This window comes from Myotis myotis, unplaced genomic scaffold, assembly GCF_014108235.1.
Source record: "Myotis myotis isolate mMyoMyo1 unplaced genomic scaffold, mMyoMyo1.p scaffold_m19_p_1, whole genome shotgun sequence".
In the NCBI taxonomy this organism is placed as follows: Eukaryota; Metazoa; Chordata; class Mammalia; order Chiroptera; family Vespertilionidae; genus Myotis; species Myotis myotis.
Genome location: NW_023416313.1, coordinates 145,879,720 through 146,023,898, shown reverse-complemented (window position 1 = coordinate 146,023,898; position 144,179 = coordinate 145,879,720). Strand labels below are relative to the sequence as shown.

The window sequence follows — 144,179 nt, the reverse complement described above, 5'->3', positions numbered from 1 at the left end:
TATTGTTTAACAAATGTTTTTTGATTGATTTTACCATTTCTCTCCATTTTTTCTACCAAAAATCATATTGATAGAGATAAATCTCTAAAGTGAGTTTCCATAATAAAAAAGGTATTCACAATTTGCAGCTTGTTAATGATAATCTTTGGCTTTACTTGGAGCAAATCATTGTTAAGACTAAATCTACTTTGTCTTGATCTATTTTTGGATTGTCATGTGGGGACTTTTTGGTGACCAGGATATGCAATTTGGTGCATTTAGAAAAGTTTGTTATTGTTTAAAGAAATAGGAAAGCTGGTATTCTGTATGGCTCTTAGAAAATTCCTTAATCACTTTGAAACTGTTGTATTATGTACTAAACTGGAGGTTATACTTCTATTGAAAGAATAAAAGAATGTTACAAAATGCACAGGCCCAGCTGCCAGGCCTAATTGCCTGTTTTAGCTCAACTCCCCAGGCTCCCCCCCCCCCACTAGAGATAGGAGCAGAGGGAAAGACGCCCTCCCTGAGGAGGTTCCAGGAGATAGCCCCAACAAAGGGCAGGCTTCAATCAACCATTGAGATAAACAGGTTGTAAAAACACCAAGCGGGAGTGCCTTATCCCTATCAAGACACAAACCAGTCCCCTTTGGAATTTCTTTGTTCTCCTCTTACCCTCCTGCATGCCACCCCTCCCTGATGTGTGATTTTTGCATATAAAAAGATGAAAAACCCCTGACTGGGCGCCCATCTCCTCTGCTCCTGCGTGAGTATGAGCTGAGCCCCAGCGCGCTCTGGAATAAAACCTCTTGCAGTTTGCATCAAGGGACGTCTCCTGCGGTTGATTGGGGTCGCCGTCGGTCGGTGGGACGGAGTGGGTTCCCTCTCCGGGGTTCTCACATTTGGGGGCTCGCCCGGGATCAGACGACCACCCCTCATCCGCGGAGCCGACCTTGGAGGTAAGGGGGGTACCCGAATTGTTTGTCTTTGTCTTGTGTTTGTCAAGCGGTCTGGATTTGGGCGCGCGCTTTCGGTTTGGCAGCCGTTCGGCAACTCGTGAGAGTGGCCGAACAGTGGTCGGTAGACGTGCCTGGAGGACCACAGGTTGCAGCCTTGGGGGACGCCCCAAGGGTGGTGGAGATGCCGGGGACGCCTGGTGGTCTCCTTTAGTAAGGGCGCTGATCGGGTTCAGCTGTTGGATCAGAGATTGTCAGGATCACGCCCGTCTGATTCCGCTATGTGTTTGTGGCAGACGAGGAGGGGGAAGTGGGTCCTCGTGTCTGCAACTTCTGTGTTATTTGTGTTTTTGGTGGCATACGAACTGACTATGGGACAGACTCAGTTTTTCTTCCGCGGGGTCGGAAGGCTGTTCTTAGGTGTCTTTGTTTGTTTGTTTGGTGTCTGTGTTCTTTTGTTTGATTTTGTGGACTCACTGGACGGACGCTATGGGACAGACTCAAACTACTCCTTTAAGCATTATGGTCGTTTTAAAGTCAAGGGCTGGGTCAAACCTGCTTGTCAGCCTCAGGTGTGGTTTTCCAGGACTGCTGAGAACTTGGGACCTTGAAGCTTACTGAATTCAAATGATAAAAAACTTATGTCTTGCATTTTTGAAGGTTATTCTTAAAAATGTTACTGATTGAGAAAAACTGTGTGTTGTGGTGGCTAAATGCCTTTGCTGAATGAATGTCTGGTGAAAGTGTGCGAGTGTGGAGGGAGGGGGCCTGCCCTCTCCTCTCCTTTGTGTGGCTCCACAACTTTGGTCAGGCGGGTACCTGAGTGAAAATCTGTGAAAACAGGTCACCCCTCCCTTGTCTGTCTCTCGTCACCGATCATCATGAGGTCGGGACAAAGTAAACCTGCTGTTCTTAATTACATGTTGAAAAATTTTTTAAAGGAATACAATAGAGATTGTAAAATTAAAGTGAATGCTAAAACACTGAGGAAGCATGAGTGAACAGCTGTTTGTTTGTGTGGAACTAGCCAATTTGCTACCAAAAGGGGGGACTGGATGCAGTCTTAACTCCTCCGGTAGGTTCTCACCAAAACGTTGGTCAAGAATTCTGTTCTGGAACATGGGTGCCAGGAGTGCCCCCACGCCCGTCTGGGGAGTTGGGCATTGTTTTGTTTATCTGCTCAGCTTCAGTCTGGGCTAGTCTACTGAGAGCGTGAATACGAGTGTTTATCTATTTTGGCTGCTCATTACTAGTCTGTGTAAAGTGAAAATTACTTTGATTTATTTTGCATTTCTGTTAATTCATCTGGCTGAACGTTTGGACTGGACCCGCGGTGGGCTGCAAGAATCTCTAGCAGTTCTCAGAGTCTTTTGCTCGCCACTACAGAAGGAATCAGCCCACTTAGTTAATATAAATTTCTGTCTATCAGTTGCTCTTTGCTCTTACCTGGGTTGTAAATCACTGTAATTCCAAGATTGCTTAGTTCTGAGATTGCTTATAAAAGAGTAAAAAAAAAAAAAAAAAAAAGAAAAAAAAAAATCTGTGAGGAAAAGCAGCCTGGGCTGAGAGAAGTGGGGGGGTTGGCAGTTATGCTGCTGGCTGCAAACCTAACAGGTCTTATCAATGAACTTCAAGGTTACAAAAAGTAACTGTAAGCACAGTCTTTCTCTGCCCTGGTTTATTCTTTTAACCCCTCCAATGCTGAATCAGACCGATACCTGTTCTTAGTTTTATCACAAAAGGTCTAGATATATCTTAAGAGTAAAAGTACATTTAAAATATGTTCATAAATATTAATCTAAAATTGCCGAATGTTCACCTTTGGTAATCATTAAAGGATTAAGGTTTCTAAGAATAAAATAAAACAACAACTGAACTCCCGCTAGAAAAGAGGAGGAGGAGTCTGACTCAGACTGGCCGAAACCTTGTTGGGTTAGAAAAACCGGAGGCTGCATATTGAACTTATAGGCTGCAGTTTGCTGGGCAGATGTCCGAGCCCAGTTGTGTAGAGGTTAGCTGCCTCTGTGCAGCAAACAACCTTCTCCTGTGCCAGAATACATTTTAAGAAAATAGAATGCATAATAGACCAGTAAGCTGGGACAAGTAAAATAGGGAAACTGAGCAGAAACCACTTTCTCCCCAGATGACTCAGCACAGCCTTGCCTAGGTGAAGAGACCTCTCCAATGATCCTGTCCTTAGCAGTGCCGAGAGAGAAAGAATGGAGACTTTGTACCCCCCAGCCAAAGGCCCCCACATCTGTTCTTGTCAGGCCCCCATCAGGGGACTTGGGCAGTGTTCCTGTTATCTGCCAAAATTCCCAAGACTGTAAAAGTACTTGTTCACTGAAAAGGTGTAAATATGGATGTTTATTTGATGTTTATATGTCTACTTAGGTGTAATTATTTGTAGATAAATAAAACCTCTGGATAATTTTCTGGTGATTCTGGAGCAGCCTATTCAGTCTTGACAGAGCCAATGGGACCAGTAACATCTAAGAAGACACCAGTTCTAAGAGCCACCGGACAAACTGCCTTTTTCCTTGGACATCAAAGAGGACTGTGGACCTCAGAAAGAACACGGTAACTCATTCGTTTCTAGTCATGCCAGCATGCCTGTACCCCTTACTTGGATGTGATCTCTTACAGAAATTGCAAGCCATCCATAAGCTTGTTCGAGATGCCCTGCCAGTGCCACCTCGGACTCTGTACATCCTTTCCAGCCTGGGGACTCGGTATGGGTAAAGAAGTTCACAACCCCAGGACTCACCCCAACTTGAAAAGGACTATTCCTGCAGAAAATTGCATAATAGACTCAGATGATGCCTGCATCTTCATAAACATGGCTTCAGAAAGACAAGGACAATTTTACCTTATATAGAAAGGTCAAAGTATGGACTTTAGTCACCTCCCTAAAACGTTTGTATAGCCCTGCCATATCTCATGTTTAGTAGCAGAGGATTTGACTGCCTGAAGAGGCCATGATGCCAATATTATGTTATTATGTTTCATTGTATTAATGTGTTGTATTAACCTTCAATTCTCTTACAGGTTTAAATGCAGCTGTAACTGGCAAATATCCAGTCTCCCACACTGAGGAACATTGCTATAGCTATGTGTTAGCTGTCCTGGAAGGGGACTATGTGGGGTGAACTCCAAAAGTAAAGGGTGTCTAGCTGCCAAGAGGGCAGGTGCCCAACTGGGCAAAGGAGAATACCCATCAGGTTTTAGTCTCTATCGAGAGACAGTTGACAGTTGGCAGCCTGTATACTATCTTTTGGGCCTGTTTGACCATGCCCATGTCAGAGGTGACACAAAACCTCAACTGTAGAAAACTGGGAAAAGCCTGTTTGGAATAGAAGGCCTAAGGCATGGTTATGCATTTTTTAAGGACATAGAAAGAAGGTTTAAAGGCTAATTTGAAAGCATGAAATTTAAAAAAGGTTGTATATGTGATAAGAAGGAGAAGAGAAATGTTAAAAGAAAATTAATCAAATGATACAGGCCAGTAAGTCAGAAAGAGTAAATAATTTACATTCTGCCTCCCTAAACAGAGGGTAAATAGTTATGCCAAAGTACTTAGGGAAAATGATAAAAGAGCAGTAACAAGAAAAATCAGAAGATCTTAGAGCAGATCAGTATGTTTTTCTCCTTATATAATTCCTCTGAAATTTGGCAATGCTTAATAAGTCATGGCAATACATTTCTTTGCATAAATTCAATAAGACCAGTTTCCAGTAGTGGTTTTATTTAATGAAAACTTTGACTGGAGTATCATGTTTTAAAGAGTTCTGTCTGAGCTCTGAAGACTTGAAGCCAATAAAAGTGCCACAGGAAAAGCCTGGTATCCTGCTTGGGAGCCCTGAAGATGGCTGGCGCTGAAGCGTCAGGCCCATGCCCTACCATCACTGGCGGTTGGTAAGAGTAGAAGGGGAGCAATAAGGATGCCTCTGCATCCCTGCGGAACCCCATACACTCTGGGCCGCAACGAGTAGGAGGGCTACTGAGATGGGCCTTAAAGCCTAGAGCGTGGGCTCAGGTGGAGTTGCTACAGGTGAGGGATTCACCTAACGCAGCAGATACAGCAGGCAGGCCTGATGGCAGCTGGATGGCTTGGCTTCCTGGCCCTACGGGGCACATTAAGATTCAATCATGAAATTCCAGCACAGGTAGTCAGTTACCATTCTTGTTGTGTTTATGCAAACATCAGGCCAAATTGAATACAGTAGATAAATTGGTCTTGATTTGGCTTTTTGATAGCCATAGAGGAGTTTTAAGAAGAAAAATCCCATTTCAACAGAGGTTATTAAAACTGAAATGTTTTCTTTCCCTCCCACCAGACCATTGTTACAGTTTGTCTCTGCCAGGTCACAAGCCCACCTCCTTCTGCGCCCAGGCCTCATCGTCCCTCTGACAGATAGCAAGGATCTCTTGGCTCTGAGAGAAACTTCTGTCCCTCCTCAGCACGAAGCAGCTACAGAAGAGAATTCAACGCCCATTTTCCCTGAAAGAATTCAGAGCCAGGATCCTTGAGGTAATATAGTAAGTAGTTAGACAGACATGAGCAGAGCAAGGACGATGGGCCAACTGGCACTGACTCCCCAGAAGCAGGAGGGAACTAGGCTGCAGACAAAGCAGCCCAGGAGGCTGCCCTAAAACCAGTGGGCCTTTACAGATTCTAGTGACTCTTCCAGACCCTGTACTACTCATCTCACCCGTTTACTCAAGTTCTTTCAGGCTTTCCAGTCTACCCAGAAAGCAGACCAGAAGCACATCCAAGATGATCTGCCTGTATCCGGTTCATCCCTTCCAACCTGGTGACACTGTTTGGGTAAAGAAATTTGTCACCCAAGGACTGAAAGGACCACCCCCACGGCAGTCAGGTCGACGGGATCCCGACGTGGCTTCATCACACTCGGCTTAAGACAGCCCAGGCAAAATAGGGAAGTCCAGGACTCAGTGGACCCTCATATCCACCCTTATGGGTCCTCTTATTATATTGCTTTTAATTCTTACTCTTGGGCCCTGTATCTTAAACCGACTGGTCACCTTTATCAGAGAAGGAATAAGTGCTGTGCAGGTACTAGTGCTCAGGCAGCAATACCAGTCTCTCCGCCAGAGAGATAGTTTCGAGAAGGAATGTCTAGAGACAGAAGTTCCATGATTAGAACTTACCAAAAAGCAAATGGGGGAATGAAAGAATAAAAGAATGTTACAAAATGCACAGGCCCAGCTGCCAGGCCTAATTGCCTGTTTTAGCTCAACTCCCCAGGCTCCCCCCCCCCCCACTAGAGATAGGAGCAGAGGGAAAGACGCCCTCCCTGAGGAGGTTCCAGGAGATAGCCCCAACAAAGGGCAGGCTTCAATCAACCATTGAGATAAACAGGTTGTAAAAACACCAAGCGGGAGTGCCTTATCCCTATCAAGACACAAACCAGTCCCCTTTGGAATTTCTTTGTTCTCCTCTTACCCTCCTGCATGCCACCCCTCCCTGATGTGTGATTTTTGCATATAAAAAGATGAAAAACCCCTGACTGGGCGCCCATCTCCTCTGCTCCTGCGTGAGTATGAGCTGAGCCCCAGCGCGCTCTGGAATAAAACCTCTTGCAGTTTGCATCAAGGGACGTCTCCTGCGGTTGATTGGGGTCGCCGTCGGTCGGTGGGACGGAGTGGGTTCCCTCTCCGGGGTTCTCACACTATAACCATATGACTCACTTAGGTTCCATTTAATTTAAACTATTAGATTCAGCTACCTTGATTATCTACATTGGGGATCAGCAAAATATAGACAGTAGACTAAATTTGGACCACCACTTGTTTTTTCAGATTCAATTGTATTGGAACAGAATTACTCTCCATTACATATTGCCTGTGGCTGCTGCAGCAGCAGAGTTGAGTACTTGCTACACAGACCCAAAGATTGTGGTTCAAAGACCAAAATAGCCTTGGCCGGTTTGGCTCAGTGGATAGAGCATCAGCCTGGGGACTGAGGGGTCCCAGGTTCGATTCTGGCCAAGGGCACATGCCTGGGTTGTGGGCTAGATCCCCAGTAGGGGCTGTGCACAAGGCAGCCCATCAATGATTTTCTCTCATCAGTGATGTTTCTATCTCTCTATCCCTCTCAACTTCCTCTCTAAAATAAAAATATATATATATATATATTTTTTTTTTTTTAAAAAAAAACAAAGACCAAAATAGTTACTCTCTGACCCTTTATAGAAAAAGTTGGCCAACTTCTGATCACATTCACACCCCCCCCTCGCCGCCCCACCCGCATTTTAGAGAGAGAGAGGGGTGGGGGAGAGAGGAAGAGAGAAAGAGAAATAATAATAAGGCAGAGACATCAATTGGCTGCCTCCTACATGCCCCCTCTGGGGATCAAGCCTGAAACTTGGGCATGTGCCCTGCCCAGGAATTGAACCAGGGACCTCTTGGTGCTTGAGTTGATGCTCAACCACTGAGCCACACTGACTGGGCTCACATCCCATTTTTATTAATCTGCACTGATCAAATACATTGATCAAATAGTTGTTGCTATAGACTGATTGTTTGTGTCCCCCTATCCCAGTCCTTAAAATCATATATTAAAACCTAACCCCCAATGTGATGATGTTTAGAGGTGGGACTATTAGAAAGTGATTAAGCTATGTGGGCTCCGCCCTTATAAAAGGACTAGGGGCCCAGTGCATGAATTCATACACCTCGAAAGGAACTGCAGTGGGCACAGGGGCAGGTCTCGGCCCATCCTCCATGCCCCGGTCTGGCCCCTCCCACCATGCCCCTGGTACCCTGTCTGCCAGTAGCCCCACTCCCACTGTTGCTGCTCCCACATGCTGACGCTGGCCTTGCTTGCACCCGCTGACAGTGCCAAGCAATCAGGACTGGCACCAGGTGCTGGCAGTGGGTGTGAGCAGCGGCTCTGGCATTGGCAGTGGGTGCAAGCTGGACCAGCACCAGCAGCAGGTATGAGTGCCGGGTGGGACCATGGCACGTGGGAGCAAAGTAACCACCAGAGGCTCACCCCGATGGCAGCAACCGGTGCTTCACCTTGGTCTGGCATCCCCGCTCACCTGCTTTACCATCCCACCACGGCCGACACCCTCCATGTTCTGTGCTCTGCTGCCTACTGCCGACACCTGCATGTTCCATGCATGCCCCTTGGTGATCAGTGCACGTCATAGTGACCAGTTGTTAGGTTGTTCCGCCATTCAGTCTTTTTGCATATTAGGGTTTTATATATAGAGACTAGAGGCCCAAACTGGCAGTTGGACATCCCTCTCACAATCCAGTCCTGCTGGATCCTAACCACTCGCCTGCCTGCCTGCCTGATTACCCCTAACCACTTCTGCCTGCCAGCCTGATCACCTACTAACCATTCCCCTGCTGGCCCGATTGACCTCAACTGCCCTCCCCCGCTGGCCTGGTCTCCCCCAACTGTCCTCCCTTGCATGCCATCTTGTGGCGTCCATCGTGTAACAACATGGGGGCAGCCATCTTGTGACCACATGGGGGTGGCCATGTTGTGACCAGATGGGGCGGCCATCTTGTGTGAGGGCATGACAATTTGCATATTACCTCTTTATTATATAGGCTGTGTCCTTATAAAAGACCCCGGAACCTCCCTTACCCCTTTTGCCTTAGGGAGACACAGCAAAATGGCAGCTGTCAATGAACCAGGAAGCAGACCCTCATTAGACAGTGCCTCATAGAATCTGTCAGTCCCTTGATCTGGGACTTCCCAGCCCTAGGAACTGTGTGAAATATATTTCTATTGTTCTTAAATCACCCAATCTATGGTATTTTGTTATAACAGACCTAACAGACTAAGATAGTCATCAAACATCCTCTTGGGGTCTTACTGTATATATTTTCCCACATAGTCCAAGAGTGAAACTAACTGTAATAAAGCAAAATAAAATTAACTTAAAAAACCAAATGCTTGATCTGCGTAATACTGAATATCCCACGTTTTCTTGACAATTGGACTTTTTAAAAAAAATATTTCTATTGATTTCAGAGAGAGGAAAGGAGAAGGAGAGAAAGAAACATCAATGATGAGAGAGAGTCATTGATTAGCTGCCTCCTGCCCTCCCCACAACCAGGGCATGTGCCCTGACCAGGTGTCCAACCGTGACCTCCTGGTTCATAGGTCGATGCTCAACCACTGAACCACGCCAGCTGAGCGACAACTGGACTTTTTATTTCTACCTGGATGCTGCTGTGCAATTGGCTCTAGGGTGCTTCCAGCGCCTTTTTTTTTTTTTTTTTAATTTGAAGATGCAATAGTAATGATCTTTTGCATTAAAAATGAACTTAAAAGTCTGTCTCTTCTTTCATGCATGATAGTTATTACCTTATTGTATTCTTGACTCCTGTTCAAGCCTCAGTTACTTTGGTCTTATAGATGCACTATGCCATAATTAAAGCCACAAAACTAGGAGAGCCTTCCTATGTTTTATTAGAAAATGAGTTTTATTTTAGGTGTTTCTCTTATCTAGATTAAAATAAGCATGAAGAATATAGGGTTATATTCTGGGCTGATGTGGCTAGGTTGGTTGGAGAATCATCCCGTATACCAAAAGTTGGAGGTCTGATTCCTGGTCAGGGCACATACCCAGGTTGCAGGTTCAATTCCGTGTGGGGCACATTCCTAGGTTAAGGGTTTAGTCCCTGGTCAGGACTTGTTACAGGGGCAGCTGAACGATGTTTCTCTCTTTGTCTCTCTGTCTCTTTCTCTCTCTCCCTCCCTCCCTTTCTCTCTCTAAGATAAATAATAATTTAAAAACAGAATGCAGGGGAAACAATAAGGAAATCTAATGCTGAAAAGGTAGCTGATACCAATCAATGATACCATTCAACTAAAACTATATATCCATAGTCAACAGCAAATGTTTGCAATGAGTTATCTCTTTGGCAGAAGCATTTAGGAGCTATTTAAGAACTTTCAGTCAGATGCATAATTTGAATAGCTTTAAAGAAATACGGTACTTATTTTCATTGTATTCTGACAACCTACCCATGTGATTATGCGTTATGATTATTTTCCTTTTCAGAGCCCTTATCACATTTTACAAAATTAATGCAGTTTATTCACCATCAGCATTTAGTAAAAATTGAATATTTTCAATCAGTAGACTAACCAAACAAATCACCTTATATTCTTTGCATGTTTTTCTATCTGGGCAGAATTGAGTGATTTTTTATTTATTTAGGCAAACAAAAAAAAATGGGGGAAAAAACACACAAGTTGTATACAAAAGTAAGTGGGATGTCAAAAATAAAAGCTTTCTGATACTCATAACCACTATGGCAACACTGAGGGATGTTTAATTTAGCAGTCAGATATTTTGAAATGGAAAATCTCAGCATTCTTTGGAGGTCACATTTGCTTTGATATTTTCCATTGTGTTTCCTTCCTTCTTGTGTTTTAGTCATTCCCTTCCGCAGCTCCGATTCCCTTCCCCCCCTCCACTTCACCCCCAAACCCCCGCCCCATGATTGTTCTGTTCTTCTTTTGGGAAAATGGATCTGAGAAAAGAAATATTACATCCCCCAAAATATTGTTAAAAACTGAGCTAATATTTGAAATGTGTTGAAAGTGGAATTTGGAATTGGTCTTAATCCCCTGGTTGTTGCCTCCTTTTCAGCTCTGCCTCGGCAGGTTGGCCTTTGTTTGTTTAGAGGCTGGCATGATGGATGAGCTGGTACCAGGCCAATGTGTTTAAGTAAAACCTGGGAGTTCCTGGGCTAGCAGAACACAATTCATGTAAAGCCTTGGGAACATCCAGCAACTCTATTCCTATCTCCACCATCAAAGAAACTAATTGGCCCCAATCACACCCTACTTTCAGGAGAGAAAAAGAAATAATGTGAGAGCACTCTCTCAAACTTTGAACCCAATTCTTATTCAAGCAGAAAACTTTGAATTTTCTTCCAAAAAACTGTAACAGAAACACATGGAGAATTTATAGTGAAGAATACTCTGGGCTCCAAACTCATTACAGACTTTCCCATCTGGCCTGAGATAGTAACAAGAATTACCTTCATTTCACAGGCAAGAAAATAGAGGTGGAGAAAGAATAAATGATTTCAGCAAATTGGAAAGGTAGGAAATTGAGCTTTAGTCTCCTGGCATTCATTTATCTATCCTAGAATAGTAAGCTTCCAGCATGGGAAGATTGTGTTTTGTTGTTACTATGTTGTTGTTTTCGTTTACACAGTCCAGATGTCATTGAATGCATGGATTTTACAATATGTTTACTTGGGCATCTGGTCAATGATTGAAACCTACAGTAGAGCAACCCATTTAGTCTTTGCATACTTTTGGTTATTAAATTCACCCTTAATATATTTTTATTGATTTCAGGGAGAAAGGGAGAGGGAGAGAGAGATAGAAACATCAATGATGAGAGAGAATCATTGATAGGCTGCCTCCTGCACGCCCCCTACTGGGGATCGAGCCTGGAAGTTGGGCATGTGCCCTGATCTGGAATGGAATTGTGACCTCCTAGTTCATAGGTCAACCACTGGGCTACACCAGCTAGGTAAATTCACCTTTAGATTAACTAAAATATCTCTGTTTTATCTTTCAGTAGTTCTACTCCATGGAGCTATATAGGACAAATTTAAATCTGTGTCACATCCGAGCCATTGGAATGTTTGAAGATGGTAATCATACTCTCCTTGGGTGAAAATTCCCTATGCCCTTTAATGATTCCTCGGTCAGTTTGGGCTCAAGGCTTATTTTCACTATTTTATCTTCCTGAGTTCCTTTTAATGAAAAATCTGTTCTAAAAAATGCAAAGTCTAAACCAAAAATGTAACTCCCCAGGAATTGTCTGAACATGGAAGTGCAGGTTTATGCATTTCTTTATTCTAGATTGTGTGCTTCTGTGACTATCACCTTAAATTAAAGCCTCAGTCTTCACCCTGTTTCTCCTTTACTCTCACACTTCTACCACACTCACAATACTTGTGGTAGCAGATGTGTGGGGGTTTTCCCCCACATCAAGCGATTCTGAAACATCCACTGGGTGTTCTTGCAATTTAACAAAATTCTGAGACTGTCTACCTGGAGATAATGTCAGATCCCCCAGGTCAAGGGCTCAGTCCCATGAGTCTGCCCCCCCTCCCTTCAGATGCCAGTAACAAGTAGTTACACAACTTCTGCCTAACTTGGCTATAAATCAGATTTCCATGACTGCTCCCCTGCCCTCCATGGATTCATTTATTTGCTAAAATAGCTCAAGGAACTCAGAGAAACACTTACCTACATTTATCAGATTATGAAAGGCTGTGATAAAGGACACAGATGGACAGCCAGATGAAGAGATAGATGGGGCAAGGTCTGGGAGGGTCCAGAGCACAGGAACATCTGTCCCTGTGGAGTTGGGGTTACTCACCCTCCCAGGACATGGATGTATTCACCAACCTGGAAGCTCCTCAAATCTCGCACTTTGGAATTTTTATGGAGGCTTCATTATATAGACATGATCAATCATTCATTCCATGTCCACCTCTTCTTCCCTCTTTGAAGAATGGGTGGGGTAGGGAACGGGTGGGGTAGGGCTGGGAATTCCACGCTTCTAATTATGACTTGGTCTTTCTGGTGACCAGCCTCCATCCAAGAGTCACTGAGAAGCCCACCCAAAGTCATCTTACCAGATGCTCCTAGTGCTTTTATCACTTAAGATATTACAAGGGTTTCAGGAGTCTTGCATCAGAGATGGGCTCAAGACCAAATATTAAAACAAGAGACATTCCTAGCATTCTTATTACTTAAATTTACAAGGGTTCCAGGAGCTCTGTACCAGGAATGAGGTAAGAAGACCAAATATATATTTCTTACTATAAATCATAATACACAATAGCACACAGCTGTTTCACTTTTTTTTGATGAGTCACATTACTCTCTTTACTCATATTTAGTTTATTGTTAATTAAAATCCTTAAGAACTAATCATATGTTATGCTGTCATGTCATATCACTACGTTATCTTTTCAGGCTTGGTTACTTTTCTACTCTAAAATGCATACACATTTATCTCTGTTGAACTTTATCTTATAAAGACCAATTTTTTGGCCAGTCTATCAAACACTTTGAAATTTGATTTAAATATTTAATATGCTTATTATCCATCTTGAGCTTTGTGTTACTTGAAAATGTGATGAGCTACCATCCCAGACTTTGAAAACTTAAGAAGTAATACTAGAACTAAAAGGGAGAAAGTCTTCTTACTTATCTGTATTTATTGCTTAGTACCATTTGGGTGTGGATATTTAAAAATTGTAATTTTCCACCTAAAACATCCTTGTTTCTATTCCAACACTATCAAGATCATGGTGACTGACTTTATTATACCTTTTGCTAAAATACAGGCATACCATGTTACTGTTTATCATGCTTCCTGCATGCTAAGGGTATCCTATAATCCTTTTAAAGTAAGGAAATTTGATCTACTGTCCATAACTTGTTGATAATAAACCTAAGTTGAATCCAGTATTTCCAACTCAAGTGAAACTTTATGGAGAGTGAAATGTAGTGCCAACAACATAAAATCATTAATTTTGGCTCATTTTATGTAATGTTTTGTGTTTTAAAATATTTTTACAACCCACTACTGAAATTTTCTATTTTACATGCTTCAATTTACATGAAAATTAAGCACATAGGAAGTTGTTAGTACAACTGTTTGTAAGTAATTCCAATTAAGTGTTCACAACTTTTTTGGATATTAAGAAATGATCGCAATCAGAAATATAAACATCTGGATCAGACCTCTTATGCACTGTGGAGCTATCTATTCATTAAGAGAGCAGACAGATCCAACCTATGAAATCCATCTGATCCATAGGAAGTTTGTCAAAAAAATTTCTAGGAAAGAATAAGAGGAACTGTTTTCAGTTAGCCAGAGAAAGATTCCTATTATCAGTCTGCATTGCAAAGGGGGGTTACTGGCCTATTTATTTTTTTCTCTGCTCATTTCCTTGGCTCATCAGATGGTTGCTCTATTCTAGTGGGCATGAGGAGAAAGAGAGAATGAGACTATGAAGAACAAAAAACAAAGACCCATATAATTTTTGGGAAAATCCTTAGATGTCACTAAGTTCAACTTTCAAACAAGGTCATAACTCTCTCTATGAGACCCTTGACTAATGGACATCCGATTTTTACCTGAATATCTCGTATTGCAGGTAATTCGTTATTAGTAAATGGACTACTCTAGTTTTAGAAAGTTCTAAGTATTACAGAGCTCTTTTTTAATGATGATGGAAATTTCCTTCCATGTAGCTTTTACCCTCTACTCTTGATTCCATTTTTGGTGTGTAAAGATGCAGTCAGCTTAGCATTTCCTTTATCTGGAAGCTCTTTAGATTTTAAAGGTGGACAACCTAATCTTTTTTAAAAAGGTGAATATTTCATTATGGACCATGAATCTCTTCCCTCTGTCTGGGCCCAGAAAAGGGATAGGGGAGGGCGTGCAACTCCTGTGGAGAAAATAGAGCAGTAAGATGGACTTGAAATCAATGGACTTCAATTCACTTCCAGTTATTTAAATGTGATATGGAGTCTCTCATCTCTATGCCTCAGCTTTACCATCTGTAAAATGAGACTCACAGTATTTCTCCTAATTAATTCAGAAGAATGTTATTGGGATGTTATGAGAGAATGAATGCTAAATATCTTTTGAAAATATTACGTATTTTGTACATGTACACACTTCAGACTTCAGAGGAAAGCCAAAAGAAGTTGTACCAGTGCCCCTGATCAATGATCTGTGTTCTCTGTCCTGGCGCTTTCCCAGTCCCTGGTAGATTGAAATTCTTTCCTCCAAGCTCTCCCTGTCCTAACTACATCTTTTCTTTCTTTTTCCCTTAAGTCTCAGCCAAGAACTTTAAAGCCCTTCTTTTAATTACTTAAGTCCTCCTGTTCATCTCCAACCAGCAGTCACATTTCTATTAGAAGAAAAAAACAAAAACTTAACAAATTTCAAATCATAACTTTTATTCTATTCAGTCCCATCCTGTTTCACTATAACTTCAGTGTTCACAAATATATTTAATCCCTAATTAGTATAAAGTAAAATACAAACCTCTTTTGGGTTTGCCATATATAATTTTATTCTTTCTTCTCTCCCTCAAACCACTTACTCCTGCTCTATAATCCTTGCTACAAATCCTGCTTTTATATTACACACACACACAAAAAAATCAAATACCTACACCTTCTCCTGTTAAGACCTTATTTCTAGGTTTTAGCCTCTGTAACTCCTCAATACCTAGTTTCATTTCCAATTTAAATCAGTCTTTCTAAAGGAATAATGCTTCCCTAGTCTTTTTTAAAAAATATATTTTATTGATTTTTTTACAGAGAGGGAGAGGGATAGAGAGTTAGAAACATCAATGAGAGAGAAACATTGATCAGCTGCCTCCTCCACAGCCCCTACTGGGGATGTGCCTGCAACCAAGGTACATGCCGTTGACTGGAATTGAACCTGGGACCCTTCAGTCCGCAAGCTGACCCTCTATCCACTAAGCCAAACCAGTTAGGGCTTCCATAGTCTTTTAATCTGCATGCTGTGAGTATAACCCAAGAGGTTTTAAAAAATAACTCTCAAAAAATTTTTAGAATGGGTGGAGAGAAGTGACTGCACACTGAGGATTCTGAATCTTGTTGTTTAGAAAGCATCAAATCTGGGCACCAGGTCAGAATGTCTGGGATGAGCCTAAGTTATTCAGGTCTCACCAGGATCACTCCCAAGGCAGAGAAGGCTAGAGCAAAGAGGAAAATGTGTCCTAACAGACAATATGTTTTTCCTGCTGTAATATCATTACCGGTGATGGTAATCACATTGCTCTGAAAAGAAAACAGATTTCCACTTTATTTCATGGTCCTAATGAATAGATCTCCGTTTATGCTACTACAGAGTCATTTCAGGGTATGGGCCCTTCCCTTTCAGTAGTTAGAATAATGGATGATCTTTCTTGCAATTACTTGGGAATAATTAAATCTGTGAATTTTGCTGACGACTCTAACAGTTGGGCACTCAAGCTTGTTCCTGGAGGTTTATTATATTAATTGAATGGCAGCTCTCCTGCCTAGCCCCGCCCCTGTGGGTGAGTTTATGGATTTATGGTACATAGTGCCCTTTTCAGAACATCCTTGGTACATCTGAGAACAGTTAGGGAGGAAAAGGAGAGCACATTTCTGCTGGGATATATTCTAGTTGCACTTTTATTATGTCCGAAGAAGGCAGAGACCTGTAGAGGTTCCATATGAGATAAACCTGCTTAGGTAGGCAGTAAACATCTAAGGGGAAATAGAACATCTGGACATAATCACAAGATTGACCAAAAGTAATTTGGGGGGCGGTCGTCTTTTCCGATTCCTTTTTGTAATCACCTAGCATGGTGATTAGCATATGGAAAGTTCTCAACCAGCAATTACTGAACTGAAAATCACACTAAAACTAGGCACCTTAATTCAATGTTTAATTTATATTTTCATAGTAGTATAGGGCTAGAAGACTACCTGACTCTTTCTGTTTGGATACGAGTATTCCTACATAAACACAGATGAAATTGTCTATTCTAATCTAAAATCTTGTCTATATAGCTATCCTCAAAAGCCATATATATTTCTAATAGCTTGACAATTATTCCAAATACCTAATTAATCCAAATCTGCCAATACCCATTATTCCTTTTTTTGTTTGTTTTCTCCTGCTCTCAGTGGAAAATAGTTTCCTTCAAATACAATGCTGCAAAATTCCTTTACTAGGAAATAAACTATCTGAAAGTCTTCTCACTTCTCTCACTACTTGCTTGGAGAACAATAACAACAATAAAAAAGCAGAAGAGGGTATAATTAGAAACAGAGTATAGGCAAAAGGAGGAGAGGAGAAATCAGAGCTTCCAGAGGACTTTCTTAGAATAAAATGAAAGGAACTCTAGACTTCTAACATACTCAGCACATAGTACTTGTCTCTGCTCTCTTATCCTGGCCCTATGATTCTAAGAAAACTGAATGTCCTAGGTGGCTAGTCTCTGTTTCAGAAGCAACAGAATACCAATCTCTTCCTCAAATTCCATAATTGTCATTGCTTTCCTCCTGACCAATGCTTAATTCTGTACTTCTTACATAAATAATCTAAAATGGGACAGGGTACACTAGGAGTGTACTTCTATATTACTGAAATGTACACATCTTGACCCACTGACTTATCTCCATGTGTTACCTTGACAATACCCAATCACATTATTTCTCATTAGAGAGTGAATTTCAGTTGGCAAAGGTGACTCTTTTTCAATTTGTTTCAGAACATTAATTTTTCACTCCCATCTTCTTGTCATGATGATCTCAGGCAATTCATAAACAGTATTTGCTCACTCCAACATTGAGTTCCCATGAAAAAAAACACAACTTTTTTCCTCTTTTGTATGAACCAGATATCTATATTTAGATCACATTTGAAAGAAGGATTGAAGGTAAGGAGTCTTGGCGAGATCCTTCATTGGCTATATTAGGGTTTTATTTTGGGGTAAGTGGTTAGGAATCATGTACAGTGAATGACAGAAAAGATTAAGCTTTGTGAGAAGAAAAAAACCTCTTGCTTAATATCATCAGTTCACTAGGTCTTCTTGTTTCCTCACTGATAGAAAGGATGAGTTTGAGCAATTATTTGGTAAGACAATTATTTTAGTAATAAACACACAGAAGTAATTTTCCCTGTGGCAGAATGGGAATATTAGAAAGGTCCAGAAAAGAAAGGCTACAAAAATAATAATATAGCAACATGAGAATATCCTAGACTATTTAAGGAGACTGTTAGTGGGTATAAATATTCTTGGTGACCAAGCCTGGTCTCTAGGATAGAGGTTCTCAAAGTGTAGCTCTTGGGCCAGCATCATCAGCAACTCCATGGAAATTGCTCAAAGAATAAATTCTTAGTCCCACCTCAGACCTACTGAATCAGAATTTATGAGGTTAGAGTGTTTCTGATGTGAGCTCAAGTTTGAGAATCACTGATATTGTGCAAGATATTCTGCAACATGTAGACCTGGACTTAAATGGCACCCCTAGCACTTGCAATCTCCATATTTTGCATAGATTACATGACCTGCGGGAGCCTTAGTTTTCTCATCAAGAGGTGATAATTGTTTCTTTCTACAACTGTTGTGCAGATTATGTAGCTAGATAAATGTACTATTTATTTAAGACTGTGTACCAAGCACTATTCAAAGTGCTTTACATGTAATGACTCAGTTACTTCGCCCAACAACTTGCTGAAATATGATGTTTTATAAATGAGGAAATGGAGGCAGAAAGAGGCTAAATAACTTGGCCAGGCTCACATAACTTCTAAGTGGTGGAGCCAGATTTGACCCAGTCAGAATTTAGAGCCTTTTCTCTTAACCACTTGCTATTTATAAGGTGCCTGACACATAGTTAGGACCTAGTACATGTTTATTCTCTTTTCTATTTCATCCTCCTTGCATACCAATATAATTAACTATGGAGAATTCATTAATTGCTTGTGGAATCTCATTATATTAATAGGAAAAAAAGTAACTTTAATTAATGTAAATTGAAATCAATGGAGATTCAAATTAATTCTTGCAATGTGAGTAATTCCTGGGCATTTGAGGGAGGCAGTATTAGCAACCCTAAGGTCTTGACCTTCTCTCTACACCTCTCTCTGCCTTAGAATTTAGCATGAAACAGCTAATTGGTAGTTAGGTCAGTGGTTTGCAAGCTTTTGGCTCCAGGTCCCCTTTGGACTCTTACAAATTATTGAAAACCCAAAATAATTTTTATGTATATGGGCTTAACAACCAGTACTTACATTAGAAATTAAAATATATGGTGTTGAAATGATTGTGTAATTTATTTTAAATAAATAGTTACATGTTAACATAACATATTTAATATAAAATAACTACATTTCTAAGAGAAAATCATTAGGAGAAGAGTAGTATTTTTCTAGATTATTAAACACCTCTTTCATGCTGGTTTAATAGAAGACAACTAGATTTTCAACTGCTTCTGCATTCAAACTGTTGCAATATCACATGCCACGTATTCTCTGGAAAACTCCCCAGTACACTTGTGAGATAAATAAATTCTTAGCGTTATAAAATACTATTTTCATATAATTTCTTAGAATTATAACAATAATTTCTTAGTATAAAGTAATTATTAATTTCTTAGTATAAGTAACACTTAGTATTAAATATTCTTATAATTTTTAGTATGAAAATAGTTTCTTAGTAATTTCTTAGTATTATTATTAAAAATGTCTTGGTATTATAAAATATTTTAGTGTTATTATAATTTCTTGGTGTTACTATAAAAATAGCAATTTTTATATCACAGGTCCCCTGAAAGGGTGTTGGGATTGCCAGGGGTCATCACATCATACTTTGAGAACCCTTTGAGCTAGTTGATAGTTGGATGGAAGTGTACAGTTAATCCAGAACACTCATACTCTGAATCTTTTTTTTTGTTATGTCAGTAACAATTTTTTGACACTGGATTATCAGCTAAGAATGAGCCAAAGTTAATTCATTTACATGAAACTATTACAGGAACCCCAAAGAGTAAAACACATAATAATGTAGCACAACTGCAAGATATAAAAACTTCATTTTGATTAGCTTATCTTTAACTTGGACAGCTCAATAAAACTCTTTGTAGAACCAATGGAAGTAGAGCAGAAATAAGATAGTGAAAAAGAGGATAGGTGAGTTTCCAAGACAGAAATGAGGAGTGTGTGAGTGTGTGTGTGTGTGTGTGTGTGTGTGTGTACAGACTTATTGCTTGTAAATGTTTCAGAAAACCTGAAAAATACACAAGTGTCTACAATATCTATTTTTATCAAGAAATATGTAGACTTTAGCATTTCTATTCTTATTAAACAAGTGTGTACTTGAAATTGAGTTTAGCCCTAGCTGGTCTGCCTCAGTGATAAAGCATCGGCCTGTGGATTGAAGAATCCCGGGTTCGATTCTGGTCAAGGGCACATGCCTGAGTTGCAGGCTCAATCTGCAATAGGGGTGTGCAGGAGGCAGCCAATCAATGATTTGCTCGCATCATTGATGTTTCTATCTCTCTGCCTCTCTTTCCCTTCCTCTCTGAAATCAATAAAAAAAATATATTTTAAAAAAACTGAGCTTAAGAAATATCTAAAGTTTACTAATAGTGGAGTAGATCTGTTCCAACAAATATTACTTGGGCACCAGTCTTTGCACAAGAAAATGAATAAATGGTTCCCTCTAACCTTCTGGAAGCTTATTTTTAGTCAACAGGGATGGTGTGAAGTGAGGATGACATGTGGAGTGAAGGGGATGTTTACAGACCTTTGTTTTATATCTATGCAGTCTACAGAGAGATTTGAGGCAGCAATTATTTATTCTCTTGCCTCCTGTTACAAATAAGCAAGAATTGCACCACGTCAAGAGAAATATTTAAATAAATTTACCACAGCATCTTTGCTATTTTATTTTATTTTTTAAATCTTTACTGTTGAAAGTATTACATATGTTCTCCCTTTTCCCCCTTGATATATTATGAGTTTCTTAAACTTTATACTTGACATGTGAATATAACATACTTACCAACCACTCTTTTTTAAAAATATGTATTTTATTGATTTTTTTACAGAGAGGAAGGGAGAGGGATAGAGAGTTAGAAACATCGATGAGAGAGAAACATCAATCAGCCTCCTCCTGCACACTCCCCACTGGGGATGTGCCCACAACCAAGGTACATGCCCTTGACCGGAATCGAATCTGGGACCCTTGAGTCCGCAGGCCGATGCTCTATCCACTGAGCCGAACCGGTTAGGGCTCAACCACTCTTTTGATGTTAACAAAGATAATATATTAGTTTGCTATATAAGTATAGAAAAGTTTAAATAATTTGTACTAAATAAATATATGATATCCCAATTCAATGTCAGTGTCACTATTGAGTAAAATCACAATAGGTTAAACAGGATGACTCCTGCTATAATAATACACAATTTAGCCAGAAGTGGTACATAAAATATATACAATGAACATAATTTTTAGTATAGTATAGATTATATTTGGCATGTTTGGTAGGTATTTTATAAGCACATCTGAAATTTTATATAATCTCCAACAGATGGGAAATAAACAGTAACGGGAGCTGTTAATTTTTTTTTTATTATTATACATAAGGAGAAAAGAACTAATAATGTTAGGAAAAGCATATTGAGGCTAAAATACCTATATCAACTGTTTTTAAAACTCATTTTAAAATTGTGAGAAGAAGAAATAAAAAGTAAGTTAAAATGTTTCAACATCTGTTATCAGTAATGGCAGCCCTAAAAAATCAGTTGCTGGTAGGTAAGGAAAATATTTTTGGCTTAAAATACAGCCAGCTGTTTTCTGAGATGCTGGGAGCAAGTTTTTGCTCAGTAGGTAAAGTGGAAGAAAATTTAAAAACTCAAGTGTGAGGCAAATTAAGACAAAGTTCAAGTCTCAAATACTGGTTTGGATTCAGAAGCAATTGGAAGTGCAAGCGCGCGCGCACACACACACACACACACACACACACACACACAATGGCCCATGTGAGGACACCTTTTCATCTTGTCACCTTTGTGCAAAAGTGTGGTTCAAGCTCTCACCATCTTTTCCTGATTTTTGCTCCTTGCTGGTATAGCAGAAATAAATCTTTTCCCGCTGTACGTACCCCTCCATATTTCCTCCATGGTGATCCTCTTACAAACAGATACAGTCAAGTCATTCCCAAGCTGACCAGGCTTTGTTGGCCCCAGTTGCCCCTGTATGGCCTGTAAGATTCTATTTCTGACCAAAGAAACTTCCTGAACCTCATCCTTGACCATCTGTGCAGCATCTGCCGTGCAGCCACCACTGTTTTCACATACTGAGCACTTTAAAATGTTTCTGTTTTGTGCATGCTCTTCCTCCGGTCTGGGGAAATGTGTGTCTCCATGAACTGCTCTATTTATGAAGGTCCTGCTCATCTCCTAAGATATTGGCCAAATATTTCTTCTGTGGAAGAGTAGCTCCATGTCTCTCAGGCAGGGTACCTCTGCCTCAATCAGGACTCTTGACAAGGAGACTACTCAGAACTCAATGGGAGTGTTTATTACATTGTGCATTCATTATTATGTTTATAGTTTTGTTAAAAGGTAAACTGAGGCATATTAAAAAATTGAGTTTATTTGAGCAAAAACTGATTCCAAATGGGCAGCACCAAATAGGAAGTGATTAGGAGTGCTCCACCTGCAGGAGCAAGGAGAGACCTTTATAGAAAAAAGGTAGAAACAAAGTGAGGAAATTATTGATGGGCTGTAGCTTAAGACCAAGTTGGCTGTTGGTGTTTGGTGATCTTTATGTTTCAATTTTGTAACCTTGACACATTTTAATACTTAGATTTTGAATTGCTATGTAGGCTGTGAAGGAGAGCAGAGTTTGCCACCCCCGAAGATCCCTCTTTGGGACATTAATCACTTTAAGCTGGTCATGTTTAAGAAATAAAAGTCTCAGGAAGGACCTTTGACCTCCCCCTAACTGCCTAAAAGGAATTTAGATAGAGAACCTGTTTCATATAGGTAAGTATAGTTTAATATGAACTAGTGTGTGATAAGGAGGAGCTTAGTAAGGCCCCTTTGATCTAATTTCTCTGTGTCCCATTGCTAAAGATGGCCCGGCAAACATTTGTTTACCAAACATTTGCTTTTCCATCTCAGAGTGAAGTGCCTTCTTAAGTCACAAAACGACAATCCCTCAAAGATAAGGACTAGTTGGGCTGGAACTGGATTCTTTGTCCACTGGAGTCAAAGAATGAACCCACAGACAGAAGGTGGTATAGCAAAGGGGGAGATTTATAGAAGAACAAGTACAGGTCCCCACTGACTTCCTGTTTCCACTGTTTGTAAAGATTGCAGTTCCTGTGTCCTGACATCCCTTTGATTGGTCAATATTCCCTTTCTAATTAATTACTATAGTAACTCCTGAGGCCCTCCTCCCTCATTATCCTCCTATTCCTTCTGGGCTTTCTTTCTCCTTTATTTTGTAAATATAGACCTTTCAGCTACTCCCAGTTCCCTTATCTTATGTAAATGTAGCTGTTGCCTCTCCCTTGTGTTATGGAAATGTACCTTCTTCCAGTCTGTAGCCCTGTGTTTTTTCCATGGACCCCAATTCTAAAAATTCCCTAAGCCTACCTATATTCCCCTAAAATTCTTGTTTCATCAAGATGGTGTATAAGCCTTACCTGTCTGATTTGTCCACAGGACCCATATTTACATGGAACCCCCGTTTGTACATATGTGATTAAATTTGGTTGTTTTCTCTTTGATTACTCTGTCTTGTGTCATTTTATTTATTGGATCAGCCAAAAGAACTAACAGGGGAAAGGGGGAATTTTCTATTCCCCATAGCCACCTCAGTATTAGAGCTACCTCAGTCTAATGGCCTCCTGGTTTAATTAATTTCACACTTTCCCCTGGATTGTGGGCCCCTTCTGGACAGAATCTTGTATTTTCATCTCTGTAGCCCTAAAAGGGGCTCTTTCTTAATGAACAAAAAATATTTGTTGACTGAATGGCTCGTTGGTGAGAATCTCTGACATGCCTTTAGTAGTGAAAGGGGGGTAAAATAGGCAGGTTTAGGGAGTTTTAGGAATTAGGGGGTCCATGAAGGAGAACTGCAGGGCTGCAAAACTAAGGGGCTGGGAGCTGCTAAAAGGCATATATTCACAGAATAAGGGGGCTGGGAGCTGCCAAAAGACACTCATTCACAGAATAAAGGGAGAGGAAGCCACTCATTCACAGAATAAAGGGAGAGGAAGCCACCCATTCACAGAATAAAGGTGAAAGCCACAGGGAGTAGAAAAACAAAAGGGAGAAGAAGAGGGGGACCCTACTGTGGGGTTTGAGCTTTGAAGCTGCTATAGTGACCAATCAGAGGGGATATCAGGACACAAAGAGCTGCAGCCTTTATAACCTTAAGAAAGAGGGACTTGGCGGGCCTCTCTCCTCCTCCCCACGTGGGAGTCTGTGCTTGTTTCCCAATAAACCTCCACCTTTTCTTACACCACCTTTTGTCCATGGTTTCATTCTTTGAATCCACCTGGACAAGGACCTGGGGAATCACCTTTGCATCCTGCCCAGAGGAAAAACAATGTCTTTCAGTTTAATTTCCACGTTTCAGTAGTCATGGAAGCCTATTATTCCAAGATTAGAAATGAGGCTAAGAACGTAAATCCTCATGAGAGAATAGTTGAGGTGGTCCGATTAACATGAAAGCAAAGTCCAAATGCCCTCTCCTAAGAGCTCTAAGCAGGAAGACAGGGAGAAAGAGGGAGATCTGTGAGAAAAGGTAACAGCAGAGTGGGGAATTCCACGGAAAAGGGTGGCTAAGGACAAGCAAGGGGAAAGAAGGTCCTCTTCGGACTAAATTTCCTTCTCTGAAGGACAATCTGATAGAGGCCTTTAGGATTTGAGGAGGAACGTTTCATTTGTAAATTGTGCTTAAACTTTCTAAGTGCTTTGTCTTTATAAAAGGTGGTAGGCCTGGCAAAGAGTTAATGCTATTTTAAAGAAAGGTGACCAGAACAGATAACTGTAATGTAATTATTCATCCAGATAATAAAGCCCAGGCAGCGTTATTGAATGCAGATGTGAGGACATTTGTGTTCCCTCTGTGATGCTCCTTTGACTTAGTCAGTTGCTCGTGCTGACTTATTCTGTCTTCTATTTTCCCTTTGGGACCACAAAGAGCAAAGAGCCTGCACTGCAGTTTTAGAGATTTGAGGAAGTCTGGCATTCTCTCACTTTCAGGGCTGGCTAATCAAATTGTTGGGTGACAGGTTTGTGATGTTTTCCATCCCTTCCAGGCTTTCTAGGCTGCCCTCATAGCCTTTGACCTCCAGGCTTGCCTTGCTCTCTCTCTGCCTCCAAAGTTAGAATGCCTGTCTCAACCAGTACCTGACCAAGCCAATCAATTAAGCTACCAGAGCCTGATTGGGTTTAATCTCTTTTCCCTCAAACTAGGAATCTTTCTCAAAGAAGATCCTTTGGGAAGAAAACTGTTATTAGAGAGGAATAAAGTACTGATAATGAGTGTTTAAGCCTTAACTGGGGGAAGAATTTGCCCTCTAAATATGCCATGTGGCTGGTGGCTTAGTCTGTCTATGCATATGGCTGACCTTGCCCATTATCTTTACATTATCTCTGTGTATAGTTCATATGGGTACTGACAAGAATAAGAAAACATGTTCACACATAGGAAAGTACTGAATGGATCAAGCTAAGATTTAAAAAATGCAGTTTTATTTATCTGGCTAATGAGAGGCTACTTACCGAGGGTGGAAAGTGAAAGCGGGGACTGGCTCAGCTGACTGGGAAGTGGAGGTAGGCTGACCTTCCATCCATGTGGGAGAGGCTTCCAGAGCAGCAAGGGGGATCGACAGGCTTCTGCTGGCAGCTCCCTTCTTACCCAGCCTCTAACGAAGCTCAGAGGAGCTCAACTCTGCACAACCAGTAGCGCTGTGCCTTACTCACCACTAATTCCTAGGAATCTAGAAAAAGTGGCTGGGGAAGCAATTAGAGAAGAAAAAAAATTTTTTTCAGAGTCTAATTGCCTTTTGTACAAAGTCAGGGTTTTGTTGCTTCTATTGTTTTCTCCAGCACAGAGCCAAAGGAAATAAAGCAGTCCAAGATGTTGACAACAAATTTCTGCTTTCGAATTGTCAGAGGAAGAAATGCTGTGTACAGTATACAGAAAATACAGTATCCAGATGAACAAGCCTGTATACACAGACCCGTAACACATATGTTTCAAATTATAAATTTTCATGCATATGGATTTTGGTGGGTTTTTCATCACATTAATTCATTTTAATTTAACAAATATTAACTATGTTCTGTTTGCAAAACACGAAGTTAAAGGTGTGAAAAGAAGAAATTAGCCTTGCATTTTGGGAGCAGATCTAATGGAATCTCCAACACAAGGATTTAGCAAGGATGCATAATAATAATATGACAGTACAGTCGTCACACATCTCTGAGCTCATCTTATTCCCCCTGGGCCCCACCTCTTCCCAGCCCTTTCACTTGGACCAGCTCTGTAGTGCCATCAGTGTGCTATGCCCAAGGGCCATCTAACAGTGCCAACCTTGGCCTGTCCCTCTTGCTCCTTGCCCTGGGACTTATCTGAAGCAGCGGTGGAGAACACCTGTGGGAAACCTGTGACCTGTGCTTTTATAAAGTGGAAATTGGGGAGTTTAAGTGTGGGGGGTGGAAAATGGGGGATATCTTCGATCAATCAGGAACAGGGGCTGATGGATAAATTTATTCCCCTATTGTCACCCAGGACACACCATTCTGAGGGACTTCCATGGGTTCTCCAGGAGGCTCTGCAATCATCTGTCACTTGGGAATAGTAACCAGTCTCACTATTGGGTATCCATCCTTCCTTTAGTCCTACCTCTTGTGCTCACTTCTCAAATAATTTACATGCACATGTGCCTTTTTTTTTTTTTTTCCAGGCTACACTTTCAAGGGAATCCAGGCTAAGAAAAATAATAGTAGTTAATATTTTTGAGCATTTACTAGGTATGAAGCATTAGATAAAGCACAGTATAGTGAAATAGCTGAGTTGATTCAGATATTTCTAATGAAAAGAGGAAGTATCATTCTTCTCATTTTGCAAATAAAGAAACAGGTTTTTAAAAATGTAGTAACTTGCCCAAGGTCATATTGTTGGTAACAGTGCCTAAATTTAAATGCGGTTTTGTTTAATATGAAAGTCTCAATTCTTATAGCAACAACACAAAGTTCAAAGGTAGAGACAGTTGGTGTAGTGAGCATTGTGGTGCTCTCCCCAACATCTGTCCATTTCTCTGTGTACAGTCATGTGGTTTGGATGGGTTTTGGCCTTGGCTCCTCTCCCCAACTTCAGGGAAAACTCCTGATTGGTCTAAACCGACATTGGTTTAATCCCAGCATTCTTGGTATAGTGATGGCTTCAGATATATCACACCCTCACCCATTAAAACAGTGATTCTCAACCTGTGGGTCGCCACCCCTTTAAGGGTCGAATGACCCTTTCACAGGGGTTGCCCAAGACCATTGGAAAACGCATATATAATTACACATTGTTTTTTGCGATTAATCACTATGCTTTAATTATGTTCAATTTATAACAATGAAAATACATCCTGTGCTGGGGTTCAACCCCAGCAGGTCCAGGGGCTCCCAAAGGTGTGGACGGAGTCGGCGAAAAAGGAACGACACAGAGGCAGCGTTCAGTTGATCAGCAGCCTAGCCAGGATCTCTAGCCAAGTTCTGGTCAGGATCTCCGGCCAAGTTCTGGTTAGGATCTCCAGCCAAGTTCTGGTTTGGTTCTCCAGCCAGGTTCAATCACCAGGTTCTAGTCAGGTTCTCTTGCCATGTTCTATCCAGGTTCTGTAGGTTCTCCAGCCAGGTTCTGTAGCCATGTTCCCTTGCTAGGTTCTCCAGCCAGGTTCTGTCCAGGCTCTCCAGCCAGGTTCAGTCACCAGGTTCTAGTCAGGTTCTCTTGCCATGTATTATCCAGGTTCTGTAGCCAGGTTCTGTCTCTAGATTCTTAAGCCAGGTTCTGTCTCTAGGTTCTGTCTCTAGGTTCTGTCTCTAGGTTCTGTGGCCAGTTTCTGTCCAGGATCTTTTGCCATGTTCTCTCGCTAGGTTCTGTCTCTAGGTTCTGTGGGCAGTTTCTGTCCAGGATCTTTTGCCATGTTCTCTCCAGTGAAGTTCTTCTGTCTCTAGGTTCTGTGTAGGTTCTGTGTCTAGGTTCTGTGTCCTGTTGTCTTGTTACATCTGTATTTATACCAGTTGATTCCAATCCTATCAATCTCTATTCCAAAGGTTAGGGTGTTTCTTATCTCCATTCCAGGGAGTAAAGATTATGTAGCTTAAGCATGATTGTTCATAGTTAAAGTGATTAATTACCCGCCTGGCACTTAGTTAAGGGGTTTTATTCCCTCCCTAACTTTAGGGAAAAATCCCTACCTGGGGAAACAACCTTTCTCAGAGAGGTGACCTTGGTTAAAACACATAGTGCCAAGAAGGTGAGCAAACATATTAAGAACAGTATGCCATATATGCCAGGTCCCTTGAAACAGCAAGGATGGACTGGCTCCCAGCAATCCTGCATATCAGATATTTACATTACGATTCATAACAGTAGCAAAATTACAGTTATGAAGTAGCAACAAAAATATTTTATGGTTGGGGGTCACCACTGTTAGGTCTGAGAGAGCCCAGGATCAGATACATGCAGACATGTGATGAGACAATGGACTTCCCCTGGAATTTCTCACAGATCTATGTGTCAGACACAGATACCAGCTTCTTCTCCCTTAATCCACATACCCCCACACAGATACTGACTTCTTTCTGAATACCCCCACCCATCCCCTGCGGCAGAGAATTCCTCAGCTCATGACCCCTCCCCTCACCCAACCGCAGTATAAAAAAAGCGCCCTTCTCCCTGTTGGCGTGAATCCACATGCCCTGTCCTTGGGGTACGTGGGTCTCCCGGGGACGCAGAAATAAACTTTTTCCTTTCTTTTCTTTTCTGATTCACTGGACTCTCTATTTCTTGTGCCGCCTCCTGAGCCACCTAACCTAACAACCACAACATGAGGAACTGTATTAAAGGGTCGTGGAATTAGAAAGGTTGAGAACCACTGCATTAAAACAGCATTTCCCAGGCCACAGTTTATAAAAAAGCTTATGACCCAAGATGCTCCCATTAAGATGCTAACTACTTAACACTGGAGTGCGCAAAGCTCCATCTTTGGGCCTCCTCTCTACCTCACCTGGTGACCTCATCTAGTCTCATGCTTTTAAATACCATTTATACACCTCCTGCCAATGTTTATATTCAGCCCAGATCTCTTCTTAAAACTCTAGACTTGTTTGTAAGTCAACTACTTCTTAGACATTTCTATTTGGCTGTCTAATATACATACGACACTTAACATGCCCAAAAGCAAACTTCACATCCCCCTTTTTCTCCTCTCAGTTAATGCCCATCCCAACCTTCCAATTGCTCAGGTCAACACTTTGGAGACACCCTTGACTTTTCTTTTTAGCTCACACCTATAATCACTCATCATCCAATGAATGGCTCTACATTTTGTGTAAGGAGAATCTTACTGTGATTCCACACTGCACTACCACCATACAACCCCAAAATAAATTTCTCACTACCATCTAAGTTTTTGACTAAGATGCCCTGCCACAAAAGGCAGATTAGCAGGAGAAAAACAAACATCATTTTAACAACAAGTATACTTCCTGTATATGTAGGAGAGACTCAGGAAAACTGAGTAACTGAGAAATAGCCCAAGCCATGATCTTAAATAACAAGTCCAGCTAAAGAGAAAAGAAGATGTTGGGGGTGGGGGTGGTGATGAGAAAGGCCAGTTATGGGAGGTTACCAGAAAAAGCAGAGTAAACAAAGGTAAGGCTTTTATGCAGGTGAAGGTTATTGCCTTCTCTACTAATAGAGTTTTTAAAGATTTAGTCATGCTCCTCTTTCTGGTATAGAGAGGGAGATGCCCTTACATATGGAGATTTCCCTTATAAATGTCAATGTCTCTTACAAAAGGGTAACTTTTTCTCAATTTTTAGAGCTTTTCCTATGTCTGCTCCTTCTTAAAAATGGTTAGCATAAAATAATATTTATGCCAAAGAGACTTATTTTGGGGTGGCAAATTCTCCTCCCTTTCATCTGTATTTTTACCCAACTGGCTCTTCTATCCTCCTACGGCCTACATCCTACCTACTCCTATTATAGAATTACCTTATCCGGAAAATGTTGCTGTCATTCATATAGAATTAAGTAGTTATGAATTCAAGGCTGATTTGTATATCCATCATCAGCATATCAATTATGAAACGTGGGAATCAAATTGAAACGCGTGGTTTTCCTCTGAGCAGGATGCAAAGGTGACTTCTTTCCCAGGTTCTTGTCCAGGTGGATTTGAAGAATGAAGCCACAGACAAAAGGTGATATAGGAAAAGGTGGAAATTTATTGGGAAAACAAGCACAGACTCCCACATGGGCAGGAAGTTCCAAAGGGGTAGTGCACCAAGCCCCTCTTTCCTAAGGTTTATATAGTTAGCAGTTCTTTGTGACCTGATATCCCCTCTGATTGGTCATTATAGCAGCTTCAGAGCTCAAACCCCACGTGGAGTCCCCCAGTTTGTCACCCCCCCCCCCCCCCCCGTAGTAGAATTCTCTATTCCCTGTGAAAATCTGTTTTCCTCTTTCTCCCTGTTTTTCTACTCCCATGGCTTTCCCCTGTCTTCTGTAAATAGATGTCTTCCTTTCCCCTTATCTTCTGTGAATGGGTATCTTCCTCCCCCTTTAGGCTGTGGTGCCTTTAGTTCTTTGTGAATGTATGCCTTTTGGCAGCTCCCAGCCCTCAGCCAACCGTGCTTCTCCAATGGACCCTTTATTTCTATCTCCCAAAACCTGCATATTTTACCCCTAAAAACTCCTTTCAATTAGACCTTTGGAGCCAAGGTAGTATTTTTGGTTATTGTTGAAATGCTCTGGAGGCTTACAGAGTAACATTTAAATAACAGGAAAGAGGAAACTGTTTCTGTCTTGACCTGACTCATATCCTGAAAGGTCAAATAATTACTTGGTACAATTTTTATATATTCACCTATTCCTTGGATATCTTGATACGATAAGAAAAATAAGACTTTTTTTGGGAGGGGGGGAGACCAGCAGCCTGCCTCTGTACCTAGTTAATTAGTATCCCTAATGCACATTCCTGTTAGCCTATAGTCTAGTCCTTGCCCCTATTTTAATTATCTGGTCTTGCAAGACCTGTTTATCTAAATACTCCCATTTTACAGAGGTCATAAACCATGAGCCCTGGAGGGGGTTATCAGCATTGGCACCAGGCCAGGCCTTTAGGTGTGGTCTCATGTCCACCATCCCAACACACTGGGCTTTTTGCAAAACCCACGAAAGGTCCATAAGTCTGATCCATATATGGAGGACAAAGAAACCAAAGGGTATAAAGAGAAAGCTTCCTCCATATAGGTTTGCTCAGGATTTGGAAATAGGCTCCCCTGAGTCACGATACTAGTACATCTGGAAATAAATGGGTTTTTCCTGTTTCTCCTGGTACGCCTGTGTATTTTTTGGTTGCCTGGTAAATTCTGTAACAGATATAGGGAAAAAGCTCTAGGTCAGTATTTAGGGGAGTTGATAAAAGTTCTGCCTAGTTAACTTTCCTCCTTAGATAAATCACTTATGTTTCTGAGTTATTTAATCTGCTCATGTGTAAAATGGGATAAATAATACCTGCTTACATACCTCAAAAAGCTGTTGTCCATTTGAAGTGATATAATTTATAATGATAGGTTTTTAACTGCTTCCCATGAAATCCTGCTAAAAGATGTGTGGGAACTTCTACGTTCTCTGAATTGCATGGAAAAGTATGTCTCTGTGTGTGCATAATTCTCTTTCACTCTTTTGTGGAAATAGAGTTGCTATTTCAGTTTTAATCACCTTCTCAAGGTTATACATGTGGGGGTGCAAAAAATAATTTTTCTCTCACCCTTCTAAATTTGTCTAACTGGGCTAACAATAAAGTTAACATGAGACAGATAAAACACGTTTAATATGTATGTACATGTGAGGGTGGTGCTATAAGAATCTGAGACCCGAGGGCACATTGGGCAGTTGAGTCTTATATGGTATTTTGAGCTAAGGAGGATGGTTGTGGTTTGGGAGCACGTCCTCTAACTAAATTTCTTTTTGGCAGTTGGGGGAAGATCAAAGTGTTTTTCAAATTTTTTTCTTTCCTTCAAAATAACCAGCTTAAAATATTATTCTAAAGGCATCTTTGGGGGAGGCAAACTCTGCTTCCTCTCAATGAAAAGAGACCGAGATCTTCTGGTAGAGATACTTTGTACACTATAAAATACCAGTTACGTAAAAGTAAATTATCCTCAATGGTCTTATTGTGTGTGGGGACAGGAACCCTTTAGTAAGAAATTGTCACTTTGGTCTTTAAAGCCAACAATGAATCAATAAGTTTTGTGTGTCCATAACTGGTTAGTAAGGTTGGTAAACATGGCTTCAGAGAAAATGGTCCAGCGCTTATAGCTCAACAATCCTAACACTGCTCTAACCTAGATTTGACTATGACGTTCTGAAGGCCATTGATGTAACTATGACAAAAATATCTGCATATCTCTGTTACTATAATTCTTCAGACACAAAAGTTTACTACATTGAAAATTTTCTTCCAGTCTAGTTTCTTTCTCCCTTCCTCATTCCTCTCTCTTTCCTCCCTCCCTTCCACCTCCCTCCCTGCCTGCCTTCCTTTCTTCCTTCTCCCTTTCCCTAGGCATTTATTGAATGCCCAGTGGACCTTGAATAGCACAGTGCTGGCATCAGTTCCCAGAGGAGCCCTGTCCTGTGAGCGTGGAAAGGGCGCATCATGGTCACAGGTAGTGAGTGCAGGACTGAGAGGCTGAAGCCTGTCTGGGAGCCCAGCTCTGCTGTTCAAATCACTCTGTGACCCTCTGTCTGTCACTTAACCTGCTGTGCTGCTATTTGCTCATCTGTAAAATTGCCTTCCCTCTTGGGTTCCTTGTCAGGATAAAAGAAAATAGTAGGTGGCAAAGTGCACTGAGTGGTAAAGTCTAATACTAAATCAAAGTATTATCATTTAGAAGTTTATTCCTAAGTAGTGCTGACACTGACATATGGAAGTTAAAGCTGCAATTAGGGGACTGCTTCATCTTTAATCCACCAATACTAAAGCATTCTTCAAGTGGTGACCCAATTTCAGGTGCCCTGTAGTTATTTGCAACTTTTCTTCTTATCCTTGTTATAGGTACAGCAACTCAATTTTTGAGGACAATTCTGATACCAACTAGTTTGCAGTCTTGCTTCCTTAAGTATGGATTGAGAGAATGTATCATTAAAGCTATTAGGAACTTTATTAATGGATGTGGGCCCATGTGATGGTTTCGTTTTGTTTAATAAACCTTGACTAAGGCCTGCTATGGGACAGATCTTGGGGATACAAAGATGGAAATATACATCCTAGACCAGAAGAGACATACTAAGAAAATGTCTTCAAAGGGGCGGAAATATAATTATAACAGATCTCCTATAGTGGACATACCCTACATGGCCAGACAACAGTACTAGAGATTTTCATAAATTATTATTTTTAAGCCTCCACACAACAAAATGAGGTAGGTAATTTCATACCCATTTTCAGAAGGGGCAGTTGATTCTCAAAAATGTAAGGAACTTGGCCAGGATCATACAGCTAATAAGATTCATCCAGGACAGATGTAAGTTTTATCCATTGACTTAAGGGTGCTATCAGGAAACAGAGGAAAGCACTTAGCCCCAGGGAGGGTCAGAAAAGCAACTGAAGGATTGCATTGAAGACTCATTTAAGCAGAGTACCAGCCTAGTCCTGGAAGAATGGGATATGTTCCCTTTACCATCTTGATTTTGGAAAACAAGGTAAGTGTTTATCAAAGAATCCTTATGATCATCTAGATAATTCTAAGATACAAACAGGTATATGTAACCCTAAGGTTCTCATGATCCAAATCTCAAATTTCTAAAATAATAAATAATTTTTTTTCATGACAGCTATACATTTGGTAAATCACGCTAACCAAGTATTAACTGTATTTGTAGGTGCCTCTTGTGTACTCAACTCCAACAAAAAAAAAATTAACAAAGACTAGATTAGACCAGGGCTTTATTGTGTATCTCTTGCATTTATAATATTCTTTAATAATGATGTTTCCTTATTCTCCTGATAATTACTCATTCCCAAAGTTCCACTGTGAGAGCTTCATTCCTTTACCTGAGAACTTTGGACTCTGTTATGCATAGTGTACCCTGAGACCAGTAACCTTTTAAATCAGAGATTGGCAAACAACGGCCCCTGGGCAAAATCTGGACTGTGACCTGTTTTTGTATAGCTTGTAAGAGCTAAGGATGGCTCTTACGTTTTTTTAAAGAATGTGTAACAGAGCCCATATAGTATGCCAGAAAAAGCCTAAACTATTTACTATCTGGACCTTTAAGAAGAAGATAGCTGTCTGTGCTTTAAATTATGACTGATTTATTTCCTAATGGATGGGCAAGGTTTTATAAAGAGAGAAAGGCCTTGTGAGCTCTGGTATGTTTCCCACCAACTGAGGGGCTGTGAGAGGCAGGGAAGTGCACCACTCAGATCTCCCTTCAAAAGAACTTGCTTTCTCAGGGAGTGCGGTTTCCATCTATGTGACTCCTCCAGGATCTGCCTCACTGTTTAGGCTGAGGTCATGCTCTTCCTGGGCAGTGACCGGTACCAGAACATGCCACCCTAAAATAGGCCTTTCTCATATGGGTTATTTAGAGCCCAGAGCTATTGAGAATGACCAGGTGTGGGAACAGCTCTAAGGGGTACAACTTCTCCTTTTTAAAAAATAAGTTTACATTTATAAAGGAAATTTCCATTTGTGAAAGGGTATCTCCCGTACTATGCCAGGAAGAGAATGACTCTTAACAATTCGTACCAATGTAAAAGGTGCCAACTTAAATCTCCATAAAAAACCTTAACAAACAACCCTTGTTTATCCAACTTTTTCCTACAACTTGCCTCCCCTGACCCAAAGCCCAAGTGGCCTTTTCCTTTGTTTAACCTAAGATGGTTTACAAGCCCAAGTTCTACCTCTTTGGGTTACTTATCACTGGGTGCTGCCATGTGTACGTGTGTGACACACCTGTTAATAAACTTCTGTCTTTCTCTTGTTAATCTGTCTTTTGCCAGTCTGCTGTATAGGCCCTACTCAGAGAACCTAAAATGTGTAGAAAAAAAGATTTTTTTTCCCCTACAGTAGCCTCGGCCATTGTCTGAACTTGACAGGTGTTATTAGTAAATGGATTATCCTAAATTGTAAATCATAGCTTTACTTACAATTTTGCATTGCACTAACATAGGAGGTGAGCAAGAAAGGAGAAACGATAACAAGATAAGGTAATTCGGGGATGGCAAAACAATTTGATTCAAACATTGTATGGCAGTCAGTTGTATAAGTTAAGGAGGTTATGTCTAGGGTTGCCAGATTTAGTAAATGAAAATATAGGATACCCAGTTAAATTTGAATTTCAGGTAAACAACAAACCTTTTAGTATGTTCCTTAGCATATGCATTTCTCAAACGGGATTATCAGAGTAGATTGACTGTTAGAGAAGTTGTGTATTAGATTCAAAAAGAAAAACATTTTAATATGAGTATGTCCCAAATATTACATAGGATATACATACACTAAAAAAAAAATTCATTATTAATCTAAAATTCAAACCTAACTATGTGACCTTTATTTTAACTGGCAAGTCTAGTTATGCTATCATCAGTTTAAAGATAATCTACTGAAGCAAATGTATTAATTCATCAGAAAGACTAGTATTTTAAGGCTGGATTGGAATTTGAGATTCTTTAGTCTAACAAGTTTATTTTTAGATGAGGGTAGGAAGTGTTGTGTTATGGGTCATGGAGCAAGTTAGTCTTAGAACTAATCTGACTCCCAAGCTCTCTGACTCACAGTTTACTCAGTCCCCTTCAAAAAACAAAACAAAACAAAACACATTTCTGATACTTGTATTTCAGCTCTGTTCTTTTAAGTTTCATTTGCCTTTTCTTCTTTGTCCACTTTCTTATCAAACAGATCATCATTAAAAGGCTTTTTTAAATCGTTGTTGATAGACAATCTGAGTAGTTAGTAAGATGTCACAAAATGATAAACCTATCTGCTCGGGTTCACATATCTATAGTTCTATTTCATAATTAAAATAGTTATTGAATAAAATTCTGGAAGTATAAAAACATACAAAGAATAAAATAAAAATTATCCATAATTTTCCAAATTTTTCTGCAGAACAATTGGTTCAGTAAATAGTTGATGAGCAATATATGGGAGAATACTTTCCTCCACTTTTGTCAACCATAGTGATTGGCAGTTAAAAAATACAGTTTTTCCTGACCTGACTGTGTTGCTCAGTTGGTTGGGCATCATCCGGTGCTCTGAGAGACTGCCAGTTTCAAATCCTATTGACGCATCTGGTAGTGGGCTTGATCCCAGAGGCAGGTGATTGATGATACACTCTCACATCAATGTTTCTCTCCCTCTCCATTTCTCTCTCTCTAAAAATTAATAAAAGTGTTTTTTTTATAAAAGTGTTCCTGAAAGAAGTAAAACAATGGCATGAGGTTATTTAATTTTTATTTCATTGGTAACAAAGGAGAGGTCAAAAAATTTTCATACATTTCTAGACCATTTTTACTTTGTTATAGTTAATTGTATATATATATATATATATATATATATATATATATACACACACATATATATTTCCCATTAGAGTGCTTATTTTCTAACTAACAAATTTAAAAAATATATCAAGATTCTTAATCTTTTGTTTTATTGCATGCCAGCAATATTTTTTTCTAGTTTGTCATTAGCTTTTTAATTTTATTTGTGAATGTTATTATGCAAAAATTCTGAGTTTTATGTAATTAATTCTATCAATTTTTTTCATAGTCTTTGAACTTATGCTGAGAAAGACCTTCTTTCAGCTGCAAAATATAAATACTCATCTGCATTTTTCTTCATTTTTTAAATGAACAAGTTGAGTTGTTTGCATTTATTTAACTCTTTAACTCAGCCTGAATTTTTTGGTGAGCAGTTTTCTTCTTGGTTTTGGGGATCTGGGCATCTATACTAATAAAAGGGTAATATGCTAATTAGACTGAAGACCTTTCAGAGAAAGCCATGGTGGCAGGGCCAAGGCAGAGGCTGTTAGGGGTGATCAGGCCTGAAGGGGAGGACAGTTGGGGGCAAGCAGGCTGGCAGGGTGGCCAGTTGTTGGGCAAGCAGGCCAACAGAAGGGGGGGGGGCAGTTGGGGGTGAACAGCCTGGCAGGCAGAGTGGTTAGGGGCAATCAGGCAGGCAGGCAGGTGAGTGGTTATTGTGAGAGTCCCATATTGTGAGAGGGATGTCTCACTGCTGGTTTAGGTCTGATCCTTATGGGGTCCCAGATTGGAGAGGGTGCAGGCTGGGCTGATGAACACCCCCATGCATGAATTTCACACACCAGGCCACTAGTTTTAAATAAATTTAAAGGAAATAATTTGTAATAAAAACAGATATTTACATACAATCATTTTTTCCATTTTTACATATAAGAAGTAGATATGGCCGAAACCAGTTTGGCTCAGTGGATAGAGCGTCGGCCTGCGGACTGAAAGGTCCCAGGTTCGATTCTGGTCAAGGGCATGTACCAGGGTTGCAGGCATATCCCCAGTGGGAGATGTGCAGGAGGCAGCTGATCAATGTTTCTCTCTCATCGATGTTTCTAACTCTCTATCTCTCTCTCCCTTCCTCTCTGTAAAAAATCAATAAAAATATATTAAAAAAAAAAAGAAGTAGATATGCAAAAATTGTCTAAATGTTGTGAATCCAGGGCCATTCAGGAGAGAACACTTTTTTTTTTTTTTATGCTTTAATGCTTCAAAGGACCACTGAACAAAGAAGGTTTTTCTTTTTCTATTGACCTATTATATTTGCATAATCTTTCCTGATGTCACATAGAAGAGAGAAGACCTGTTATAGCATCAGAAGGCAAAACTAGGACAGATGGGTGAAAGTTACAGAGACAGAAAGAACTCAGCTCAAAGAAGGGAAGAAAATATGCCTGGAAGTCATTGTTCTGACCTTGCAGTCTAGTCTGTGCTCAGAGGCTGTGTGTGGCTTTGCTCCGCGACATGCCCTTCTTCAGGCTGCTTTGTGATTAGAGTTCTCTATTACCATGAGAACAATTCTTTTAGTTAAATAATTTAAAACTCATTCTTCTAGTTACTATTTATTATCTTACAACTGGGTGCTAAGAGAACATTTTTATTTTGTTCATGATTTTATGTGTCAGGAATTAATGTTAATTTGGGCTTGGGGTCTCTCTGGACATTGCAGCCAGTTGCTGGCTGGGCTGCATCATCTGAAGGCTCTACTGGGCTAGATGTTCTAGATTGGGGTGGGCAAACTTTTTGACTCCAGGGCCACAATGGGTTCTTAAACTGGACCGGAGGGCCGGAACAAAAGCATGGATGGAGTGTTTGTGTGAACTAATACAAATTCAAAGTAAACATCATTACATAAAAGGGTACGGCCTTTTTTTTTTTTTTTAGTTTTATTCATTTCGAACGGGCTGGATCCGGCCCGTGGGCCGTAGTGTGCCCACGGCTGTTCTAGATGGTTCAGTCACATGGCTGGCAGCGGATGCTGGCTATTGACTGGGAGCTCAGTGAGGACTGTTGACTCCTACATGTGGTCTCTTGGGCAAAGGGGACTCAGGGTTGTTAGAATTCTCAATGGTACCTGGTTTTCCCCAGAGCAGGTGGAAGCTGGTGGTCTCTTCTGATAAAGCCTTGGGAGCCACACAATGCCACCTCTATTTTACTGTGTTGGTTAAAGCAGTCACAAGCCCACCCAGACTCAAGAAGAAGGGATATACAATCCACTTCTTATTGAAAAGAGTGGAAAAATATTTGAGGCCATTTTTTTAAACTGCCACACCTGTCGACACATGTCTTCTGTTTCCTGCTGTTTCTTCACCCCTGGTTCATGTTTCATGGCTTCTTATCTTTGTGAGTTTTCTGCGCTTTGTTTCACTGCAGAGACATAATAGGGTTTGAAGGAGTTTGCCAAAAAGGGGACTTATGACCTCTGTCTGTTTATAAAACACTAGAGGCCCAGTGCACGAGATCCACGCACTGGTAGGGTCCTTAGTGGCTGCCAACTGCCAGCTGCCAGCTGCTGGCTGGGTATTCCCTCCCTTCCCCCCACCGCCTGCCAGTGCCAGGACCTCCATCCCTTTCCCCGGCTGGTCCGCCCCCTGGTCGAACTCACGGAAGAACTCTGGTCAAGGGGACAATTTGCATGCTATGCTTTTATTATATAGGATTTTAAGCCAACCATTCAGAGAATATTTCATGTCAGTTTTACACTGACCTACTATCTTCAGATTTGTTGACCATCAAACACATAAGCACCCTCTAATTTCACTAGGTGTTCATTTACTTCTAGAAAAACTCTAACTTCGCTAAAGAGAGATGGTGCAAATATGGCACAGTGTTCCTGGGCTCCATTTCAATTTTCTACGCTAGAGTTCTAAGGTTGACCGTGGCCACTGGCCCATAACTCTCCAGGGTGACAGGCTGAATCTGCTGCTCTTCATGGATTTCTGCGATTGACCCTCTGCCACCCCAGACTCAGGTAAGCCTTTGGCCAGAACCTTTGTATAGAGATTACATGATACAAGGAATGTTATAGAGAATGCCTTCCTGGATAGAATCTCCTTTAAGCTTGTGCATTCTTTTTATACAAAAATTTTGAGAGGCTAGGTAGGCTAAATAGGCACAAGCCCAAACAATTACAGTGGAGAATACTAAGTTACAAATAAGTTTATGTAATTCACATGGCATTGCCCTAACCTGGAAGCCAAGGAGTCAAGCAGTCAGCTCCTGCATTTGCTGTCTGGCTGCGTCCGCGGAGCTGTGTGCCTGCTTTAATTGGGGCATGTTTACAGTTCCAGAGGGTATGAATGCAGCATCTGTTTTGTTGGTTTATGTCCCAATAACATCACACTGACCTAGGATTTGTTTGAATCAACTGCTCTGGAGTGCGGACAGCTTTTTCCTCCCTTCAGCCTGTCAGAGACCCAGAGCAGTGGAGTGGGGAAGCGGCGAAGTTGTGGAACAGCAGCTGCAGTGCTGAGCTGCGCTGCACCGTTTGAGGGGCTGGCAACCACGACCACATGATTGGCCTAATGATACAGTGAAAGCTGGATATGGTGAGTTAAATCTCCTTTTTTTTTTTTTTTTTTTTTTTTTTTACCTACTTTAGAAACAAACCTTCATGCTGTTCAAGTTAAAAAAAAATGTAAATGGGCTGGGCAGAAAACCCTGGCTATCTATACAATACATTATAAATTCAATTAACCATTTTGAAGGGTTATTTCTTTCAATAAAACATGCACTTGTCAAAGTTTTGTTCAGTGATATGTGGTCATCATCTAGGGATCAGACTTCCCTTTGTAAGCAAGTGCTCTGTTATCTGCCCCTTTGCTTCCTAATCCATCCATTTTGTGCCCACATAATATCATACCTAACCCTTAGGTTACCTCGACTTGGAGATTGTTTTCTGCCCTAAACAGAAAAGGTATCAAAGTTGTCTGGCATTAGCAAATGTTGGCCGAACACAAGGCCCTTCTCCTGAGACCTCTCTTGTATTCATTAGTCTCAGCTCCCCAAACTCTCTTCTTGGTTTTAGATCTTCATCCTGCACTGGTGGTGGATACCTGCCCAGTGCTCCTGCCTTTGCCCTCCTATTTGCCTCTTACATCACAGTGTAACACCAGGGAGCCAGCCATTGAACACTACTCAGCTGCCAGGTGATGTTTGCTTAGCATGAAGCCATTCAGGAACACTTTCCTATCACAGTAATAAAGAACAGAGTCTGTGCATTTCTCCCTAGAAGGCAGGAATCTGGTAGGATTGTGTTTTTGATCTTTGGAGGTCTACAGTTCAATAATTCATCCAACACACATTTGCTGTGTGCTTAATATGTGCAAGGCGTGGGAACACAGCAAGAAAATTTGACATCAAAGTGCTATGAAAAAAATTTAAGCAAGACGATGCAATAGAGAGTGACTGGGGACCAAAGGTTGAGAATTAATTATAAATTCAGTTGTTAGAAAAGGCATCTTTAATGGCATAGAGACCTACAAAACAAGAAACTAGTCAGGCGAAGTTGTGACGGAAAGAATATTCCAGGTTGTGAAGTGTGTAAAGGTCTTAAGGAGAAATGGATCCTAACAAGTGCACATGGGCAGAGGTGAAGTGAAATGAATTAGAGAGGTTGACATAAAGATCTTTAAAGACCTTCTAGGCCAGAGTGAGGAGTTCGAGTTGTATTCTTAACAGTTATGCTAAGCCATTGGAGGGTTTTAAATAAGAGAATGGCACTCTCTGAATTTATGTTGGGGCTAAGACTTGAAACAGATACCAGCTAAAAGGCTAGATGTGTTTTTTTCAGGTAAGAGATGATGGTGAGATGCATGAGAGTGTAGTATCCCTACTAGACAGGAATGGTCAAATAACAAGCAGGACTTGATGAATTTAGATAGTGAATGGAAGAGAAAGGGAAAGGATGGCTTCTAAGTTTTCAACTTGAGCAGCTAAACAGATGGTGCCATTTACTGAGGTGGTTAAGGCAAGAGGGGAAGTGAATTTGGAACTTGTATTTGGAGTCCACAAGAAAGGTCAGATTTGGGAACTGTACCTGTATACATTGTATCTGAACTCATCAACAAGATGCAAATAGTTTTTCAATTAATGTGTTATAAGAAATGCAAAAGACAGGGCAAAGAAATAATTCATTAACTTAAAAAAGAGGAATCTGAGAAGTGGCTTAATGCTTCTATTGTAGAGAATAGCAAGCAAAGAAAAAATGGACTTCATCTAAAGCAGAAGAGATTTATTGGAGCTAAACAGATACATAAACCAAATTGAACACTTGAAAGGAAGCTAGAACAACTTCACTATGATTTTTAAAAACTACATGTAAATGTACAGCAAAGTGCATACATTATATGTGTATAACTCATTGCATTTTCACAAATTATCAACAAACAACATTATCAGTACTATAGAGACCCACCCCATGTTCCCACTATTAGAAAAGTGACTTCTAATAGCCTAAATTAGCTTTGCCTCTTTTAAAACTTTACACGAATGGAATAATATGTTACATACTATTTTGTATCTATTTTCATTTAACATTGGGTTTGTGAGATAGTATAATGTAGTTACCTATTCTACTGTTGATTATCATTTGGGAAGTTTCCAGTTTGGGCTTATATAAATAATGCTATCATGACCATTCAAGTACATATCTCTGAACATATTTCTGCTGGATGAATAACTAGCAATGGAATTCCTTGATTGCAGTGTTTGCCAATGTTCAGCCTTAGTAGATGCTGCCAAGTATTTTATTTTCTTTAATTGTTTTTATTAGAGTGTAGTTGGAATATAGTATTATATTTGCTTCAGGTATACAACATACCAGTTCAACATTTATATACCTTATGATATGATCACCACACTAAGTCTAGTAACCATCTGTCACCATGCAAAGATATCATAATATTAAACATTTTCCAAAGTAGTTGTAGCAATATACACTTGCATTAGCAGTATAGGAGAGTTAAGTTGTTCCAAAGCCTTGACACTACTTGGTATTGTTAGTCTTTTTCATTTTAACAATTTGATCACACAAGTGGCATTTCATTATAGTTTTAATTTGCATTTCTCTGATGAGTAAACAATTGCAACACATTTTTATATTTTATTGCCTACTTGGGTATTCTCTTTTGTGGAGGGTCATTTCAAGCCTTTGGATCATTTCTCTATGGATTTTCTATCTTTTTTCTTAGTGGATTATAAGAGTAATTTTTATTTTTTATGAGTGCTTTATCAGATTTGTATGTTGTGAATATAATTAGTTTACTCTATATGTTGCCTTTTAAATTTTCTTAATGTGCCTTGTGATAAGCAGAAGTAATTAATATTAATATAGTCAAGTTTTTGTATTTTATCTTCATGGTCAATTTTTTAAATGCCTTATTAAAAATATTTGTCTACCTCAAGGTCACAACATTTTTTATGGTATATTCTTCTTTAAAATATTTATTTATTTTCTTTTCACATTTAGTTACACATTGCACTCAAAATTGGTGTGTGTGTGTGTGTGTGTGTGTGTGTGTGTGTGTGTCCTTCTATAGATATTCAGTTGACTCAGTACCGGTTTTTCAAAAATCCACTCTTTCCCCAGTGCAGCATGGTGTTATGGTGTTATATTTGTCATAAGCTAGGTGGCTGCAAATGGGTAGGTTCTTAAAGATTTTTAACATTGAACTGAAGCTTACCTTTCCTCCATCAAATGGTAACTGTTACAAACAGATAATTAAACTTGAAATATAACTTAAAGGTCTTCTAGTCCAGTGTCTCAAAGTGTGGTCCTGAAGCAGCAACAGTAGCATTTTCTGGGAACTTAGTAGGCATGCAAATTCTAGGTCTCTACCCCAGACCTACTAAATCAGAAACTCTAGGAGTAGAACTCAGAAATCTGCATTAACAAACCCTCCGCGTGATTCCGATTCAAGTTCAAATTAGAGAAAATCCTAGCTCATCTTTTATTTATAGATGAGTGTACTGAGGGCAATTCAAACAATGTTTTTGTTTTGTTTTGGTTTAGTTAACAGTTAGAATTAATGATGAAAATATATTAATTTTACTGTTATGAATCAAATTTGAGAATTTTAAAATATTTGACATTTTTAACCTGAACAAAATGGTTAGTACATTTAGTATAATAGGAATTTATTGTGAGTGGAGATTTTTAGAGGATGGGTTTAGAAACTCTTTCCCTGTGCCACTGCATGCCCCCAAATCAGTTTGGGCCAAAAGGGGAAATGCCCCCAAAACAGAAAAGTGATGAGCTAAGTGAGTTCTCCAGGATTTTGCAAGCTATTGTTTGTGAAATGTACCCATCTCTTGAAAGCTTTTCAGATCTATTTTTGGTCTAAAATATAATTTCCTAGATAGTCTATCTATCCTATATAATAAAAGGCTAATATGCAAATCAACCAAATGGTGGAACGATCAGTCGCTATGACGTGCACTGACCACTAGGGGGCAGATGCTCAATGTAGGAGCTGTCCCCTGGTGGTCAGTGTGCTCCCACAGGGGGAGCGCTGCTCAGCCAGAAGCCCTGAGCTGGGTTCATGGCTGGCAAGTGCAGCGGTGGTGGCAGGAGCCTCTCTCACCTCCGCGGCAGTCGGACATCCCCGGAGGGCTGCCGGACTGGGAGAGGGCACAGGCCAGGCTGAGGACCCCTCCCCCCTGAGTGCACAAATTTTGTGTACTGGGCCTCTAGTATCTTAATATTTAAATGAGTGCAGTCCCTACTCCCAGAACTTCTGAGATGGAAGCACCTTCTCAGTGCCAGACTCTGTGAACATTGGTCTCTCCTAAGCAGCCCTTAGTGGATTATGTAGTGAAAGCTCCTTTCCATCTTCATGGTTGCCTCCTTCAGCTCCGGGAATGAGCTCTCATCCCAGCGGCATCTACAAGTTCCTCGTTAGAAGAAGAGATTTAGCAGATGTGGAGAAGTCCTATGAGTTGTTGCTCATTACTTGTTCTCTTCCTGAAATCACATGGTAAAGCAGGTGTGCACTGCGTAGAGACTGCTTTCTGGAATGCAGATGAGGTAAGCTGGGAATTGCCTCCAAAATACTTCTAAACCTTCACTGATTAGAATGAGCAGAGAAAAGAACAGAGAGACACTGAAGGCTTTTCAAACTAAGCTCAACTTCTGCTCCTATGCTTATTGGCCAGTTGGTATTTTGCCACTCATTTGCCTTACTCTAGGGCTGCATCTTCAGGAAAGGCGATTTAGGAAATATACAAATCAGTTAAAAAGAGCTGGGTTCTCTCCTTCTCCCTTTTTTTGGAGATTTTAGGGCAAGCGTTCGAATTCTCTTGCGTTCTTGCGCCAGACTATTTCTTAGAAACTTAGCTTTGTGGGACTTTCTCATGAAAAATGAGTCAATATTTCCAAGGCAGCACATGAAAAGGAAATCCTAAACCATCAGGTATTATTACTATTATCTATACTAAATTTTATCTTCTTTTGGAAATTGCCTTTTCCCTGTTTGCTTCTATTTTAATAATTTTAATATGTTAGCGTTTCGTAACCTTCACATTATTTGTTTGCAGAGTAGTAGAGTTCATGCTTCATGTTTAACATAGAACTTTTCATCTTCAAAGAATTCTTCAAATGAGCTAATTGAAAGGAAACTAACAGAAGAGCACAAAGATAATTTTTTTTAAAAGGTCTCTAAACATGGGCCTGGAAAGATAATGGCAAAAAGCACATCAATGAAAAACATATTTATGAGAATGCATTGAAGGTTTGTAGCCAAATCTGGGTGGAGGTCGGGTGCCAGTAAGGATTATATGCATGTCAGGTGTGTATGCTCTTACACAATCTTGCATTTTATCAGTTAGGGTGTTTACATTTTGTAAAATTTCCACTTGTGCTACTGATTAACAACTGTAAGACCAACCCATTGTCATTTTCTCACCCTCATGCTACTTGTAGCCACAGTTAGGTAAATGGAAGTTCATTTCAAGGTAGAGCTGGATGCTTGCAGAATCTCTAAGCTCTACGCTTATGGAAAGTTGGGCTTCATTTGGGTGAACAATTGACCCAGCATTTGTACTGGTACTTGGCCTTTTTGATTTGTTGGTTTGATTCTGTTGACACTATGCAGAGGTATTTTCCCTGTTCATGATGAAAGACAATAACATATTTGAGTTGGAGACCTGCAAGGATCTGTAGGTAATGTGAGGCCAGATTCCTTCCCTGTTCTCCCCCAGTGTCTAGTACAATCTCCAGCTCAGGGAAGAAATTCACTTGATATTTTAGAGTGAATAAAAAATTTAATGAATCGCCTTGGTTCTGTTGTAAAACTCTTCCATGGTTAGTATGAAAGGTAACCTGTCATGATCCTATGCCTGTGTTGACCTTCTCTTTTAATGGGCGACTTTTAGAAAATATAATTCATTCAGCAGCTAAGTTTCTTCCTGTGTATTGTGATTGCAAAGTCCAGGTGTGCTGCTAACCCCATATGAAATATCAATTTTCTAATGGAAGTCTCTTCTGTATCCCAAGCCATAAAACTTGGCCAGAGTACTTTATCGAGGAAAATAACATCTTGTTATAAATAAAACCTAGATTCTCAGTAGTTGGTAGTAGAGGAAAATGAGAAAGACCTTTGAGGCTCTAATTCTTGTCTCCTGAATGTAACCTGACTCTTGGGGATCTCCAGTGACTTAGCCTGGCACCTCCATGTAGAACTTCCATATACGTCCACTTGTGTAACATTCTGGCCACATATGGATACTTCATTCCATATTTTTGCATAACAGAGCTGAGATAAGGCCAACAGAAAAGAGAATTTTTTCTTGTGCAATGAGGCAAGTGGTTAAGGGTGTTTCTAGTATTCGACAGACTCCTGTTCATGTCACTGCGTGTTGATTTTTCATGGTCTGACTCTGGGCAGGTCACTTTACCCTTCTGAATCTCACTTTCTTCATCTGTGGAATAGGGAAGCATATAATACTCATTTTCTGGGACTATTGTGAGCATTGAATTAGAGAAAAGAGTGGCCTCAACAGGAAAATAACAGAATATAGCAAAATAAGCCTAACACCCATAAGAGATTCCTCTGAATAGCGGCAATGGGGACATTTTATTATATCTGAAACTTTTTCTCATTGTTCTGAGATTTTTCCTATTACCTTTAGATGTGCTCTCCCACACTCAATTAAGAGAGAGTTATTTTGTGTTCAGTTCTCTTTCTTAAATTCCATCTGGGCAGCATCTTCTCTGACAGAATAGCTCTTCCTCCTCAAACAGTAATCTAAACCAGGAGATTGCTAACTGTGAATAATAGCAAGGGGGACCCCGATGGCATACCAAATGGAAGGGACATGACTTGGGCACTACTGAGAAGTTCTTGCCCTGTAGCCAATTCTGATACCCAGGGCACCTAAAGAAGAGGAAATACTCTTCCCCTTGGTAGAGCAGATAATGTGAGGGTCTTCAGCAATCCTTGCACCACTGCCCTATTGCAGGAAAGATTAGGAGTGTCACAGAACATATTTTACTTGGAAACTTTTTTGTGTTTATCTCAGGGGGTACAATGGACATAAGAAATTGAATGAAAACAACAACAAAATGAAAACAACAACAAAACATCATTGACCATTGAGAGTTCATCCATATTGTCAGGGCCTATAGAAAAAGAGAGCCTATGGGGAGGCAGATTCCATAGAGAAGAAGGCAGAGACTTTGATTAGTTATGGCCTGGGTTCAAATCCAGGCTGTGCCTCTTAGTAGCTGTGTCATCTTGGACATTTTCCTTAACCTGTTTAAACTGTAGTCTTTAAAAGGGTGATAGTATTTACTTTAGTATACATATCTATCTTATGGTAGATACTGTGAGATAGTACCAAATAGTACCTACATTATAGGTTGTTATAGATTAAATAAAACAATGCATATAAGCTGTTGGAATTGTATAGTTCTCATTAATAATATTTTTTTAAAAAAATTTCTGGAACCCAAAGGAGCTCCTAGCAGGGAATATGGGGCCTTTGAAAGCTCAGGCAGATGCTGTAGGGGTCAAGCAACCCTTTTGACTTGGAAGTAATAGCTCCAGCTAGTGATAGATACTGTTCTCTAAATTTATCTCAATTCAATGCCTTTCTGTGACATAATAGCCTTTAGGTAACTTCATCTCAAAAATACAGTTTAAAGACATGTATTCTCAGGTGGCATGATGGTTAATTTTATGTGTCAGCTTAACTAGACTAAGGGATGCCCAGATAGCTGGTAACAGGTTATTTCTGGGTGTGCTTATAAGAGTGTTTCTGGAAGAGATTAGCATTTGAATTGGTAGACTGAGTAAAGAAGATCACCCTCAGATGTGAGTAGACATCATGCAGTCAGTTGAGGTCCTAAATAGAACAGAAAAGAGGAGGAAAGGCATTCTTTCTGCTTGAGCTGGGACATCCAGCCTCTCCTGCCCCTGGACATTGTTGCTCCTAATTCTTGGGCCTTTAGACTTGGACAGGAATTTACACCATTGACCTCCCCCCCACTTTCAAAATCAGACTGAGTCTTACCCCATTGCTTCCCCTGGTCCTCAGGCCTTCAGGTTTGAACTGGAATTACATCACTGGCTTTCCTGGGCCTCCAGCTGGCACTGGCAGAGCTTTGGACTTCTTAACCTCCATAAATATGTGAACCAGCTCCTCATAATATCTATCTATCTATCTATCTATCTATCTATCTATCTATCTATCTATCATCTATCTATCATCATCTTTTATTGTTTCTGTTTCTCTGTAGAACCCTGACTAATGTAGGTGGAATAAGTAAATTCAGGAAGATCTACATGGCTTAATCTACTTAGAGAGGCCTAGGAATAGTTTTGTTTTTTTTCATTTAGCCTATTAACAATACTTACGGGGTCAGGGTGGCTTAAACCAATTTAGAGTATAAGGCAAGCAAATAAGATCTTCTTTAGAGAAGGATATTCTTCTTAAGATCAGAGTCATCCTCCGTGTCTGTGATTCTGAGAGCTCAGACTCTGAGCCTTGCCTGTTAGACCACTGGAGCTTTTTGTTCCTCCTGAATTTTCTATCATCTGTGAAGTCAAGTTCTCACATACTACCTTTTTTTGGCTTTGTCATCTCTTGCTATTCCTGCCTTTCCACAGAGTCAGACTCCCTTGTTGGTGTATCAGTCAGAATTCAGTTTAGAAAACAGAAACCACTCTAGATATTTTAAGCCACAAGTGATTAAACATAAAGAATTAGATGTTTCCCAAATCACTGGGAGACCTGGGGGAAGAGTTTCTAACCTTGGACACTGGAGATGACTCCTAGAATATTGTATTGCCTCTGAGGCATCCACTAGAACAGGGGTCCTCAAACTTTTTAAACAGGGGGCCAGTTCACTGTCCCTCAGACTGTTGGAGGGGTGGAATATAGTTTTAAAAAAAACTATGAACAAATTCCTATGCACACTGCACATATCTTATTTTGAAGTAAAAAAACAAAACGGGAACAAATACAATATTTGCATTTGCATGTGGCCCGCAGGCCGTAGTTTGAGGACTCCTGCACTAGAACAATTGATTCCAGAAGACATTGGCAAGATTGCAATCTACTGATCAAACAGCTTCCTCTGCTACCATCACTGCCATTGGTGAATAGCTCCTCAACAAGCTGGTGATGGAATCTGGCTGCTGTCTCCCCTGTGTATGCCTATTCGCACCCAGGAAGCTGCAGTATAAACTGGAACAGTGTGGTAGAAAAACTTGATATTTCCATGGCCTCATTGGCCCAAAGGACTTGCTTCTGTTTTTCAAATTTCATCCAGGTGCATCTGATATGTAGAATCTAATTCATATCTAGCATCTCAATTACATGGGAGACTGAAAAATCTGGTTTTGGGCTTTTCTGCCTCTGCAGTATGGAAAGGCACTCTAAAGGACTTCCAGAAGGTAATTAGCTAGTGCCTGGAAGGGAAGATAGGAGATTTGGACAGACCAGGGATTGAGTTCAGGCCGTTCATCAGCTAAAGATGTAGAGTAGAGGTGAGGGAATCAATCAAGAGAGATGGAAAACCAGCATTGGGAAACTGGGTGGCAGATGGTTGTGAGCCTAGGTAAAGAGTACAGCCAAGCAAGGGAGGAGGGTAAAAGATGTGTCAGCCTAGTGGCAGAAATGGAAACTGACCAGAGCCAGCCATGTTTGGAATTATGGGCTCTGGTGCCCTTGTCCTGAACCTCAACTTACCTAAAATATGGGAAGTAGGTAGAGAGACACAGGCTTGTTTTGCGGGAAGAGGGAAGGAGAAAGGCAGAGAGCAAAGCAATCTGGGCACCACAGATCCCACCTGACCCTCAGAACTATTCTGGCCCCGCCTACTGATTAGAAGTTGGTAATGCAGCCATACCCATCCCTCCTGCTTTCTGCTGTGCTTCTTCAGGATGCAGACTCTTAAATGTACTGTACTGAGGTCTGTCTGGTTTTATAAAAGCAATATAGCCATGTTTTGAGTATACTGGTAGAAGAAACTACACACAGGATTATATGTGGAACTGACTCAGTGATAACACTTATTAACTACTCCCTTATCGATAAAAACAAAATACTGTGTATCTTTGACAAGCATATTATACAAAAATTTCCAAAGAAGAGAAAATAGTTTAGATCAACTGTAAAATAATAGTTAACATTAAAATGAAAATACAGGAGATAATAAAAATTAATTCATATAATCAGATATGCACATATATACATATCAGTACATGTGTACACAAACACACAGAAATAATTTTATATTGAGACAAAGTACAATAATAAAATTCCATAACCCGAATTCTTAGGAATTAAAAGGTAAAACATAGCAAGCAGTACTCACATGCCAAAAATTACATCCTTGGCAAAATGAGGTTTTTTATGAAAGGAGTTTTTCAGCAAATACATTTTGACAATTGACACCCTGTGCGCACCATTTGTGAAAACATTTTTTTTTTTGCTGTAATTTGATGAAGCAGGAAATGGAAATCGATAGGCTGTTGCCAAATGTATTCTGTGGTGATGCCCAGTCTTTCTCTCCTTTGCTCCTGTTATGTAGTAGATAAGAGATAGGAGGATCCCAGACACAATATATAGATTTTTTTTTTACTAGCACAACAAAGGAAGCTACAGAACACGTTTCACTCCAGAGATGTTTTCAGCACCACATTGCAGATTCGCCATCTAGCAGAACAGGCTGATTTCAAGCCCAAAGGTAGACTGGGAGTTTATATGATACCCCAGAACTTCAGAACGAACCTTCCTTCTTCATCAGAGTGCTCATCATTACCCCTCAGTATTGCTGGTTTCCATGACAACCAGGCCAAGGTCTAGTTCAGTTTTGCAAATATTTCCCAAAGCCCATTAGGGCCTAAAATCTTCTTTATATGCTCTCAAATCTGCCTTATTACATACAACTTTTCTACTACATCTTCTCCCTTTAATCTTCCTCAACTTGTCAAATGAACACAAGATTTTATAGCAGCAAACATACTGAATAGTCATACAAAGACAGAAAATACAAAGAAAAAATAATATAAAGCCTGCCTGATTGTTATTCCATTTGTTTCATCTTGCTTTAGACCCTGGGATGCTGGTACTGTGTGTATTTACTCCGTCATTCTGAATACATATGCCCCAAGGGGGTAAAATGAACAGTGATGATGCAATGCAGCAGTAGGGACATTGTTTTAGGAGCGGAGACCTGAGCTTTGTCCCTGAGCTTCTGTCTCTACGACCTTGAACCAACTATAAAAGGAAGAATAAGATACAGGAACTTTTTAGCTTTGTCATTCTATGACCTAGTATGAGCAGGACTAGTCAGCCCACCTTTGAATAAATGGTGTTTCCTTAATCAAATATTCTTCTTTCAGGTTGGAGATTAAACACACCAATCCCAGTCTTGACTCAAAAATAAGATAAAAAACAAACAAACAATAACAACACCTATTACCTCTTAGAGAACACTTCTAAGTATTCCATCAGAAGGGCCCACTTTTCAGAGTAAGAAATGGAACTTTTAGGGGTATCTCTAAATATATAATATTTATCTTTCATTAGGTCTGTGCTCAGACATACCTGACAGATTAGTTGCTGATTTAGATACTTCAAAATCATTCTATATTTATTAACTAAACTGTTTTTAAAAATTTTATCAGAAAAATGTTACAAAACAACGCTACTTTCAGGGGTATTTGGTCCAAAGTATAAATATGTTTATCACCTGCAATTCTGCTCACCCTAGCCATGTCCAACATCCTAATTATCTTCAACTAACCACCAAACTCAACACAAAGTTGTACAGAAAATTACCTCCTTGAGGGTCATTGATTTATATGTGACCCTCATTTATAAATGTCATCAGTATACATTTGTCACTGGTGTCATTTATCAGATCGTTTTCTTAATATCACATCACATATCTCATTTTTGTACAGAAACTCCAAATGAGAGTGAGTTTCCTAGCAGACTTGATGGAGCTGAAACCTGGGAGTCTGCGGAGGGAGTGCTGTGCTGAAAGAAGTTGCAGCCTTGAAGCCAGTGGACAACCTGAGGCTGCTGGGTCCCTGGTGGGGGCTGGGAAGTCTTCTTATAAGTGCCTGCTTGCTCCAACTGATTGAAGTCCTGCTTTCTATTTTCCATGGAGTTAAGAGCCTTGATTTTTTTATTTTTACTTTTTTGTATTTTGTGATTTCTGACTTCCTAATTGCAGTGTACCAGTATTATAAATATCAAAGGAGACACTGTGAGATAGGGAAATCAGTGTTTCACAAAATGTCCTAGCTATGAGCACTTGCTTCAGAAGGCCTGAGTCCTTTTTCCTAAATCTAGGCAACCCACATCTGTTGATCCACATAATTCAATTGGATGAAATTTTAAGTCTGTTGCCATCTTAATGAGCCAAGTTCAGATGCTTTTGTGAGGTGTTACATTTTATCATGGAAATGCTAAGTCATTGGGAGTGAATAAAGGTCAGTAGATATAGAAAAAATATGACCTTTAGGAATCTTGGTGATAAATGGGCATCTTTTCGTTTTCTTAAGGTTACATGTATTGCCTAAGAAGTAGGCGGTGTTTTTGTATGGAAGATTGAGGATTTGGCCGAATGCTTTGATTTTTCACTGTAGTACGTCCTAACAACAGCCATTTGATTACATTTAGCTCAGTTTCTGTCAGCTTGGTGAAAACACACACACACACACACACACACACACACTATAAAGCCTGCAGAGCATTGTTTCTAAGTTACATGAGATCTTTAAAAAATGAGCTAAAGGCTCAATAACTAATCAGTTTTCAAACAACTGCATTAATCCCATAAAGAAGCTTTTTCATCACTAATGTCCCCAAAGGAGAGGGGCTATTCAACATTCTGTCGCCATTTTGCAGGCCTTTTGCCTTGGAAGTTACTTTCACAATATCACTCAATGTTTTTGGAGAAAATTCTGAAAGAGGCTTACACATCAAAGTGTAAGAAAGCCAACTTAAGCTTTAGAATAAATACCCAAATCTCTTATCTTTTCATATTAGTTATTTGCTCTAATCCTTGCAAAGCGACCTCTAATAGTGAGGGGAGGGGCTGGAAAATGAGGAGGAAGGGAAACTACTGGATTTGAATGTCTGATTAAAAACAAGCAAATATGAGAATTCCAGCATTCTTAAAATGTTAATTGGAGAGAGAGAGAGAGAGAGAGAGAGAGAGAGAGAGAGAGTAGGTAGAGGGAGAATGGAAGAGTGTTCAAAAATCTATACAGTCTTCTTATAATAAAATCATATCTCCCATGAGAACAATTTTTCACAAGGATTTACTGTAACCTCACCCTTGGGCTCTGATTACCATCCAGAGAACTAAAGACAGGGTCCTTGCCATTATACCCCCATGTTTGTGAGACAGAGATACATAGCAGTATCCAGCATCTACCACATAGTGAGTGTTTTTTGTTTGTTTTCTTTCTGGTATGAATTAAATTTGGTTAATATATGTAAAATGATTAGAATAGTATCAAGCACATTATAAGTGTTGTATTAGGCTTTGCTATTATGATTATTTTCAATAATAATTGCAACTAATATTTAATGATTCATTAATACAGGGCTTCTCAGCCTTGGCACTACTGGCATTTTGGGATGGATAAGTCCCTGTTGCAGAGGGCTGCCATGTGCATGGTGGGATATTTAGTACTGTCCCTGGCTTCTACCCATTAGATGTCAGTAGTCCCCCCACTCTGTCCAGTGGTGACAACTGAAGATGTCTCAACATTGCCAAATGTCCCCTGTAGCGGAAAAGTCACACTCAGGTGAGGAACACTGCCTTAATATATCCCAGCCACTATTCCCAGTGCCTCGCATATCTTATCCATTTAATAGGTACTATTTTGATCTTCATTTTATAGATGCAGTAACTGAGACAGAGGAAGGGTAGGTAATTTGTCAAAGTCTCACAGCTAAAATGGTAACACCAGGATCCAGATTATAGTCTGATATTATCTGCTATGTTATACTGTGTATGAAGCTCTTAGTAGAGCAAACAACAATAATTTTTTTACTATTATTTTTAAGGTAGTGTCTTATTTTCATTTTGGTATATCGATGAGGCTGTTAGATGAGTTCTAGACAGAAAAATTTTCATGCCCAGCCTCTTATTACTAACATACGCAACTAAAATACTTTCTTGGTAAAATAATGAGACAGATATGTTAGAATTCCTCAAGTTTTCTATTTACTTCAGCTGTCAAAATAATGTCTTTTTGTCACAATTAAACAAGTACTTATTGAACATCTAAAGATATGAGACACTGTGCTACAAAGATTTAAAAAACTGAAAAAGACTGGTTCATGTAGTGGAACCTGTGAGAGTTCGCCATGCTTTGAAAATTCCTCCTTTGCCCGTGGATGCCTTTAACAAGGAAGCCCTACATATTTGTATAGTTTGCCCCTCCCTCCTGGGAGCACCTGCCTCAGGCCAGGGCAATGAGCCTGCCAGCTGGTAATTTAAATCTCAGGATACCAGAGGGCCTGTGTTCTCCTTCTTCTAGGGATGAAGGTACAAGATAGATTGTGGGCGTTGGAGGTTGTTAGGTTTTCGTATTGTGCAGCAAGGCCAACTGCAGTGACAGACTAACCCCCACACTCAGAGAGGAACAAAGGTGAGAGACAGTCTTGGAAGTTTTTAAATCCCTGGCTTCAATTGTTTCTGAGGCTGGGCTGCACTTCTGAGCCTCATAAAGCTGGGTTGTTCAGCCCATCCTAAGAAACCCTGCATCAGTGAAGTCCCTTTAGATTGCTAGCCAAAAGTAGCCTCCTTGCAACCAAGAGAGACCTAGTTAATACAGCACCTGTTATCAATAAGCTTGCAGGGCTCGAGGGGTATTTGGTGGAGCAGATCACAGAGGCCTTTGTATGCCTCCCTGTAGACAGGACCTGCAGAATTCTTTCATGGAAATTTGATAACTCCTGAAGCATTATGAAGGCTGGACTGGTGAGGTAATAGATTGGATACCGGGAGACCTCTTGGGAGCTACCACAGAAGTTCAGAAAGAACAAAAATAGAGTTTCGAAGTATAGGTTAAGTTCAAGAAGAACTGAGGCAAATTAGAGAAGAGCAGGAGGTACTGCGTAAGATTTTCTTAGTACATGCAATATGATTCAGGAATCATAGAGTCCAGGTTAATAGCTATGCTCCTTTGGGAACTTGGGGTAACTTAGAAACTAGCAAAGCTTAGCCTGGCTGAAACCAGGGAGATAGAGAACCTTAGGCAGACAGAAAACCATACTGGAGATGAGCAATGCATTTATTCACTCAACTAATATTTATTAAGAACTTACATATGCAGACACTTCTCTAAGTGCTTAGACAAATAAAAGGACCACAAAAACAAAAATCTATGTCTCCTGGACATTACATTCTAACAGGAGGAGAGCTAGACAATGAGTGCAGCCTTGAAAGTGTCAGGGGGAGAGGTCAGGGGAAATTCGCATTGAAAATCAGGTCCCTTTGAAAAGAACCCTTATCTCTCTCAAAGATGCATTTTAAACCAAGACTTAATAGACACAGGGATCCTCTATCCTCAGCACCGTGTTTACAATTTCCTTGTACTTTCATTCCTCTCTAAACACAGCATAAGCATCTATTTTTATGGCTATATAGGAAGGAGATGCATGGTAGGTAGAGAGAGGATGTATTACCTCTCTACCGCAGCCTTTGTCCTTTGTTCTGGAAGTTATCTACATCTCCTTTGTGACTCCCTGACATCTGTCATAACACTGAAGATACCTATCTTTATCACTTACCATGGAGCAGGGGACTGCTCCTAGATTTAGGGTCAGTAGGTGCAAATAACTACAATTATGTAGATTCCACATAACCAGTAGGAAAAAGGGAAAGTGCATTAAAAGACAATGCTAGAACTCAGGCTGTCACCCAGATCTTGGCTTACTAGATACGAAGCGCAGGTAGGAGCGCAGGTATTACTCACTATAGGCCAGCACGGTCCAAAGAACTCTAGGCCACAAAGGAACTGTTCTCTATCTGTGCTGTCCAATGCAGTAGTTACAAGAGGTCGTGCATTGAAATATGGTTAGTGCAACTAAGGAGCTATGCTTTAATTTAATTTTGATGAATTACAATGTAAATAACCACATGTGGCTAGTGGCTATTGGATTGTCCCTTGATTTTTGCCTGAAGAGTCCAGAATATTCTCCTAATCCTAAATGAAGTCACTGTAACAACAGTTTTCATTCATTTTAAGATGAGAACTTCTGGAAGCCGAATTACATTTTTAGGCAGCATCTGTCTGCAGAAATGAGCTCTTATAGCTGGCCTTCTGGCTTGAGTGTCAAGAGAGAATGGCCTCAACTGTGTCCCCCAGTTTATGTAGATGCTAGAAAAGGAGCCATGTTTAGCAGTTTTACTAATAGCAAAATTGCACACTCACCAGAACCACTCCAAAAACAAGTAGGTTCTTGGTTCCACTCTGGTAAGGCCAAGCTGTACCCCTCCTGGGGGTTCCTATCTGGAGCATCACCTAGGGTGAGGGATACATGTGTATGGCTGAAAAGCAGGGTCTGTATTATCTTCTCTGGTTAAGTTGCTAGAGGCATTTCCCTGTGCTTACAATAGATTCTCCTACCTATTCTTTCCTCTCTCCTCTTCCCCTAGGAGAGATAATTGGACTGTGTGATTTCCATTAAATGTAATGTACCACATGCAGATGAAACACAATAGCAAAATGCATTAAGATAGAATCCCTTGAAAAAAAATGGTCTGGGTGTTTTTCCATTTGTTAAAATTAGCTACCAAATTATTTTTGTTTTCGCACAATTAATTGCAAAAGTTTCATTTACTCTTCTCAAAGGTCTTTGCATTTCATAATCTTGTGAACAAATGATCTTGTTTTTATAAGAGAAACTTCACAATCACTTTTGTTGTTTTTGTCATATATATATATATATATATATATATATATATATATATATATATATATATTTGATAACTCCATACACATATTCACATACTCACCAATGGACCACAGAGTGGTGCTCTAAACCTGCCAAAATCACACAGCAGAACTTGCAGTTTTTAGACAAAAGTTCAGTGAGTCCAATTGCAGTTAGAATTCTCTCTGAAATGGACTGCTGGTAAATTTCCTTTAAAAATATGTCTTCCAGTATTCATCATTTTGCAAGATAGATCCTTTGTACACATTCAAAAATGATGAATTGAACAAACAGCACTAAAGGAGGAAAAGCCATGTGAGAAAGCCCTGTTTCATCCATAAACCTGAAATAACCACTTTTCCTTCCATAGCTATCATATTATTAGCTTTTAATTAAGTTTATGACACAGCTCAGTGATCAGGTTTAGGAATCACATATTCTGGACAAAAGGCAAAATGAGTTCAACAGTATCTACTTCAGGCTCCTTATTTATTTAATCAGTCTCCTTGTCCCATCCCCAAACTATTTTGGCCGATAATGGCACTTAGTTAGACTACAAAACAGCTCAGAATGTCAGGGTCAGAGTGTTCTAGTAGTAACATGTGCTATCAGAAACTAAGAAATCTACTTTATTCTTTGAGGTGTTTGGGTTTTACCAATTAGGTAGAGAAAACATGAACAGTGAAATCAGTGACATAAGGCACATATGAAAGTGCAGTATGATAAAAACAACACTGCGGAGAAACCAAGATGGCAGCATAGGTAAACACCGGAGTTTGCTGCCTCGAACAACCACTTCAAAAATACAACTAAAAGACGGAACAGACATCATCCAGAACCACAGGAAGGCTGGCTGAGTGGAAATTCTACAACTAGAAGGAAAGAGAAAAGCATACCGAGACTCAGAGGAGGCTCAGTGCAGAAGTAAAATACTAAGGTGCAGAGGTGCATGCGGAGTGGGCTGGCGGCTGAGGGCGAGGTTGTCGTTTTCAATCAGGAGGGAGACTCAAGCTCTGAGCTCCAGTTCGGGGCGAGTCCCTAGGGACCCAGACTCATACAGGAGAAGTGGGACTGTCTGGCATTGGTCAGAACTCCAGGGAAGCTTTCTCTCCGAGGGGCTTACTGTGATTACCAGGTCACTGAGAAGCAGAGCCTCTGAGGGCAAGACTGAGAGCAGCCATAACTGCTAACCCTGCCCTGTTGTTCCCATGGTGACCTGCCCTGCCCAAGCCCTGCAGGGAGGCTTTTGCTGGATAGCCTCAGGCAAAGGCTAGATTAGCACCTCCCTAGAGATCCAGGAGCCAGGAAACCCAGAGGTCAGAGTGGGACCATCCAGTTTGCAGCTCTGTGGAACCATAAAGGACAGACTCAGGGGGCAGACTCAGTGAGCACCAAAGCCCCATTGAAGCAAGTCTTTCCCCAGAGGGGTGTCTCCAGCACAGAAGTTCTCCCACTGCAGACACAGCTGATTCTCACAGCCAATTGGCCTGGAGGCCAATTCCTTCCAGTGATACCTACAACAATCAAGGCCTAACTACAACAAGACTATGCACAAAGCCCACAAGGGAGTGCACCAAGGGTGTCTACCTCAGGAAATTGGGGAGGCTGAACCACTGGGCCCTAGAGGACACTTAGCACAGAAAACCACTGTATCAACACAGGGAAGCATAAAAAATGCAGAGACAAAGAAAAAGGACACAAATGACAGAAATGGAGGAAAGCAAACTACTGGATATAGAGTTCAAAACCACACTTTTAAGGTCTTTCAATAATTTTCTAGAACCTGCTGATAAACTTAATGAGATCTACAAGAAATCTAATGAGACCCTCCATGTTGTGATAAAGAACCAACTAGAAATTAAGCATACACTGACTGAAATAAAGAATATTTTACAGACTCCCAAGAGCAGACTAGAGGATTGCAAGAATCAAGTCAATGATTTGAAATACAGAGAAGCAAAAAACACCCAACCAGAAAAGCAAAATGTAAAAAGAATCCAAAAATATGAAGATAGCGTAAGGAGCCTCTGGGACAGCTTCAAGCGTACCAACATCCGAATTATAGGGGTGCCAGATGAAGAGAGAGAGCAAGATATTGAAAACCTATTTGAAGAAATAATGACAGAAAACTTCCCCTACCTGGTCAAAGAAATAGACTTACAAGTCCAGGAAGCGCAGAGAACCCCAAACAAAAGGAATCCAAAGAGGACCACACCAAGACACATCATAATTAAAATGCCAAGAGCAAAAGACAAAGAGGGGATCTTAAAAGCAGCAAGAGAAAGAAACACAGTTACCTACAAGGGAGTACCCATACGACTGTCAGCTGATTTCTCAACAGAAACTTTGCAGGCCAGAAGGGAGTGGCAAGAAATATTCAAAGTGATGAATGCCAAGAACCTACAACCAAGATTACTTTATCCAGCAAAGCTATCATTCAGAATTGAAGGCCAGATAAAGAGCTTCACAGATAAGAAAAAGCTAAAGGAGTTCATCACCATCAAACCAGTATTATATGAAATGCTGAAAGGTATCCTTTAAGAAGAGGAAGAAGAAGAAAAAGGTAAAGATACAAATTTTGAACAACAAATGCACATCTATCAGCAAGTAAATCTGAAAATCAAGTGAATAATCTGATGAACAGAATGAACTGGTGATTATAATAGAATCAGGGGCATAGAAAGGGAGTAGACTGACTATTCTTGGGGGGGGGGGAATGGGGTGTGGGGGATGCAGGAAGAGACTGGACAAAAATCGTGCACCTATGGATAAGGACAGTGGGTGGGGAGTGAGGGAGGAGGATGGGGTGGGAACTGGGTGGAGGGGAGTTATGGGGGGAAAAAAGAGGAACAAATGTAATCATCTGAACAATAAAGATTTAATAAAAAATTAAAAAAACAAACAAACAAACAAAAAACACTGCGTTTTTGTCCAGCCTGAATGTGCTGGGGATTACTGTAAGTTCAAAACCAATTGTCTTTTTTTTTTTTTTTTTTTTTTATGACTGGCCACTATAATTATAATTAAATCACATGTAATTTAATTTTGCTTATAATTGTGGAAGCATATGATTGAGAGTGACCAGAATAGTAAACACTCTTTGCTTTCTTCTAGTGATTCAGGAAATGTATAGAAATCATACTTCAGTGGGCATTTGGAAAGGTTGTGTCTTGTATTTTGGATGTTTACAAATCAGATTGTGGTGGGCAGTTACAAAGACATGAGCAGAACAAGTACAATGGGCCAGGTACAGAAAGTCACCAGGGCAAAAAGCCCTGGGTGCCTAGCAAAGGACAATTGTAGGGTGGGACCTCACCCCCAGGGTGACCTTTCCTCCCCTAGCATATCTCTGATCATAATGTTTGGACCCCTGACCCCTTCCTCCCTTGATATAACATCTAGGCCTCAGTTGTATTTCAGCTCCAGGCCCAGAAAAGCAGCAAAATCAGACCAGTGACATCAAGGCTGACCTCAGGACCAGCTGCATTGACTGATGTCCCCGTGCCGTGGCACACACCAATCAATCAGTAGAGATCTCACCTTGAAAGGACACACATGGAAAATTGCTGAATATGCTATTGAGATCTTCCCCTGGGACCTCCCCTAAAATCTCCACCCTTAAAACCCTTAGATCAGAGGACCCAGTTTGCTCTCCCTCCTGGGAGCAAGCTGGTACCTTTCCCTTCCCCTCCCTCTTCACTCCTCCCAGGTGCTTTACCATTACCTTCCTCACTCCCAAGCTCCAAGCATCCTTCCTTTGCCTCTATCACTTGTTTCCTAAGCCCATTTTTTCTACAAATTACTTCTAACTCTGTGATTTTATAAATACTAGGAAATGTTCTCTTATAGTTGGAGTCCTGGCTCTGATTTCTTTCCTAGCCAGAACTCAAGTACAGAGGTTGCTAAACCCGGTCCTAGTCTGACCCCATTGGTTTAACACCTGGTGCCATTTCCACCACCTACAGGATGATCTATGTATCAGTTGTCTATTGTCATGTGAATGCTGTGTAAGAAATAACAACAAAACCCGGTGCCTTAAACATAAAGGATTTATGTATTTCATGAATATGCAGGTGTGCTGGGTGGGTCTTCCGGTCTCCCTAGGTTTAACTGATCTCAGCTGGGCTCCTTCAGGTGTCTGCAGTTAGATGGAAGTCTGCTGGCTGCAGGCTGTTCTAGAATGAGACAGCTGAGTTTTCCTCCAGTGGCCTCCCATCCTCCAGTAAGCTAGTTCAAGCTTGTTCTCATGATAGGAGCTGGGCTCCTAGAGAGGGAGAGAGCAGAAGTGTGCTAAGCCTCTTGGGGTGAAGGCTTAGAACTTGCATGCACACTGTCTCTTTTGCCACATTTTATTCACCATAGCAGTCCAGATTCAAATTACTATAATTCCAGGCTATTTTGCATTGACTCTATCATAACCCGGGTGCTCTTACAAAGGTAATGGAGAGAACAGAACTCTTAAAATATATTGGTACCACACTCGTGAGAGGTCTAACTCAGTTCAAGATTGAAACCTTGCCCACTGCTACCAGAGCATGTCAGATGGCTAAGAAATTAAAATGAGCAATCTAAAGGAAAACAATAGTAAACCTTGACTTGTTTATGACATCGATCACCTGAAACACTGAACCAGAGCAACATTTATCTGCATTGTCTTTCATAAGATACACAGACTAGCTCAGAACTCCAATTAAACCAAAGTATTGTCCTTTAAAGATAAGAATCTATGTGATCAATAAAGCTATATAGTCATAATAATGGCTATTTTTTGTGTGATGTGGACAAACCAGAAACAGAAAACCATTAGTGTAGAATGTTTACAATGTGGACAAAAAAGGCAGTTCTGTAATAAAACTGACAGGTCCAGTGACAGAAAGTAACCTCACAGGATGAACTGATCTTAAATTCTGAAATGGGCAGGTCATGATGAGTAGTAACTCTCCAGGCATATAACTTTTAGTAAAAGGTTTATCTTTGCCTTAAACAACACCTGTCCATTGTTCCTGTGCATCTAGGTTAACACACCTTTGAAATGCCAGACCCCATTTTCAGACCCCTTGGAGGCTTAATCATCCTCAAGGGAGCACATAATCTTATTATCTACCTGCAATCTAAGCCCCATCTTGCTTTCTCCCAGCTCCCTTTAATCTTTCTTACTGTGCCCTCCTTAATTCCAAATGCATAAAAGAAATTGCAAACTGTCATTTTCTGGAGCATGTGAGATCTTGCTTCCTGACAATTGTCATCAGTTTGGCTCAAATAAACTCATATAAAAATTCTCTACAGGTTTGGATGTTCTTATCTTGACAACAGTGAGGTCCTTCCGAAAGAAATTTTTAGAATACTGTTGTATCAAGCTGTACATAGCACAGAGATTTACATCATAACCCTGGTATACCAACTAGGACAAACAAGAGTTATCCTAATAAAGAACAGGGTTAGCCTGTGTGACAGGTGTTAGTACTATTTGCCAATGAGTGGAGTTTATTATTATATTTCCCCTCTGTTCTTAACATAAAACTATCCAAATCTCAACACAGGCGCAAAACAAATAAACAAACAAACAACAACAAAAACAGCCATGGCTTCCCTAGCAAGCCTTTCTTCTTCTTATTAGGCCACAATTTATTGGTTTCATATGTAAGCTGATGGAGGATGGTAAGTACACGAATGAACATCTAGTTTTTTACTATAATTTCAGGACCTCTAAAATGAAGACAAACTCTATGATGACCCCTTTGGTCATTTATTTTAAAAATTGGTAGCACATAGGATTCACCTGGGAAGCTTTTAAAATATTCGTATCTGTGACTTACCCAAAACAAAGCAAGGAATACATGAGTGAGCTTGAATCTTGAATCAAATTAACATGGTTTCCTTTGGTTATTCACTTAAGATGAGTTTCTCAACCTCAACTAAACATTAGAATTATCAGGAATTTTTTTTAATTTACAAATGCCTGGGGTCACCTCATCAGAAATGAATATTTTATTTTATAAATATTTTAAAAATATTTATTTTATTTTTTTAAAATATGCATTGAAATGAATATTTTATTTTATAAATATTTTAAAAATATTTATTTTATTTTTTTAAAATATGCATTTCTGATGAGGTGATCCCAGGCATTTGTAAATTAAAAAAAATTCCTGATAATTCTAATGTTTAGTTGAGGTTGAGAAACACATTTTAAGTGAATAACCAAAGGATACCATGTTAATTTGATTCAAGATTCAAGCTCACGCATGTATTCCTTGCCTTATTTTTTTATTTTAATCCGAAAATACACAAAGTTGCTTGAATATCTAAATTTAAAGTTAAAAATCAAATCAGTTATCTTTGTGTATAGACAACTGATCATTTTCCTTTATTCTTATGCTTAGGTTCTTAAAGACAGATATCTAAAATATATCCATTGTTTCTGGCAACTTAAGACTTCTCGGGAAGAATTTAGAAAGGTTTTCTGACAACTCCATTTCAAGACAATAGTAAAATCATAAATTATTATTTTCGGCTGTGCAGACCTAATCTGGAAGGCCTGAAGGTAGTACAGCTCTCTTATTACTGCTCAGCACTGCTAAAGAAACAGGAAGGGAGAGAACTCAACAACAAGTCTCCTTTCTCAGCAGGCTAAGACAAAAGATGAAAAAGGAAGAAAAAGTTTGCCTTTATTTGTTTTGCTTTATTTTGGAGAGCTTACTTCAAAAGATTCTTCTGTCTGACTCAATAAACATAGAAAAGAAAGAAGGAAAAAATGGGTGAGTAGGAGCTTTATTGTGACAGAGTGATGAGGAGAAAACTATGCTTAAACCACATGGCAGCTCCTACAGGCTGGGACCAATGGCCTTTTGCCTTCCAAGCAAATAGGGATAGACTAGCATCCATTGCTCAGTGTCGTTTGAAGCCTCAGTGTCTAACAGACTTGTTCAATATGCTGATGCATATCAATGGAAATAAAAGGTAACAGAACTTGTGCTCTGGACTAGATACTTTCTCATGTATGTCACTTAATTCTTATAGCAGTCCTAGGAAATAGGTGTTGTTGTTATCCATCTTGGAGAAACAGAAATGAATAATTAAGGAGATCAAATAGCTTTTTCCAAGATTATTTAACAACTCATCTAGCTGGTGAGAATATTGGTTACCTAAACCGTATTATTTTAAATTACTATACAATGTATCAGATATGCAAATAGAAATCTGACTGTGCTTAAAATCCAAGAAAACTGATGTTGTATTGTCTTTAAAGTGTTCCTTGGCAGTGAATGTGGTATAGATTCATAACACACACACACACACACACACACACACACACACACACACAATTATGCGACTTGTGTCTTGCTGTGTATTACTTCCCTTCCTATGACCAGAAAAGTTAAGGGAAATTGCATTTTTACATTTTCAACCTCTCTGCTATCTTTGTTTTATCTAAAAACAATGATTTTTTTCTTTAGGTGAATTCTGTTTCTTTTACTGTCTTTGCCTTTCAGAACTTGGAAATTTGAGAGAAGTGCTTTAAATATATGCCCATTCTATTTCTAGATTTATGAACACTGAAAAAGTTTAAGGCAATTAATTTGGTTTGATATTCTCTTTTTCTCTTTAAGCAAAATTGGCCTCCAGTGAAATGACCTGGCTCTGTTTTCTCCAGAGTTCCAGTACACTAGGAATTTCTTTAAGTGAATCATATTTCTTCTTAATTCTATGGAAGACTCTTGTTTTGGATGTCCCTTGTGCTATCACTTAGGCCAGCTTGTCTGTCCTACCATGCTAAGTTGAATCTCCTGGAATAGAATTTGCTCAACGAGCTGTCTGTCATCTTTATGAAAATTTGGATGTGTTTTCAAAATAGCAAATGTGTATTTCAGAAGCCAATTTTTGAAAGGTCAAAACATTGCATTTTGAAAATCTGGACTAGATTTTTGTTTCTGCACACTTTTTCTGGCACATTTAGTTATCTGTAAAGGTAGGCAAAATGTTTAGCCATCTCTCTTTTTAAATTATACATATACATACATATATACACATATATATACATATATACATATATATATGTATTTTATATTTTAAATGCAGTGTATGAATGCATTAGAAAGAATAATATCAAACCAAATTGTGCCATATCCAGTCTTTATGTACAGTTGTATTATAACTAGTCCTTGCTATTGAGAAACCATGGGTACACATAACTTGTTGGAGAAGAAACTGTGCTTATTATACATGAATGGCCGTTGGACTGGCTGTATATTGTGCCAAGTTTGATTCTCTTCAACAGTCAGAATGTAGTTGTCCTATTATACTGTAAGCTACTTTAACTTGGCTATACTGAAATCTATTAAAGAAAATGATTACATCAACACGCATCATTTGGTACAACAGAAATGAAGCTACTGATTTAGAACATTTTCTTACAATCAATGTTTCTCAATTTGCCTCGACATTTACTTTCAGTAAATGTCTAGCTTTACCTTGGCATTTATCTAGCAATAGGGAACTATTATATTGTGACAGTGTTCCAGTCCAAAGACATTATCTCTCATATGTATATTTTGAAAAATATGTGCAGTAATGAGGAGTATATTAGGAAGAGGAAAAAATAATGAAACAGCTAGGTAAATGACAGTGTTATTAAGATGAAAATTCAATAAGATAAAAACAAAGTAAAAGCGTAAAATATATTTTGAAATTTACATTCATAAATTTCCCCAAATGGTCCACAATGCTTCTTATTTAGGTAAAATATTTTCTTGTATTTCTTCTTTCTTTTGTCTTTTTCTTGGACACCAACAATAAGAACTGTTCAAGTTTTGGCAAAAATCTTCAAACATTTAATGATGAAATCCTCAGAACTTCTGTATCATCTCATACAAGATACATTGTAGAAGAGTGTAAACACATTCATCCATTCATTCATTCATTCTTAGGGAGAAGACCAAAAGTTATTTCAAATGGACAAATCTGTAATAGCTTCAGGGGTCAGTCAACTGCAAAGGGGACTTCTGCCTATGCTCATGTGTGGAGAAGCTTATAGGCTATTGATTAGCAACTGTTGCTTATTCCATTCCTCTGGCCAATTTTATTTGCTTTTATATTCCTTTGTTTGAAGGTGATGCTTTTCATTCAACATAAGCACAGTACATGCATAGTGCATATGTAATACTTGTGTTTCCAAATAAGCAAACCAGTCTTAGAGGAACAGTCAATAGATTCTAAGGAAATGTGGGTTCTAATCCACATTCTATAAAATGGAGATCCCTAGTCTATTTGATACCTTGTCTTTCCAATGTTATCACTCTATGAGTACATAGTATGCTTCTTTCTAAAAGTCACTAAACCATCAAAATTATAGTGAGTCAGCAACCCTGACATTCTGATAACTAAATTGTTATGTGAATGTCTTTCCTTGCATCCTATTATCTTTCAGGATATAAATCTGTGCATTTACTCATTTAATACTGCTATTAGAGTCAGACCAAAGTGTTGTAGCTATTCCAAGTTTTCATTTTCCTTTTACCATGTAAACCAAACTATCTATAAACAGCATTGTTTTTCTTTTCTGAGAGTCACAGCCCATGTTTTGCTGGTCAGGTTGCAATATTCTACATCATGTGAATTTGATAGCTGGGGTGGGTCTCCCCCTGAGCAGCAGTAACACATTTGCATAGATAAGTGGCCCTCCATATTTGAGGAATAGAATGGAGCCCACGATTTTTGAAACCTTCTCATTTTTCATGTAGATGCTTAATCATTGCTGTTGGATAAGATAATATGCCAAGTTGAAATAACAGTGCAAGTAATATTGATGGGGCTATGATATGATAATATCACAAGGTATCAGGACATCATAAAATAAAGAAAAAAGTGTGCTGAGTTAAGTCAAACTTTTTACAGGTACTCCTTTTAGAGGATTACACTTTGAACCTCGGGATTCTTTTATTAGAGGGGAATCTTTCACAAGATGATTTGACCATGACTCATTAATACACAACTTTGAAGGAAATGTTACTGGAGCCAGTGAAACTAATGTAAACAGAAATCTTGTTTTCTTAAATGGAGGCCTTTTGTTAAACGAGAAGCATATCTATGGGGGAATCTACTGTTTTAGAATTAGAAAATAAGAGATTTTTAAGTAATGAAGAGAATTTAAGTGGGGTGGGGAGAATCAATTAACTCATTTTATTAAGACAAAATAATGTATTACTTCTGTACTCAGGTCTGTAGCCCATGTAATTCCATCATACTTATGTTACCAAACACATTTATTGAATTGTATTCCTTTATAGTTTCACAATTTTTGTCTCAGAAATAAGAACAGAGTACATTAATTATAAGATAGAGATCAAAGTAGTGTTTAATTGTAAAAGAAAACTGAATTTACCTTGATTTTAAATCTCCTATTTGCTTCATAATCACCAACAGAACAATTTTGAAAAATAATTCTGTGACTAATGACTTTTGGCAAAATTCAAGGTGAATCACCTAATAGCCTCATTAACTCAGATCACTGGCTAAAGCTATCCCACATTCAGATTCTAAGACTTTCAGTGCCTTACACATTAATCTTAAAAGCAGTCACAGTTTCCCATAAATCCCAAAACACAGTCTTAAATATGATTTAGTTCATTATTTTAAATAACTGTTAACCATAGTCAAATTAGGAATTAACTCTTTTGATTGAGCAGTATTACTAAAATCAAAGAAAGAAACTATTCATAATCCATTGCATTGACCCACTAACTTTTCCATGGTGCAGTATGTTATCATCCAGGGACTCAGATTGTTGAGAGAAGAGCATAGGCAACCTGCTGGTAAACACTCAGTTATATTTGACTTAATTAGACAAATAGTTATTGTAAGTTTCTACTGGTTTTCAGGGCTGTAAGAGATAAAAAGATATGTAAATTCTAGAACCTGTCCTTTAAGAATCTATAATCAGCCTGTCTGGTATGGCTCAGTGGTTGAACATTGATCTATGAACCAGGAGACACATGCCCAGGTTGTACAGGAGGCAGCTGATCAATGATTCTCTCTCATTATTGAAGTTTCTATCTCTCTCTCCCTTTCCTTTCCTCTCTGAAATCAATAAAAACTCTTTTTTAAAAAAGCATCTATAATCAGTTTGAGGGGATATAAAGAGTGTGTGTGTGTGTGCGCACGTGGGTATGTATATGCATACACACACACATAGATAGATAGATAGATAGATAGATAGATAGATAGATAGATAGAATAAACTAAAAACATAAATGTTATGAGAGTGATACAAAATGAAACTAGAGTTTAAAGAAGAGAATTATGTCTTTTAGTTGGACAGGTCAGAAATATTTCAGGGACTAGTAGGAAATGACAGGTAAAAATGGAGGTAACAATAGCAATAGCAGAAGTGGTGTGAATAATATGTGGGGAGCAGATTGTAATTTTGGTTTGGCAATAGTCTCTATCAGGGTTCAGCAAACATTGTCTATAAAAGGGCTAGCTAGTAAATATTCTGGGATTCATGGGGCATCTGATCTCTAAAACAACTACTGTGTGTGTGGAGCATGAAATCAGCCTTAGGCAATACACAGAGACAAGAGTATGCATGTTAATAGTAGATATAGACAATACTACAGAAGGGTGAGTTTGGAGCTAACAACACATAGAGGAATATGTTTGGCTGTGTTACAATAAAACTTTATTTACAAAAATGACTACAGCCTGGATTTGTCCCTTTGGGTGGGCTGTAGTTGACCTATGCCTAGTTTAACAGCTCAAAATATGTGTCAGTTGGAGATAAAATAAACTGGGCCAGATAGTTAAGTATCTTGAATATCCTGGTTAGGAATTTGTTCTTAAGTCAGTGATAAATAGAGAGCCATTGTTACTGAGTAAGGAGAATTAAAAAACAACAATAATCATAGCCAACATGTATTTAATGCTTATTAAATACTAGGTACTGTGGTATATACTTTCTAAGGATGGAATTTGAAATAAAGTTGACTGGCTAGAGGGGAGATTGTCCTTGAATTGGTATCTTTCTAAGCACTCCTTATATCATATAACATGAGCAAAACCTTGTACTAAAGACATTTCTGGTACTAAAGACTCTTTCTAAATCTACCCAGAGAACTTTGTAATTTATTATCATAAAACAAATCAGTTCAATGAGTATTTACAATATTTCTATTATATGCCAGGTAGTGTGCTGATTATTATGGATGCACAGTTGATAAGGCAATGGGCCTTGCTTCCATGGAGCTCAGTATAGTAGAGCATGAAGATATGTAAATAATTATAATGTTAACTGGCATGTAGCAGGGTGTGCAATCTGAAACTGTGCTAATCATAAGGAAGTGATTCTGTTTAAGGTCAAGGAAAGCATCACAGAAGAAATAATATTTAAGATGGGTGGTGAAGAATATTTAAGTATATGTCTCCAGAGAAAAAAATGAGAATATTCCAGAAGATTATACAACACACTAAGGTATGAAAACAATTAAACTTGGTGACTAATTCAGTGTACCAGTCTTAACTTAATGTAAAGAATTTTAACTAGGCATAAAGTTGTTAACTAGATAACAAAAGGCTAAAAATAAATAAAAAAGAACAGTAACTTACTACAGAGGTAGTAATTATGGGATTTAAAACTAGGAGAATAATGGGGGAAATTAGAATTATTTAAACCTAGAAATTTGGAAAAGAGATCCTGCCTGAGAAGGGGCAGTTAGGCAGCCAGTACTGGTGTCTCTGAGGGGCCCATTATGAGGTTGATTCTGTAAATGGTAGAAAAATTGCAAACAGAATTCAGCTGCTTTGAAGAAATTTTTACTTCTGGGCAAAGAAGCATTGCTATGGTGGTGTACACAGTAACAGGAAGCAAACAAGAAGTAAACAGGAAACAAACATGGAGGAGTAATCTTTCCTCCTTCTCTAGTCTTACAGCCTCCATCTATTGTGTCCCCTATTAACAGAACTTAAAAGTCTGATTCTGAGGTGCAATATTCTTTCAAATTGTCACAGGGTTGTAAAGTACAGCATAGGGAGTCTAGTCAACAATATTGTAATAACTATGTATGGTGCCAGGTGGGTACTTGAAATATCAGGGGATTGCTTTGTAAAGTGCATGATGGTCTACCAGGGGTGGGCAAGCTTTTTGACTCGAGGGCCACAATGGGTTCTTAAACTGGACCGGAGGGCCGGAACAAAAGCATGGATGGAGTGTTTGTGTGAACTAATATAAATTCAAAGTAAACATCATTACATAAAAGGGTACGGTCTTTCTTTTCAATAGTTTTATTCATTTCACGGCTGGTCTCAACACTATCTATACACCTGAAATTAATACAAAATAATATTGAAAGCAAACTATAATTGAAAAAAATGTAAATTTTTGTAAAAGGGAGATTCTAGTAATGTAGAAATGCTATTTGCAAGTCCCAGCCTCAACATCAGAAAGCCAACTGCATAGAAGGGTAGGTTCGGAGCTGAGAAACAAAAGTGTAGTAACTAGCACCTTCAGTATATCTAGCTTATAAGGTATGTATTTGAAAACTAGGTAGGATGTGTTGTTTCCTACCAGGTAAGGGGTTTGGAGTTTGTTCTGTAGGCAATAGAAGCTACCCAACAGTGAATGGAAGAATTGACATAGAATTGGTCCTGATTTTATAGCACAGTGTATTCTCAGTCCTGGCAGAAGCTTCCCTAGTGTTCTGTCTTCATAATGACTTGGTAATAGTAACAAGTGTTCTGTATGTTCTTAAAGAGTTACCACTAATAAGTGATGCTAAAGTTTGGCATAACAATGGCTTCCTCATATGTTTTGGAGCTATTAGTGACTATAGTATTAAATTTGTTTTCACTGAGGGGTGATCCACTGCGCATATATATCTACACTAATAAAAGAGAAACATGGTAATTGGCGTACGACTGCTACCCTTTTCATTGGCTAATCAGCGAGATATGCAAATTAACTGTCAGCCAAGATGGCGGCCGGCAGCCAGGCAGCTTGAAACTAACATGAGGCTTGCTTGCCTCAGTGACAGAGGATCGTTGGAGTAAACCAACGTTCCCCGCCTGCAGCTTCAGGCCTCTGAGCGGGCAGTTTAAGAAACATTGTAACAAATACCGCCGGACTTCAGCCAGCAGATTCGCAACATTGTAAGCAAAGGCCAGAAACCTACTTTCAGCCCCGGAGGCCTAAGAGCTGGAGCCAAGCCTCAAGGTAAAGGTGGCCCAGAATAAAAAACAAAGAAAAAAAGGAGCAGTTGGGAACTTCAGTCACTCCCAGCCTGAAAACAGCCCTCAGCCCCTCACCCAGACTGGCCAGGCACCTCAGTGGGGACCCCCACCCTGATCCAGGACACCCTTCAGGGCAAACCAGCCAGCCCCACCCATGCACCAGGCTTCTACCCTATATAGTAAAAGGGTAATATGCCTCCTGGCACCAGGATCAGCGTGACAGGGGGCAGTGCCCAAACCCCCTGATCGCCCTGCAGCTCTGTGTGTGACAGGGGGCAGGGCCCCAACCCCCTGAGCAGCCCTGCTCTGTGCCTGATAGGGGGGAGCTCCCCAACCCCCCCCCCCCACAATGGGCCCTGCTCTGTGTGTGACAGGGTAGAGCCATAACCACCCCATCGGCCCTGCCCTGAGTGTGAGAGTGGCGGCGCCCCAACCCCCTGATCGGCCCTGCTCTGTGTGTGACAGGGGCAACGCCCCAACCCCCTGATTGGCCCTGCTCTGTGCGTGACAGGGGGTGGCGCCGCAACCTCCCCATCGACCCTGCCTTGAGTGTGACAGGGTTCGGTGCCCCAACCCCCCAATTGGCCCTACCCTGAGCGTGACTGAGGGTGGCATCACAACCTCCCAATCTGCCCTGCTCTGTGCATGATGGGGCAGTGCCCCAACTCCCCAATCGGCCCTGCTCTGAGCCCGACCAGGGGCTGCACCTAGGGATTGGGCCTGCCCTCTGCCACCCGGGAGCAGGCCTAAGCCAGCAGGTCGTTATCTGCCGAGGGGTCCCAGACTGCGAGAGGGCATAGGCCGGGTTGAGGGATCCCCCCTCCCCCCCGAGTGCACAAATTTTTGTGCACCGGGCCTCTAGTATATATATACTAGAGGTGCACAAAAATTTGTGCACTCAGCAGAGTTCCTCAGCCTAGCCTGTGCTCTCTCACAGTCTGGAACCCCTAGGGGGATGACCACCTGCTGGCTTAGGCCCACTCCCTGGGGGATTAGGCCTAAGCTGGCAGTCAGACATCCCTCTGGCAGCCCGGGAGCCCTTGGGGGATGTCCACTTGCCAGTAGGAAGCAGGCCTAAGTTGTAGTCGGACATCCTTAGTGCTGCTGAGGAGGCGGGAGAAGCTCCTACCACTACTGCTGTACTGGCAGCCCTCGGCCTGGCTTGTAGCTGAGCAGAGCTGACCACCACGGGGCATCTCCTGCATTGAGCGTCTGCCCCCTGGTGGTCAGTGTGTGTCATAGTGACCAGTCATTCCCAGTTGTTCTGCTGTTAGGATTAATTTGCATATTACCCTTTTATTATATAGGATAGAGGCCTGGTGCATGGGTGGGGTCTGGCTGGTTTGCCCTGAAGGGTGTCCCAGATCAGGGTGGGGGTCCCTCTGGGGTGCCTGGCCAGCTGAGGGCCGTTTTCGGGCTGGCCACACCCCCTTCAGGATAGGGGGTCCTGCTGGGGTGCCTGGCCATTCTGGGTGAGGGGCTGATGGCTGTTTTCAGGCTGGCCAAGCCCCCCAGCAGGGACCCTCACCCCATGAGGATGTGGTCATCCTGGGTGAGGGGCTGATGGCTGTTTGCAGGCTGGCCATGGCCCCCAGCCACCCAAGCTCCCAGTGGAGGCTGGCTGGAAGCAGGTATCTGGGATTTATTTATCTTCTATAATTGAAACTTTGTTGCCTTGAGCAGAGGCCACAGCTGGCCAGGGCAGGCGGGAAGCTTGGCTTCCTCCATTGCTGGGGCAACCAAGCCTCCTGCTTGCTCCAGCTCCATGGCTGCCGGCCGCCATCTTGGTTGGGTTAATTTGCATATAGTCACTCTGATTGGCTGGTGGGCGTAGCTTGGGGGCATAGCTGAGGTGTGGTCAATTTGCATGTTTTTCTCTCTATATATACTTATATATATATATACAGAGTTTCTTCTCATTTCAACATTTGTCTTTTTATTTGTAAATCGAATCTATTTTTAGTTTAACTGGCTTCAAAAATTGAGTTGAGCATTCTGTCCAGGGTGCTAAATGCCCAGGTTAGTCTGTGTATTTTCTATACAAGACTTATCCTACATAATAAAAGCTTAATATGCTAAGTGTCTGGTCATCCAGACGGCCATTCAACCAATCAAAGCGTAATATGCTAATGATATGCTAAGGCCATTCAACTGTTCTCTATGATGTGCAATGACCACCAGGGGGCAGATGCTCCAACTGGTAGGTTAGCTTGCTGATGGGGTCCAGCTGATTGGAACTGAGCAAGACTGGCTGGACACACCCTTGGGCCCTCCCACGGTCCCTCCCTGGCTGGCCAACCTCCCGCATTTCCCCCTGGCCCTGATCCTGCACTGGTGTGGTCCCTTGGGCTGGCCTACGCCCTCTCACAACCTGGGACCCCTTGGGGGATGTAGGAGCACCAGTTTCAGCCTGATCCTGCAGGCCAGGTTGAGGGACCCCACTGGTGCACGAATTAGTGCCCTGGGCCTCTAGCAAGTTATAGAACAAAGGAAAGGAGAGGTGAGCAAGTCATGGCAAGAGAAATGGGTAGAACAGAGATGTGTGGTCAGTGAGTGTCCAAAAGGATTAATGCCTTCATTTGTCTTCTCCAGAAATGTTACACTGGACCAAGAAAAACTAGGTAACATCTAAAAGAGTTAGGAATTGAGCAAGGATATTATTTTGAACCAAGAAGGATGAAAAAAATTTAAAAAAGACTTAAAGGAGTTAAGAATGGATGGGGGATTTGAAAGAGAACTGTTCTACATAATTCAGTGGATGGGGATAAATCCCATTCTTACTGATTAACTTGATTTTTTAATACGTTAAATTCTTCATGTAATTTTAATAGGGGCATTTAGAATGTGATGGTTTAGCAGAAGATTGAAACTAATAAGTAAATTCAAAATTGTTAGCATAGGCATGCTGGTGGTCTTTCTTAGTTTCAAATAGTTGCCCTATTCTTTTCTGTGACAAGTCTTTTACAATAATTATTAATGCTTCCAAATAATCTTTTTTTCTTTTAAATATATTTTATTGATTTTTTTACAGAAAGGAAGGGAGAGAGATAGAGAGTCAGAAACATCGATCAGCTGCCTCCTGCACATCTCCTACTGGGGATATGCCTGCAACCAAGGTACATGCCCTTGACTGGAATCGAACCCGGGACCTTTCAGTCCACAGGCCGATGCTCTATCCACTGAGCCAAACCGGTTTGGGCCCAAATAATCTTAAAAGAACTAAAATTCTGAAGCAAAATTATTTCTTCAGTATCGAATATTTTTCTATGCCTAGTGTGTCATCAGTTAATAGAGTTGATATTAATAAATTATTGCAATAGAATCTAATAACAGTGGATTCCTATGTGACAAGAACAAATTTTCATTGAAATGAGAACATATATTATGTTCAGAGGCAGGGGGCTTGAATTGAAGATCACCACTCTATTAAAATAAAAAAATAATGAAAATGATACTTGAAAAGAAAAACATGTCAAGTTGGAGGCATGCTATTAAGTATAGATTCATTTTTAAAACATTTTCCTATTAACTCTTCATGGTGCTGGGGATTGAATATGTCAGCATCCACCCTAAAATTTGTCAGGACTTATTAGGTGACCTGTCTTGGAATTGCAGGTAATTTGGCAATTCCAAACTCAAACCTTAATTAAAATACACAGGTAATGACCACAGTATTAAGCTTTAGTATGAAAGATGGATGGGGAAGAGATACCATTGGCCTCTGGAATTGAGTAAACCAATAATAATTTGTCTATAATGTTGGTATCCACTTTGAGAGGCAGAGCTAGAGCCAGGTGGGATAGTGAGGCAGAAGCTTCTAGTAAAATAGAGGAGGCATGGGTGGCAGGCCTACAATAGCTATAACTTTGTGGGTCTGCATCTCCATGGGGACTTCACAGCTATTTCTGTGTAAGCATCTTCATTCCTGATGCTGTTTTCTTGGTGCTATGGTCTAAAAATGTGTGTACCCCCCAAATTTATGTGCCATAATACTAACGTCTAATGTAATAGTATTGGAGGAGGGACCTTTGGGAGGTGCTTAGGCCACAAGGGTGGAACCCAAATGAATGATATTGGTGACCTTAGGGAAGAGACCCCACAGAGATCCCTCACCCCTTCCACCATGTAAGGATACAATGGTAAGCCTGCAATCTGAAGAGGGTCCTCATCAGACCGTGTTGGTATCTTTATCTCAGACTCACAGCCCCCAGAGAGAAATGCACTTCTTTGTTTATAAACTATCCAGTCCATGGTATTTTGTGATAGTAGTTAGAGCAGATTAAGACATTTGAGTTTACTACTGTAAGTACTGAGTGCCTAATGATCACCCCGTATTACTCACCTACCTGAAAAGCAAGACTGGTAAAATAATTGATGGCCCAGTGCAAAATGAAAATGTAGGCTCCTTTTTTAAAATGATGAAGAATTTTAGGAAGTTTGTATTTTATGTATATGGTTGTAGATATTAGGAGGATTATATGATGGGTTATGGTCTTACTCTAAACATTTCCAAATCATGTTTCAGAAGTCCTGAGACTACTGAAGTCAACTCAGGTAAAATATTTATGGCATTAATATGTATGTGAATAATACTGTCTGTTCCAGCAGTTATTCTTCTACAGTCATCCTAGAATTCTGTCATCCTAGGAACAAAAGAAAAAATCCTAAACTATTTATAGTCTCTTGGGCCCATCTACGTTTACTTACCTGTTTGATATATGATCATAGTTTCTCTCTTCATCAAGAATTCTGTCTACAGCATGGGATGAGAAATACAACACATTTATTTGGGTTTCAGTTTTTAGGCCCCTAAAAGTATTTACATAATTGATTAATCAACAGGGATTTTCTGAGTACCTGTTCTGTCTCTGGCACTGTACCAGCTACTCTGGAGGCCATGACGCTGACATCAAGCCCTTTAGGAGTTCAGTCACAGATGACAAAATCAGAACCCCAAAGGGGTGACATTGAGGAATGTTGTAAGTAAGGGCAATAATGTCCTTGTTGCACATTGACCCTGTGCTGAGCTCAGTCATAAATTCTGTCACCTATATTCACCTGCTGAATCTGCAGTTTAGTAAGGTAGTTTATATTGCTAAAGACCAGAGGAACAATAACTTTCTCAAGGTCATATAACCACCAAGTGTCAAAAGTAATCGGCATATACTTCAGTGCTAAGTGGGACATCTTTTTGAACTGGCTTAGTTGAGAAAGTCTTTATGAAGGGAGCATGCCTCATGGCATTAAGGGATGCTCCCTTTCCATGCCCCCTTGTCTGAGAATGGCCCTTGCTTCTTCCATCCAATATGTGGGGCCATGTTTGTAGTAGAAGACAACACCATTTGCCCTTTATGATCTCAGTTGTTTGGACTAAATGTATACCTAACCCAACCTGGAGCCATTAGATTCTCTCTCTTTGAAACCTAAAATCTGAACCCAATTTAATTATCCCTTATTCTCTGGAAAGTAATGTAAATAAGGGCTAGGGCTCTTTTGTTTGCTTTTGTGTATTTGAAAGCAGAAAAGTCAGTCTGAAGTAGGGACAGAGAGGAGGGGGAGAGATAGGGCCTTGTTAAGACAGAAAGAAAGCGAGAAGGAGAGAAAGAGCAAGAGACAGAGACAGATGCACAGACAGAGATACATACACACACAGAGAGAGAAAAGAACAAAAAGAGACAGACTTATATGCACAATGAGCGCAGGGACAGAGATAAGAAGAGAGACAGAGAGACAGAAAAAGGAGAGGGAGGGAGAGGTGAGAGAGAGCTGAGAAGTAGAAGTGGCCTTTTTACTGATATAGACCCTAGGTGACTCTATCATCAACTATCTGCATGATGTTAGAAATAAGGCGACCCCCAAACCAGAGGTCCTGGTAGAACATAAAGGATACTCGGGAGCCAGACAACAAGGCAAATACCTTTACTCCTGCAGGAGAGTGTGCACGCACAGGGTCTGGCAGCATCACAGTGAGCAGGTAGTCTGCTCAGGCGTTTATGCTTGATGCACATCATCTGCCCCTCACTCTTGATTGGTCAGAGCTTAGGCTCACACTCTTGCGTGATTGGTTAATTTAAAGGAAAAAGGGAGGGGTTGACCTTTGCCATTTCAAAATGGTGGTCCCCAGGGGAGCTGCAAGTCACTCAAGCCAAAATGGAGGTTGCCTAACCTCCCTTCTTTGGCAGAAAAGACTGCTTGTGTATTCTCGCAATGGTGAGCAAGATAAGCTTTCATTTTAGAACCAAGTAGTTGTTTATTTTCATATTCTCTAAACCCACAACCCATTGCTTCTACTTTACAGTTTTTTTATTCATTTTATACTGAGACTGTAGCGGTATATTCTTTTTCTTCTTTCCATATTTTCTGTCCCTAGATAAACCTGTACAGCTGCTATTATTTTGGGTTTCCTTTTGTAGCTTGAGAAATATTTAGGCATGTTTACCAGAAGTGGGAATCTGGAGGCAGTTTATGTATACATACATATTGGCCCATTTCTTTTCTGAACCTGGTCCATAATAATAAGCACATTATCTTAATTTTTAAATATGAGCCTATTAATATACTATAGCAGTCTGTAGTAACTCATTTCTTTCAATCAGGCTCTTCCTGCTTCCAGTTCCAACTCTGAAAACCAATGCTGTCCTTTGAAAGTAGCATTTAGTAAGATGTGATTAAGAAGTCAAATGCTGAAAACTCTGCAAACTCTTTAGTTTCTATGGAAATAACTAAGTAAAATTCAATTCTCTTATCAGGCACTAAGAGCTTAAAATGATTCGTAATGAATTGGCAAATGCAGTAGTAGGTGCCGCTTATCAGAGAAGAGCATCATCTTGCTTGTCGTTTCATTGTGGGAATCACTCTGCTCTTCTTTATAAGTGCATTCCCTGCAATATGGGCTAGAGCTTTTTTTTTTCGTTGGGACACACTCAAGCATTCGCATGGCTCCTGATCTAGTTGCCGGTACAGCTTCCTTTAAGCTTGAAAGATCAGCTCAGGTCTCAGAACAGTGGTGTGTGCGTGCAGGCTGTGCCTCTCCATCGCTGCGGGTCATCTGGGGGACTTCGTGTTTACTCCTTGCTAGGTAAATATTTTGCTTATCACGTACATGTTGGAAATGCTCTGTTCAGTTTTTGGGTCTGCTTTATACAAAATATAACATCAAAAGTTTTCAGAGGGATCCAGTTAAAGGATCAAGTGTTTATGAAACAGCAGGCATATCAATAGCTCTACAGGGAACCAAATATTGCTGTGGTTGAGAGGAAGCCTTAGAAGTCAAGGTGCCATATCTTGAAACAGAGCAAAATTACTGACTGTTGGTAATAACTCTAAAGTTAGGTGAACTATCTCTAAGTGGGCAATCTAAGGATAAATCCAAATAGCTCCAAGGAAATGTTGTATATGACTTTGATCTGAAGGTTCAAAAGTCTCAGAAGAGTTCTTCACGTTTAACCCCAAACATAACCTTCCAGGTTCATTACTGTCTGTTATGCTATAGTCTGTGGATTTCAAGAGCTGATAATGCTCTTTGGATAACCTTGAACACACATGTGTTTGGAATCTGTTGCAGTTTTAGCTAGTGACATGGTTTTAGAAATTAGATTTTGTCTTTCCCTCTCTTTAAAAATCAGCAGCAGTATATTTTAGAATAAAAGCCAGTTGCTAAGTTCCGTCTCCCTTCTAAATTGATAGAAAGTATTTGTTTAAAATGTTCAACATCTGTTTTTGGTGATTGTTTTTTTTTGTTGTTGTTGTTGTTCTGTTTTTACTTCATAGTCTCTCCTCCCTATCCAGATGGCATGGCCACACTTAGAAAGAACAAGTATAAATAAAACCAGTGTTTATATAAAGTCAGGTCTGCTGAAGAAAGGGGGAGGTACACAGATCAGAGAAAGCCTGTCATACCAGTTTTGCAGGTGAGTAAAAGTATTATAACTAACGCTTTTAAAAAGTTGAAGGGCACATAATCTTTCTTGTAAGGCACCATCATCATCATGTCCTGTCTCCATATCTTTATACATGTTCTTCCCTCTGTCTAAAATCCTCATCTCCACTTGATTGCCTATTCATTCTACAAAACTTCTATTCATTCTACAAAACCCATATCAATTGTTACTTCCTCTGTGAAGATTTTCCTGAACTCTAGAAAGCAGTAGTTACTCTCAAGACCAGCAACCAATTATGATGCAAATTATTGAGGCGTTATAGTGATCAGGTTACTATGGAAGTCAGGGGATATGCCTGAATCATCTTTGCCATTTTAACACCTAGAACTGTATCACATGGTAGATGCTCAATACATACTTGTTGAATGACTACACAAGGGATTTATTACATAAACTAGAGGCCTGATGCATGAAATTCATGCACCCGTGCAGTCAGTCCCTAGGACTGGCGGGTGATCGAAGCATGAGCGTCTGGTGTGGAAGGGCACGTAGCTGACCTCTGGGCCCTGGGCAGCACCTGGGTCTCCGGGCCCCTGTGCACCCCCCTCTGCCTGAGTCATTGGGCTCTGCCTGGCTCCCTCAGTGCCTGGGAGCCAGGCAGCAGCCCCACCCTCTACTGTGTTGCTGGTCACCGTCGGTGGGGTGATCGGCAGGGCGATCGGGTCCCATACGCACCCACCTTGGCCTGGTGCTGCCCGCTCACCTCCTCCACCATTCCGCCGCAGTCCCGCTCTCATTGGGGCTCATTGGGGCCAGCAGCACCTTTACTGCCTCCCACTGCCAGCTCCGCGTTGCTGATGCCTGCCACATTCCATACCACCCCTTGGTGGTCAGCACACATCATAGCAAGTTGTCAAACTCCTGGTTGAGGGGACAATTTGCATATTAAGCTTTTATTAAATAGGATTATGGTTTGGCTATTTAATAGAAAACTTTTTCAGGTATTAAGAATCATGTAAGAAATGTTTCTAATATAATATTAAGTGATGACTGTAGGTCAGTGATGGCGAACCTATGACACGCATGTCAGAGGTGACAGGCGAACTCATTTTTTTTGTTTGATTTTTCTTTGTTAAATGGCATTTAAATATATAAAATAAATATCAAAAATATAAGTCTTTGTTTTACTATGGTTGCAAATATCAAAAAATTTCTATATGTGACACGGCACCAGAGTAAAGTTAGGGTCTTTCAAAATGCCAACACGCCGAGCTCAAAAGGTTCGCCATCACTGCTGTAGGTTATAAAATAGTATTTGCAGTATAATCCAAAATATGTTCGTATATACATATATATGGACAGAAAAACCCCCGAGAAATATGTATAATTGCACTAAAATATTGCAGTGTTTATATCTTGGTAGTAGTGTTTCAATTGATTTCTTTATTTTCTGAATTTCTACACTGAGCATATATTTCATTGTCAAGGAAAATAATAGTTATAAATAGAGATGCAAGTCATTTATTAGTCCTGACCATTTGGACAGAAAGTTTTCTCTGCCCTCTTACTTGGTGCTCATTTTTAATCCCATGTGGCATTTTACTTTTCTTAACCAGGTAGCATTTTGGTATGGTAACTGCCACTACTGGCCTGGAAGCCAGTTGTACAAATGAATGTGTATTCTTTCTAGTTTACAAATGGTTCTGATAGAAATAAATTAGAATATAACATACGGATGTTTTGCCTAAAAGCACAGAGAAGAGAGGGAGCTTGGGGTTCGCAGTGTCACTCAGGTACTAACTTAACTCTTCTAGGATGTTTTAATTTTCAATTTCCTAATGGAAAAAATCCTAAAGTAGCAGCCATCCCTGCCTTTCTATTTTATGCTATTGTTTTGACTGTTGTTTTTATAAAAATTGTGTTGTTGCCATTTCAGAGAAGGATTAATACCCCTGCATCTCATTATTTGCAATTGTCCCCTGATGGTTTCTTTGTTTGCACATTGTAATTATGGATAGCATTAATTGTTCACAAAACTACCATTTCTCCTCTTTATTTTTGCATATATTTTAAATACCCATTATGTGTTCCATCTTCAGTATAGTGTGTGTTTGTGTTTATTTATTTATTTACTTATTTTTTTTGCAACATAACAATGCATTTGTCTGTTGCACTGCCCTGCACAGGGTTAGAACAATTTGTAAATAATTTACATTATTATTTTGGAGAAGAGCTGAGTATGGGTTTCAGTGTAAATCTCCTCAAAGCACTTCTTGCCATAGTAGCAACATATTTTTTTCTGAGATGCCATAATTCTGGGTTGCCTTTTGCTGCTTCCTTTAGCAACCAACTGTCTCATCATTGCAAATTGATGGCAGTAAAATTGACCTTTATTATGGCCTTTTTATTCCCTTAACTCAGAAGGATTTATAGCGTTTTATTTTGTTACCCACATTGACTGTTAATGGGAACTATAAAATAATGACTGAATTCTACATACCCTTTTTATTTTCTAATGGCCTTGGCATTATTGACCAACCAGACTTTCAGGTTTTAAGATTTCTCTTAGACAATTCAGCAAGAGTTTTGTAAAACCAGTGCTTCTTCCTTTTGTGAAATGCACATTTTGCTGTGTATTGTCAAAATAATTAAATGCTTGTTATAAATTTGAGCACTTAAAATGACAAAATTATTGCCTGTAGAATAATGGAATAAACAAAAAATTCTGAAAAAACACCCCTCCCCCCCCAAAAAAACAAAAACAAACCCATACAAGGTAATTCAAACTGCTTCACTTGTAAATAATGAGAATTTAATGAGGCTCATATTCCAAAACCTCTCATGTTTAAGTGCATATTGTGTTTATTTTCATATTAATTGTCTTTTCATTGCATTCTTGGGAAGGTGTTCACAGAGGAAAATTAGCTTTAGGCTAGAGGTGACAGCCTGTGGAGGCCCAGGCTGAAGCTGATGGGAGCTCCATTCAAAATGGAAGGAGGACTCTGGATTTGCAATCCTGGGCTGTTAGGGCTGAGTCTTCATGTGCAGTTATCAGAGAAAAGAGAATAACTTCCTAGAGGCACGGAAGTGAACGAACTTGAGGGGAGTTGTTCTGAGGGCATGAGTAGGTTTTTGTATCTCAGCTCCCTGCAGCTGACTGGGGACTAGAGACAGCAGAGAGGCCTGAGTGTGAGATGTTGGTGACTGCAGGGAGAAAAAAAGTGACAATTTCAGTCCACAGGCTCTGTCTCTGCTAATAAATCGATCAGTGAATATGCCGGTGAACTTGCTGTCATTTTAACGAGTAGTATTTTTTCCTTTTTATTGAATTTATTGGGTTAACAAAATTATACAGGTTTCAGGTGCACAATTCCACAACACATCATCTGTACACTATATTGTGTGTTCACCATCCTAGTCAAGTCTCCTTCCATCACCATTTATCTCCCCTCCACACTCCTCCACCTCACCCCACCCCGCCCCCTGCAATCACCACACTGTTGTCCATGTTCATGAGATTTAAAAAAAATTTTTTTCTCAATCCATGCACCCCTGACAAAACCCCACTCGCCACAGCTATCAGCCTGCTTTCTTTGAGACTGTGTCTATTTTGCTTGTTAGCTCAATTTGTTCATTAGATTTAACATATGAGTGAAATCATATGGTACCTGTCTTTCTCTGACTGGCTTATTTCACTTAGCATATGCTCTCTGGGTTCATTCATGCTGTCACAAAGGATAAGATTTACTTCTTTTTTTTTTTTTTTTTTTTTTTTTACTGTCAAGTAGTATGTTGTACAATTAATCAGTAGTAGTTTTGTACTAATTATTCTTTCTCCTCTCCACCTCCACCCCAGTTTTTAAAGGGGCAGATTTTTACAACTATGTACTCTCTCTGTTCACAACCACATTTTTTTAAAATTTTATTTATTTATTTATTTATTTTTATTTTATTTTATTTATTTTTTTTAATTGCTTAAAGTATTACACAGGGTATTACATATGTGTCTCTTTTTTCCCCCGCCCTTGACTATCCCCTGGCCTCCCCCACCCCCCAGCGTCCCATGTCCATTGGTTATGCATATATGCATGCATACAAGTCCTTCGGTTGATCTCTTATACCCCTCCCTCCTGCCCCCCAACTTTCCCCGCCTTCCCGCTGCAGTTTGACAATCTGTTTGAGGCAGCTCTGCCTCTGTATCTATTACTGTTCAAAAGTTTATAATGGTCTCTATTATCCATGAATGAGTGAGATCATGTGGTATTTTTCCTTCATTGACTGGCTTATTTCACTTAGCATAATGCTCTCCAGTTCAATCCATGCCGTTGCAAATGGTAGGAGTTCCTTCTTTTTTACAGCAGCATAGTATTCCATCATGTAGATGTACCACAGTTTTCTAATCCATTCATCTACTGATGGGCACTTAGGCTGTTTCCAGATCTTAGCTATGGTGAATTGTGCTGCTATGAACAAATGGGTGCATATATCCTTTCTGATTGGTGTTTCTGGTTTCCTGGGATATATTCCTAGAAGTGGGATCAAGGGTCAAATGGTAGTTCCATTTGTAGTTTTTTGAGGAAACTCCATACTGTCTTCCATAGTGGCTGCACCAGTCTGCATTCCCACCAGCAGTGCACAAGTGTTCCTTTTTCTCCACATCCTCTCCAGCACTTGTCGTTTGTTGATTTGTTGATGATAGCCAGTCTGACAGGTGTGATATAATACCTCATTGTTGTTTTGATTTGCATCTCTCGGATGATTAGTGACTTTGAGCATGTTTTCATATGTCTCTTGGCTTTCTGAATGTCCTCTTTTGAAAGGTGTCTATTTAGGTCCTTTGCCCATTTTTTGATTGGATTGTTTATCTTTCTTTTGTTAAGTTGTATGAGTTCCCTATAAATTTTGGAGATTAGGCCCTTATCAGATATGACATTGGCAAATATGTTTTCCCACACAGTGGGTTTTCTTGTTGTTTTGTTGATGGTTTCTTTTGCTGTGCAGAAGCTTTTTATTTTGAAGTAGTCCCATTTGTTCATTTTCTCTTTAGTTTCAAGTGCCCTAGGAGCTGTATCAGCGAAGAAATTGCTTCGCAATATGTCTGAGATTTTGTTGCCTTTGGATTCTTCTAGAATTTTTATGGTTTCCTGTGGCACATTTAAGTCCTTTATCCATTTTGAGTTTATTTTTGTGTATGGTGTAAGTTGGTGGTCTAGTTTCATTTTCTTGCATGTATCTGTCCAATTTTCCCAACACCATTTATTGAAGAGACTATCCTGGCTCCATTGTATGTTCTTGCCTCCTTTGTCAAATATTAACTGAGCATATTGGTTCAGGCCAATTTCTGGGCTCTCTATTCTATTCCATTGATCTATACGTCTGTTCTTGTGCCAGTATCAGGCAGTTTTGAGAACAGTGGCTTTGTAATACAGCTTGATATCTGGTATTGAGATCCCACCTACTTTGTTCTTTCTCAGGATTGCTGCAGCTATTCGGGGTCTTTTTTTATTCCAGATGAATTTTTGGAGAGTTCGTTCTAGATCTGTGAAGTATGCCGTTGGTGTTTTAATGGGAAGTGCGTTGAATTTATAGATTGCTTTGGGTAGTATGGACATTTTAATGATGTTGATCCTACCAATCCATGAACACGGAATGTTCTTCTATTTGTTTATGTCTTCCTCTATCTCTTTTTTCAACATCCTGTAGTTTTCTGAGTAGAGGTCTTTTACCTCTTTAGTTAAGTTTATTCCTAGGTACCTTAATTTCTTTGGTGTGATGGTAAATGGGATTGTTTTGTAATCTTGTAATCTCTCTTTCTGAAAGTTCACTATTGGTGTATAGAAATGCCTCAGATTTCTTGGGGTTAATTTTGTATCCTGCTACATTGCCAAATGCATGTATTAAGTCTAGTAGTTTTTTGATGGAGTCTCTAGGGTTTTGTATGTATAATATCATGTCGTCTGCAAATAAGGACAGTTTTACTTCCTCTTTTCCAATTTGGATGCCTTTTATTTCTTCCTCTTGCCTAATTGCAATGGCTAACACTTCCAGTACTATGTTGAACAGGAGTGGTGAGAGCGGGCATCCCTGTCTTATTCCTGTTCTTAGGGGAAATGGTGTTAATTTTTGTCCATTGAGTATGATGTTGGCTGCGGGCCTGTCATATATGGCTTTTATTATGTTGAGGTATGATCCTTCTACTCCCACCTTGCTGAGAGTTTTTATCAAAAATGGGTGTTGGATTTTGTCAAACGCTTTTTCTGCATCAATTGGTTTTTTTCTTTCAATTTGTGGTTTTTTTCTTTCAATTTGTTTATGTGATGTATCACGTTTATTGATTTGCGGATATTGTACCATCCTTGCATCCCTGGGATGAATCCTACTTGGTCATGGTGTATGATCTTTCTGATGTACTGCTGGATCCGATTTGCTAAGATTTTGTTGAGGATTTTGGCATCTATGTTCATGAGTGATATTGGCCTGTAATTCTCTTTCATTGTGTTGTCTTTACCAGGTTTTGGTATTGGGTGATGCTGGCTTCATAGAATGAGCTTGGAAGTGTTCCTTCCTCCTGAATTTTTTGTAGTAGTCTGAGGAGGATAGGTTTTAGTTCTTCCTTGAATGTTTGGTAAAATTCTCCTGTGAAGCTGTCTGGTCCTGGGCTTTTGTTTGATGGAAGCTTTTTGATTACTGCTTCAATTTCTTCCATAGTTATTGGCTTATTGAGATTTTTAGATTCTTCCTGATTGAGTTTTGGAATGTTGTATTTTTCTAGGAATTTGTCCATTTCTTCCAGGTTGTCTAGTTTGTTGGAGTAGAGCTGTCCATAGTATTTTTTAACAATCATTTGTATTTCTGTGGGGTCTGTTGTTATTTCGCCCCTATCGTTTCTGATTTTGTTTATTTGGGTCCTCTCTCTTTGCTTCTTGGTGAGCATGGCTAGAGGTTTGTCAATTTTGTTTATCCTTTCGAAGAACCAGCTCTTGGTTTCATTGATTTTCTGTATTAATTTTTTGGTCTCTATGTCATTTATTTCTGCTTTAATCTTTATTATCTCCTTACTTCTGCTCACTCTGGGGTTTCTTTGTTGCTCTCTTTCTAATTCTTTGAGTTGTAGGGTTAGATGATTTACTACCATTTTTTCTTGTTTTTTGAGATAGGCCTGTAGAGCTATAAACTTCCCTCTCAGGACTGCTTTCATTGTGTCCCATAGGTTTTGGATTGTTGTGTTTTCATTGTCATTAGTTTCCAGGATGTTTTTAATTTCTTCTTTGATCTCATTGGTAACCCAATCAATATTTAATAACATGCTTTTCAGCTTCCAAGTGTTTGAGTATTTTGGGTTGTTTTTATTGTAGTTTATTTCTAATATTATGCCATCGTGGTCTAAGAAGATGCTTGGTATGATTTCAATCTTCTTGAATTTGGGGAGACTTTGTTTGTGACCCAATATGTGGTCTATTTTTGAATCTGTCCTATGAGCACTTGAGAAGAATGTATATTCTGTGGCTGTGGGGTGAAGTGTTCTGAAGATGTCAATTAAGTCCATCTGATCTAGTGAGTCATTTAGGATTGCTGTTTCTTTGCTGATTGTTTGTCTAGAGGATTTATCCAGTGATGACAGTGGTGTATTAAAGTCCCCTACTATGATTGTATTGTTGTCTATCTCTCCTTTGATATCTTCCAGGAGATTTTTTATGTATTTGGGTGCATATATGTTTATCAGGGTTATATCTTCTTGTTGTATTGATTCCTTTAGTATTATGAAGTGGCCTTCCGTATCTCTTGTTATGGCCTTCACTTTGAGGTCTATTTTGTCCGATATAAGTATTGCTACCCCAGCCTTCTTTTCTTTTCCATTAGCCTGAAAAATATTTTTCCATCCCTTCACTTTCAGTCTCTGTGTGAGTCCTTTCTAATGAGGTGGGTCTCTTGTAGACAGCAAATGTATGGGTCATGATTTTTTTATCCATTCAGCCACTCGATATCTTTTGGTTGGAGCATTTAGCCCGTTTACATTTAAAGTTATTATTGAAAGGTACTTGTTTGTAGCCATTTCTTTTTTTTTTGTGTGGCTGTTTTCTTTCTGGGATTTTTATTTCTTCTTTTTACACCAGTCCCTTTAGCATTTCTTACATTGCTGGCTTGGTGGTGATAAACTCCCTTAGCCTTTTTTTGTCTGTGAAGCTTCTTATTTCCCCTTCGATTTTGAATGATAGCCTTGCTGGATAGAGTATTCTTGGATTCAGTCCTTTGCTTTGCATCACTTTGTAAATTTCCGTCCATTCTTTTCTGGCCTGATGTGTTTCTGTTGAGAAATCATTTGATAATCTAATGGGAGATCCCTTGTATGTAACTTTCCGTCTCTCTCTTGCAGCCTGTAAGATTCTCTCTTTGTCCTGAATATTTGCCATGGTAATTATGATGTGTCTTGGTGTGGGTCTTTTCGGGTTCACCTTGCTTGGGACTCTCTGGGCTTGTGTGACTTTTTTCTTCCCCACCTGAGGGAAGTTTTCTGATATTATTTCTTCCAGTAGGTTTTCTAATCCTTGTTCCTCTTTCTGTTGTTCTGGCACCCCTATTATTCGTATGTTGTTTCATTTCATGTTGTCCCAAAGCTCCCTTAGGCTCTCCTCCTGTCTTTTAATTTTTTTCTCCAACTGAAGTACAGTTTGGGTGTGTTTTGCTTCCCTGTCTTCTAATTCACTAATTCGGTCTTCCGCTTCTCCTAGTCTACTGTTGATACTTTCAATGGTGTTCTTTATTGCAGCTATATTGCACTTCATTTCTTCTTGGGTCTTACTTAAGTTGTTGATTTTTTCATCTGTTTCTTCTTGCTTCTTGGATAAGTTGTCGATTTTTTCCTCCATCCGGTGTATGCACTCTAGGACCCTTATTCTGAATTCTTTTTCTGTCATGTTGTATGCATCTGTATCACTTAACTGCTTTTCTGGTGAGTCCTCCTTTTCTTTCCTTTGGGGATTTCTTTGTCTACGCATGTTTGATCTCTGACATATATAGATATTGAGTTGTTCAGTGGCTGCTCCCTAGGTGGCAGTGGCTCCTAGGGCTGTGGTTGCTCCTTGGGCGGTTGTGGTAGCAGCTGCTCCTCTGTTGGTAGCGGGTCTTCTGATGGGTGCTGTTCACAGCTGTTGTGGCTCTTCTGGCTGGTGGAGGGAGGCTTCACACACAGCAGCTGTTCCTCAGACAGAGCGTGTGGAGATCAGGAGGCCGCTGTTGCTTGGATCTGCTTTCTGTGGGGAGAAGCAGGGTTCCTCTGAGTTCACGTAGTCGCGCTGCTTGAGAGCCGTTGTTGCTGGGTTAGTAGCTGGTCTCTGGATGCCGGTGACAGTCACCCAAGATGGCACGGTCTCCGTGGCTGTGCCGGCGCACCTGGAGAGGTTTCAGCCTCTGCCTCTAACCGTTCCCTTTATCTAGGATTTCTCTGTCTTTCCTGGCTGCAGACTGTCTCTCAGCTGAATCTCCTCTGCTTATTTGGGCTGTATGCTACCCGTTTCAGCTGTCCGTCCTTATCTGCTCCGGGACAAGGCACTGACACGTCTGTCTAAACCTCCGCCATTTTCTTCCTCCCACAACCACATTTTATTTTCTGAATCTTATAGCTTTTAACTTTAACCTGAAATAACACTAAATAATTACGGTTTTGAATTGTTTTTTTAGATATTTCATACTATGCACTTCATTCTTTAATTTAGATTTTAGTTTTAAAAACATGATAAATTTGCATAGTTTAAAACAAAAACTGTTCTAAACCTTCAAAAAAGCCAAAGCTGGGAGAAAAAACATCTGCAAAAGTCTCAAACTCTCAAAACAAAAATAAAAATCCAAGTACTAAAAAAAATCATCAAAACAATATAACAAAATATATACCGAGAAACATTACTCTCAAATCTGCTCCTTCTCATTTTTCAGCCCCGATGCCCTAGAGAGAGTCAGAGGCTTGTAACTGCTCATGTTTACGTACCATTGCTAATTTAACCAGCTCCATACTGAAAAATACCTGGGCATTTTCCAAATGTTTGTGATTACAACCATTCTTTCAGTGAATAGGTTTGTGTATACATTATTCATCATGTGTGCTGTTGGACCTGTAGGATAAATTTTCAGGGTTAGAATTCTAGGTTGTATGCTAAATACACTTATTATTTTGTTAAATATACCCCCAAATTGCCCTCTGTGGGCACTCCCAGCAGCAGTCATGCAAGTGCCCTTCTCCCCACAGCCTTGCCAATGGAGCATCTTGCCAAAATGTTGGTTTTGCAAAATCAACAGGCAAAAAGGGTATATGGGGTATTTTCATATATTTCCTCTTAGCATGAATGAAGTTGGACATCTTTTCATATATGTAAGTTTCCTTTATATTGTCTGTTCATGGCCTTTGCCCATGTTTCTGTTGGGTTGCTGGTCCTTTTCTTACTAATTTCTAGGCTTTCTTTAAATATTGGGAATATTACCCCCTTTGCTGTGATAAGAGTTGTTAGCATTTTCTTCTTCACATTCATCATTTGATATTTGCCTTTGCTTATAACAGTGCTGGTTTTTTGTTTGTTTTGCCAAGCAGACATTTATAATTTCCATGTGTTCAAAGTTATCAATCTTTTCTTTTATCATTTCCGGATTTTGAGACACATTTGAAAAATATTTCTTTTGCTCCTTGTAATTAATTTTCCATTTCTTAGCTGGTCTATTTCTATCACGAGGTCTGTTTATTTATTTCATAGCCTCCTGTCAGCAGGAGGCTTATTTCCTGATCTCTTCAACAGTTTCAAAGACTTCCTTAAGATTTTCCTTAATTCATATTCACACCTTTCATGTTCTCTTTGGCAACACTTGTACGGTGGCTTTTCATCTGTAGGAATATTGCATTGCTTTTTTATTTAGTTTTATTTATGTGAAATTTATTCCTTTCTTAATATGCATGGTTTTCCCGGATTACCAAGAGAAGGGTTCTGTGGTATAGGAGTGTCCAGGTACTTGGAAGGTTTACACCTCAAGGACTTCACCTCTGCTGCTCCAGAGGAAAAGGAAGGGCTCTTCTTAATATAAGCTCAAGCACACACACACACACACACACACACACACACACACACCACCAGTCTCCCTCCCCACCTTTGTGAGGCTGCTCAGGAGAGGGCATCAGAGCACAGACTCTGGGGAAGACTTCCTGGGTTGAATACTGGCCTTGTCCCTCATTCCCTTTTCAGTTGATGATCTTGGGCAAACCATGCCAGTAAAATGGGGATAAAAAGAGAGCCTATCTCTTAGGGTTGTGGAGATTAAATGAGCTAATATATGTAAGTGCTCAGAACAGTACCTGGCACATAGTGTTTGCTCTTGCTCTGCTATGGTGAGCCAGTGGGAATGAGCCTTGCTCTGCTATGGTGAGCCAGTGGGAATGAGCCTAGGGATGTCCACCTGCCCTGCCCTGTCTGGCTCAGGAGAACCCTGGGCTTCCTTCTGTATACTGCCATGGGATACAGCACTCACTCACCAAAGGAAGCAAACACTTTCAGAAAATAGTTTTGAAGATTCTGTCAGAGATTTTCCCCCAGTGGGTCCCACATTTTCTGGATCTTCTCTCTCTGCTTCCTTCACTGAGATGCCCTGTGCTCACAGTACTCCCTTCTCAGGAGAGACCTTCTCTTCCTGGGATATGGCATTGCTGGAACGTTCTGAACTTTAGCATCACTAGGCCTCCTCCTGTATCTGCTGGTGCACACTCATGACATCCCGAATAGGCTTGCTGGCCAGGTAAACCTTGAGCCAGGAAACTTATAACCTGGAGTTTGTGGGTGTTATCTGAACTCCAGCTTCACTGAAAATGTGTGGTTTTCTTCATTGTCTTTGTTTCTCTGGATGATTTCCAAAGGAGAAGCTTCCACTGTTCTCCTACCAGCACTGGTGTTAGTTTTGTTTTGGTCTTTGTGCCCCCGTGCCCCCCCCCCCGTTTTTCTTTTAAGGACCCAGATTGGAATTTTGATTTTTAGCATTTCCCTCACAGCATCCAACATAGTGTAAAATAAATGGGCAATTGAGTAAAAGAATATCAGTGAAAATTTCTGCCTAGGGTATGCTGCCCTTCCAGTTTCAGATCTGCAGCTCAGGATCCCGAGGGGCCACTGGGGATTTGGGGTCCGGACACTTTGCATGATGTTCTGGCTGTACTTTGTGATGCCCAAACCCTCTCCCTGTGTGGCTTCATAGAGTCCCAGGACTACCACTTATCAGGAGTTCGTGACCTGGAAGTGACAAGAAATTTTCTATCTTTGTGGTTTATTTCAGTTTGGGGAAAGAGGGACTCCCAAGGCATTGGCTGGACTGAAAATTCCCTGGGCCTCACAGTAGTATTTATAGTTTTCATTTCCCTTTTTTCTCATCTAAGGTTTTTGACATTTACACTGTACTAGGTACTGGGCTACAAGGGTGTGGGGACTCTATTCAGAATACACCAGATGCTCAAGGCCAACTAGAGGGTAGAGGCTCTCTTCAGAGTATGTCTATTATTCAAGGCCACTTTGAGCGTGGGCATCTTAATCAGGGTGTTCAAGGCTAAGATACTACACACAGGTGCAAGGATGCAGCAATCTATACACTGTGCAAGTGTGCCCTTCTATAACCCAGAAGACTGAGGTCACTATTTGGAAGGAAGCCTCTTTTGTTTAAGTTAGTATAAAGTTGTTACTGACCAGCCAGCAGCGCATGGCTGCTTGGTGAGGCTGTGACTTTAAGGATGGATCCTGCATAACTAGCTCCTGTGTAAGGCTGGATTGCTTAGTGTAAGACTACTGACCAGTAGGTACGGGGCTATATTATGGGGAAGATGTATTACTGACAAGCAGGCTGCTGCTATGTGGGAAATGTATTGTTACCTAGCCGGTGTGTGGCTACTATATGGGACTTTGCTTTGAAGACCTGTTTTGTCTAGTGGCTCCTTATTAACAATGGCTACATGGCCACTCGTTTCTACAATAAAGACTCTCTTATATACCCACAACTTCTCAATCTACCACCTGGTGTCCAAGAAGGTCCAGCCCCTGGTAGAGGGGCTGGGATCTGACAGCTGGCATAGTTGGGCAGGATCAGGACCTGTGGACTTGACAGTGATGCAGCGAGCAGAGAATAAAGGAGGAACTGAGTCCCTAACAGTTAGTACAGCAAGCAGGGCTCAAGGAGGAACTTGCTCCGACACTTAGCGCTGTGGGCAGGATTCAGAAGTATGTGCAGGTTCGAGGAGCAAGTGCTTCCACAAAGGGTAAACATTTTGCATAACTAACCAATGTTCTCTTCACAACAGGCCTCTGAGAGGCAGCTAATTTTATACCCATTTTATAGATAAGGGAATCGGGCTACAGAAAATTCATACACCTTTTCCAAAGGCATATGGCTAACAGATAGCAAAACTGGGATTTGAACTTAGGCAGTCTGTTTCTAGAGCTCTGAGGCCAACAACTGCTTTATTCTTCTTTGTCATTCTTTGACACACGGGAACCAAGGACTGCATGAATCACCCCAAGATGGCACTTGGAAATTAGACAAGTGGACAGGAAGAAAAGTGGGACTGTAGAAATATTAAGAAAACTGTTTGGGTTAGGAGTAGCAGAGGTAAGTGTTGCTTGGAGTGTGGTCAGAAAAGCTGGATTGTTAGTGGATGCATCATTAGGAAAATTATTAATAGTTTGTAAGGACTTGTTACTTTTTTATTTTTTTTATTGCTTAAAGTAATACAAAGGGTATTACATATGTGTCCATTCCCGCCCCCCCGCCCTAGACAGTCCCCTAGCCTCCCCTATCCCCCAGTGTCTTATGTCCATTGGTTATGCTTATATGCATGCATACAAGGACTTGTTACTTTTCTAAGCACTTGGTGCATTTACTAATTTGACAATACCTATATGGGTTGGCAGTATTATTTTGGCCTTGTCCAGTGAGGAATCTGTGATCCGAGGGAGCAAGTATGTTGCTGAGGGGCACAGGGTAGTAACTGGCAAAGCTCAGAATATTTCCCAGGCGATAGGGCTCCGGAGCACACTTTTTTACACCCCACGCTTTGGCCTTGCTCTGCATGCCAGCAAACATGAGTGAACTCAGGAACCCAGTGGTTTACATCCACCCAGGGTGGGTTGTCACTGGCCAAGAGATTTGATTCAGAGCCTTGACTGGAACAAAACCACTCTCCTTGTCTCAAAAGAGAATAATAAACACTTAGAAAATCACAATCTAGAAATGTGTGTATTTTTATAGAACACAAAGTAATTCAGGGGAATAGTAAGACCACAATTTCAACTAGAGTTATTTCAGAACTGCTTTCTTTAAAGAGCATCTTCACCTTTCAAAAAGAATTACATATACAAATGGTAGGGATGCAGCCACTTATGCTGAGATACATTATACAGATATTTTTTATGATTTCCCAAATATCCATAACCTTTACCTCTCTCAGGGTTTCAACCAGTGGTGATTTTCTGTTTCTACAACAACCATTTCAAAAAACAATATGCTTCCAGCATGTGAGGTCAAGGAATATTAGTTTATTTTCACTGCAGTCTCTTATTTTTGTTGGTTTCATTTCCAGTGATTTGTCCACAATAACAACACGTGTGGCTTGGACAATATCGGAAGAAACAAAAAGAACTAGAAGATGGTTAATTACTTAACCTGTTTTTTTTGTGTGTTTTTTTTACACTAGAGAAAGAATTGTTACCCAGTGCAAGATGGCAAAGATTAAAAAAAAAAAGTATGAAGGCTGGACACATCTGTTTCTTTGTTTGCTTTAAGAATAAAAGCCGCTTGTTTTTCCCCTGTTAATTTCACAAGGTAAGGCACTGAAGGAGTGTACTGAGAGAGGCCTCATAAAGTAATTCAAAATAATGACACGTTTCCTCCCCATCTATGATTGTCCTGCTCACTATTCAGGCTTCAACAATTAGGAAGAGCCTTTTGTGTGATGAGCACTCAGCTCAGCCTTTGTGGATCTACACCAGAAACATGGGCTCTGGCCTAGAAGGTTTACAGTCTAAAGCAGTTGATATTATACTTAAGTAACTGAAATGTGAACAATTCAGAATATGCCCTATAATTTTTTGTTTGCAAAACAAATACTGGTAACCATCTTGACATGACATTAAATTGGCTGGTTTAAAATGTACAACAGGTATATACACATAGGTATGTCTGTGTGTATGGATGCTATTTATATTGAGTTGCTTTGGGCATTATAGAGGCATTATGTTAACTGTAGATGGAAGACAAATCAATTTTGGGGAAAATATAACAATTGCATCACCATGATTAATTTTTTAAATGATAATAATAATCTAATAATTGGAAAATTGTTGTTCTCTTTGAACTCTGGCTGGTATGTAGAGTGTAAATGAGGAGGCGTTCAATTTATAGTAGTTTAGATAAACTGATAATGAAGTTACTTATTGAATTTTTTAATATAATTTTTTAATTTATTTTAGAGAGAATGGTAGAGGGAGAGAGATGAAACATCAATGATGAAAGAGAATTATTGATTGGCTGCCTCTTGCATGTCCCCTACTGGGGATGGAGTCCGCAACCTGGGCATATGATTTGACCGGGAATCAAAGCGTGACCTCCTGCTTCATAGGTTGATGCTCAAACACTGAGCCATGCCGGCTGGGAAATTATTGAAATTTTTTTTTCTTTCACTTCATTTCTTTTTTTTTTCTTATTAAATCTTTATTGTTCAGATTATTACATTTGTTCCTCCTTTTTTCCCCCCATAACTCCCCTCCTCCCAGTTCCCACCCTACCCTCCGCCCTCACTCCCCACCCACTGTCCTCATCCATAGGTGCACGATTTTTGTCCAGTCTCTTCCCATATCTCCCACACCCCTTCCCCCCCCCAAGAATAGTCAGTCCATTCCTTTTCTTTTCTTTTTTTTTTTTAATTAAATCTTTATTGTTCAGATTATTACATTTGTTCCTCTTTTTTTTCCCCCATAACTCCCCTCCTCCCAGCTCCCGCCCCACCCTCCGCCCTCACTCCCCACCCACTGTCCTTATCCATAGGTGCACGATTTTTGTCTAGTCTCTTCCCGCATCTCCCACACCGCTTTCCCCCCCAAGAATAGTCAGTCCATTCCCTTTCTATGTCCCTGATTCTATTATGATCACCAGATTATTTATTCACTTGATTCTTAGATTCACTTGTTGATAGATGCATATTTGTTGTTCATAATTTGTATCTTTAACTTTTTCTTCTTCTTCCTCTTCTTAAAGGATACCTTTCAGCATTTCATACAATACTGGTTTGATGGTGATGAACTCCTTTAGCTTTTCCTTATCTGTGAAGCTCTTTATCTGACCTTCAATTCTGAATGATAGCTTTGCTGGATAAAGTAATCTTGGTTGTAGGTTCTTGGTATTCATCACTTTGAATATTTCTTGCCACTCCCTTCTGGCCTGCAAAGTTTCTGTTGAGAAATCAGCTGACAGTCGTATGGGTATTCCCTTGTAGGTAACTGTATTTCTTTCTCTTGTTGCTTTTAAGATTCCCTCTTTGTCTTTTGCTCTTGGCATTTTAATTATGATGTGTCTTGGTGTGGTCCTCTCTGGATTCCTTTTGTTTGGGGTTCTCTGCGCTTCCTGGACTTGTAAGTCTATTTCTTTGACCAGGTAGGGGAAGTTTTCTTTCATTATTTCTTCAAATAGGTTTTCAATATCTTGCTCTCTCTCATCTTCTGGCACCCCTATAATTCTGATGTTGGTACGCTTGAAGCTGTCCCAGAGGCTCCTTACACTATCTTCGTACTTTTGGATTCTTTTTTCATTTTGCTTTTCCGGTTGGGTGTTTTTTGCTTCTTCGCATTTTAAATCTTTGACTTGATTCTTGCGCTCCTCTGGTCTGCTGTTGGCAGTCTGTATAATATTCTTTATTTCAGTCAGTGTATGCTTAATTTCTAATTGGTTCTTTATCACAACACGGAGGGTCTCATTAGATTTCTTGTAGATCTCATTAAGCTTATCGGCAGTTTCTAGAAAATTATTGAAAGACCTTAAAAGTGTGGTTCTGAATTCTATATCCTCCATCGACATTTGTGTCCTGTTTCTTTGTCTCTGCAGTTTTTATTCTTTCTTGGTGCACCCCCTAGTGTTCTTTGTGAGCAGTCTTGTTGTAGTTAAGCCTTGATTGTTTTAGGTAATACTGGGGGTGATTTGACCTCCAGGCCAACTGGCTGTGAGAATCAGCTGTGTCTGCCATGGGAGAACTTTTGTCCTCTAAGGAGGTGCTAATCTAGCCTTTGCCTGAGGCTATCTGGCAAATGGCTCTGTGCTGGGCTTGGGCTGGGCGGGTTGCACGGGATCAAACAGGGCGGGCGGAGGGATCAGTTATGGCTGCTCTCAGTCCTGTCCCCAGAGGTTCTGCCTCTCAGAGTCCCAGCAACCACTGCAAACCTCGGAGAGAAAGCTGCTCTCGAGTTCCAACTGATGCCAGACAGTCCCGCTTCTCCCGTTTGAGTCTGGGTTCCTAGAGACTCGCCCAGAACTGGAGCTCAGAGCCTGAGACTCCCTTCCGATTGAAACAGACAACCGCGCCCTCAGCCGCCAGCCCGCTCTGCGCGCACCTCCGCACCTTTGTATTTTCCGCACTGCGCCTCCTCTGAGTCTTGGTATGCTGTTCTCTTTCCTTCTAGTTGAAGAATTTCCCCTCAGCCAGCCTTCCTGTGGTTCTGGGTGATGTCCATTCCGACTTTTAGTTGTATTTTTGAAGTGGTTGTGCGAGGAAGCAATCTCCGGTGTTTACCTATGCCGTCATCTTGGTTCCTCTTGAATTTTTTTATATATTTTATTTTCATCTCAGAATATTTTTTCTATAAATTTCCACTTTCTATCTGCAAGCTTTTTGTGATGTTTAGGTAGGCATTAATTAGGTTTGCCAACTTGTTTTAAGTAGGTGGCACATTTAGAATATTGCTAGAAGATCCCATTTGGCTATTGACTGGTGGAGCCATATTTGCTCACACCTGAGGCTTTCAACCACCTTGTTTATACATGGACACATGGAGTTCTCTCCCTCCTCCCTTTCAGTACCTTTGTCATCATCTCTGTGCAAGTCTAAAATACCCACCCAAAGACAACACTAACGAAAAGAGTTGGGGGAGAATCGAATAAAAAAACCAACTCTAGATTTATTCAAATACATAGTAGGGTTTTAGGTACTAGAGAGAAATATGTGAGTAGTCTTTACTGCTAAAATATACCCAAACAAACAAAAGAAGTAGGAGAAACAGTGTTCTTAGTAGATGAACAGAAACCAGCAATTCAAGATAAAGCCACAAAGTGCAACCTGTGTGATATAGATAGGGCGGGTGGGTGCTGCCCAGACGGGGACCACTGCATTGTGACCAAGGCCGGAGAGCCTCTCAGAGGAAGAGGGGCTTATGCTGGGTCCTGAAAGAAGAGTGGAATTTAAATGAGAATTATTTTTTATTTAACTTAGGTAAAATATTAAGTTATGATTTATGCTTGTAGACTGTTCCATCTAAATACAATTTCCAGTTCTTTAAAAGTTCATATCCATTCCCTGTCCAGCCACACTAGCCTCCAAACAATATCGAATCAAAAGAAAGTTTCAATCTTTCTGCTCTTGAATTATTGAACAGTCTGAATATTCCCCAGGCCTACTCTTTCTGAAAACACTTTCCTACCATATGCGACTGTCTGAGAAAATCTACTTGTATGCAGTAGATTGCTGTTATTCATTATTCATTACAACATTATTTAGTTGAACAACCTACCAAAGAAAACTTGGTTCTGTAGGGGGAAATGTACAAACTCAGGGAACTAAATTATTTTACTCTAAATGCTTTATAAAGAGCAAGCTTTATGGCCCTCATTATTTGGTCTGTGCTGAGGAAAACAAGTTTTCTCCAATAGAAAATAAGCCATAAAGGACAGAAGCTATGTGATCCAGTGTATTCAATAAAAGTTTGAGTTGTAGATTCTTCCAGCAACACACTACATGAATAAAGATCATTGAAGTACTTATGGTCCTCAATCAAATAATAAGCATTTATTGAGTAGCTACTCAATAAATATCCAGGACTTTTAATTTCAAGAAACAGACTGGTTGTCATAGTACATTGATTCTGATGTTCCCTGTGCACCCAGTTGAGGTGAATAGGCTTCTCTGGTGTAACTGTCCTTGCAAATCTGCTGTGGCTTGTTTTCCTTACTCAGGAAGACAATTTGGGGCAGGTCCTTTATTTTGTTCGTCATCAGGTAATAAAATTTCCAATTCAGTCTAATAATCTCCAAGCTGTCATCATCTAATATAAAATGTCTCCCTTCCTCAGCCCTCTTCACTGATTTTCTCTTCCACTTCCCATGGTCCCTCTGAGTTGGGTGCCTTGGGAGGGATATTATTCTCTCAAGATGACCCAGTCTGACCCTTGGGAAGTTCACTATTCCTTAGCTTAGCAGGGCAGGATGAGAGCCTTTCCCAAAGCAGCCACCTCTCTGTGCTCTGACATCAGACTACCTGGAATGTGTGAATATGAGTTTCTGTGTTCCTCAAAGACCTGAGTTCCTCAAAGTGTCTCTTAAAATATCCTTCACTTGGCTTAAGAGCACCTCTTTATCTTGCCCCATGAGGGGACAGGGCCTCATGAAACACTGACAATTCTTCCTGCAGATGCATTTTTATTGTTGTTGGTAATCCTCACCAAAGGATATGTTTTCCATTGCTTTTTCAGAGAGAGTGGAAAAGAGAGAAGGAAGAGGAGAGATACAGAGGAGAAAGAAATATCAATGTGAGAGAGATGTGTCGATTGGTTGCCTCCCACACACACCCCAACCAGAGCAGGGATTGAACCCACAATCCAGGTACATGAGTGCCCTTTACTGGGAATTGAATCTGTGACCCTTCGGTGCTCAGGCCTATGCTCTAACCATTGAACAATGCTGTCCAGGGTCCCCACAGACATCCCTTTCACCAGCCTTTTATCCTCCCTCTAAAACTTCGTATCTTCTATTATATAGTCCAATTGTAGGTAATGAACTAATAATTACAGAGCTAGTTTCAAACCTCCTAGCACGTGTTTTATAGGTGAGCTAGCTAGCACCTCAATTTAGAATGGGGAGTATTTAAAATATATTTTATTGTTCCTGGTCCTCAAGACAAGAGAATTACAACAAAAAAGACTTTGCATTTAGCACGAGGTTACACATTTGCATTTTCCCTCTTAGACTAATGGATATTGTCTTAACAAGGTAATTCTTTATAATTCTTTGTTGATGACCATAAAAATATTTTGAACCAAAGTTCACTATCTTAAAGCAAATACTTAAGTACTATCTAACTTAAATATGTTAGGCAATGTTCTGTTACAAAGAGAGAAATATACCACATTGGCAATCATCTATGAAAATATATGTCAGTAATTTATTACCCAGCAGATATTTTTTTAAAAAAAGAAACAGATTTAATATGTCATTTCATATTAAAGGTGACATAATAACAAACAGTAAGAAATGAAAGAACTTTTGAAAGAAACTGATGCTATGGAAAGAATACTCTGAATATTAATTTTTCATTTGTTTTAGTCATATTTTATATTTATATAAACATATGTAACATATTTATATAATAATCTTTTAATATTATATACTATATTTATATGTAATATACTAATATGTAATATATATTTAAGTATTAAATATTTAAGTATTAAATATGTAATACATATAAAGCAATATGTGTACCACATATAATATCTGTTCATTTAAATATATTTTTTAAAATTGATTTCAAAGAGAAGAAGGGAGAGGGAGAGAGAAATAAAAACATTAATGATGAGAGAGAATCGTCGATCAACAAACTGCCCCTTGTATGCCCACTACTGGAAATCAAGCCCACAACCAGACATGTGCCCTGACCGGGAATTGAATCATGACCTCCTGGTTCATGGGTCGAAGCTCAACCACTGAGTTATACTCAGCTACACTGAGGCAATATTTTAGAGATGGAATTTTGTTCTAATTCTGAAAATCTTCCAAAGAAACAGATTTGTGTGTAAGTGTAATAAATACCTGTGTTAAAAATATACAACTGCCATGTTCTCCAAATAGTTTTCAAGTACAAACTGAGTACATAAAAGAAGATGGAAAGTTATAAGCTCAGTTTCACAAATATGAAATTGGTGGTTGGAATTAAAAAGTGAATGTCACTATTCAGTAATCACAGCCAAAGGTGGCTTCTGTCATGGTTCCATGTGTTTTTTTGAGGTGTCTTTTTCAGCTAAGAGAACCGTCCATCAGAAAATTAACTGGTATACAAATAGAGTGAATATTGAATCAGACCTTTAAATGCTCTTTCCCAAAAATATATACTAATATTTTACCATTATGAAAGGACTTAATTTCATACTTTTTACTTAAAATATTATTATTAGTGATAATTTTTAAGTGGATGCAAAAAGTTTTTTAAACTAGCTAATATTTACAATTATGACTAAGTTAACTGTATATCATTATTTTTAAAGATTTTTTATTTGTTTTACATGGATATATTGTTAGTAAAGTCATTTATGGATATATAAATGAATATATAATAAATTTATATACAAGTTGTGGGGCATGCCCCCAGTTTTCACTAATGTGGTCCGTAATAAGAAGGTCTGGAGGCCACTGATCTTCATTAGCTGGCGAGTCTGCTCTGAAATGTGAGCACGTTCTCTCCATGTCCCTCTTTACTTCTATGCTTTGTGGCTCTCCACTGCTTCCAGGATAGATTTTAACTGCTTAGCATGACACACAGGGAGCATCATGGTCTGATTCTGTTTCTTTTCTCCACCGTTATCTCTGGATATTTTCTCTCCGTATCCTTCCTTCTGGATACAACTCAAATATTTGTAGTTTCCTAAATGGACAATACTCTCTTGTATTTCTACTGTCTCCACATTTTTGCGAATGTTGCTACCTCAGCCTGAAACCCACATTTTCATCATATCACTCCTCCCTCACACCTCCAGCCTCTTTCTGCATCTGATTAACCTTGACACATTCCTCAAGATGTGCCTCAACTCATTTTTTTCTACTCCAACATGGCACCTGTCACCCTACTTAAGGTAATGTCTTTGCTAATTTTCCTTCCTCATTAGACTGCAAATGCCTTGTGGAAACAATATATGTGCTGTGTCTCTGTTCCTCTGGAACTTTGGCTGTATGTATTACTATTTTATAGTAAACATTTGCTAAGTTTTTTTCTATGGGCCAGGCACTTTATATAGGCTGGATTATGTATGCCTCATAATAGCTCTATGAAATATATATTATTATTAACCCCATTTTACAGATGGGGAAACTGAGGCCCAAAGGAGATACATAATTTACCCAAAGAATCACTGATATTAAGTGGCATAAGTGGGGTATAAAATGGGAAGTTTAACTCTAGAATTATACCTTTATTAAATCTACTAGAGACCCAATGCAGGAAATTCATGCACTGATAGGGTCCCTAGCTGCTGCTGGCTGCTGGCCAGGTACTCCTTCCTGTCTCCTGGCAGCCTGTCACCACTACTGGCCAGGGCCTCCTTCCCTTCCCCAGCCACCTTCCCCGGGCTGACCTGCCCCCTGGTTGAACTCTTGGAAGAACTCTGGTCCAGGGGACAATTTGCATACTATGCTTTTATTATATAGGATATGTAGTGCACTGAATAATGGACCCAAAAATATATGTCCAAGTCCTAACTCCCGGTACCTGTGAATGTGACCTTCTTGGAAATAGGGCCTTACATATGTAATTAATGTAAGGATCTGATACCATCTTGGATTCCAGTTACCATCCTGGATTATGGTGGGACATAAACTTAATGATGGAAACAAAGACATTGAGAGATAAATCATATGAAGATGGAGGCAAAGATTGGAGTTATATTACCACAAGCCCAGGAATGCAACTAGCTACCAGAATCTGAAAAATTAAGGAAAGGTTCTTGAAACAGACCTTTACAATCAGACCTAGAGTCTCCAGAGGGAATATGGCTCTGCTAATACTATGATTTCATATGTCTGGCCTTCATAACTGTGAGATAATAAATTCCTGTGTTTTTCACACCTCTAAGTTTATGACAATTTGCTATGGTAACTCTAAGAAACTAAAAGATCAATCTATTTTTATTTTTAAAGCTATTCAATAAATAATTTTGAATGAATGAGTGAATGCATTTATTGAATGTGTCTGTACTCCAGGCACTATGGTGGGCACTGGGAATAGGAAGATCATTACAACCTACTTGCTCATCTAAGATCTCACATCTAATATTGCCAAGTCTTACTCTTACACTGCTTCTCTCCTGGTTGAGCTCTGTGTTGTCTTTTGCCTTCTCTAATACAAGAGTCTGCTGACATTTCTCTTTTCTTTCTTCTCTTCAAACTACCTTCAATATTTCTGCTAGAGTTATTTTTACAAAAATATTGAAATTCTATTTTTCTAAAAATACGTAAACTGCAGTTTCTTTCCACTCTTCAGAAAATTAAGTTTAAACTGTTAGCATATCATCCAAGGCCTCCTTCATCTAGATTCCTCATGACCTCTCTTCCTACTTCCCTTCAGGTGTCCTTTATGGTGAGTACATCAATCTAGTAGTGCCCACCTGGTCTAAGCCACCCTCATCTTGGACCTGGATCACCACAGCTGCCTCCTACCCGGCCTCCCGCTGTGTGGAGACATTAATTCAGACCCTGTTACTCCTCTGTGTGGCTCTGATTTCTTATTTCAGAGAAAAGCTCCAGTCCTTTTAATGATCTGTATGTTCCTATTCCTACATGACCCCTCAGTTTCCTCTGCTACCACACCCTGGCCTTCAGAGAGGTCATGAGATATGGTCAAGACAGTCCAACCTTGGGGCCTTTTTGCTTGCTGTTTCCTCACCTATAATGGTTTTTTCCAAGAAAGGCGCTAGGAACTTTCTCTTGTGTCTTTCAGGTTTTTATTCAAACTTCACCTTGTCAGAGGGTCATCCCTGGCCTTCCTTCTCTGCTTGCAGCTGTCTCCTTAGCACTTACCATTACCTAATACACTCTCTACTTTACTTATTTATTTTATTTGTTGTCTGTGTCTCCCATGGAAATGTTAGCTCTATAAAGGCAGGGCTTCGTGTCTGTTTTGTTCATGGTTATATCCCCAAAGCCTGGAACAGGGCCTGGCACATGGCAGGATGCAATGCATATTTGTTGAATGGATTGTCTGCTTGGTATTCTGAATCGTTCAAGTTTTATCATACCTAGAGAACACTTCAGCATGGCTCTGTGAAAAAGAGACGGAGAGATCTCAAAAGGAAAGGACAGAGTCCTAGTGCTGGAAGTCCCCAGCAGGGTTGGTGCAGCTCTGCTCGGAGGGACTTGTAGATGCTGAGGGGGTTGAGTCTGATGGACAGGATTCTGTCAGCTAAGTCTATGCCAAGAAACAAATGGGGGGTAGTCCAGTCAAGAAGTCCCGAGGATATGGGTCTCCTGATGTCTAGTGAAGCATAGCAACAGTATTTGGAGATGGAAATTTTTAGGTAGTCAGCAGCAGGGAAATCTACCGGCAGGTGGCAGCATTCACTTCATTAGTCTGGGGCTTGGGCAGAGCCTCAGGCTCTGGGTGAAGGACAGAAAAGGAGAAAGCAGGACTCTAATCTGAATTGTCTGTGTAAGTGGGTGGTCTGGACTGAATGACCAGCTGATTACAAACCTAGGGTTCTGAGTATTAAGAGCACATTAGAATTCTGTTCTAAAATCTGGGCTCTACCTTGAGGGGGAATAGTTTTAGGATGAAGTTCTGTTATCATCCCTAGAGGAGAGAGGCCAGAACAAATAGGAAAGAAATTTGAATGATGAGTCTCAGTGTGGAAGTCTCAGTTCTTCCAAACGCCTCTGATATCAATACCAGAGGTCACAGGATTAAGATGGAAAGTGGGCTGAGAGGAGGGATGGCAGTCAGTGGGCAGACAAGTCTCTGGCGCTTTCCTTGTTCTGCGTCTTTGTCCTGGGATGCTTTCTTGATCTCCTGTGTCTGACTCAATGAACTGCATGTGACCAAGGAAGAACAAATTCAACCCACAGCTGTACTTTGGTTTGCCAAGGAATATTTTAAAAATTGACTTTGAAATTCTTTCCATGGGATATTGATGGTACAGTTGCTGCAGGCTCTGGCCCATGTGTGCTCCTCATAGTTCTGTTACCTGGCTGGCCCTGAAGGCATTTCTTTTTTTGCTGCCTTTAATTGTTTTTCTTACCCTCCAAGGCCCAGCCTAAGGCTTTTTTGACTTGTTCTTCTCAAAATTAATTGCTCTCATCACTTACAATTGCAGCTTTGTTTAGCTCGTTATATTGTTCTTTGCAGTACAATACCTGTTTACATACTTGTCTTCCTCTGAAGATAAAAAACTTGAGGCCAGGAACTAGGTCTGAATCATCTTTGTGCTTCCTCACTGTCTCAAACAATATCTTGACTTAGAAATGCTCAATACATATTTCAATTGGATTTATTACTCAGAGTGATCTTTGGTCATCCTGAAAAACAAGAATTCTTCAACGAGTCACCAGTTTATCCATTTTTACATCACATTTGTTATTTATGTCATCATTAAAGTTAATCACAGAGAAGACGATCAATTTGTAAATGCTCAATCCAATCAGGCTGCTTCATGATTCAAATTACTGAATGGTGCTGGGTAAGGTCAAATGAGTAAGCTAATTGGGTTGGATGACCACTTTGTAAGTGAGCAATCCTTTTCTCACAATCTCTGAAGAGCTGATGCAGTCCGGTACATACAAATAATTGCAGCATCCTGTGGCTTCAAAATAAGACAAGCCGTATTTGGGGATTTATGAAGATACCGTTCTAGATTTATTTTCTCTTTCTTTTCTATTTCAAGGGAGCTTGAGGCATAGGGTAGGGATGGAAAAGGCGGGGGTATATCGACAGAAAAGCTACAAGCTTTGCCCTGGTTCTGGATAACAGCTAGCCTGGTGCTGGAATGAGTACAAGAGAGGTTTTTGAGGAAAAAATAAATCTGTCTGCATTGGTAAAAAGTAAACCTACAAGGAACACCCCAGTGGCAGCTTTGATCTGCTCTCTGCTCTCAGATGGGGTGGGATTGACATAGGTCGTGCTCTTGAGTCTTGTACGTGCTGCTACCCTGTTCTCTACATACAGTCCTTTCACTTACATTGTTCTGGTGACAGCTAAATGAGCCACTTTATTAGCTGCAGGAGTTACATGAAAGGAGAAACTAACTTATTAGTTAATAGGATGGGGAATAATACTATGTGTCAGTTACCATCTTCCAGAACCTTCATTTTTAGTGAACCATTAGTGACTCTCCCCCATACACCCCCACTGGTTATTTTAAATTAAGTAAAAAAAAAAATCCCAACTTTAAAAAAGTCACACTATCTCCCAAATTGTCAGCACATAATATTTTATATAAGAAACTCTCAATTATTTATCCAAAGAATGGGAACTTCGAATACTTTTATTTGTTTGGGAAGTGGATCATACATTTTCCTGATAAAAGTTTCTCTGCATAAATATGTTTTGCTTAGACTGGTAATAAAATAAACTTGAATTCCCTGAGCTCACCCCCACTGATGGTGGTAGAAAACCAGTCTGAAATGTGCTATGTACGTGACAGGGGAACCAGACTGGGTGAGCATAATACAGCAATCCCATATCAAGGAATAGGCAGTTGATTTTTTTTTTCTATTCAAGTATGCCAAGATTAGCTACTATCTTTTCTCTTTTTTTTGTTAATGTGTTTGTTTTTCTGTTGTATTTTCTGTACAATGTTCAGTTTAAGAGCCTTCTTTATTCAGTGGGGGCAAACTGTAGCTGCTCATTTAATTGACATCTTGAAGTATAAATTTTACTTTTCTGGCTGAAGCAGAAAAGGGCAACATATTCCATTTCACTTATTTCCTTTGGATTTATTGGCTCTCTTCTGCCCTCAGGGATATGCATGAAATCTAGGCAACTGTAGTTATTGCAAGGCTTTAGGGAGAAATCGGCAGTTGCAATGGCGATAATCATACAGTAAATAAAAGTACAGTTTGCCTTTTATGTAGATTTTGATTTGTTGTATGTGAATAAAGGTTTGAAGTAAGAGCCAGGAGGAAATCCGTTTCAAAGGTGACAGCAGCTGCTGGGTCTTTTATTGTTCTGGGGAGTAATCCCAAGTCTTTTGTATCAAAGTAGGTCTATAGTGAACTGAGAAAACACCATAAAAAGGTACCCCTTCAGGGGTGTGGGGGGGGAATCCTCAGATTTAGAAGCTATAATAGAGCTTAAAGACTTTCTAATCTGTCTCATTCTACAAATAAGCTTAAAATGACACTCAAAATCATTTCCCCAAGTTACACAGTGAGAGTGTCAGGACTACATTGGATGTCTGGGCTCCAAATCCAGTTCTGTTTGCCCCAGACCACATTCTGATAACCTGCCCCATTTCTCCTCAAGGAGAAAAGCATAAAACCCCAAATAGGTTGCCTATGAGGAAGCAGCTCTGAGAAGGTGGCAATGAACCATGTGATACCAGGTGACAAGGGGCAAGCTTAGGGGGCCAGTCTTGCAGCACAGCCCCCTCCTTCCATCACTCCAGTCACAGTCTCCAAGGGCACTTACCATCTACTTATCTACTGGGGCTGCAGTAGGGAGAGGGGTCCTGGAAGAAGGGAATACTAGGAGTCGCACATTACCCCAGAGGGAGTGGAGATGCTGCTGGACTTTCCAAGCTCAGGATCCTACACTTACATATTCCTTGGCCTTATTTTCTGCTTTTCAGTCTTCTATGCCTATGACATTAACATTATAAAAAAATCACCTCTAAGAGTTTCAGAGATAGAATCTGGAAGATTCGCAAACCTTCCTCTTCTGGGTTGCTTATTCTGCCAACTTCCCTTCCCTCTTTTGGCTGGTGTAGTCCTTTGACTTTTCTACTGGGCAGGTACCAGTCATTTGGGGGTGGGGGGGTCCCTAATTAGATTCCAGTAGCTCAATTCTCTGGTTCATTTACCCTGAACCACCTTCAAATTGAATTGTTGTTTTTTTTTCCCTCACCGGCAACCCAAGCAGGAGTGGATCCTGTGGAATTACACAGAAATAACAGCCTTCTTCCCGCCTTGCCCACCTCTGCCTCATTCGCCTGCCCTTTGTGCCTCTTCCATTATGCCTTCACAGCCACAGGCTCTGCGCCTTCTGCTTAAGCTGTCTGAGCTCGTTTCCTCCATGAACCATCGTGATGTACAACACGTACAATCCCAGGACCAGATGAATGGTTTTCCATTAGAAGTACACTGTGCCATCTGGGGCACCTGGGAAGATAATGCCACAAAGACACCCCCATCTTTCACACACGCGGAAGGGAAGATTTGTACTGCTCTGCCGTGCTCGCCTGGACTGCTGCAATGTAACGTGCTATTCCTGAGTTCTGAAACCTGCATTGTCTCTCCCTTCCTCCTTCTCTGCAGTACCTCAGTGCACTGTGGGCTTGGGCAGGTGGTCTTCGAATGAGATTCTGTATGCACCAAAAGGCAGCACACAGGGCAATGCAAACTGCCCACAGATAAAAGGATTCCCTTGATTAAAGCAATCAGGTGAAAACACTTGCTTTTAAAAAGGGCCTAAGGAAGAAGAAGACTATATTAAAAGAGCAGGACCCTTTCCCTGGGCCACAGAATCTGTGTTCCTTTTTTTTTTTTAGCACATTATTTATTTCCTCTGTGATTGAAAGTGATTGGTGGGGAGAATTCTTGGTTGCAGCATAAAGCCTTCTTAACTGATTTCTTTGGTGTGTGTGCATGTGTGTGCCTTTATTTTTTTTTTTTTTCAGATTGTTGAGACAATGCAGTTGCTTTAAAAAAATCCTGATTAGTATTCTGCATAAGGTGCAGTCCTCAGTGCAGTGGATATATAACATCTATCTCCACTTTCACCACCTGTCACCTGAGAATTTTAGAATGATCCAACTTTGAGATTTCAGAAAGCAGCCTTTTTGATTATCTTAATGCCCTCCCCCTCTCCCCCCCCGCATTGGCACTGCATCTACAGTGAACTCCAGTCCATTTTTATTCCTTTGTCGAATGCTTTTATTCACGAGAAACTGAAGGCGCATGTTTACTAGGGATAGAAATAGAAACACAATAAAAACCAGTTTGATAGATGATCTAGCCGATTCTTCACACTTCCCTGTTGTTTTATTGATTTACAGAGCACAAAGACCAATCCGAATTTACATCGCTTGTATTTCCCCTGATCTCAAAGGACTTGTTCCCCTTTGCTCAGATTAACCAAGCCAATTTCTTCTTTGTGTCCAGTAGCCTCTGTGACAGTCGAATAGCCTGTCAACTAATCAATTTAGGCTGCAAAAAGGAATTTTTTTACTTTAAACAAACATCCTAACATTGTGTTGACACAATTAAATGATTTCTGCATTATACCATATATCTAACACACACCCCAGGGAGCAGGTAAGAGCTACAGCTGAAATCACGTGCACGTGCTCCTGCATCGAATTAAATATTTTCCCCTGAATCCTACCACCAGCAGCTGTTAGGTGCCGTGGCTTATTGCATATGGCCTACATAATGAGGCCCATCCAGGCGTTCTGGCTTCTCCACTGAATGCTGAGTAGCTCCCTCCCCCCCGCAGGACATGAAGTGTTACTGCTAGTGAAAGAAGTTCTTAGCCCAAACAAGACTCTCTGCATACATGTTAGGAGAGGAGGGAAGAAAGCATCTAAAGCCTGAGCTTCTACCTTGATTAAAATAAAAGGGACTGGTGCTCTGCAAGGACTGGAAACTGGCAAACTCCCCGGAGTTAGGGCAGGACGAAGCAGGAGAGGGGGTAGGAACAGCGAGAGAGGAAATCTTTGCTCTCTTCGAAACCTGTCAAAAAATTAGGTCAACATGATTTTGTATTTTAATGAAATAACTTAAGGGTAAGCCTGAGACTCGGAGGCCGCTAATACTTTTATGCTGGAGTGGCTTGCCATGCTTGACGTAATGTCTGGCTCGGTATGAGAAGTATGGACGCTAATGTTCTCCATGGCTAATCGGCCTTCAGCCGCTCCTGTCCTTTTAAATTCTCAGTGGCTGATACATCAATATGGATATTCCTACCTCTAACAGTATAAACACAGAGCAGTCTGCACATCATCATATCCATTGTCAGAACAGATGAAAGGATTTCTGATACTCCAATTAAAACAACCTGGGAAAATCATTTTAAAATATGCTCCGTAAAATAACCTGAATGTTAAAGCACCGCAACCTTGCAACTGTTTTCTGCGGCTGCTTCATTAGCACGCCCCCCCCCCCCCCCCCCGCCAGTTCTTATTTGATTTGATTACGTTTAGAATGAATTTGGTTTTGAACATGAAAGCTGAGGAAGCTAAACGGGAAGAATAATGGCTTGGCATTTTCTGTCATTTGGTTGAAATTGCAGGTGTGGGAGTCAGGCCTGCTCCTCTAACTTCTGCTTGGCTATTTCCCCTTTAATTTCCCGAATTTGAAATGGATTGCCAGTTCCAAATTACACTACACTTAAGGGACTTGCAAAGAATGCTTGTGATTTAGGATCCTGCGTTATTGCCTTGATGAAAAATTATGCAGACACACTCACAACCCTACGAGAAAACTACTTCTTGTAAAACAAGAGTATTTGACAAACACCAGGAAGCTGAAGATGATAAAACACATTTCAAGCTCCTTTACTTATTAATCAGGAGTGGGTGCTGTGTTAATGGCAGCCTGCAGCACGGAATGATAAAGAATCAGTACAAGAGAGTATATACCAGAGCAGCAATTTTCAACCCTTTTCATCTCACGGCCCACATAAACTAATCACTGAAATTATGAGGCACCCCAAAAAGTACATTATATTTTTTGCCAATCTGACACAAAACAGGTATACTTTTGATTCATTCACACTGTACAGTGATTGTCATGTAGGCTGTTGTCTTTTTTATTTGACAATCTAAGGGAAAAGAGGTCAGTGCCCTTGACTAAATAGTCAGGTATTGCATGTTTGAAAAATTCTTGCGGCACACGGGTTGAAAATCACTGCACTAGAGGATCAAGGTGGTCAGAAAGAGTAATAATCATGGTCTAGATAACTAGGATACAATTCTCTCATTTGAAGCCACATAGGTTAAGGGACAGTTTCTAAATAGCTGGATTGCAATTATACTTTGAAGTACCTGAAGTAACCTGCATTACAATCAACATTTTCTAGTAGAAGGGATATCTCTAATGAAGGAACATTACTTGTCTTTGGTTATCAGTAATACTTGCTTTAAAAAGATACATATTTTAATTCCAAAGTTTTGGTTTTTACTCTGGCTTTCGCCCCTCTATTTTAATATTGGTTTGCACCTGTAAGATTGGTAGACAAGGATATGTTAGATATTTTATATAGTTCAGAGGCAAATTTGGGATTGATGTTTTCCAGTTTCAAATGAGTCACTGAACCCTGAGCAGCCCCTTTAAGCAACCATGCTCATCCCTGCACACATCATGTGCCTGCAACACACCAAAGAGATAGATGGGGAAATAAGAAGTGTTTGTTTTAACTTCCAAACACGGTCCAGAATATGGTTGATGTTACTGATATGCCAAGTACACCTGAAGAGCATATATTCTGCTGTTTTGTGGGTAGAGTGTTTCATAAAGATTAGTAGGTTAAGTTGTTTGATAACATTTCTCAGATCCCCCATATCCTTGCTGATTATTGGACTTACTTGTAGTATTATTTATTGTGAGAGTAGTCTTTAGGTCATTAAGTATTACTATAGACTCGTCTATGTTTTCTTTAGTGCTGTCAGTTTTTGCTTTATGTATTGTGCGCTCTGTTGGTAGATGCATACATATTTAGGTTTGTTCTGTCTTAGTGAAATGACTCTTTAATCATTGGGTAATGTACCTTTTTATCCATGGAAATTTCCCCCATTTTGAAATCTACATTTTCTAATATTAATATAGCCAGTGCAGCTTTTTTAAATTGGTGTTTGTATGGTATCTTTCTCTATACTTGGAGTTTTGCTATGTCATTATAATTAACGTGTATTTTTGTAAACATGATATAGTTTGATCTAATTTTTAAGTTAAATCTGACAATCTCTGCCTTTTATTATTTTTTACCATTATAATCCTCATTTTATTTTTTATTATTTTATTTCTTTTTTATTGAATTTATTGGGGCTACATTAATTAATAAAATTATATGAGTTTCAGATGTACAACTCTGTAATACATCATCTGTATATTGGTAATTATGTGGTAATCTCTGTGTTTTAATTGATGCCATTAGAGTATTAACATTCAAAGTAGTTAGATATGTAGTATTTAAGTCTACTTTTTTATTATTATTTTTTCTTTGTTTACTCCAAATATTTTTGTTTTTCTTTTTTCTCTTTTTTGCCCTCTTTTAGGTAATTGAATATGTTTAGTAATTCATTTATTATATTTTGATATATCTTTTTTTATTAGGTTTTAATTGTTATTCTAGGGATTATAATATACATACCTAGCTTTTTAGTCTACTTATTCATATTTTACCACTTCAAGTAAAATGTAGAAAAAACCTTAGAACAATATATGGCCATTTATCTTTTCTTTATGCTATAGTTTTCATATATATTACATCTGCATACATTAAATCTCCCCCCCCCCCGGTAATATTATAACTTTTTCTTTCATGATTCACATATATTATAAAGAACATAATAGGAGAAAAATGTCTATATATATATATATACCCAAATATTTATTATTTCTGTTGCTCTTTCTTCATTCATAAAGTTCCAAGATTTTCCTTTGATACCATTTCTTTTCAATCTGATAAACTTCCTCTAGCATTTTTTAAAATAACATGTTTGATGGTGACAAATTCTCTTGGTTTTTCTTCATCTGAGTATGTATTTTACTTTAATTTCTGAAGGGTATTTTCACTGGATATAGAATTCTGGATCTAAAGGTATGTTGTTGTTTTCTTTTTTTGGGGGGGCGGGGTAGGCTGGGAGGTCTGGTTGTTTATTTTTGTTTCTGACATTAAAATATGTTGTTTCCACTGTTTCCTAGCCCCTGTGATTTCTGATGAGAAATTTGCAGTTATTTGTGTATTTCCTTGTATGTAATATATTGTTTTTAATCTGGCTACTTTCAGAATTTATTTTTAAAATTTGGTTTCCCTCAGTTTAATTTTGATGTGTCTTAGCATGGTTTTATGTTGCCATTATCATGTTTGTGATTCATTTAGATTCTTGAATCTTTACGTTTGTGTCAGCAATTTACTTTCATATAATTCTCTAGGAAATGCTACCTTTACAGCTATTACAGACTTCCTAATCAGGGAGGGGAATTTATAGTACCTTCCTGATATTAAATTTTAAAAATTGACACAGCTAAAGATATACCAAAGATGAAAAAGTATATTTTTCAATTTGTAAAAGCTAAAGAGGGTTAGGGAAAAAAGTACACAAACAAACCAAAGAATATGTCTTCATTTTTATATGAGTTTTAAAAATCTGTTATTAGGAAAATGTTAGTTACAGGAACCAGAATGAATTCACTATGGAAAAATTATATCAAATAAACCTAATTTCTTTTTTAGACAAACTTTTTAGGCTGTAAAATTGCAGAATTGATCACAAGTAACATATATTTCAGCAACAGGGCAATAGATAAGCTTTTCCATGCTATTCCTTTGAGCAAAAGGAAAAAAAAAATTAGAGAATATTAATGCCATACATGTATCATAACTGGTTTGGCAGCCGTACCAAAGGAATGTTGGTTAGTTAATTGATTTCACTTTCGAAAACTGTTTTTTTATCATCTGTCATGACTTTTGCTTTAAATCTGTGATTGGGTGAAAGTAGTGAAGCTGGAAGATATTACAAATATTTTAGATTACTAAGTCAAGAACTAAAATAACATTTACTACTTAATTAGGGCCTACAATATATCATATAGTATTCTAGGAGCTGGAGATTAGAGCTAATGGGTTACTCAGATTACCCAACCTCTCAGCAGGATTCAAGAATTCAGTGGTAATTGATCTTTTTTTCCTCAAAGCTCTCTCTTCCCACCAGGATATCACTCTCTTAGGTTCTCCTCCTGCTCCATTGACCTCTTCCTTTTTTTTTTTTTTTTAATATATTTTATTGATTTTTTACAGAGAGGAAGGGAGAGAGATAGAGAGTTAGAAACATCGATGAGAGAGAAACATCGATCAGCTGCCTCCTGCACATCTCCCACTGGGGATGTGCCCACAACCCAGGTACATGCCCTTGACCGGAATTGAACCTGGGACCTTTCAGTCCACAGGCCGACGCTCTATCCACTGAGCCAAACTGGTTCCGGCAACCTCTTCCTTTTTTTTGGTCTGCATTGGTCTTTCTTCCTTATATTAGAGAGTGAAGAGACACCCTTCTTTATTCTCATTCTCTAGGAAATTTACCAAGCGTCATCACTTAAACACATCTATAGATTTGAGCTTCCAAATTTGTATCTCCAGTCTAACCTTTCTCCTGAACTGCCGGCATGTGTTTTCTATTGCCTACTTGGCATCACTATTGCATTGTCTCATAAGCATTCCAACTTAACACATTTGAAAAAACAGAACCCGAATGCTAAGCTTCCACTTACTATCAAACTTCTCCTCCTGCAGTCTTCCTAATTTACTCAACGACACCACCAGCCTCCCAATTGTCCTTCAAAAGATAATTCCTATATAACAGACATTTCATCCCCTACTGATGGAGACAAGTGAGATTCAGAGAAGTAAAAGGTCTTTGTTAAGATCACACAGCCTGTAACAAGTAGTGTCAGGATCAAACCTGAGCTGATCTGATGCCTACTGTCTCCAGATGTTTCCAGTCTTAATAATGTTACGCTGAAGTTTTGTGCTCGTGTCAAAACCTTAAAAAAATCTATGAGTATAATTTGGGAAAACATAGTTCTGTAGGAGGTAGTTGCCGACACGGAACATTTTAATTGTGGTTTATATTATTTGAGGAGTAGTCTCTAGGTTGATGGAGTTTCCAGTATAGTATCCTATGTACTTATGAGAACAAACTTGTAATATTCTGTTTTATTTTGGGGAAAACATAATTAAAAAAGAGATGTAAAATAAAACTCTTTCAGTGAGAAAGCGCCAGGGTAGTAAGGAAGTTCAAAGTTATAACTAAAGATGAATTCTAGAAGGACTGGAGAGAAGATGGCCTGGAAGGCACTATTTTTAGGTCTGCATTTAAGTTCTATCCAATAAATACTGAATGTGTCAGTTAGGCACTGTCATATGCCCTGGAGAGAAGAGAATTGAAAAGCATGGTTCTTGCATCCCAGTATCAAAGAATAGGTATAGAAGTTACAGAGGGATAGAAAGATCTGTCCTTTGCCAAAACCTAATGGAATTATTCAAGGGTGAAATTAGCTAGCCTTTTGCCATCACTAAAGATATTCAAGCACATGCTGCAAGTCTACGTGGTACAGGAAGAAGGCTATGGAATTAAATTAACCATCCTATGAATGATTGAACTACAGAAACTTTAAGCACTTCTAACCCTGAGATGCTATGATTCTTTCATTTGTGCTATCCCTGTCTCTTAGTACCGTAAATAATTGAGACATAACTGCAAAAAATTGCATTTACACAGCAAATGTAAATCATTTACTTGCTTGGATCAGACTTATCCTTTCTATTTTAAATTCACATCAATTAGTGTGCCTTTCTTCTGTCCTACAAGAAATTATAGAAAACATAAGCTAAAATAGATACACCTTTTGAAGTAGTGAGTGAAAGGGGTTAAAACACGTGAAGGTCTGTGTGTGTTTATATTTTTGTTCCCTAATTGCATCTAATAGAACCAAATAAAAATTATATAGTTAAGAATAACCGTAAGGTACTTGGGACATATTTCTTTTTAAAGTTTATGTGCCAATAAAGTAGAAACCAGCATACTTTTAGCATTTAATACTGTGGACCTGAAAGATCACTTCGCTCAGATTAAAACAACAGCACTCTTTCTGATCATGGCCATCTCTAGTGTTCTCATCACTTTAGCAGCAGGTGAGCCAATCCTTTCTGTGAATTTTACAAGTCAAGACATTCTGTAAGTTGATTTGATCAGGTGGGAAAAAGCATAACAGTGAACTGACAGGAGACTTTTGAAAAGAGTATGGCAGAATTTGATCAGTTCCCATGGTTTTATAACAACAAAGGGAAATGCTAAGATTGAAGTTTTGAGAAAAATGATAAAGGCACAAAAGGACAAGGAAACATTAATTCAATCTACATCATGAACTCTTTTGAATATGATCATTTTTAATAAGCCACATATGTAGTTTAAGATCCTGGTATGCATTATTTTGCAATGCATTGCACAAAGGCTGCATTACTTTTTAAATGGTTTATAGGTTGAGGGAGGCGACAGAACTGCAATATAAATCACACCAAGCTATTTGGACAATGATTCAAAATTGACCAATAGGTAAGTGCACATATATGGGCATTATCAAGCAACTTCTATATGCTGCTGTGTATGCAATTTCACGTAACCCCAAGAACAATTCTTGGAAGTTGGTATTGCTACTGCAGTTTTACACATGAGAATATGGAATCTTAAATAATGTGCCAAGCCTAGTTCCTCTGAGTCCAAGTCTGCTGCTCATTCCACAGAATCAATGATGGCAAATTAGGGCATAGATTAAGAGTCAATTTAATTTAGTATTGATATGATTATTTGGGCATTTTACTGCTCCTGATGCATAAGCAAACAGGACTGGCCATGTTCCTGCAAAGATATAATACAAACAAACAAAAAACCAGACAGCAAGTCAAACTGCCTACCCCGGAAGGATATTTAGGGGGTCCAATGCCTACTCTCATCTCTAGGTTGTTCTGGATTTCAGCCTACAGGCTAACACTATTTTTGGGTTTGGGGTTGAAAGATTGGTTATTCGCTAGTTTGGAATGGGGAGGAACATATCACAAATACACTGAGAATTCAAAAATGGATTTGGATCCATGCCCAAACTGACAGACAGTGACGGCTGTATACTTTTCAGGGCCCAGTGCAAAAGGAAATTACAGGGCCCCTTGTTCAAAAACAGAAAGAAAAAAAGAACCAGTAGAAGAACTAAATACATTTTTTTTCTTTCTTCTGTGGTCAATCTCTTGTCTCAGAATTTTTTACTTGCTATTTTATATTGTTCTAAGTTTAAAATTTTAAATTATTAGTGTGAATCTTTCCACTTATATTCCTATTGTGCAAGGCAAGTTTTAAATGTGAATACAAGAACATTGAGCTTGTTTGCAGAATCATTGAAATTATACAATTCATACATGCATATGTATTTTGTCCTTACCAGAATAGTAGAGATGCGGCAGAAAACTAACTCAACTGTTTCTATTTCACTTCTTTCTTTGCTCACATTCTACCCCTACTCTCTAGTTTGCCCTACTGATAAGTAAGGGAGGACTGAAACGAAAAGGAACTCTTTTTCAAAGGAACTATCTTATAAAGGAACTATTATTTTTTTCTTTCCATTGAAGTCATCATTTTCAGTGTAAATTATTGGCCAAAATAGGGAAGTAACACTAGTTAGGATATGATAGATTTTCTTGGTTATTTGTGTTTCTTACTGGTAAAGCACCATTGTCTTCTTTTTGTGTTCAGAACAAGTTTTTGTTCTAATAGAGAGTATGACTTTTGGGGATGTCAGTAGCCCTGCTTACTCAGTTATAGATATAACACACTTACCTTGTACTTGATTTAAGTCCCACTGAACTCCGTGGGTATCCCGGGACATTATGAATGCTGTGTGCTAACAGGCACAGCAAGGCATCCTCATGGACACGCTCATTGTGTGGACCTACTATGCTCACCCACATGCTCCTTTATCCCCTTGAACTTCACTCATACAAGTTCAAAGATAAAATCATTAAGAATTTCAGGATGGCAACAACAGAGCATTAACCTAAGGACAGGGACCTTTTACGCACTGGGACCACCAGGCTGGCACACTTATGAAACTGGTCTTCCTGCGACAGAGAAAAGTAGCTGGGACTTTTGGTGCCTACCATGATGGTGTAGGATTAAGAGCTAAAGACTGGTTAAAATGCAAACTTCCACTATCTGAGGACAGAAATGCAAATGGTAGCAGGTGGATTGAGGAGGAATGTCAACCATGAAGAAGAACTAATAAGATAGCAGTGAGTTGTCCATCCCCTAACCTCTTTACGCCTCAGCTTTCACCCCAAAGCAGACCAAATTAGGGAGCTGTGCTGACAATTAAATTTCTGGGAGAAGCCAGTTTTCTGACTACCGGCCTGAAATGAGAGTTTCCGTCTTGCCATCCTGAGCTATTTGGGAAGATCTCTGTTGGTTCCCTCCTTTTTTCTCTCTCCTGGTCCTGTCCCAAGGCTAGTTCTAGTCACAGAGCTGCACTGCCATAGTGGTGGCAGTGGTGGCACACTAAAATGAAACCTGAAGGAAAACCTGTCTTTCTGGGTTGGATTATGTAGGAGAAGGTCCTTATGTGTAGAAATTATACCCCACAGTATTCAGGGTGATAGGGCATCACACTGATAATGACTCAGGTATGTTTATTTCTACATTTATCTACATGCATGGAAAATCTGAGTTCACATGGATGCAATAAATTCCATTCCAATACCACATGATTTATTTTATATTTTCTATTTGTAACTTCCTTCATTAATGAGAAACTGGTTTCAGTCTTACTATTTTCACTCCTTTGAGCAATCCTTCTATGTGTAATGCCTTGCTCACTCTGTTCAGCTTGTGACATTCTCCTGTGGTCTGCATCCCTCACCTGGAGGCCCTCCCCACCCCCACTGAGGTTCAGACACCCATGACTACTGCCTGCCTTCCTTTCTCTCTCTCTCTCTCTCTCTCTCTCTCTCTCTCTCTCTCTCTCTCTCTCTTTCTCTCTCTCTCTTTTTATTCCTTTTTTTTGTTGTTAATACTCACTGGGGGATATTTTTCCCATTGATTTTTAGAAGTAGTGGAAGGAAGGGAGAGAAAGAGAGAGGTAGAGAGAGAGAAACATAGATGTGAGAGAGACATGTGGATTGGTTGCCTCCTGCAGGCATGTGCCCTTGATGGAGAATCAAACCCAGGAAATTTAAGTCCAAGGGCCAATGCTCTAATCATTGAGCTATACCGACCAAGGCAACTATAGCCTTCTTAACCCTTTTCATTTCTCATTCTCAAAGGCTCCAATACTCAGCTCTGAGAAATCATGGCCCCCCAACTACCAGCATGTATGGTCCCACCTAATGGTTATTGTATTAAATTTTCCAGGAAATGAAGGAAAGGAATAAAGAAATTTAATTTTCAAATGCTTTATAGTCACTTCTGTCCACAGGATAATTATCCACACAGGTATGTGATTTCTCTAGCTCTTTTATATAGTCTCATCATTCACTGTAGTATCCCAAGTGACTAGAAATGTGCCCAACATATAGTAGGTTCTCAGAATAGTTATTTATTCGGTTAATGTTGCCATAACCAGGATTATGATGTCATCTGCACTCAGTAGCTAGTGAAACAATCTCTCTGGTTTGGTTAAAAATCCAAGACCAGAACTGGATTTGCTGGGATGGCAGAATGCTTCCCAGGATCCACTAGTACTTGCTCTGACAACCCTTCTAGTAGTCACTGGAGGAAGTGGCGTGAGGGTGAATACCCCCTTTAGGATCATATTAAATGGGACTTAGGAACACTTGCTTCTAATGGGCTTATTTGTAATCAATAGGGTATACATTTCAACTTGTGTCTTAATCATGAGTATCTGATCATAAACCTTAATTATTGTTTATTCTTTTTTATATTTTTATAGCCTCAATTTAGTCAGATATTTAGTGTCTACAGTATTGGTTATAGCTCCTTTTAAAATATTATTATCTAAGATAATTGGATATTTCAACGATTTTGTTCTTTTTGGGGGGTCATACATGATCCCTTCCAAAGTAACTGACTACACAGTTACATCTGGGAGTGTTCCTATATATTTATTTTTTATGAGCTCAACTAGGAATGCTTGTTCTAGTGAGCTATAACCTCTTTATCCTCAAAACTATTATTTATTTTAAATAATAGGTTTATATTTTTTATTGATTTCAGAGAGGAAGGAAGAGGGAGAGAGAGATAAAAACCTCAATGATGAGAGAGAACCATTGATCAGCAGCCTCCTGCACAACCCACACTAGGGATTGAGCTCATAGCCTAGGCATGTGCCCTGGTGGGGAATGAAACCATGACATCCTGGTTCATAGGTCAATGTTCAACCACTGAGCCACACCGGATGGGCAAACCTATTATTTCATAGGTATGTATTCTTTGTTCAGTCCAAACTCCAGTCATCATTTGGAATTAGAGATGAATGGAACCCCTATTCCTCTAAGACTTCTATTTTTATGCCCAGGACTTCTAATTTCCTAGGAATTCATCTTACATTTTCTCTGGAAGTGTTCATTCATTTCCATGTTGGATTTGGTATCAAATACACAATGGAATGCATTTCAGAAAATTCTTTGTTATATATCAGATGCATGTGCAGGCACTCAGCAAACCATCCTGTTCCCTAAGACTTGGTTTTCTTCAACACTGCCACAAGTCCTTTCCTTCTGGAGTTGTGAATAGTTTTGTCTTGTTACACTGGAGAATTCTTACTGTTCTGAGCATCTTCTCTAACATGTGAACATGCGCTTGGGGGGACACTCTTGTCTTTTCAGGGCCTGGTCTGGAAGCAGCAAATGGGTGTTCTGATCCAATATACAGGCTGGGGAGCACATGGCCCCGTGGAGGTGAGTGTAGAGGCAGCATCTTGTGGAGATGAATTAAAATGTAAGGGAGACCATCAGGCAGATTTGTCAGCTGGAAAGAGATAGACAGACCTGGGGAAGCCAGATCACAGCTGAGATGAGCAGAGGGTGGGAGGAATTATCTGAACCCCACAGAGAATTTTATCAGACTCCTCCAGGCTCTTCAGATGAAGGCAGGATGGTTGCTGTTAAAGCTGCTGACCCAGTGTGGGCGCTCATCATGTAGTTCCTGTGGTGCTGACTTCTTTTTTTCTTTCTGTGGCCATGTTGCTCACTCTCTCTCGTGTCCAATTTCCTTCCATTTCCTCTTTGTGGTTTCATGAAGAATGGGCACTTGAAGTAACTAAGATTTTCTTCGGCCTTGAGAAAGTTCCTGTTGCTAATCCCGGCCAGCTCCTTTAAGGAGCACAGCTCAGAAAGTCTGCCCTCTGGCTCCCTTGCTCCATCCACAACCTTCATCCCAAATCCCTTGAACTGACCCATTTCACACTCACTCCTATCTTCTGAAGGAGTTATTATTTCCCATTTCTGACCTTGTTTCTTCCCTCGGGCCAGCAAAATATCTTTCCAGCAATAAACTTGCTTCTTGTCTTGACTGTAATTTAGTTTTTCTCCACTGCCTCCAGAAGTAAACAGCCAACCTGGTCAGCCCAACCTGAAACTGTCCATCAGGGAAGTTCCCATGATCTCTGTGCCCAGGGGAGGCTCTTGAGTTCTCTAAGTGGGACCCAGCTTCCTTTCTCCAACTGGGACATGTGTCATCTTCTTGTATTAGTAGGATATAGAGAGGGACTCTTCAAACAGAGGGGTCAGCTATAGCATTTACCCCTCTCAAGGTGGCTGTTTGCCTCTGGCAAGCAGACAAACATCAACCCCTCTTCAGGGTACTAGAATTGAGTCCTTTGGATTCCATACCTTAGTATTGTCAAGTGGAATTATTGTCCTTATGGTTTTCCCTGCTGGCTCCCTTAGCAGACTTCCAGAAAACTGGATGTATAATATAATTCCCCTGCATCCTGCTTCCATAAAACAATAGCTTTAAAAGTTTTTCTTCTTCAAAATGTCTATTTCCTTTCTCTTATTATACGAGGGAAATTTAGGGGGACACATTTTAGCAGATTATCTCAATTATCATCAGTCTGCTGGTGCATTGCTGCAGGCCTACATTGTCTTCCACCAGTAGACAATGCAAAGAACCTGAATAATCTTGGAAAAGCACAGATAATCCACAGTCTTTATTTTACCTTTACGTTTATGATTTTTTTCAAGTCTTCTCCCATTTTAATGGTTAACAAGAAATAAAAGAAAGTACTTAAATATTATTTTAGTTACCTTCTCATTCATGATTGTAGCTAGCAAGAGAGATAAGAAGGATGCGTGAATTTATTCAAGAAAATTTATTGTGCACCTCCTACACACCAGACACTAAGAAATGGCTTCATGGAGGTGAAATAACAGTGTCTGTTTTCCAGGATTTCATGGCCTACTATGGATGGGAACCTGCATATAGTAAAATACAACATTAATATTAAGAGAAGAGTATTTTAAGTGCTGTGAAAACATATGAAGAACACTTAATGCTACTGGAGGGAGAAAGGAGCTTAGGGAACGTTTCTGAGAGGTGATGACGCCTATGCTGAGTCATTCAAGACCTAGAGGAGATTGACCAGATGTAGGCAGATTTCAGACAGAGCGACCACCACTGACAAGTGTGGGAAGCAAGAAAGACTGAGGACTATGCTGGGATCGCAGGACATTTGGTCTGTGTAGAGCCTGGGGAATGTGGAGGTGCAGACAAGAAGGAGGGGTAATGCCCCTCCTGTGGAATCTGAGATATACTTGAAGGTTTGGAAATCCACTGATAGAATTTAAGCTGGAGAAGGGCATTATGATAATTACGCATTTGAAGAGAATTTTGCTTCAATATAGCCCATGGTTTAGAATGCGACGAAAATATGTGAAGGAGGAGATTTCAGGAAGATGGCGGCGGTATAGGCAGACGCGTCCCAGGTCATGTCCCTGAGCAAATGGAGTGAGCAGCTGAAACTAGTAACATCCACCCCGAATTGGCGAAATTCCTCAGCTGGCGAGAGACGGTTTACAGCCGGGAAGAGCAGAACTCCCCTGGAAAGTGCCTGGTACGTGGTGCCTTGTTGTGTTGTATCTTGTGCCTTTAAATCAACACAGCAGATCCAAGCAACAGCAACCTCCTGAGCACCACACCCTCTGCTGAGGAACAGCAGCTGTACGTGAAACCTCGCCCCACCAGCCAGAAGAGCCACCACAGCTGTGAACAGCACCCACCAGAGGAGTTGCTGCCAACTGAAGAGCAGCTGCTACCGCAACCGCCCGAAGAGGAACCGCAGACCAAGGAGTCACTGCCACCAAGGGAGCAGCCACTGAACGACTCAACGTCTAGATATGTCAGTGAGATCAAACATGGGTAGACAAAGAAACCCCCAAAGGAAAGAGAAGGAGGACTCTCCAGAAAAGCAGCTAAGTAATACAGAGGCATGCAACATGACAGAAAAAGAATTCAGAATAAGGGTCCTAGAGTGCATAAACCGGATGGAGGAAAAAATCGACAACCTCAGCAAGAAGCAAGAAGAAACAGATGAAAAAATCGATAACATATGGAAGAAGCTAGAAGAAACAGATGAAAAAATCGATAACATATGGAAGAAGCTAGAAGAAACAGATGAAAAAATCAACAACTTAAGTAAGACCCAAGAAGATATGAAGAGTGATATAGCTGCAATGAAAAACTCCATTGAAAGTATCAACAGTAGACTAGGAGAAGCGGAGGACCGAATTAGTGATTTAGAAGACAAGGAAGCAAAACACACCCAAAATGTACTGCAATTGGAGAAAAAAATGAAAAGACAGGAGGAGAGCCTAAGGGAGCTTTGGGACAACATGAAACGAAACAACATACGAATAATAGGGGTACCAGAACAACAGAAGGATGAACAAGGATTAGAAAACCTATTAGAAGAAATAATATCAGAAAACTTCCCTGAGGTGGGGAAGAAAAAAGTCACACAAGCCCAGAGAGTCCCAAACAAGGTGAACCCAAAAAGACCCACACCAAGACACATCATAATTACCATGGCAAATGTTCAGGACAAAGAGAGAATCTTACAGGCTGCAAGAGAGAGACGGAAAGTTACATACAAGGGATCTCCCATTAGATTGTCAAATGATTTCTCAACAGAAACACATCAGGCCAGAAAAGAATGGACGGAAATTTACAGAGTGATGCAAAGCAAAGGACTGAATCCAAGAATACTCTATCCAGCAAGGCTATCATTCAAACTTGAAGGGGAAATAAGAAGCTTCACAGACAAAAAAAGGCTAAGGGAGTTTATCACCACCAAGCCAGCAATGCAAGGAATGCTAAAGGGACTGGTATAAAAATAAGAAATAAAAAGCTCAGAAAGAAAACAGCCACACAAAAACAGAAATGCCTACAAACAAGTACCTTTCAATAATAACTTTAAACGTAAACGGACTAAATGCTCCAAACAAAAGACATCGAGTGGCTGAATGGATAAAAAAACATGACCCATACATCTGCTGTCTACAAGAAACCCACCTCATTAGAAGGGACTCACACAGACTGAAAGTGAAAGGATGGAAAAATATCTTTCAGGCAAATGGAAAGGAAAAGAAAGCTGGGGTAGCAATACTTATATCGGACAAAATAGACCTCAAAGTGAAGGCCATAACAAGAGATAAGGAAGGCCACTTCATAATACTAAAGGGATCAATACAACAAGAAGATATAATCCTGGTAAACATATATGCACCCAATGCAGGAGCACCCAAATTCATAAAAACACTCCTGGAAGATATCAAAGGAGACATCAACAACAATACAATCATAGTAGGGGACTTTAATACACCACTGACAGCACTGGATAAGTCCTCTAGACAAATAATCAGCAAAGATATAGCAATCCTAAATGACTCACTAGAGCAGATGGACTTAATAGACATCTTCAGAACACTTCACCCGAAAGCCAGGGAATATACATTCTACTCAAATGCTCATAGGACATATTCAAAAATAGACCATATATTGGGTCACAAGCAAAGTATCCCCAAATTCAAGAAAATTGAAATCATAAAAAGCGTCTTCGCAGACCACGATGGCATAATATTAGAAATAAACTACAATAAAAACAACCCAAAATACTCAAACACCTGGAAGCTGAATAGCATGCTATTAAATATTGATTGGGTTACCAATGAAATCAAAGAAGAAATTCGAAACATCCTGGAAACTAATGACAATGAAAACACAACAATCCAAAACCTATGGGACACAATGAAAGCAGTCCTGAGAGGGAAGTTTATAGCTCTACAGGTCTATCTCAACAAACAAGAAAAAATGGTAGTAAATCATCTAATTCTACAACTCAAAGAATTAGAAAGAGAGCAACAAGAAAACCCCAGAGTGAGCAGAAGGAAGGAGATAATAAAGATTAGAGCAGAAATAAATGACATAGAGACCAAAAAAACAATACAGAAAATCAATGAAACCAAGAGCTGGTTCTTTGAAAGGATAAACAAGATTGACAAACCTCTAGCCAGACTCACCAAGAAGCAAAGAGAGAGGACCCAAATAAACAAAATCAGAAATGATAGAGGCGAAATAACAACAGACCCCACAGAAATACAAATGATTGTTAAAAAATACTATGGACAGCTCTACTCCAACAAACTAGACAACCTGGAGGAAATGGACAAATTCCTAGAAAAATACAACATTCCAAAACTCAATCAGGAAGAATCTAAAAATCTCAACAGGCCAATAACTATGGAAGAAATTGAAGCAGTCATCAAAAAGCTTCCAGCAAACAAAAGCCCAGGACCAGACGGCTTCACAGGTGAGTTTTACCAAACATTCAAGGAAGAACTAAAACCTATCCTCCTCAGACTACTACAAAAAATTCAAGAGGAAGGAACACTTCCAAGCTCATTCTATGAAACCAGCATCACCCTAATACCAAAATCAGGTAAAGACAACACAATGAAAGAGAATTACAGGCCAATATCCCTCATGAACATAGATGCCAAAATCCTCAACAAAATCTTAGCAAATCGGATCCAGCAGTACATCAGAAAGATCATACACCATGACCAAGTAGGATTTATCCCAGGGATGCAAGGATGGTACAATATCCGCAAATCAATAAACGTGATACATCACATAAACAAATTGAAAGAAAAAAACCACATGGTCATATCAATTGATGCAGAAAAAGCATTTGACAAAATTCAACACCCATTTTTGATAAAAGCTCTCAGCAAGGTGGGAGTAGAAGGATCATACCTCAACATAATAAAAGCCATATATGACAGGCCCACAGCAAACATCATACTCAATGGACAAAAACTAACACCATTTCCCCTAAGAACAGGAACAAGACAGGGATGCCCCCTCTCACCACTCCTGTTCAACATAGTACTGGAAGTGTTAGCCATTGCAATTCGGCAAGAAGAAGAAATAAAAGGCATCCAAATTGGAAAAGAGGAAGTAAAACTGTCCTTATTTGCAGACGACATGATATTATACATACAAAACCCTAGAGACTCCATCAAAAAGCTACTGGACTTAATACATGAATTTGGCAATGTAGCAGGATACAAAATTAACCCCAAGAAATCCGAGGCATTTCTATACACCAATAGTGAACTTTGAGAAAGAGAGATTATAAAAACAATCCCGTTTACCATCGCACCAAAAAAATTAAGCTACCTAGGAATAAACTTAACTAAAGAGGTAAAAGACCTCTACTCAGAAAACTACAGGACGTTGAAAAAAGATATAGAGGAAGACATAAACAGATGGAAGAACATACCGTGTTCATAGATTGGTAGAATCAACATCATTAAAATGTCCATACTACCCAAAGCAATCTATAAATTCAACGCACTCCCCATTAAAATACCAACGGCATACTTCAGAGATCTAGAACGAACTCTCCAAAAATTCATCTGGAATAAAAAAAGACCTCGAATAGCTGCAGCAATCCTGAAAAAGACCAAAATAGGTGGGATCTCAATACCAGATATCAAGATGTATTACAAAGCCACTGTTCTCAAAACTGCCTGGTACTGGCACAAGAATAGGCATATAGATCAATGGAATAGAATAGAGAGCCCAGAAATCGGCCCGAACCAATATGCTCAATTAATATTTGACAAAGGAGGCAAGAACATACAATGGAGCCAAGATAGTCTCTTCAATAAATGGTGCTGGGAAAATTGGACAGATATATGCAAGAAAATGAAACTAGACCACCAACTTACACCATACACAAAAATAAACTCAAAATGGATAAAGGACTTAAATGTACGACAGGAAACTATAAAAATTCTAGAAGAATCCAAAGGCAACAAAATCTCAGACATATGCCGAAGCAATTTCTTCACTGATACAGCTCCTAGGGCACTTGAAACGAAAGAGAAAATGAACAAATGGGACTACATCAAAATAAAAAGCTTCTGCACAGCAAAAGAAACCATCAACAAAACAACGAGAAAACCCACTGTGTGGGAAAACATATTTGCCAATCTCATATCCGATAAGGGCCTAATCTCCAAAATTTATAGGGAACTCATACAACTTAACAAAAGAAAGATAAACAATCCAATCAAAAAATGGGCAAAGGACCTAAATAGACACCTTTCAAAAGAGGACATTCAGAAAGCCAAGAGACATATGAAAACATGCTCAAAGTCACTAATCATCCGAGAGATGCAAATCAAAACAACAATGAGGTACCATCTCACACCTGTCAGACTGGCTATCATCAACAAATCAGCAAACGACAAGTGCTGGAGAGGATGTGGAGAAAAAGGAACACTTGTGCACTGCTGGTGGGAATGCAGACTGGTGCAGCCACTATGGAAGACAGTATGGAGTTTCCTTAAAAAACTGAAAATGGAACTCCCATTTGACCCTGTGATCCCACTTCTAGGAATATATCCCAAGAAACCAGAAACACCAATCAGAAAGGATATATGCACCCCTATGTTCATAGCAGCACAATTCACCATAGCTAAGATCTGGAAACAGCCTAAGTGCCCATCAGTAGATGAATGGATTAGAAAACTGTGGTACATCTACACGATGGAATACTATGCTGCTCTAAAAAGGAAGGAACTCTTACCATTTGCAACGTCATGGATGGAACTGGAGAGCATTATGCTAAGTGAAATAAGCCAGTCAATGAAAGAAAAATACCACATGATCTCACTCATTCATGGATAATAGAGACCATTATAAACTTTTGAACAATAATAGATACAGAGGCAGAGCTGCCTCAAACAGATTGTCAAACTGCAGCAGGAAGGCCGGGGAGGGTTGCGGGGCAGGAGGTAGGGGGGTAAGAGATCAACTAAAGGACTTGTATGCATGCATAGAAGCATAACCAGTGGACATAAGACATTGGGGGATAGGGGAGGCTAGGGGATTGTCTAGGGCGGGGGGATAAAATGGACACATATGTAATACCCTTTGTAATACTTTAAGCAATAAAAAAAAAAAAAAAAAAAAAAAAGAAAATATGTGAAGGAGGACAAAGAGATATAATTAACAGAATTTTGTCCTACTCTGCTTGTGTGAAGGTGACGGACATGAAGAAATATAGACTAATTTCCAGATTTATCTTTTTCTGCTTAAGTAACTGGACAGACTTCATAATAATAAAGGAATTCTATTGTAAAAAAAAAAGTGGCTGACATATATTGAGCACTTTCTATGTGCTAAGTAGTTTAAGTATATTGCCTTACTTTATCTTTAAAATAACACTTGGAGTAGATGCTATTAAGCACATTTTACAAAAAGAAAAATGGGAGGCATGGAAACTGCAAGCCTCCCAGGATCACACACTAAGTGGCCAAACTGGGATTTGAATACACGTGTAGACACTTCCAGAATTTGGTGTTTAAGCATTATCCTATTTTGTCCACAGTGGATGGGCTGGGTTCAGGGAAGTGTGGGGCAAGCAGGTAGATTTCTAGCAGGCAGTTTTGATATGGGTTTGAAGGTTGAGTGATCTGATCTGGAGACAGATATCTAGGGAAGGAGCCAGGTAGACAACCAGGAGTCCACTCAATTATCCAAAATGTGACTTGCCATGCTCCTGAGTTAGTTTCTCTTTTGTTCCTCCACAAAAGAAGGAAGGCATGATCATCTTCATCAGGGTCAAACCAAGCTGTCATAGCCTGTTCCTCAGCCTCAACCCATCTGGTCACCATATGCCTCTGTGACAAGAGTGGGTTAAGTTTGCTCTATTTGCTCTTTTGCTTATGATGATTCTTATCATGAGAACACATTAATCTTGTGCTATTTTCTGTTTTCATTACAATCTTTGTCACACAAATGGAGCATCAGAATGTTAATGCCTCATATCTTCTGTGAAAGATAGTAGAATTCTCCATTGCTTTGACCTTTCCAATGTTCTGTGTTTCGATTGGGTCTGGAAGTTGATGATTAATGATAATTACAATAATTACACCAAGGGACTTGAAATATAAATTACCAAATGTTCAAAGGAAGCCACTTGAAACCTTTAATAGAAGCTTGAACAATCTCTGTCCAAATGTTCCCACTTCCTCCACCAGACATCCCCTGGTGAGAGGGTTGGGAGAGATTCAGCCTAGGTTGCAGCTAGAAGAATAAAAGAGCTGTGATTTGTGAGCCATGTTTTAGTTATATGAAGGGAGAAAAAGAAAAGAAATCAATTTTTAAATCGATAGAATGGTCCTTCGCCCAAATAGCTTTGCTTAACAAAGAGTGAGCATTCCATAAAACAAGACTTTTCTTTCGATTCAGATCATTAACTACGATTCCCATTAGGCGGGAGGTGCCACGGGGAAAGAGGATATTTACTTGTCTCCTCTGCTCTGGTTTCTTGGCTTTAATTTTAGGGAGGTGTAACTTTCCAGTACGGAGGGGTTAGGGCTTGATGTGGCCTTTGTACCTTTGTCTACAAGCAATACCGAAGCCCAGCACTGGTATTAGTATGATCATATTCTGTGTGAACCTCTGCAATGGGCAAGATGCAGATTTCCCAGGGCTTTTTTATAAGTAGTAAGAAGCATTTGCATGAGGGTTTTATTTTGAAACCCCTGGTTATTTTTCTTCCTGCTGCAGTAAATAAACTCCACCTTATTGTGTAGTACCGATACAGCATACAGAGTATCCCCATTTCTATCCAGAAGGTTGGAGTAGTTGCCATCGTGCCATGTTTCACAGGAAGGATTTATGATGACAAGGCATCTGAAGATATCTATGCATGGGTCACTTATGGAGCATATTTTTATATGATGACAGACCAAAAAGAGCCACCTCTTGCTGCAGTTTTGACACACTTGGATACAGACATCATGTCTACCGATGACTATGTCAGTTTATGTTATAGTGCACCCTAATTCTAATTAGTATCAGCCAGACTCTTAATATTTAGGCATCTATGTATTGAGAATGTGGTAGAAGAGTAGAAGAATGTCTAGGGGAGAATGATGAGAAGTCCTCATGGTATCATTCTCCAGACATATATAGAACACTGTGAATTTTCATCAAGGCCAGGATTGACCAAAACCAAATGTTAGTATGAGAGCCTTTGTAATAGACAAGTTTCAGATTTCCTGAGTTTTGTTTTTGTTTTTAATAAATATAGTAAGAAGTATGCCACTCAGAATAGCCCTTCTGGCAAGTGGACAGCTTCCCTCCCTCTAGCTTTTGCTCTGGGATCTACAGGGGCCCGAGAGTACCATCTGTATTCTCAGAGGCATGCTGCAATGGCAGTTTTGGGGATTCTCAAGTCCAGGTAGGCTGACCTCCTACTTCAACCAATGGTTGTAGTATTTTAGGATGTGATTCCTTTCCCCAGAAGATCCCATTGGATTCCAGAGATTTCTAATGAATCAATCTGGAGCATGCCTGGACAACAGCAAGTAATACCTAATTTTAAGAGTATTTTATATTCATGAAGAATGCGGTGCTGAATGTGTATGTACATGTAGTGTGCATATATGTGTATGTGTATGTAGCATGCGTGCATATTTCTACTTATCTTACAATTTCCCCTTTGAAAGGTGCCACACTTCTTGTTGGCCTATGTTACATCCCAGAGGATGTAGGTATGTGATAGGAGTTTTAGTCCATGATGTTAACTGGGGCGTGACCATCTGAGTCAAGTTTTATCATCATTGTTACCACCTCTGTCCTGTACTTCACTTTGTAGCAGAAACAGAGCCTTAGAAGGATGAATATGAACTCAGCCTGGATGCCTGATCAGCTAGTAAATCAGTCTAGAAGCATTTGGTAAGTTCCTCTCTTTGAGTGGAGATATGCTTTTGGGGGCTTTTTATTCTGCAGATAAATATTCAGAGCTTGTAATCATGAACTCAAGAAAATTCAGACCTGAGACAGTTGATCTTTTAACCTGGGCAGTTGCTACTATATTAAATTGCATTCCGATTATTTGGAAAGTACAATGCTTTTGATCAGCTACTGAGGTCATGTTTGTGGGGTCAAGTATCTCATTACACTTGTATTTTCTTCCAGATGGATTTGTACCTTTATTTTATTCTGCTGGTTGTTTTTCTGGGTATTATTACAGCATATATTGCAGCCTTAAAAATAACTCTTATTCCCACTCCCAGAAGTTAAAAGCTACATTGCTAAAACAATAAGTGTATCTAATGAAAAAAGCTAATATACTAGTTTCTCCCATTGTGTGAATGTGGTGTGTGTGTGTGTGTGTGTGTGTGTGTGTGTGTGTGTGTTTTGAGAGAGTTAGTTAATACATATTTGTACATGAACTCAAAGTGATTGAAGGCATTTCACTCTTGTCTTAGGAGAATAAAGAGAAAGAGGCATTAGATGCATAAGAAAAAAAAGTGTCAGTCCCAGAGGGTATATATGGCAATACTGGGCAATATGCAAAGAACTACAATGCACATGCTACAAGCCAATTGTTGTTTGGTGGCTGCCTAATGAGTTTGGAAAACTACCCAATGTCTAAGTTTCTATATCTGCCTCGCTTAGATTTGATTTTTACAAATAGTCACATTTGTTCCAACCCCTGTCTCCACTCCTGTTATTGGTCAATTTATATATGTCAAGTGGAAAATACATTAATTTAGATTCCCTGAACATCTGCTGGTCTCTAGATGGACTTGAACTGAAATTAAAATCATTGAGTCATTCATCCCACAAATATTTATTGAGCATCTGGGGTCTATGCAGGCTGTCAGTCAGCTCTCCCAGCAACTAAAGCTCTCTGTGAGAGGAAACCCCCATGATAATTATGCAGAGGAATAGAAATCCAGTTGGAGCAGGCCCTGGAGAATTCACCCCTCTCTTCTTTTTTGACTATTTACTGTCCCATGACTTTTGATCTGACATGGTATCTAGATTCCCAACTTGTATTTGAGGCTGTCTTTTCTGGGTGTGTCTTTTTTGCTTGTCTACCTTTTGTATCTGGATTTACTCCTCCTTCTTTAACTACTGCATGTTTCTATTTAGACCCATTTGATTTCCTGACTCTATACTCTAGCCATACTAAGTTCAAACCCTACCTTCCATCTCTTCATCTTGATATGGGGAAGTTGACCAGGGATTGGGGGGGAGGGGTGGGAGTAAGGCAAAGTCTCTGCTATTATGTAGCTATAAAATAGGTGCTTTTTATCATGCAACCGAACAGGCTCATATTCTAAATGAGAGAGAAACAGCATGGCCCAGGTGTCCTTGGCTTGTTCTAAGGTCATGTCAATGTGGGAGTGACTGAAAGATCTAGTGGCTCCTTCTGCCATGCCCATCTCCAGATCTTTAAGTCAGTGTTGGATATGACCACAGTTTGTTTCTGGGCATAAACTAAGCTAAAAGGAGAAAGAAGATGAACTTGTTTCTGATACTGGTTCTCTGCAACACTGCTTTCATTCCTTCCTGCCCATATCCCATAGGGTGTGATAATCACCTGCTCATCGATTCAGCAACTTCTGGTGCTCAGAGGAAGCTATTGTAATCAATTAAAGTCATGAGGATTCTATTTGTGTTCCATTGCAGCATCCTCAAAATAATACCCTACCACCATGAAATAGTTAATTCAGCTGTTGAAGTGGCCCCTCTTAAAACTGGTCTTTTCTTTCATATGTACTGTTGTATCAATAACCCTGAGCTCTGTTTTTAAATGATCACCACATGTCAATGCCAGTGACCTATTTGTATATATAATATACACATTTACCAAGTGCTGTAACCTTTAACATTTACAGAACTTATGCCATGTGTGCATTTTGTGTAATAATTATAGTTTGTTGACCCATAATAAATATGAAATCATCATCTTCATCACTAGTGAATCTTCCAGACCTAAATTACTAAAGTTTTTTCTTGCTGTCCTTCATAGTTTGTAAATGTGACATTGTAATGTGAGATTTATATATTTTTCTCATTTATAGGGTTCCTGATGGCTTACTTCTTCCTTGGTATTCTTTAGTAACAACATTCACTTTGTGATTCCTCTGAAGGCTGAAAACTAAAAAAAAAATGAGCAAACCGCAAAGCCAAAGCCCAAGCCCCTCATATTCATGATCATTAATCACCAGCTGGGTGTATGTGTCAGAACTCTGTGCATCTCTGATTTTGTACCTATGCCCTTTGGGCAGAAACCTCATCTTATTCGTGTCTTCTGGAGCACCCAGGACTCTGCTGGAGCTCCATAAATAATTAATCTCACCAGTAGTAATGGAAGCAGAGGCTTCCAAAAGACTCCCTTCCCCCTGTTTTGTGAAACTGGTGTTATGGTATTTTAGCTATCAAAACAATGATTAAGCAGCTCTGGCACACTTTATGTTTGAGCTAAATGTGATTTTGCTAATGCACCATCTCATTCCTCCCTCCCCCAACACTCGTATTTTAATGATTTCTAATTAATATTGTAATATTTCTTGAATAATTCATGTTTTTAAACAAGAAAGGCTGGCATACATTTCTGTCAATCTGTTTGTGTACTGCAGTGCTGCGCTTAACAAACAAACACAGTCTGCTTCCCTAGGAGACCATGGAAAGGGACAACAGAAGAGAGAAAGCATGGGGCTGGGATTCTCATTCCTCCCAGGAAGGGAGGCTCCCCCACACACTCAGGTTGCCTTCTGAGGTTCCAAGATAGACACCTTTGTCTTTGCTATCACCACCTTATCATTTCATCCTTTCTCTTGACAGGTGCCTGAGGCCCTCAAGCTACCCTTTGTTCCTCCAATCCTCCTCTCCTCCCTTCCAGCTGTTTCCTGGACTCCATGTCACCTCACCCTTGGCCCCATAACAAACTTGGCCTTTTGCCTCTCCGGATATTGCTCAGGGCAAGAATAGACTAGTACAGGCTAAGTGGATAGCTACTGGGGGTGGGCTTATTCATTTAGGCAACAAGTATTTAATGAGTACCTGTTGCCTGCTTAGAACCATGCAAAACCTGAGGGCACTGGGTGGATTGGTTATTGGGTAATCTTGGCTGAGTAACACAATTGCTTATTTTTTTAAAAAAAAATATACATATTTTTTTTGCCGAAACCAGTTTGGCTCAGTGGATAGAGCGTCAGCCTGCGGACTGAAGGGTCCCGGGTTCGATTCCAGTCAAGGGCACGTACCTTGGTTGCGGGCACATCCCCAGTGGGAGATGTGCAGGAGGCAGCTGATCGATGTTTCTCTCTCATCGATGTTTCTAACTCTCTATTTCTCTCCCTTCCTCTCTGTGGAAAGTCAATAAAATATATTTAAAAAAAATATATTTTCTATTGATTTCAGAAAGGAAGGGAAAGAGATAGAGAGAGAGAAACATCAAGAATAAGAGAGAATCATTGATTGGCTGCCTCCTGCATACCCCCTACTGGGAGGATTGAGCCTACACCCCAGGCATGTGCTCTTGGTGGGAACTGAACCTGGGACCCTTTAGTCTGCAGGCTGATACTCTATCCACTGATCCAAACCAGCTAGGGGACTCAGTTGCTTCTTTACAGGGGCTCCTGTGTGGGACTCTCTGGAAGCTTTAGGGACATCTCTTTAATGAAGACCTTTAAGCCACCTTCTGGATAGCTGATGATTCTACCTTCATAGAGCTCAGGCCACAGTTGTGATGTGGTAGAAAGCCAGCCATGGGTGGGTTTTTAAATTTGAATTTACATTTTGTTTTTCAGGAAAATCTGACCTAAAGATTGGAGAAAGGGTTTTAGAACAAAGGATCGGCCCCATCTGGACCCTGCCTTCCTCCTCCACACGCCACATGGTGATGATCTCCTTCACTTCATTCAGGACTAAGTTTGCACTCTATTACATTTAACATAAAATGACTCCGACCCATGCAGTCCTTTGTCCCTCTCTCAGATGTGGGAATCCTACTGCTTTAGAGAACTGTTCCATGGATGTCTGCTGTCAACTAACTTTCCGTTCCTCCTCCTTCCTTGGGGCTGGAGCAAAGACTTGAATATGTATGGTTTCTGCCTGCAGGACAGCACTACTAGTGCTATGCTGACCCTGCTGCCAGGCTGGTAATGTGTGTCACTGTTAATTAGTAGTCAATGGAATACCCCAGCCAGCACAGCGACATGGCTCACTGAGATAGATGTGGTTGTTTTGATTGCAGCTCTATTGCTAGGCTAACTGCCATTTGTACCGATGATTTCCAAGTAGGTAGCAAAAGGGTAGGAGGAAAATGGCTTAATTTGATTCCCCCCCCCCCATAGTTAAGAGTAATTTTAGTGGTGAAGATACTCTGTGAGGCATCAGTTCCCAAATTCCTTGCGGGCTTAGGAAGACAGATTGTTATTAACTGACAGTATCAAGGTAGAGAGTACTGGTGATTATGTATATGGTATCAACTTCCCTGAAGGAGACAGCATACATGCCTTCTGATGGACACAGTCATCCTGCAGACAGAAAGGACACCCATTGCTGCTTTTTATCCTAATAACACTGAGAAGTGGAGAATGGAGTTGAAAGTAAACACAAAGTGGTAGGAGGAGGTTCTGCTGGTGGGCAGAGAAGTTCAGCTTGTCTCTGCCCACAGGGCATAGGAGGGCAGAATGGAATTTAGAGATGAATAAGTCCCCCCGAGGGAAGTGGAGCTTCTTAATAACTCTGAAAATTTTCAGAATGCACCTTTCCTTCTTGTCTCTCCCAATGTCCCCAGAGGCTCCTGTCTCTAAGCTCAGTTACACTTCACCATTATGGGCAATTTATGTTTGTGTCCCTGTCAGTACGGAACTGTCCCTATCAGTACATAACTAACAGCCCCTGACTCTATCTTATATTTCCTGTCCCCGCCCCCCACCCCATTGCATTTAGGGACTCTTCCAAACTTCTTTCTGCCCTCAGACTTGATCCTGCCACCTCCTCTCATTTTCATCATCTAGCTGTCTGAGAAAAGTACTCTCACATTTACTCTACTGTTTAGAAGCATCTCAATTTGCACCCATTCCCACCTGTTCAAGACCATTACTGCCTCTGGGGTTTGGGGGCACTCTCTTCGCTCCTTGGGCTGTGCTCCCATTTCTCCCTCTCTTGCATCTTCAACCTGGCCAGCTTCATTGGTATCACTCATGTTTCTCTCATTAGCAAAGAAAAAAATTTTAATTTTGACTCCCATTTTCCTTGAGCTATAAACCTATATTATCCCATCCCTTCATCAGGAAGTTTCTTGAAATAACAATCTACAGTGTTCCTTAAACAATTAGAGCTGGGCTTCAGCCTCCGTCTCTGTTACTCCACTAAGCTGCCACAGCAAAGACCACAGACAACTTCTTGTAAGCAAACACCACAATTGGCCATGTCCATGCTCATCTGACCTGGCTTCTCTGTGGAATTGGACTCAGGTGGCCACTCCCGGTTCTGGGAGGCTCTTTTCCTGTCTGGATTGATTTTCATGACGCCTTTCTCTCTAGGATTTTTCCCTTCCATCTCTGCTGGCCCCTTCTCAGCCATGTTTGTGGCATGTTCATTCTATCTGTCACTTAGCTGTTGGACTCCTGGAGGGCTCTATCCTCTGCTCTCTTTTGAACATTTCTGGACTTTGGAGAAATCTTATTTGAGACTTTGGATACCACATATAAGCTAGTATTATCTACTGACCTTTAAAAATTCTATGACTCTCTTCTTAGCATTTTAACTAAAAGCATGAGACTTTTTAAAATCAGGATCTCAAATCTTCTCCTTCAACTCATCATACTCAAAAAACAAAAAAAAATCGTCCTTTTCTCTGAGCCTAAAATTGGATCTCCCTTCTTCTCTATTTCCTGCCCAGGGACTGACAACCATTTACCCAGTTGCTTAAACCAGAAACCTGACTCTATCTTACATCTTACCTTCATTCATCACACCCAGTGTATAAGCCCACTGGACTCTGTATGCCATTACCTTCATTGTTACAGCCCTAATTTGGATCCTCCTAGTTGTGAAATAGCTTTTTAAATTTTCATGTCATTTTCTATTTAAAATTCTTGAATGCTCCTCAGTTTCTCACAAGATAAAATAGCTTTTTGATCCTTTCTATATGAAGTTCCTGGGCGATGCCATACCTTTCCATTTTTCCATGTTGATCTTCTACCTGAATGTCCTCCTGGCCAGCTCTTGTTCTCCCATGTCCTGGATAAAAGTCTACCTCTCCTATCAAGATCTCCATGATTCCAAAGTGAAGATTTGAAGGCTCTTTCTATACTTTGTGCTTCTCAAACTCTGAGATTATTGCTTTGTTTTGTTTTATGCATCTTTCCCCCTAATGGACTCAAAGCATCTTGAGGGAATGGATCTTTCTTTTTATATTTGTTACACCTGCTCACTGTCTATCACTATGTATATGCTAAATAAATGTATATTGAAGTTACATAAATTTCCACAGAATTCAAGAACATTCTGTCTTATCATCACCACTAAATTCACATTCCATTAAAATAAGAGAAAACCACCTACAATTTCTAGATATAGAAAACTGGGTTGTAGATATATCATTGTATCTTGAAAGGTATGCTACCTGGGATAAAATATTTGATCTTTCTGGTCCTCAGATGAGGGATAGCATGAGATCAAGATTTTTAAATTGTTTCCTGAAGACACCAGGGTTTTCTTGTAGGCAAGAAGGACAGTGAGGTTGAGGGACTCTGGGCCCTCCTCATTTCTTTCTTTCAAAGGGCAGCTCCACTTTCATCAATTTTATATATTGTGATTCCATGTAGAATTTTCTTTAAACCAAAGATTCCACTGCTAAAATATAATTTGGAAACCACTTCACAGAGTTATCTCTAATTCTCTTCTAGCTGAAAAAATGTCTGTGGTTATGTGAGCTGCATAGTAATATTGGCCTGACAAGGCACATTGCCTGGAAGCACAATGAAATGCATTATATAATCTTTGTGTAAACATTCAATTTTATACTTTCTTCATAAAAGGGAGAGGAGAAAAGGGTAGAGGTGTAAGGATGGAGAGGGAAACAAAGAGGAGGAAGAGGGGAGATAGGAGGGAGGTCAGTGGAAGGAAATGAAAAGGTGAATTAACTACAGGCAGAGGAACCCACTGCTCTCTCATTCCATGAGCCTATGCTGTGGCGGGGGTGCATGTCAGAGTGCAGATGAGCCAGGCAAAAAGAACCCGCTGTTCCCAGAAGCCTTCCAGACTGTGAGCATCACTTAGTGCTGACTGTAAGCCTAGTATTTGAAAATATACCTTTTTTAATGCAATATAGACCAAAATGCAAGCCAACAACTTCATTTAGTGTTTTATCAAAGAAATGTTCTGTTCCAGAGCTAGAGGCAGACTGGGTTGGACTTAGAAGGACTCTGTTGGTCTCTAAAACTTTGTGTGAACCATGTTTTTTTGTATCATTTAAGGGGTGATCAATTTTCTGCATACAATTGAACATAGAATAGAACATAGCATACAACTTCATTAGGTGACATGTTTGAAAATATGGAGTTGTGTGATTTTTCTGTGTTATCATGATTCATCAAGATTATTTTTTATGCAGGAGTTGCTTTACATATAAACTATAACAATGTTTATTTACTTGGACAGTATAGAATGCTCTGGAATTTGTGGAGGAGGTGCATAAATACCAGGACCATGCAAAGCTGTAGACAGCAATCATAATGTCAACTCTGATTTATATTAATCACATTTAAATGCAAGAAGGAGTGTTGGTGCTAAGAAAATTATATACATTAAATATAAATACATTAAAACAAAGCCCTTTGCATTGTAGAACCATAGGCAAAACAAACCTGAAATCTACATTCTGTATAAATGTTCTTGGTAGAAAAGATAGAAATTCTGCCTAATCATGGAATTGAGAAAAAGACAAAGCCAGATTCCAAAGAACAGAAAAGAAAACACTGACTGGTGATTTTATAATATAGAAATATTTTTACTGAAGACGTACATTTTGAAATCCTATTGAAAATGCCATGTAAAGTTGAATTGCCCTTGGACTGAAAAATGATATGGACGATATCTAGAATTTCAAGTTGGGAAAGAGCCTATGTTTTTTTTGAGCAACCCAATTTTATAGCCAACCTCTATTGGAAAGCTTTCTGAGCTTTCTACCATTCTTTAAAAGACGTATATGTTGTTGTCAGTTTCATTTAAGGCACTTACCTATTAACACTGCTCTTGGAAAATCCAGAATGGTTAAGCAATAGCAGATTTGAAATTTATTATTTTGCTTTGTAAAAAAAAAAAATGTTGCCAACTGAGAAAGAGATTGGATATAAACCTTTATTAGAGCAGTTTATGTTTATCATTCTAAAGTCTTTAGAATGTTAAGATGCTCCGAGCCATAAGTTAAGTCAAGGGAAAACCTTTCACCAGAAGCTAACCAATGTATTTTTTACAAGTCATAAATCCAGTTTCTCTTGAAACCATTGCAGTACATTGGAAAACCATTTACTTTAGAGCCGCATTTCAGAAGCTTGCTTTGTTCAGACAAAGCTAATGTAACCCAACGATCTGATTTGGGGAGCACAGAAGAATTCATATATGTGAGGTGGAGTCCACATTGTAGTTGGCACTCCCAAATCCATTACACCTGGTGGCTTATAATGAAGGCAGTGAGTCAGTTTCTCCATTTGGACAATTATCTATCTTCCATTTCCTCAAAACTCACCTTCATTCCTTTCAGTATTCTAATAATTACCCAGGCTGCTGAGAACCTTTCCAAATTATGTTTCAAGTTATGCTACATTTCCTTTCCACTTTCATGATTACTCAACACATGAATTTCTTTAAAAATAATATGATGTTTTTTATCTAAGGGTTATGTGTGGATGATTTTACCCCTTATTTTATATGTTTGTCATTATGTTTGTGCTGCAGATTTCATGATATGACAACATTTTCCAGGGCAGATATCTTCACTTCCTTCAGCAAGGCAGAATGCATAATGGATACAGCATGAGATTTGGGTTCCAGCCATCCTCATTCATCTTCTTAGTCATCGCTCAGATTGGAGATTTCTGCCTCCTCAGAGATTACTTCGCAGCCTGTACTAGGTCCCCTTTCTTCTCTCTCAAAGTACTTGGTATTTTACTTCAAAGCACTTATCAGCGGTGTGCCTTTATATTTACTTGCATGATTATTGAGCAATGCCTGTCTTTCCTACTAGACTTTCTGCATCATGTAAGAAAAAACCATGATTGTTTACCATTTTAACCCATTCCACATCACAGGCTCTGGCACATAGTAAGTATAAAATAAAATAAAAATTTTAAAGGTAAAATAAAATACATAAAGGTTTTTCTTCCCATTCATGCTTTCCTATAACTCATAAGGCAGGCAGTATGAACTAAAGACTACTTGGTAAAATGTTTTGAATAAATGACAATGTCTTTTAGAATTTTCAAGGTTGAAGATTTCCACAGAGAAACAAATTTACAGATTTCTGTTTCAAATTTTCAGGCAGTTCACAATATATGGAGCCCTTCGGAGGTGTGTCAGTTCCGAGGAACAGGGCGCAGCAGTAAGAGAGAGTCTTTGGGAGTAGGAGGGGGAGGGAGGGTGACAAGTAGTGCATCACTCTTGCTCAAAAGAGATGGCAACTGCAGATCCCAATTGCAATGCTGTATTTAACTTTGGGCGTTCAGCTTTAAAAGGGATGTTGACAAACTAGGGGATGATATGGGGACAATAAAAACTGGTAATGTCATTGAGGGATGGTTGGAAAAATACGTTTTAAAAGAATTCAGGTTGGGGAACAGGTATAATTGTCTCCAACTATTAAAAGAGTTGTGATGTAAAAGAAGAATTAACCTTTCCTATGGTCCCCAAAGCAGAATAAGGAACAATTCATGTCAGTTAAACGGAATAGCTGGCACTGTCTGAGGATGGAAGGGAAGTCTTGTAACACCGTGAACTTGTTCCACTGGTGTTTACCCAGAGTCTGCTATTGCACTTGGGAGTAATGCCGACCTAGAGGAGAGGCTGCGTTTTAGGGCTCTGTGGCACTTGGCAGAGCCCTGCCCTTAGCACCAGATGGCAGGCAGCGAACCTGCCAGTACTCAGCTCATACTCGTTTGTGGAACAGAAAAGGAACCACCTGTATCACAGGCTCTGTGGGTACAATATGACAATTTCTAAAATTTGAAAGCACATTCCGAGACTTAAATTTGTGTTGGGCTAACTAAATATCAGGCATTATTAAATGAAGATGTCTTAATTTCAAACTTTGACTGTTATACACATACAAGCCAGGGCTGTCATTTTCTCTTTCCATGCGTCTGATTCAGTCTCTTCTATCCATTGCTGTCTGAGTCCTTACTCCTTGATCCTGCTCAACTATGCCAACTGCTGGGTGCACAGGTCCTTCTTTGCTGGGGGACACTGGGGAGTGGATGAAGGAAGAAGACATGAGAAGTCATAGGCATATAGGAGAGTCTTTACTGCAGACCAAGTAGCCATTGCTACGAAGGAGCCTTCAGACAAAATAGTTCTTCAAAGTTGCCTCATAAAGTAGCCGCACAAACATAGCAGCCATTGCTAACAAAGCAGTCCAGCCAAGCAGCCTAGCTCTACATAAAAGCATCCTCATACCAGCTGGTCAGTAACACACTTTATACCAACTTAGACAAAAGAGGCTTCTTGCCAAATAGTGAAATCAGTATTTGGGTTATAGAAAAATACACCTGTGCAGTGTACACAGTACAATCATTGTGTCCTTGCTCAGATTGGCTTTGAATATCTGGCATACTCTCTGGACAGGGCCCCCACAATTGCCTAACTCCCCACACTTACCAGAACATTTGGGAGGAATGCTTTTTCAAAGAATATTGTGTCCTGTACTCCAACTTGTGCCAAAAACACTGTTATATGGTTTCCAAATTCTGTATTATAGTCCCCTTTCTGGGCATAGAGGAAGACTTGCTGTTAGGTTGTGGCTATCCTATATAATAAAAGCCTAATATGCTAAGTGTCCAGTCATCTGTTCAACCAATCAAAGCGTAATATGCTAATGATATGCTAAGGCCGCTCAACCACTTGCTATGATGTGCACTGACTACCAGGGGACGGACAGTCAATAGGTCGACCAGTCTCTATGAAATGCACTGACCACCAGGGGGCAGACGCTCTGACCGGTAGGTTAGCTTGCAGCTGGGGTCCAGTGGATAGAGACTGAGCAAGACGGGCTCGACATGCCCTGGAATCCTCCCACAGTCCCTCCCTGGCTGGCCAACCTCCCACATCCCTCCCTGGCTGGTCAACTTCCCACATCCCTCCCTGGCCCCAATCGTGCACTGGTAAGGTCCCTTGGCCTGGCATGCACTCTCTCACAATCCAGGACCCCTTGGGGGATGTTGGAGAGCTGGTTTTGGCCTGATCCCACAGGCCAGGATGAGGGAACCCACATGTGCATGAATTCGTGCATCAGGCTTCTAGTCTGATTATGTTTTGGTCAAAGGATCCTGGATGAAAATAATGCATGCTATTTCTGGGTCTGTTTAAAAACCTTGCTTATTTATCCATACTTTACTTTTCTTTTTCAGAAATCGTGGAGGCCAGGTATTGAATATCAGTCAGATAATACAGAAATAGACTAGTTCCCTGAGTCACCATTTGGAGGATAATTGCCCCAGAGAGCCACGTGACACACATCCCACTGACTTGAACAAAAAAAATAGCTTTATTGCATTGGACCCCTGAGATTTCAGTTTTATTTACTGATTTATTTTTTAAAACACAGCAGAATTTAGTACCAAACAGAGTGGTGGCTAAAACAAACACCTCAAACCCTAGACACTGGTTTGGTGTTGTGAGCTAGGTAGCCCTGAGATGAGAGGTTATCATTCTTATAACCTATTCCATGCCTAAACCCCAACCCTGGATAATATTATTATCTGTAGTCCCTTGGCAGTTATTGAGGCTAAAGTGCATCTTAAAAAATTAATAATAATTAATAATAATAGCTTTTATTGAACCCTTACTATGTGCCAGGCACTGGACTATGATATATGTGTTACTTTGATTAATCCTCACAACAGCTTTGCAATAGAGACACTTCTTTTCCCTTTTTACAGATAAAGAAAATGAGAATCAGACAAATTCAGCTTCCATGTTATCAAATTGACAGTGGAGTATCTGAAAAGTTAAGTTTTCCTCATTATAAATTATCTGGAAATAAGTAAGGAGAATATCCTAAGGGAAAGTACTTACTAATCTAGATTACAAGTTAACCTAATAAGTTGGAAAGGAGTGGAATTTGTTGGAAAAAAATCTCTGTCATACACACACACACACACACACACACACACACACCATATTAAGACATAACAGAAATCTCATAATAGAAGTCTATGTGTAGGACCCAAAATAGAACACATAGGATTTGCGGTAGAACCATGCTGTCCAATTTAGTAACCACTGCTACATGTCTACTGAGCACTTGAAATGTGTCTAGTTCACCCTGCGATGTTCTGTGAGTATAAAATACACACCAGATTTTGAAGTTTTATTGCAAAATGTAAACTATTTCATTGATATTTTTATATTCATTAAAAGTTGAGTAGTATTTTAGATACGTTGGGTTAAATAAAATCTATTATTAATTTCACCTGTTTATTTCTATTCCTTTAATGTGGCCAGTAGAAAATTTAAAATTCCATCTGTGGTTCACATTATATTTCTGTTGGACAGTGCTGGGTAGAGTATCAGGAATTGGGAAACCCAAGATAAACTGTAGAAAGTGTTTCTGTCCCAGAAACAGTTTAGATTTTAGTGAAGGTGATCTTGGAGTCAGTTTTGGAGAGATTTCTCCGAAATCTTCATTTGGTCTTTTGGTCTACTCTTCTTGAGTGCCTATCCCGGTTTCCAACTATACAGACTATCTCAAATCTTCTTATAAACAATGCCCTTGCTTATATAAATCCCCAAAGAAGCTATGTCCAGGCCAATGTTTCTTAAATTTAAGTGCCTGGAAATCATGGTGGGAGGAGGACTTGTTAAATGCAGAGTCTAAGTTGTTATGTCTGAGAATGGTGCTGAGATGTGGCCACGGCTGCAGTCTGGGGGCCATACATGAAGAAGCCAGAAGCTATAACACAGAGCCACCAGATATCAAAATTTGGAAACAAAGAAGAGAAGTGAGGTAATTTTCATAAACCATCAGAGTGAACCCTCTATCCTCAACTCTTCTTTCTTCTCTCAGATTGAGCTGTATCTATAGAAGGTGAAGTGAACAGGCCACAGCACAACTAATCTGCTCAATTCTACTGTTGCAAAGATTGATGGAGACCATTGTGTGATCAATTTGGTCATGACACTGGGTATCAGTCATGAGCATGACTGAAATGAATGGAATCACTTTATTCCAATCTGGTTTGCTTTCATTGTGTAAACTTAGCTGCTCCTGAGGGCTGGGGTCAGGGAAATCAGTGCTACACCTAAATCCACTAACCTTCCTGAGATAATTTATTAGCAAAAAGTCAGCATATTCATGCAATTTAGTTATTATACAGGACAATCAATCAATTTGCCTGCCTTCATTCTTTACTCAGAAGATGTGCTTACATTCTACTGAAGTTAGAAACTGTCACAATTTAATATTTATAATATTGAAATTTGTTATAAGATAATGAGCTAAATTCTCAAGTTAAATCATGAAATCAGTTAAAATAATTTATAAAGGAAAATTAAGGAAATATTTGGAGTAGTTTTATAATATTTAGTATTAGTTTATATTCTTCTAAATACCTACTTAGAAGAAAAATTTTCTTTTGTAATTTTTAAAATATTTAAAAATAATCTCATTAGTTAAGTATCAATTTATACTTCTTTGCTGTGTGGATATAGTCAGTCATATCATAGTTAAGACATACATTTTGTATGACACTTTGGGGTTTTTGAGGTCCTCTGAATGGAAACTTCAAATTTCTGTGACCTTGAGTCTCATTTTCCATCACTCCTCACATCAAAT

At 39.8% G+C, this 144,179-nt stretch overlaps 1 long non-coding RNA gene across 2 annotated transcripts; it reads left to right on the top strand.

The window, feature by feature from the left end:
• The first annotated feature begins 39,700 nt into the window (after positions 1-39,700).
• LOC118663695 lies at positions 39,701-141,107 on the top strand. 2 transcript variants are annotated; one of them, XR_004970118.1, is made up of 5 exons: positions 39,701-39,875; positions 119,626-119,697; positions 129,978-130,057; positions 133,930-134,018; positions 139,091-141,107. It is a non-coding gene; the product is annotated as an uncharacterized LOC118663695 (long non-coding RNA). The 2 variants fall into 2 exon arrangements; XR_004970122.1 differs by lacking the exon at positions 119,626-119,697.
• Positions 141,108-144,179: the final 3,072 nt, after the last annotated feature.